Raw genomic sequence first — 144,179 nt, 5'->3', positions numbered from 1 at the left:
CATTCACATTCTTAAGATATAAAAATGAAGATCATCTCCTGCCATGGTCATTTACAGTGACAACAATCTTCTACTCTGTCCAAAAAAAAAAAAAAAAAAAAAACAGCATTTTTCACAACCACTTCACATGGTTTTTTCCCCCAAGGATTATGTAAGGCATTTCCACTTGTCTTGATAAATGTGACCTAAATATTAAAATATTTGGGCCTTGGTGGGGGGGGGGGGTGATGGATATGTGTATTTTAATTTAAGTAATGGACAGACTGCAAGAAATTAGAGTTCTGTGCTTAAAGACATTTGTTTCTCTCTTCTCTTTATTGTTTGACTCTCTTATCTCCTAAATAGAAGAAGGTAAATGGAATACACCCAAAGAGCTTCTAAGTTGCCAAGGCTCAAGATACAAAATTGGTAGGCATGGAACTGTTCTAAATAAAACACACCTGGTAACTTCTGAAGCCACTTCCCAGAGCACTATTTGAGGAGCCCACCGCATGCCAATATTCTTCAAGGATTCCGTCAATTATAAAATTCTCTGATCCAACTCAGTCTTTAAAAATGAGGAAGAAAAGGAAAGAAGTGTTCAAAGAACCAAACAAGGATCAAAAGCCATACTCCTTACTAGTTCATTAAAACAACCATGCAATTTATTTTTTCTTCCTGTAACTTGGTGTTCTATATCTGCAAAATGGAGAAAATATGGGGCAAATGAGGATCCAAATGGTTAATGATGTTGGTAAAACAGGTTCCTTTCTCTTAATGGTTTTGTTAGGCCTCTCACAAAGTCACCACCCCCACCCCTAATACTAAAACATATGGGCAGTGTTAGACACACATAAGAGGAGGGTAAAGCACGCAGTCAGTAGAGGCAGGGTGAGCTGGGGTCAGAAGGCAGGACCGGACAGGAAGCAGAAATCTCAGAATTCGATAGGCAGGAGTAATGGGATGGCTACAACTGGTTTTCCCAAGTCTCATCTGTGCTAATTTGATTGGACACAGTTAAAAAGGGAGAAAGAAAATGAATTTTTAAAAAAATAGATTAAGAAAAAGAGCTTTTCCAAATGGGTGGGCAGGGATCTGGTCCCCTGGCAGGGGAAGAGGCCCACAGCCCAAGAGGCATGTCTTCAAACCAGCCGAGCCCACTCTCCTGCTGTGGCAACTTCTTCCCACGGAGCTCAACTGTGCTTTCTGCACCTTGAACCCATTTAAGGGACTTTTTTTTAAGGGGGGTTAGCAAATTGTTATATAAAAAGAACCAAAAAAAGGGAAGAGAAAAAAATAAAATCATTTCATCAGCATAAAAAAAAAAGTATCCCTTTAATTTAGCCAGACAAAGAATTTTCAAACTCCATCCAGCCATGAAATCAGTTATGCCACCCACATTTCACATGCCTCCCCAGTCCTTACTGCGGCTATTCTACTCCTCCGGCTCATCCCATCCACCCTCACCCTACCCAGCACTATGCCTCACTCACCACCCTCAAACCCAAGCATCCATCTGAAGCAAACATGAGGACCCAACAAACCCTCTTCATACATATTCACAAGTAAAGATCCCCGCACATACAGCTGCCTCCAACCCTCACCAAAAGTCTCTAACATCTAAGAGAGAGGTCAGCCATGATACCCAGCTTGCTCCCCATCCTCTTTTAGTGAAACTCTTCAATGCACAACTCCCTTTTAGGAAGTAGCTGTAGGAGATGGTTATTCTGCCTGGTAAAGAGCTGTAGTTGATTGCCCAAAGTAAATGACCCCGAATGTGGCTGGGTAAAAGGTAAATTGCACATATTCATTTATCTCTTACAAATCCTGCCTGAGGGGGTTAGGCAACATTCATTTCATTCTCTCTTATCCCTAGGGTGAGCTGTGAGTCTGCGTATAATGCTCCATTCACACACACTTGGATTGCCTCCTTTATCTTCCTGCCTAAGCTTTTTTCTTTGGTAGAGCAAGTGCCAGAAGATAAGCTTCTGAAACAAGTCAGATACTGAGAGCAGCATTCCCACCAGCCCTGGAGAGCTTTCACACAGATCAGTGTCCTGGCATGGGCCTGTTCAGTCTACAGAAGGAAGTGCGATAATAAAGGAATGTGGCTTTGAGTCACTGTCCCTCAGGGAAGGGGAGACAGGAAGAGAAAGGCGGAAAAGCAGAGTTAAAGGTCATGTAGAATTACTAGTTGATAATACCACCTGCTTTGTGACAGTGAAGTTACAAAGTTACACATGGTAATGCGGGCTTTGAATTCTGGGCTCTGTGTAACTGAATCTTGGGCTGAAAGTTAAACTATAGTTCTGGTCTATAGAAGTTGCTGGAACTTTTTCCATAATGCCAATACTCTAGTGATAAAGGGAACCATAGCCTCCCCAAATCTACTCCTCCAGTTGGACGAAACTTAAAGAGTGTGATCTGTTAAAATGGGAAGTGGGGAAAATACTCCTTCTCTCTTAATCCTTATGGAGCCAGTTTGATTCCTTGAAGTCCTAGACATGAGAGTCTTAACTCTGATCTTTGGAGAAACTTAGGGCACTCAGGAAATTCTTTCCTTTTATTTGGAATAGCCATAGTTTCTGCTGGTGAAGTTCTACAGGGTTTCCAAAGACACCATGGTTGTGCATGCTTTGGCAAGATTCCTAGACCTAATGAAAAGATAATATGAAGAGGAAGAAAATTTAAAGGGCAGCAGAAAGACATGGATAATAAACTACGTGTTGACTTCATTCTAACATACCACATCTTTAGCCATCCACATAAAAAAAATTTTCTGGAGAGTTGATAAGATGTAAAGGCAAGGGAAGGAGTTTTACCTCTTCTTCCTTCTTTCATTCTCCAGCGTCTGGATTAGGAAGTAACAAACTAAAAGTCAGGAAGCAAGAAAGAGAGGGAATCAAAGCAAAACTTCTGTATTGCTCCCTCTCTGGATAAGTCCAGTACTCTAAAAATCACAAGCTGGCCCTTTGAAACAAGATAAAATTTCTCAGCCCATATTAGGGCTAGAATCAAATTTTCTCATTATAGTAAATCAGGACAGATGTCATCAGAATCTCAATGAAGCTCAAATCCCACATCCCCATGCAGATCCCCCAACCATCCCCTCTGATTTTAGGAGGTAAATCCATATACAGGTTCCAAGACAACCCAAATAAGATACATAAAAGGACAAATGAAGGGTGCCTGGGTGGCTCAGTGGGTTAAAGCCTCTGCCTTCGGCTTAGGTCATGATCCCAGGGTCCTGGGATCGAGCCCCACAACGGGCTCTCTGCTCAGCAGGGGGCCTGCTTCCCTTCCTCTCTGTCTGTCTCTCTGTCTACTTGTGATCTCTGTCTATTAAATAAATAAAATCTTTAAAAGAAGAAAAGGAGAAATGAAGGAAAGAAAGAAAGAAGGAAGGAGGACGGAAGGAAGGAAGGAGAAAGAAAGAAAGTAGGAAAGAAAGAGAGGGAAGTAGGGAGGGAAGAAAGAAGGAAGGAAAGGAGGGTGGCAGAGAAGAAGGAAAGAAAGAAGGGGGGGAAGGGAGAAAGAAAGGCTCTGGGTTTTTTAACTTGGGTCTAACCAACATGAGTGTAATTTATGGCATTTGTCAAAGCAGGGAAAAGCTGAAAAAGTCAGAGAGGTAAAGGGGTCCTGTCCCTCTTACCCACCTCTGATGTACACACTATAAAGTAAAAAGGCAGAAATCTCTCCGAGAAAGAGGAAATCCTATTTACAGTTAAGCAATTGTATCCATTTTCACTTAAAGGAAAATGGTAAACAATTTTCAGAGAAGAAATCGGAGAAGAAGAGACCAATCAAGAACTCAAAATATGGATGCTTCCAAGTGTGGCCAAGAAAACTCCTTAGTCCCTCACCCCTCAGAATTACTATGAAACCAGAAGAGAGCAGCTATGGAGAGCAAATGCCTTTGAGAGCCAGGCCTGGAATGTCAAAGAACATGGTAGATGTTTGGGTTTGGGGGCCACCCAGAATACAAACACTCTCAAACTAGGGGAAGAAATCCCAAGTTCTGTGGAAGACAGGGCTCCTTCCCATGGAAGCCAAAGGAGATACGTAGTTCTTCCTCCACCTTCCCTGACAGCTAGAGAAAGGACATATGACCTAAGTGTGGTCAATCAGAAACTTCCACACAGAATTTAACTCTGAGTTAAAAGTCAAGGATCAGTTAGAGGTTATCAGTAGACCCTCCTTATTTTGGAAAGTTTCAAGGGTCAATGGTGTCCAAAAGTGTAATAATCAGAAGCAGCCACCTAAGTCTACTGCTCCCATGGTGGAACTTGGGCAGAGACTTGCCTTTCTTGATATCCCAAACTGTTTCACTAATCTTCCCATAGATTTCAAGTGTCACCATATTACTTAACTATGAAGAAGGATGAGATCTTGCTATTGGCAACAATATGGACAGACCCAGAGAGTATAACACTAAGTGAAATAAGTCAGAAAGAAAAAAACAAATACCATATGATTTCACCCATATGTGGAACCTAAAAATAAATAAATAAATAAATAATGAATAAACAAACAAAAAGCAGAATCAGACTTACAAATACAAAGAATAAGCTGGTGGTTGTCAGAGGAGAGGGGTGTGGGAAATGGGCAAAGTTGGTGAAGAGGGGTAGGAGATACAGGCCTCCAGTTATAGGATGAATAAGTCATGAGAATAAAAGGGACGGCATTTGGAATATAGTCAATTGTGACAGATGGTAGCTGTACTTGTGGTGAGCATAGCATAACCTACGACTTGTTGAATCACTATGTTGTATACCTGAAAGTAATGTAACATTGTGAATCATATACTCAAATTAAAGCAAACAGCCATCAAGTATCCTTCCAATAAATTATTTTTTTTCTAAATTAATCAAATTGGCTTCTTTTCATTACATCTTAGAACCTCACTAATTCTGAATTATGACAGGAAATGTATCAGAAGAGACTCCCCTATTTGTTTTGAGGTACCCATCTAACCCTATCTAAGAGCCCATCAAGTACCCTTTTCTCTGGTGATGTTCACCAGACAGTGAAGAGTTACCTGTTCACTGGGCAGTGAGCAAATAACTAAGGAAACTCTTACATTTGTATTGATTTCACACACCACGTGGGACTCTGCTCCTAACCCACAACTCAACATTCTGCCCTCTGGGAAAGGACATGTTCACACTCATTGCACACTCACGAATGACCTCATTTCGTTTGGTGTCCTCCTTTCTTATTTCCTTTATTCCAATGATGTTTTCAGCAAAATATCTGTCTGTAAGACATAAGTGTTCTATAACCCACAGAGAATGATCTGAGAAAGGGAGTAGGTCTCAAAGCCTTCTACCGGTTTCCACCAGGGCCATCTTGCCCACACCTCTCCACTCCAAACCATTTGCTGTGACCCCGTGCGTAATTCTGTTGTTTTTCCCCACAAGGCCTTCTTGAAGAGAGAAATTTCACTCCACCAATCGAGTTTTCTCTTTTTCTCCAAATTCCTGTTCAAAATCTCCCTCTTCTGTGGAATCTGGCTCCAGAAATCAGGGGCTGCATGGGTCTCTGAGTGCATCATGGTGTGTTCTTTTTCTCCTTCTCCAGGAATTCCTGACTTGTTCTCCATGGCCCCACACCCAAAAATCTCCACTTAACCTGACTAGCTTCTACTTCTTTGAATTTAGCTCAGGTACCACCAACTCCAGGAAGTATTTTCTGACCCATCCAGTGTATATCAGAGGCTTCTCCTCTCCCGTCTCCAGATACCTCATGAATACTCCATCATTGTATTTACCATGTGTGTTCTACTCTCCTTATGTGTTTGTTTTCCCAGGCAGATCATGAGCAATTTGGCAGCTGGCACTTTGTCTTCCTCATCTTCTTACACCAATACTTGGTGCAGTGCTGGGCACGTAGTGAGGGTTCGATAAACATTTGTTGAATGAATGAGTGCGTGAGTGAGTCAGTACTGGGATTCAGCCCCAAATCTGAACTTACTCTGCCCCTGACACCTCATCTGTCAAAAGAGTAAATACAGAGTGTTCTCAAAGGTCATTTCCATCCCCAATATCTTGGGAATCATTTAAGTTTTCCCTCATGAATCCCATGGAACAACAGTAATAGTCATAGCTAATATTTACTGAAGAGTCAACAAGGCAGCTACACTGCTGAGCACTGGGTAGGGTTATCTCCTTAAACCTAGCCAAAGCCTAAACATGCTTCTGGTATGTTTGTGTGATAGCTGTACAGTAACCAAGTGCCCAGCATCATAGGTGAGTAAGAGGGGGGTGGACGCATGTACGGAGCAATTTAAAAAGGAGACAGTCAAGTAAAAGGAAAAGAAGGGGGCAAGTAATTGGATGTGGTTTTCCTGCCAGAAGAGTCTTGAGGAGAAAGCCAGGAGAGCAATAAGAAGGAAGGTCACAATTGTTGAATGCTCCCCTGTGCATCCTCACGAAAACCCAGGAGCAAGGCATTGGTATTCTTTACTAAGAGGAAAACTAAGGCTCAGAGTAGTGAAGGAGTCCATCAGAGTCCTGTAAATGGAGGCAGAGTTCAAAAACCCAGGCCTGTTTGATTGACAAGGTTGGTTCATTCTCTGCCCCAAGATGGGAAAGGTCTGACTCTAGGAAAACAGTCCCCAGAGCAAACACTCAGAGCTCTGTCCCAGAGCTTCCCTCAGCCTGTTCTCCCAGAGGAAGTGATCAAAATCACACAAACAGTCACGGCACAGCTGGCCATTTCCAAGGGGACTTCTAATGTTATCTAGGCTAACCTACCAAGGTGGATTATCACTTTGGAATCTAAGAAACTGAATGCCAGGCCTCCATTAACTCTTTGTTGGCTAGTGACCTTCGGACTTGGGAAACTGTAAAGCATTAAACAAATATTAGATACTGTCATTATGGATGATCTGGGAATCCTGGCTTTAATGTACAGTCAGATATGATCTGGCCCTGGATGTTGGTCCCTTCAAGCACGCCAGTGCCTTCAAAAAGGACAGCATGTCTCAGCTAAGCCTGACACAACCTCTCCAAGTCTTCCTGGTCTGTTTATTTGTTCTAAGCATCTGTTTGGTTAGAGAAACACGACAAAAACTGGAAGACTGGTGTCCCTGTGCCTGCAAACCTCCCCTTCAGCTGGACAGATGGGCCAGAGAGCCCGGCTTACAGGAGTAGGGGCACTAAACAAAACGCAGATGGTCAGCTGACTGAGGCAGGCAGCTCCACGTGCTGGAGGTTGAGCAATGTCACAGACAGCTCCTTCAACACTCCCTCACCATCGCTGTGCTGACCCCTCTGGCAAAGAGCTGATGGCTAGGATGGGCATGACGGCTTAGAAATAAACCAGCTCCAATCCTCTCCCCCCCGCCAGCCCCCCTTCCCACACTGGCTAGATTCAGCACTGTTGTCATCAGGAACGCCTGGAGCCTGGACTATAGTCAGCCGATAGGAACCATGCATGTGTTGGGGGGCCCTGACACTGCCGTCTATGATACAGAGTAGGAGGGCTTGGGCTCGGTAGTCCAGATGTGTTCTGGCCTCCTGTACCTGGCCTGGGCAGGCCTGAAATGAAGTGCCTTGCTCTCACTCACTTCCATACCCTGGGAAGTTTGGATTCCTAGGAAGACCTTCCACCCTGCACTCTCCACAGATGCAGATACAATCTCAGAACAGCACTCTGACCAAGACAACTTGTTCTCTGGGAAGCCTCTCCAACTCCCAGGGGCGAAGTTAAATATTCTCATTTCTAACCTCCTGTTTCACCCTGTATAGAGCTCTATTGAGAGGCTGTATGGTGGGGTAATTAAGAGATAGAACCCAGAGGAAGGCTGCCTGGGTTCAAGCCCAGCTATGCCACTTAACAGCATACAGTTGCTGCAGGGATTGCTGAGTTAGTAGAGGTGAAGGACAAAGGCAAAGTACTGTGTGTGTTTGTATACTATGTACATACACATTTATATCATACTACACAGTGTGTAGTATGCCTGTATATATGTATACACACACAATAACAAATATGTATGCATATGTATTTATGTATATTTATACTTCTAATTTACTACATATAGTTGTATGATTTATATATACAAATTATATTATTATATTAAATACTAATAAATTAATATGTGATTATTATTTTATTATTAATTATGTTCACACTGTATTATATACTAATACATAAAATACACTATTTGTATTCTGAAGGATGAATAATATGACATAGCATCATCTATTTGTCTGTCTTCGTTCGTCACTAGACTGTGCTTTCTTTTAATTTTTTTAAGATTTTATTTATTTACATGACAGACTGAGATCACAAGTAGGCAGGGCAGAGAGAAGGGGGGAAATGGGATTCCTGCTGAGCAGAGAGCTGGATGCGGGACTCGATCCCAGGATGCTGGGATCATGACCTGAGCCAAAGGCAGAGGCTTTAACTCACTGAGCCACCCAGGTGCCCCTAGACTGTGCTGTCCTAAGAGCAGGAACCATGACTTCTATATTACCTAGCCCCTAAGCCAGGGTTTGGAACACAGTAGGTACTCAGTAACCAATTGATGAATGAATAAAAAACAAAATACTGTGTTGCCTACCCCAACATACATACTATCAACTGAGGCAGAAAAATCCAACTCACTACCCACTCCTCCAGAATCTTTTTAATTTCCCAACAGAATCTCAAATAGAACGTTCCAGTGGAGGCCTGGCTTTAATTTTAAGAGATAAAGAGAGCCAAGTGCTGGAAAAATGCGTTATCCCAGTTTTCAAGCCCTTTTCTCCTTAATCCCCCAAGACTCCCACTCCTGCCTTCCCTCTCCAGCCCCTCCCTGGCTACACCCCATGCTGTCCCGTCCTCCACCCCTGGGCGGCCCTCCTTTCCCACACAGTTTGTGACACCACTGCCTGCTCCCAGGGATACAGAGGAAACTGGCTACCTCAGAGGCCAGGCAGGCCGGTGCCATTCCCACGGCCATCATCCATGGCCTTCAACACCAACCAGCTCTGCTGGAAGCAGCCCAGATGCCTCCAACGCTGAGAGTGACATCCAAACCAGAGCCTCCCGTGGCTAGAAAGACCACACACAGCAGGATATGCACACCCCCACCCTCAGGCCTCACCCCCCACCCAGGCCTCACACAGACACCCACCTCACACACAGTGCTACGCACAAAAGCCCCTCTCGGGGGCATCCTTCTGCCTCCATCCCTAGACAAAAACATCACCATTAAGTACACAGCTCACTTAAAACTGTCACTTCCCCGAGTCTGCAGAACTTCCAATCATGATCAAATCACAACGGTAGGGCAGAAAGGAGAGCAGGAGTCTTAAACAAAAATATCACCTTCAGGGCACGTGGGTGGCCCAGTGTATTGGGCATCCAACTCTTGGTTTCAGCCCAGGTTATGATCTCAAGGTTGTGAGATCGAGCCCCAAGTCAGGGTCCATGCTCAGCGGCGAACCTTCTTCTCTCTCTCTCTCTCTCTCAAAATAAGTAAAGAAAAATCTTAAAAAAAAAAAAAAATCACCTTCAGTTGCATAGCCTCATAGAAAGACATGAAATTTAAGTGAGCACTGAATGTCAGGTCCTACTCATGCTAGGCACTTTCTAAGAGTGAAAAAGACACAAGCATCTATCCGTCTATTTATTTATTTATTTAGGCAAGAACAATGAGGTTCGTGATACCAGTAATTTGATAGTGTACTTGGTGAAGCTTCCGTGGTCTCTCTTCCCACCTGGCATTGCCCCAGAACAGCGCCATCTTGGTTTATGTACGAACTTGTAAGTAAACTTTAGTTTGGGGAAAGAACACGATAGCTGAAAATGGATGATCACGCGGTTCCCTTGTCTCATTTCTCTATCATATCCAAATGTAGGGGTTCAACCTGGATGAAGTTTTTACTGCCACCTCTTCCCCTCTCCTCCAACCCTCTCTAGCACACACACACTCACATCCACAAACGCTGTCCCTCCCAGGCCAATGCTTATTTGTTCTTGGCTAGGGAAGGGCTACTTATAGATACCAGGCTTAAAGGGCAAAGAAGGCTGAGGTGGCGCCAGTCTTTGCTCTGGGACCAAGAGTTCCTCTGGGAAGCATGCTCATACCACAGCTGCCGTGCAGCCTCCTGCAGCCTCCCTGGGCCCTGAGGTCGCTTCTTCCTTGGGTTTCTGCAAACCCAGAATTCCATGTTGGGAAATGAGGCCGGAGGGTAGAACAGACGCAATCTCAAGGATATTGTGGGGAAATAGAGGAATCTGTGGAGTAAACACTCCACTGTTCTCAAGTTTGTGTTCCCACAAAAACTCGATACTAGGGAGGAGGATGTATCTGACTTTCTGTAAGTTGTCATCAGATACCACTGCATGCATGACGCAGCATTTGTACTAAGAGGGGATAAAAAAAAGAGAGACTTCCAGGGCACCTGGGTGGCTCAGTGGGTTAAAGCCTCTGCTTTCGGCTCAGGTCATGATCCCAGGGTCCTGGGATCAAGCCCCACATTGGGCTCTCTGCTCAGCAGGGAGCCTGCTTCCCCCTCTCTCTGCCTCCCTCTCTGCCTACTTGTGATCTCTGTCTGTCAAATAAATAAATAAAGTCTTTAAAAAAAAAAAAGAAGAAGAAGAAGAAAGAAAGACTTTCTGTCTACAAGCATCAAACCATCTCACTGAAGACATAAGACCATGTCTGCTCTCAGGAAGGCACACATCAACCCAAAGCAGCTTGAAATCAATGTCAAGGGGAGGAAGGAACTCAAGAGGACAGACAGAGAACTCGGGAATTCTCCCTGGAGAGCTGGGACTCCAGCAGGGTCTTAAGCACTTGGACCAGAAAAAAGGGTGAATGGAAAGCATTTTAAAGGACAAAAAGTAACCTGGGGAAGGCCAGAGTGGAAATGAGCAAGAAGTATGTGCAGGATGCTGGCTAGAATGGGGCAGGCTGAGAAGAAACACCAGCATCAGGAGTGGTTACTGTGGGATTACTTATGTCAGGCACCTTGTTGATGGATTTATAAAAATAATGTCTTACTCTTCTGAATCATCCCGGGAGGTAAGTAGTGTGGTCTCAGTTTTATAAAGGAGGAAGGTGAGCTCAGAGAGCTTAAGTCACTTGCTCAAGGTCTCATCCCTACCTCCTCCCCTCAAACAAAGCCCGAGCCTACTCTTCTTGAATCAACAAGTTATTTGGGCCCAAACTTCATAATTTCTACAACAGCTAGAGGAGTGTTTTCTCCTACGAGATTGGGAAAGCTTGTGAGGGCAGATTTGATGTTAAAATTCATCTTAATGGTTTCTCCATGGCCCATATCACCTTCAACAAAGCTAGTGATTTCTTCATTCATTCCATTCACTATAGTGAATATAGTAAACTGGTGACCTGAAGGAAATAGATGTTGAAAGTTTTGAATTTCAATTAGCCACTGACTTAATCAAACCACAGCTCTCCAAGAAAGTATCAGGTGAAGCTATGTCTGGCTCAGTGCAGCTCTGCCGAACTGAAACTGAACAGAGTAAATGGCCTTGAACTGCACAAATGAGATGGGAAACCATCCGTGTGCAAGACACTCTGAAGAGGCTTCATTTCTTCTAACTGGAATGCCAACCTGCAAGGCAATTATGTTCTCCTCGCTACGTGAAGAAGAGCCCTGCTGGCTCAGAGAAGCTAAGTAACTGAGGTAAAATCACACATGTAGGATGGAACTTAGACGCAAACCTGGGATCCTGTCTCATTTCGGAGCCTGTGCTGCTGCTGCTGCTGCTGTAGAACATTATACTTTGCATAAAGCCCATGTGCCTGAGCTGCTGAAATGGGGGTTGGGGAGAGGAACTGTCCAGAGGGAGAAACGACTCTCTGCACATTCCCCTGCGGAGAAGCCACTGGCCATACTCCTCCTTGCGGGGGACCTTACCAAAACATCTGTGCTCTGAGGGCTTGAGGCACCACAGACAGCCAGGGAAAATGTGAGCCCTCCAAGGAAGAGCCTCAAGTATGCACAGTACCCATCGCCTCTAGGCATTTCCTTCGTCCACAGCGATGTGTTCAAAAAATGGCCGGAGACGGAAGAACAGCCTCAGGTCTTGGGCAACACAGTCCATAAGCATGAGGAAACGCTGAGGTTGCTGTTAGGCACTGAGCCACAGGGGAGCAGGCAGTGCTTCTCTCAGCAGATCAGACCCCAGACTTGAGCGCTGGGGGAGTGGGGATGAGTGGGAAGAACTGGAAAACATGGCAGGTATTTTCCTGAAATTCCCGGGAAGCACTGGAACGAAGGGAAGTTTAGTCTGTTTTTCTCCCCAGTTCTGGCTATAGGACTCCACGTGGCAGCCCAGTTACCTCACCCTAGGGCAACCCTCACATGACTGGAAGGCAGGGGTAGGAAGTGAGGGGCTACAGGGAACCCCAGCAGTCCCATTTCCTCTGCCCTCTGCTCACCACCTCCTCATCTGCAAGTGCAAACTCAAGGTTGAGCTAAAGGCCAAGCTACTGTGTACAATTTGTCATCTGCACCAATGTGCTCTTTAGAACACAAGGAGGCATCATTAATAATTATGCTGTGACAAAAGATGTAAGTCAGAGCTGTGGCAAACTGGAGATTTTGGTCCCCCTAGTTGGAGGGCTCAGAGCAAAGTTTCTGTGGGGTTTTGTCTTTTAAGGCAAACTGGTTGATTTCAGTTGAAGGCAGAGATTTCCCAAAGATTATTTTAGAACCCTCAAAGTTTTCAGCTCCTTCTCCTCTCTGATCTAAGGGTTTGTAGTCAGTTTCAAAAACAGGTAGGAGGGTGGGGAGATGAGATAAATGGGTGATGTGTATTAAGGAGGGTACTTGTGACGAGCACTGGGTGTTATATGTTAAGTGATGAATCACTAAATCCTACACCTGAAGCTAATATTACATGGTTTGTTAACTAACGGGAATTTAGATAAAAATTTGGAGAAAAAAGAAAAAGAACTCTTTTCTCCCATAACTCATAATAGCTCTGCTCCCTGGGGATTAAATCCCACCTGACACATATCTAGAGAGAGAAGTCTTTAAACATCTGGAAAGGTCCAGGCAAATAATATGCAAAGGTATCCGGGCCTTCTGTTATACCCCCACACACCAATGACTCCAAGGAGAGCCTTAGAGGAGGGCTCAGAAGAGGACAACCGGGAGGTAGAGGAATTAGATTCCAGGCTCGGGGACCATGGGTTCCTAGAACCAAATTCCAGTCCTGCCAACTAATAGCTACCTTGGGCAAGTGGTTAACTCCTATATCTCCATTTTCTCCTCTATAGTTTCTCTGGCTCTGCTATACCAAAAGGCAAACACAGAAGTGGACACTACTGCCCCCCTTCTCCCCGTATGCCACTTCCGTGCTGGGCTACAACCCCCACATCCAAGGAGAGGTGGCAGGGCAGGAAGAATCAACAATGCCAAACTAGGCTGGGTAGGGAGAGGAGGCATTAGGGAGAGCAGGCAAGGAGGAGGCACAAGGGAGTGTCTGTGAAGAGAGAGGTGTCCTCACGTGGCCTTCCCCAAGCTGCCTGGCTGGGAAGCTTTCAAGGGATGGATTTCAGAGCAGAGTGTCACTTTTCAAGATGTCCATCTCATACAGGGCCAGCATCTGTGTGCCGTTGTGGTTTTGGTGAGCTGACTCACTGTCCACGCCCCTCACCCTCACCGGCCCCTGCTCCTCTGGCACTGCTGAAAGACGAGTGACCGGGCTGCCCAGATGTCATCTCTTCCCCGCCACATGAGCACTGACACCTCAGATCACCATATCTTTGTTCAGACCTCAGCCTGAACTGCATCCTGCATTTTGCTAAACAGGAACAAAGACAACATGGCCCTCCTAAGAGCTGGTGACCTGAACACTCACACATGCAGCAGAGCTTCAGTGGGACCTCCATTCATTCTGGTGCTGAGTGGGAAAGAGATAGGAAGAAGATGCCCAAAGGTAGTGTCCTCAATGAACAGAGCTGGAAAGTCGATGCTGGGGCCCCTTGGCCTCCTCAGAAGACAATCCTTTCATCAGATGATTCAACCTCCTCAATACAAGACTCTTTCCACACCACTCAGTGAGCAGACCATGCTCAATAACAGACGTCCAGAGCACAGTAGCTATTGTGGCCATACATGGGCCCACGAACCAAGCTCAACAGGCTCTCTACCAGATTCTAGTATTTGGGTTCTGAGACTGATCCAGGGATGATTAAAGAAACAAATTTGCTTCAAGCCCACTTTGAAGCTTGAGAGATCTACACTCCACAACAACTTGGTAATTGGCAATCTGAGTCCCTAGAATCTGCTTGGAACTCAGCATCTGAAACTTTTCTAAGCCAATCTTTCATTGGTCTACCTGAAAGCCAGTCAGCCCCCACCTCAGCCCTGAAGGACCTGGTAAACCTCTAACCCTTCCAGAGAAGTGTCCCATTCCAGGATTGGTCAAAACCAGTGGTTGTTAAAGAGGGGGTCCCAGGCCAACAGCATCAGCATCACATGGGAACCTTTTAGAAATACAAGTTATTGGCCCCCTCTCCCAACCTATTGAATCAGAAGTTCTGTGGGTGGGCCCACAAATCTGTGTTTTCAAAATCCTCTAGGTTTAAGAACCACTGGTCTAGACTTAGGATCTTCTCTTCCTCCATCAGAGCCAGAATATGAGAGCAGGTTCTAGAGGCAAGGGGACCAGGCAGAGGCCCAGGACACTGCTGCACTCAGGGCAATGGCTGGAGGTAAGGAAAAGGTCTGTTTGCTCTCTAATGAGCTAATAGAGACCCTGGCTTTCCCCAAGCAGCAGAAGTCCAGCAGTCTGTCCCTCTGTATCCTCTCTGAGCATCATCTCTCACCAGATGAGTCTGACCATATGTCACTGCAAACATCACAGCTTGCTCTACCAGAGAACAGATGTTCCTAAGAGTTCAGCCATTTGAACAGAGTTAATGGGCAGCCACAAATCATCAGCTGGAGCCAAGGGGAGGCTGCAGGGGAGATGAGGCCACTTGGCTTGAGCTCTAGCATGAGAACTAGGTGTGTGCTTCATTTGAGCCAGTAGGCAGGGCATCAGCCAAATAGGAAGGTCAAGCAAGGCTCCTCCCTGTGCCAGCTCAGAGCTCAGACGGCAGCTGATTCTCACTACTGGAGAGATCCTGAGCTAGGAAAGAATGGATCCCAACTGGCCAGGGTCATATCAACTGCTTCAGTGGGCAGTGTGAAAAGGGCACCATTCCCTCTCCTTTTGCCCCCCTTCCTTTCTCTCTTCATATTGTCTTCACCAAAGTTCTTCATCAAGAGCATGAGTTAAGAAGAGAGGTAGACGGGGCGCCTGGGTGGCTCAGTGGGTTGGGCCGCTGCCTTCGGCTCAGGTCATGATCTCAGGGTACTGGGATCGAGCCCCACATGGGGCTCTCTGCTCAGTAGGGAGCTTGCTTCCCCCTCTCTCTCTGCCTGCCTCTCTGACTACTTGTGATATCTCTCTCTGTCAAATAAATTAATAAATAAAATCTTTAAAAAAAAAAAAAAAAAAAAGAAGAGAGGTAGACAAGGAAGAGAGCCTAGAGAGAAAAATGAGCCTGAGAAGCTCCAAAATGCTGGGGAAATGGAAAGGGAGCCAGCAGCCCGGAGGGGAGCCTTTTCCAACATTACTATTCAGTCTTCCCAATTGCAGTATCCCTCAGTCCTGAACTGAACCTGATGCTAGATACCTCACTGTCCTATGTGCTGAGGCTCTCCCATGGCAGAGGCACCTGTGCTGAGCCCTGGTCATTTTCTACCAATCATACTGAAGGATGTGAGCCACTCTAACACACCAGAGCACACTCTTCTTTCTTCATGTCCATATCCTTTCTTCCATTCCCACCCATGCCCATGGTGAATGGCCACTTAGATCTGAATCTCTATCTGTGAGAACCCCCTACCAGATCTGGAGTTCAACACTGGAGACCAGTGCTATTCAGTTGGAACCATTTATCTACAACTGAGGTGGGGGGAGGATGGGAACAAGGTAAACTTCCAAGATAGGTATGTGGGGCATTCATACCCAGTCATTTACCAGGAGGATAAAGAGGGGAGAAATCAGCCAGGATTTTTCAGGGAAGGAGTGTAACTAAAATTAGAAGGACTTAAATTCTGGGCCTATTAAATGTGTAAGGAGATGCTAAAATCAGTTTTACTAGAAGAATCAATATAATAAAGACTAGTACCACCATGACTATAAGACCAATCCTGATGTGTGGACCTCACACCACTAATGTTCCAGAACAAATTGCACTACTGTGGGGCCCTTGGGCAGATGAATGCTATAGAAAGGGAACAGAGAGGGCGCCTGGGTGGCTCAGTGGGTTAAGCCTCTGCCTTCGGCTCAGGTCATGATCTCATGGTCCTGGGATCAAGTCCCGAGTTGGGCTCTCTGCTCAGCAGGGAGCCTGCTTCCTCCTCTCTCTCCGCCTGCCTCTCTGTCTACTTGTGATCTCTCTCTGTCAAATAAATAAATAAAATCTTTAAAAAAGAAAGAAAGAAAAGAAAAAGAAAAGGAACAGAGTTGTGAGAAAATGTAGAGGAAAAAAGTTCTATGGAGATAGCTGAGGCTGAGTTATCTCACTCTTTTTGCATTTGGGATTACCTTTCAACCTCAGGGATAGTGAGATAGGGTTTCTAGGGAAAATGTACAGGGTTTCCTACTACCAGAAGACAATAAAGAGACCTGGTGTGTGAGTCACTCCTTAGATGTAAAAATGTCTGTGGCTTAGGTAGATATAGCCACATTATCTATTCCTGGAGAATGTGTGCCTGAGAAGAATGTGCATTTTACTGGTATTGGTTGGAATGTTCTGTATGTTAAGTCCATCTTCTCTAACATGTAATTTAAATCTAATGTTTCCTTATTGATTTTATACCTATCCATTGGGGTTTTTTTAAGTTTCTATTTAAATTCCAGTTAGCTAACACACAGTGTAATATCAGTTTCAGGTGTACAATTTAGTGTGCTTCAATATTTCATACAACACATCATGCTCATCACAAATGCCCTCCATGCTCCCCATCACCTATTTAACCCATCCTCTTCATGCACCTCCCTCTAGTAACCATTAGTTTGTTCTCTGTAGTTGAGTCTGTTTCTTGGTTTGCCTCTCTCTTTTTCTCCCTTTGCTCATTTATTTGTTTCTTAAATTCCACATAGGAGTGAAATCATATGGCATTTTAGGGGTGCTGTGTTTTATATGTTTTGGATACTAACCCTTTATCAGACATGTCATTTGCAAATATCTTCTCCCATTCTATAGGTTGCCTTTTAGTTTTGTTGATTGTTCCCTTTGCCGTGCAGAAGCTTTTCATTTTGATGAAGTTGCAATAGTTTATTTTTGCTTTTATTCACCTTGTCTCAGGAGACATATCTAAAAAGAAGTTGCTATAGCTGATGTCAAAGTGGTTACTGCCTGTGTCCTCCTCTACAATTTATATGGTTTCAGGCCTCACATCTAGTTCTTTAATCCATTGTGAATTTATTTTTGCATATGATGTGAGAAAGTGTCCAGTTTCATTCTTTTGCATGTTGCTGTCCAGTTTTCCCAACACTATTTGTTGAAGAGATGTCTTTTTCCCATTGGATATCTTTCCTGTTTTGTCAAAGATTAATTGGTCATATAGTTGTGGGTTCATTTCTGGGTTTTCTATGCTGTTCTATTGATCTGTATGTCTATTTTTGTGCCAGTACCATACTATTTTCATCACTACAGCTTTGTAATGTAAGTTGATGTCTTGAATTGTTATGTCTCCATCTTTGCTTTTCTTTTTCAAGGTTGCTTTAGATATTCATGTTCTTTTGTGGTTCTATACAAATTTTAGGATTCTTTGTTCTATTCTATAAAAAATGCTGTTGATATTTTGATAGGGATTGCATTAAATGTGTGAATTGCTTTGGATAGTATAGAAATTTTTTTTAATATTTTATTTATTTATTTGACAGAGAGAGATCACAAGTAGGCAGAGAGGTAGGCAGAGAGAGAAGGGGAAGCAGGATCCCCGCCGAGCAGAGAGCCCAATGTGGGGCTTGATCCCAGGACCCTGAGACCATGACCTGAGCTGAAGGCAGAGGCTTAAACCACTGAGCCACCCAGGCGCCCCGATAGTATAGAAATTTTAATACTATTTGTTCTTTTCGTTCTGTTTGTTCTTTCAATCCATGCGGATGGAATGTCTGTTCATTCCTTTGTGTGGATGATCTATCCATTGTTGAAAGATAAGTATTTTATTTGTATGAAATACCTTTTTAACATTCCTTCACTTTGAGGGTGCCTGAGTGGCTTAGTCATTAAGCATCTGCCTTCAGATCAGGTCATAATCCCAGGTCTTGGGATCAAGCCCTGCATCAGGCTCCCTGCTCAGTGGGAGGCCTGCTTCTCTCTCTCCCACTCCCCCTGTTTGTGTTCCCTCTCTCATTGTCTCTCTCTCTCTGTCAAAAAAATAAAATCTTTTTTTTTTTAATTCTTCACTTTCAACCTATATGTGCCCTTAAAGCTAAAGTGAGTCTCCTGTAGGCAACATAGAGTTGGTCCTGTTTTTTTATCCATTCAGCTACTCTATGCCTTTTTATTGGAGAATTAACCCATTTACATTTACATTTAAAGTAATTATTGATTGGCATGTGCTTACTAATGCCATGTTGTTCATTGTTTTCTGGCTGTTTTAGAGTTCCTTTGTTCCTATCTTCCTCTCTTGCTCTCTTCCTTTGTGACTTAATGATTTTCTGTACTGATATGCTTTGACTCCTTTCTCTTTATCTTTTGTGTATCTACTACAGATTTCATTTGTAGTTACTATAAGTCTTGTATAAAACATCTGTATTTTAAGCCCATAAAAACTATTTATCTTTACCAGTGACTTTCATATTTTCATATGTTTTCATGTTACTAATTAGCATCCTTTTGTTTCAACTTAAAGAACTCCCTTAACATTTATTTTAAGGCAATGAACTCTGTCAGCTTCTTTTTGTCTGGGAAACCCTCCATCTTTCTTTCAATTCTGAAGGACAGTTTTGCCATGTAGAGTATTTTTGATTGGCAATTTTTTCTGTCAGAACCTTAAATATATCATACCATTTCTTTCTGACCTGCAAGGTCTCTGCCAAAAAATCTGTTCATTGTCTTATGGGGGTTCCTTTGTGTACCAAGTTGCTTCTTTCTTGCTGCTTTTTGTTGTTGTTGTTGTTCAAATATTTTATTTATTTATTTATTTATTTATTTGATAGGAAAGAAAACACAAGTTGGGAAGAAGGGAAGAGAGAGAGAGGGAGAAGTAGACTCCCCACAGATTAGGGAGCCTGATTCGGGGTTCCATCTCAGGACCCTGAGAGCATGACCTGAGTCCAAGGTAGATGCTTAACTGACTGAGCCACCCAGTCACCCCTCTCTTGCTGCTTTTAAAATTTTCCCTTTGTCTTTAACTTTTGACAATTTAATTATAATTTGTTTTATTGTGGATCTCTTTAGTTCATCCTCTTTAGTATTCTTTAGGCTTCCTGGATCTAGATGCCTGTTTTCTTTCCCCAGCTTAGGGAAGTTTTCAGTCATTATTTCTTTGAATAAGATTTCTACTTCTCTCTCTAGAATAGCTTTAAAGTATATACTCATTTGCTTGATGGTGTCCTTAAGTCCCTTAAGCTATCTTCACTCTTTTGTTCATTTTTCTTTTTGCTCCCCCCGATTGAATGATATCCCTTGCACTGTCTTCTGGTTCATTGATCTTTTCTTCCACTCAATCCAGTGTGCTGGATTCAATAGAAAACTTTTATTGAATTTTTCAGTGCCTTTATTGTATTTTTCATTTCTATGATTTCTGTTTGGTACATTTCAATGCTTTTTATCTCTATTGAAATTCTCACTTTGGGGGCACCTGGGTAGCTCAGTGTGTTGAGCCTCTGCCTTTGGCTCAGATGATGGTCTCAGGGTCCTGGGATTGAGCCCCGCATTGGGCTCTCTGCTCAGTGGGGAGCCTGCTTACCCCTCTCTGTCTGCGTGCCTTTGGCTACTTGTGATATCTATCTATCTATCTATCTATCTGTGTCAAATAAATAAATAAAATCTTTTTTTAAAAAAAAGAAAAAAAAAGAAATTCTCACTTTGTTAATACATTATTCTCCTGACTTTAGTGAGCACCTTTATTTCCATTAATTTGTACTCTATATAGAACAAATCACTTATCCCTAATTCATTAAGATCAGTTTCTAGAGATTGATTTTGTTCTTTTGTTTGAAACATATTCCCAGGTCTCTTCATTTTCCTTGACTTCCTGTATTAGTTTTTGTGCATTAGCTAAAACAGCCACCTTCCTTAGTTTTGACAGGTTAGTCAAAACTAACTAATTGTTGGATGTCCATTCTAGCTTCTATCAGGGAGAAACTGAGAGCTGGGTGTTTTTGTCTATTCTGACAAAACAAGCAGAATAGACTCTGTGCTGAGCCAGAGGTAATAGTCACTGGGAATGCTTATGTGCCTAAATAAAACCATCTCTTTGTTTTGTGTGGCTCCAGGGAACTTTTTTTTTTTTTTTTTTTTTTTTTTTTTTTTCATTAAATAAACTTTTATTTTTTTTTTTTATTTTTTATTTTTTATAAACATATATTTTTTAACTTTTTTTAAATACCAAGCCCCACTGACTCTCAGAGCTAGGTGATTTGAGATCCAGTCTCTTGGACAGCAGATATAATATTTGGGGTACCAAATATGTTGACAAGCTCCCTCCAGAAATAATATAGAGACTTATTTTTGCTGTTGAAGTGAGCTGGAGGCGGATGGTGAGGGACATATACACACATCCTGCACCCAGGAGGATCCAAATCAGCTCCCAAGTGCAGAGTAGCTGTAGGAAGTGCTTGCACATCCATTTGAAAACTGTTTCTGTTGTTATTGGTTTTTTGTTGTTGTTATTATTTAATATTTTATTTGGTACTAGTAAATATTGAGCTTCATGGGCTATCACAGCTACAGTATGAAGGCTCATCCTCAGGTGAGAGCCTTAAAAGTTGGAGTGTTAGATGTATGGACAAGCTCCTTCCGGTAGAAGCTAGAGGTCTGGTTTTATTATTGTAGTGGGACAGAAGGAGACAGCAGGGGAAATGTCCCCCAGCTCTTTCAGGCGCCCGCAAGGCTCTCGGTCAACACCCAGATGCAGACTTATTAGAAGTTGGATGCTTAGGCAACAGCTGGGAAAATATAGTCAAACCTTTTCCAGGAAAAATCTGGGAGATGGGCACTTTTGTCTTCTGCCACTATACTGTGTCCAATGAGATAACCACAGGAAGTGCTTGTGTGCCCATTTAACAACTTCCTCTCTGCTTACTATAGTCCTACAGGACTTCTGAATGCAAGACACATTGGCTCTTAGAAGTGATTTGGGGACCATACCTTGGGTGACAGATTCAAAAAGTTGGGATTCTAGATGTGTGATACAAAGTCTTCACTCCTCAGGGAAAAACTGGGAGTTAGGAGCTGCATCCTGATGATAAGCACTGTGTTGGGAGTGAAGTTTATGGTGAGAGTATGTCTCAGCCTTTCTCACCTATTTTAATGTCTGTATTTTCTCAGACCTGAGGTGTTTCTGGATTTTTTTCAGAGGTAATTGGTCCATGTGTAAGTGTCTACTCAGTACATCCATGGGAGAAAATCAGGAGCTTCCTGTGTTGCCATCATGGTGACATCTGAAGTAGTTCCATGAAAATCAAACCTCTTCCCCACAGTTTGTCAGGGCAAGTGTGGATCATATCTCCCAAGTATTAAGATATTAGCCCAAGAGAGAAAGAGGCAGATTAGGGTGTCTTATAAATTTGTTAAGAGGTTTCACCTAATTGGAAGAAAGTTCCCAGCTTCAAGAGGATAGAGATTAATTCAGAGGTCTGTAGGAGTTGAAAGCAACCACCAACATGAGGCCTTAAGTCTGGACACATAGGCAAATAGACACAACAAATATTACCTTACAATATATGGCATGTTCAGTGACATTACACAATACTTTCAGTGTGTTAGCCCTCATTTGCAGGGCAATGTGTAAAATTTCAGTGGGTATGATTATTTTAACATAGTATTTTCAATTTTCATCCATTATTTTATACTGATGTTCTGCCTCAAATTATTTAGGGTTTTGATTTTCACTGAATAAGTTTATGCTTTTAGCATACCCCAAAAAAGTAATTAGAAAGATACAATATTTTAAGAAAAAGAAAATAATATTGTCTAGATTTCCTTTTTTATGGCCCCTGTAGATTAAAAACACAGCCACCAGGTTAAGGGGTCTGCAGAAGGGAGTGGTGTTAAGAATGTGGAAAAACCCACCAAAGTACCCGCAAGTAGAGAGTGCTCTACACACCCCAAGCACAGAGCCACTTTGGGACCTTTCCAGTCAATAAGGACCTTTCCTATGTCTTTCCTTGCTTTTCTCACCACTCTTCCCCCCACTTTCCAGCCAGGATAAGAAGAGAAACCAACCAGGAATTGAGGAAGGAAGATGAAAAGAAAGAGCTAGAAAAATGAAGAACCAACCACATCCCCTACTTCCATCCCAGTGTCAGCTACAGGGGGGAATCCTACCTGAGGCTCACTTGAGCCAAAAGAAGGTAGGAGACAACACAAAATCCGGTTCAGAATGATTATTGTCTTTGCCTGGACATTGCAGTTTCTGAATTGAGGCTCTTATGGACTTCATGTATTGGTAAAATGTATCTGCTAGGCATTTCCTTCTAAGGCAATGGAAGATTGTAGCAGTTGAATAATTTTAAAGGTAAAATAAAAAGTTGTATTTTGATCATGTCATGAGTTGTGAATGTTTATAGAGTACTCACTACATTCTGGTCATTTTCCTTGAAATATCTAATATAATCCTCACAACAGTAACTCTGAGAGTCTGAGCATTGTTATCTTCCCTTTCATAGCTGAGGGAGTTGAAGCTCAAAAAGCTTAAGAAATTTTTCCAATGACACCCAAATTCAAGTAGAGAATCTAAGACTGACCTAACATGTCTCTGATTCCAAAGTCCTTGCCTTTGATCATTTCAAGCTTGACACATTCTTTCTGCCTGTGGGTTCATCACAGATTCTAAAATGTGGGTGAGGGAACCAAGGAGCCCTCACTTGTTTGTTCGCCTATCACTAAATTCCCTAGACCTCTAAATTCTGAACTCTATCTCTTTGACACTCAGCCTTTACCTTCCCTGCAGTCCAAGCTGCTTCCCCAGTAGAAGCAGGCCCCACACAGACAACAGCATTAAAAGTGGCTTTCAGTTCCAGCCAGGAACAGAGATGTGACGTATGAAGGGTGTTCCTTTTTTTTCTTCACCACATACTTTGGAGTTACAACTGCACTTTAAAGAGAATGTCAGATTGGTGGAGTTGGTTAAGGTCCAAGATAAATGTTAGATGTTTGTTTTTAAACCAGGCCTCCTGAGCTAAAAAAAACCCAGCAAGCTTATGACAGGGAAAAATCTCCTTTTACGGGCATTCACAGACACAATGACAGAGCTCCTCGGACTAAGGAAGATTTTCTTTTCTAGTCTATATAGACTCAGGGGTACAAACAAAGTCAGGTATGACCTGATCGAACTTTTAAACAAATCCAAGTTCTTATGAAGCAGGCAGATAGTTTGAGACCCTTTTAAAGGAAAGGACTTGTCTTGGCTTAGAAACTAGAAAAAAGGAAGAGATGGCCTTGAGGTCCTGGGATGAATCCTTGACTATAAGAATTGTCCCCCAGGGGCACCTCGGTGGCTCACCGGATTAAAGCTTCCCTTCAGCTCAGGTTCTGGGATCGAGTCCCACGTTGGGCTCTCTACTCCGTGGGGAGCCTGCTTCCTCCTCTCTTTCTCTCCGCCTGCCTCTCCACCTACTTGAGATCTCTGTCTGTCAAATAAATAATAAATAAAATCTTTGAAAAAAAAAAAAAAAGAATTGTCCCCCAGTACCCTCCTGGGTCAATGAGAATCCTGAAAGACACCAACAACCACAGCAAGTGAGATTCTGGCCAAACCACTTAACTCCTACAGTCAACAACCCATCAATAAGCCAATAGCCTGCCAGACTTCCCAGACAGAAAAACTTGGCAGTTAACATCTCAGTAGAATCTTTGAAATCAGGTGCAAGTTCAGAACCCAGCCCTGTACTCACCATCTGTGTGACCCTTGGTAAGCTGCTCACCAAGCCCCAGTTTCCCGATCTGTAAATTCAGAGTTATAGCGATGCCCACACAAAGTGCGATAATGAGGGTTCAATGAGAAGATATTTATAAAAATCTTGCATAGTTCCTGGCTTTAAATCTTAATATTAAGTGTTAAATACATTTTCACTAATAAAGTATAAAAAATTAAATTAAAACATTATAAAAGCTACCTTTCATCCCAGTCTCCAGTTCGGATAATTATGAAAACTTCAGTGAGGTTCAGAAGAAGGGTTAAATCTCCATTTGTGTGAAGAGGAGTAGATAGAGTTTTCCCTATGCCTTCCACCATGTACAACTAAAAGTCCTGGACAGACTATATAAAACAAACACAAAAGACCCCAGCAGGTAGAAGAAGGCAGATGAGATAGGAACCTAGGGAACCATGGACAACAGAGTGGTGACTTCCTTGGACTTATTTTTTGCCTCACATATACCAGACTTAGTGTTGAAGGCAGTGGCAAACAGACCAGAAGACAAACTCCCAATGAGAGACTTCTCTCTTTGGCCAAAGAATGAGGAAAAGTAAGCCAATTAAGACAGAAAACTTGTAAACAATCACTGTTCCATTCAAGCCAGATGCCACAGAAAATGATGTGGTCCCACCCTATCTCTACCGGCAGAGTCTGAAAGAGGAGTTACTTTTTATCACCTCATTAGGCTGTAAAAAGACACCCCAATATCCCAGCATGGACTGTCACAAAGATGAAGAAGGGAGCCAGGAGCTTCCCCCCCGCCCCCGGGTGGAGATCTATGGGAAAGTGAACATCACATCCACATAGAAATAAAGGTGTCCCCACCCCCTGACCCTGTGTCAAAGGAAACTTAGTGAAATTTCAGGATTCACTGACACCCACCTGTAATGAAACCACCACACCTCCCTTCCCTATTGTCACTGGAGGCCACAAGTTTCTCCTACCTCTGGCAGCCAGATTTCAGTGGAGGTCTAGTGAGGAGCCAGAAACTCCACCCACTGTTCAGCAGGAAGTCCCTCTTAGTTGTCATTGGAGGTCAAGTGAGGGACCCAGACATCTATTCTCACCTGGCCATAGTAAGGTGTTCTTCCTCTGCTAGAACAGTAACTTAAAAAAAAAAAAAAAAAAAAGCTAAAACAAAAGATTTAAATAAGAATCAGTCTCATAACATAACACCCAAAATATTCAAGTTTCAACTGAAAAAATCTCTCAATACTCCAAGAACCAAGAAAACTTTGAATGAAAAAAGATGATCAGTAAACATATACACTAATATAATAGAGATTATAGTATTATCTGAGAAAGATTTTAAAACAGCCACCATAAAAATGCTTCCATTTATAAGCATGCTTGAGACAAATGAACCATAGGGGACTGGGGGCAATTCAAATGACTGTAGATTTCTCACCAGAAACCATGAATGTCATATGAAGGAGGCACAATATTTTCTAAGTGTTAAAATAAAATAATTATCCCAGGAATGAACCCTCAATTCTATGATCAACTAATCTTCAACAAAGCAGGAAAGAATGTCCAATGGAAAGACAGTCTTTTCAACAAATAGTGTTGGGGAAATGGACAGCTACATTCAAAAGAATGAAACTGGAAAACTTTCTTACACCATACACAAAAACAAACTCAAAATGGATGAAAGACCTAAATGTGAAACAGGAATCCATCAAAATCCTAGAGAAGAACACAGGTAGCAACCTCTTTGACCTTGGCCACAGCAACTTCTTGCTAGACACATCTCCAAAGGCAAGGGAAACAAAAACAAAAATTAACTGTTGGGACTTCATCAAAATAAAATGATTTTGCATGGCAAAGGAAACAGTCAATAAAACTAAAAGGCAACCTACAGAATGGGAGAAGATATTGGCAAATGTCTTAACAGATGAAGGGCTAGTATCCAAAATCTATAAAGAACTTATCAAACTCAGTATCAAAAAAACAAAAAATCTAGTCAAGAAATGGGCAGAAGATATGAACAGATATTTCACCAAAGAAGATATGCAAATGGCCAACAGATACATGAAAAAAATGCTCAACATCACTAGGCATCAGGGAAACACAAAGCGAAACCACAATGAGATACCACTTCACACTGGTCAGAATGGCTAGAATTAACAATTTAGGAAACAACAAATGTTGACAAGAATGCAGAGAAAGGGGAAGACTCTTACACTGCTGGGGGGTGGGGTGGGGAAAGCAAGCTTGTGCAGTTACTCTGGAAAACAATACAGAGGTTCCTCAAAAAGTTAAGAAAAAAAAAAAATAGCCTATGACCCAGCAGTTACATCACTAGATATTTACCCAAAGGTTACAAACATAGTGATCTGGAAGGGCACCTGCACCCCAATGTTTATAGCAGAAAAGTCCACTGTAGCCAAACTAAGGAAAGAGCCCAAATGCCCATCAACAGAGGAATGGATAAAGAAGATATGAGATATACATATATATAGATACATATATATATATATATAGAGAGAGAGAGAGGGATATGTATATCTCTATATATGTAATATCATATGAGATGTACATACACACAATGGACTATTACTCAGCAATCAAAAAAAAAAATGAAATCTTGCTGTCTGCAATGATGTGAATAGAACTAGAGGGTATTATCCTAAATGAAATAAGTCATTCAGTGAAAGAAAATTATCATATGATTTCACTCGTATGTGGAATTTAAGAAACAAAACAAAGGATCATAGGGGAAGGGAGGGAAAAATAAAATAAGATGAAATCAGAGAGGGAGACAAATCATGAGAGATGCTTAACTATAGGAAACAAACAGGGTTGTTGGAAGGGAGGGTGTAGGGAGATGGGATAAATGGGCCATTGGCATTAAGGAGGGAACTTGAAGTAATGAGCACTGGGGTGTTGTATACAACTGATGAATTACTAAACTCTGCCTCTGAAACTAATAATATAGTATATGTTAATTAAATTGAATTTAAATAATTTTTTTAAAAGAGACCCTTTACATATATAAAGGTCAATTCTCAAAAAAAGACCTATCAATCTTTAATGTATATGAACCTGCCAACAGAGTGTCAAGCTATGTGAGGCAAAAACTGATAGAACTGCAAGGAGAAATAGAATCCCCTATTATAGCTAGAGACTCCAATACCCCTGTATCAAAAGCAGACAGATTCAGAAGACAGGAAATCAGTAAGGACAAAGCTGAACTCAACAAAACCAATAATAAAGTAGATATGATTGACATTTATAGACTACTTCATCCAACAACAGAATATAGATTTTTCTCAAGAATACACATTCTTATCTAGTTCACGTAGAACAGTCACCAAGAAAGATCACATTCTGGACCATAGAACAAACCTTAATAAATTTAAAAGAACGGAAATCAAGCAGTATCTGCTCTCAGGCCACAGTAGAATTAAACTGGAAATGAGTAACAAAAAAAAAAAAATAGGTGGAAAACTTGAAAACATTTAGAGATTAAACAACACAATTCTAAATTATACATGGATCAAAGAAGAAATATCAAGATAATTTTTTAAACAGTTTGAATTAAATGAAAATGAAACAAAATTTGCAGGATGCAGGGGAAATGGTGTTAAGAAATCCATAGAATTGAATACATATATTAGAAAAAAAAGGGGGGCGCCTGGGTGGCTCAGTGGTTAAGCCGCTGCCTTTGGCTCAGGTCATGATCTCGGGGTCTTGGGATCAAGTCCCACATCGGGCTCTCTGCTCAGTGGGGAGCCTGCTTCCTCCTCTCTCTGCCTGCCTCTCTGCCTACTTGTGATCTCTCTGTCAAGTAAATAAATAAAATCTTTTAAAAAAAAAAAAAGGAAGATTTTTTAAAAATCAATAATCAAAGCTACACTTTAAAAAACTAGAAAAAGAAAAGCAAATAAACCTAAAATAAGCAGATAAAAAGCAGTAATCAATAAAACTAGAAAAAGGAAATTAATAGAGAAAATCAATAAAACCAAAAGCTGGTTATGTGAAAAGAGCAGTGAAATTAATAAACCTCTAGCCTAGAGAAAAAAGGGAGGACACACAAATGAATGGGGGACATCACTACAGATCCAATAATCATTAACAGGACAATAAAGAAATATAATGAACAACTCTATGTCCACAACTTTGATAATCTAGATGAAATGGACCAATTCCTTGAAAGACAAAATTTGCCAAAATTCACACAAGAAGAAATGGATGATTTGAATAGGCTTATATCTACTAAAGAAATTGCACCAATAATTACAGACCTTACAATAATTACAGAAAGCAACAGACCTAGATGTGTTCACTGGTTAATTCCACCAAAGGAAGAAATTATATCAATTCTCTGAAATATCTTGCAAAAGAAGAACCAGAGATAATACTAACTCATTCCATGACATTAGCTTTACTTTAGCACCAACACCAAAGACATTATAAGAAAACTACAAATCACTATCTCATTAACTTAGATGCAAAAATCCTCAATAAAATATTAACAAATATAATCCAATAATGTATAAAAAGGCTTATACACCACAATTAAGTGGAATTTATCCCAGATATACAAGGCTTGTTCAACATTTGAAAATCAGTTAAAATAATCCATTATATCAACAGACATAGGTGATAAATGACTAATAACAAAAATAAGCAAAAACCCTTAGAACTCAACAATATTAAGTTGAACAACCTGACTGAAAAATGGACAAAAGACCTGAGCAGACACCTCACCAAAGAAGATACACAGATGAAAAATAAACATATGGAAAGATGCTGCACATCGTATATCATTAGGGAGATATAAATAGAAACAAACATAACCACAACACACCTGTTAGAATGATCAAAATCCACAGACAACACCAAGTACTGTGAGGATGTGGAGCAATAGGAACTCTCATTCATTGCGTGGGAATGCAAAATTGTACAGCCACCTTGGAAGACAATTTGGGAGTTTCTTACAAAATTAAATATACTTTACCATATGAAACAGCATCTCACTCCTTGGTATTTACCAAATAGGTTGAAAACTAGGCCCGCACAAAAATCTGTAGATGGATGTTGGGTTGTTTTGTTTGTTTGTTTGTTTGTTTAATTTTTATTTATTTTTTTAAAGACTTTGTTTATTTGACAGAGATCACAAGTAGGCAGAGAGGCAGGCAGAGAGAGAGGGAGGAAGCAGGCTCCCTGCTGAGCAGAGAGCCCAATGTGGGGCTTGATCCCAGGACCATGAGATCATGACCTGAGCTGAAGGCAGAGGCTCAACCCACTGAGCCACCCAGGCGCCCCTAGATGGATGTTTATAGCAGCTTTATTAATAATTGCCAAAGCTTGGAAGCAACTAAGATGTCCTTCAGTAGGTGGGGGATACATATACAGTGGTACATTCAGAGACTGGATATTATTCAACATTGAAAAGAATGAATTATCAAACCATAATGTAAACTATGGACTTTTGTTAAACTATTACTTTAGGTAATAATGCTCTATTCATGTAGATTCATTGATTATAAAAATGTACCACTCCGATATGGAATTTTGATGGGGGGAGCTGGGGATATAAGCAAAATCGCTGTACCTTTGGCTCAAATTTGCTATAAACCTAATACTGCTCTTCAAAAAGTCTCTTTTAAAAATTACATTCTCCAATTTATTATAAATACAGCTATAACTTGTTGCAAAAATATTAAAAGCAAAAAATATTTGTGGATTTTGTTTTCTTTTCTTTTTTTTTAAGATTTTATTTATTTATTTGACAGAGAGAGATCACAAGTAGGTAGATAGGCAGGCAAAGAGAAAGAGGAGAAAGCAGGTTCCCTGCCAAGCAGAGAGCCCGATGTGGGACTCGATCCCAGAACCCTGAGATCATGACCCGAGCCGAAGGCAGAGGCTTAACCCACTGAGCCACCCAGGTGCCCTGTTTTCTTTTCTTACTGAAGTATAGTTGACACACAAAAAAAATCTATTTTTAAGTGTATCTAAATTTTTCTAAATACAACTACTAGACAACCTAGCAGTTGCACATCTTAGCATTTACCCAGAGAAATAAAGCCATGTCACACAAAAACCTTACACAGATGTTTGTAGCAGTGTTTTACATTTCAGCCCAAAAACTTGAAACAGTCCAAATGCCCTTCAGAGGGTAAAGGTTGAACTGCACAGCCATACCATGGAATGTTACTCAGAAAGGAAAAGTAAGAAGCTGTTGATACAGGGAATAAAATATGCAACAAGGAAACCTGAAAGGTGACATATTGTGTGATTCCGTCTGTCTACAGAAATGGGAAGCTGATTAGTGGTTTCCAGGGGTAAAGGAGGTGTAGGAGTGAGAGGGAAGTCACTACAAAAGAGCAACATGGCTCAGAAAGGGCAACATGAAGATAGTGCTGATAGAAATGCTCTGGGTCACTGTCAGTATCCTGGCTGTGACATTATACTCTGGTTTTGTGAAATGTTACCCTTGGGGGTCATGAGTCAAAAGTATGCAGGCTCTCTCTGTATAGTTTCTTCAAATTGTTTGTAAATCTAGAGTTATTTCAAAATTCAAATCGTACTTTAAAAAATAACAGAAGGATGGGGTGCCTGGGTGGCTCAGTGTGTTAAAGCCTCTGCCTTCAGCTCAGGTCATGATCTCAGGGTCCTGGGATCGAGCCCCGCATCAGGCTCTCTGCTCAACGGGGAGCCTGCTTCCTCCCTCTCTCTGCTTGCCTCTCTGCCTACTTGTGATATCTGTCTGTAAATAAATAAATAAAATCTTTTAAAAAAAAATAAAAATAAAAAATAACAGAAGGAAAGCTAGAGAGATCCAGAAATGGAACCAACATACAGCGTCCTAAAGCCATGGGGGCAGGGAAATGCAAAATGCCATATGGAGGTATTACAAACTATCAGTTCCCAATGTCACTTCCCTTCTCCTATCCAAAGAACCATGTGAAGCCAGTTGCCCTCAAGGCTGTGAGAAGCTTTGGGAAGGGAAGGTGGTTTATACATACCATTGCTTTGGAAGGAGGCAGACAGAGAGTAAGTTCTGTATCAGTTCAGAGGAAGGGCAGACATCTATAGGCTTACATGCACCCATGTGCCAAAGTTGCTAATTTGACGTCAGCTTCAGAAAACGAGTACCAGCTATGGGAGTGGGAAATGGGAGTGGGAGAGGAAATGAGACTGAATCCCCTGTAGAACCACAGACTACAGACATAGGGTGGCTTCTTGTGGCATGCCTGGCCTGGGGCCAGCTGTCTCTGAGCCCCAGCTGCTTCTTCAACCCATCCTTAAATTGTCCACCACGCTTCAGTGGCTTCCATGAATTTCCACTTTTTACCCTAAGTTAACTCGAAAGTAATGTTTTGTCCCTTGCAAATAAAAAAAGTACTGCCCCAAATATCAAGGCTTGGGCCCTGGCATGTAATTACCATAAACTAAATAATTGTCACTCAGAACAAATGGAATCCAACCCTCAGTTGCCCTCCAGCCACAGGACTAGCTTCAATACAGGGAGGCAGTGGGACGCCTATAACAGTAGTCACTTCCATGTGATGCAAAGAAATGGCCTTCTTCTTTCTGCATTGATTTCATCCTTAAAAATGGGATAATAGCAAGGATAAGGTTCACATACCGATGCCCTACATTCCCTCTCCTTCAAGAATCAACTTGAATGCCAACTGTGCATACCACGTCTATCTTCACTCATCTTCACATAGCTTCTCCCTTCTCTCAACTCCTATAAACTTTATCTGAAACTCTCCCACACTTTTTATTTTGTGTTATAATTAGATGAACATTCTGATATTCCCTATTAAGCTGTAAATTCCCTAAGGACAATGTTTGTTGTATCCTTATTCATCTAGCTCTAGTGTGTAATATGATACAGATAAAGTAGGCAGCCAGTATTTGTTGAAAGAATAAATCAAGGACAAATTGAGATAATTTGTTCAAGATAGGAGGAAGCCCTTTCGAAAGTATAAACCATAGCTTACAAAGTGTAAATGTACTGCGTATAAATAAGGTCTGGTTATCCCTCCCCTACTACTTACTGATTGTGTGGTCTGGATCTAGAACCTTAACCTCCTTGGGCTTCTCACAACAAAGACTCTATGGATAGGGATCATGGGGGGGGGGGGGTACAGTTGAATTGTTTGCTTTTGTTTTTGATCTCTACCACTCCTAATTTCAAAGTAACGAAAATGAAACTTGGATACAATAAAACGCCTGTGCATATAAAGGCATATAACAATAAAAATCAGAAATCAGAAATCATATAGAGGAAATGGGGGAAGATAAGTTAACTGGAACCACAGGTGACCACAGGTCACTGTAATTAGGCTCCACATTTAGTGCTAAGCTTCCTGGTAGCCAAGGCAAAAAGCAAAATGCAATAGTGTTCTTAGTTCATAGTGTCAGGGGAAAAAAAAAAAAGAGAGATATCAGGAAAGACAAACCCTTTCCCGGAGTTGCCTTTTGCAAGAATTATGGTGTAATTACTTTTAAAAGTCTGATGAATAACATTGTGGGTAACATCTTCAACTGCCCCCTCCCTGAATCACAAGGCTGCAGGACAGCCTCTAACCCAGAGAGGCCCTGCTTCTAGGAGAGGATCTGCAAGGGCTCCAGTAAGGAACCAGCCCCCAACTAACCTCCCCCACCAGCCCAAAGCAGCTGTGTAAATTAGCCAGTCACATCATTATTTAATGCTGTCTGATTGGGTGTAGGAAAGTGCCTGCCTAAAACAACTATTTTCCATTTGGCGTAAGGTCGAGCCGTTCTCTCTGACAGTAATTTGCCATTGGACTAGCTCTCTAGTAAAACAGATCATGTCTCCCAAGTGTAAAACATAAGCCATGATAAGAAACCATGATAATAGCATTGGTTTCCTGTTTACTGTGGCACAAAGGCATGTGCCAGATGCATCTAAAAAGTCATCATTTGTTTGTAAGTCAAGGAGAGAAGTGTTGCAAAGAGAGAGGCCCCCAGTGGCTCTCCAGAATTCACACACTGGCCTTGGCCCAGTCCTGGCTGAGGGCACCCGGGGACCCTGTAGACTTTGAGTGCTTCAAGAAGCATCTCAAACGATGAGTTGTTTGTTCCCGTCAGTGGCTGGGCCTTGGAGAACTGGTCTCAGCTGCCTCAGTGCTGACAACAAGAAACTCTGACCCTCCACGGATACTAGGGGAGAAGAGGGGCTTTGGCCTTCCCTGAAAAGGGGGGAGGGAGAATATAGCTCTAGCCCTAGGGGCTGGTGGTGGGGATGGGAAGAAGAAAAGGAGAGGAGCTGAGACCTGAGGAGGGGTGGGATGACTTTCCTGTCAACTCAAGACCTCTCCACCTGCAGACGTCTGAAAGTGCAGTAACTACAGAATCTAGAGGAGTGGCCCAGAAAGAAGGTGCCTCGAGCCACAGAGTCTGGATCGGAGGGGAAGCTTCTGCAGGGCAGGTGGCACACGGTTGTGACCTGGGAGTGAGAAGATCGTAGAAGCAGATGAACCCTGGGCGGCATCCTCTTGCAGAGGCTGATGCCAAGCCCCGAGTCTGGGTACTCTGATACAGTCTACCGCCGACAGACTGGCCCAAAGGGGGGCATGCTAAAGAACAGAGGACAGGCAGCTAAGAGGGAAGTTCAGATCTGACCCCTCTGACCTCAGCAACCCCTGCTCCCAAGCAACAGCCAGCTTTGCTCTTCCTCCCTTTGAAGAAAGCAGAAAAAGAAAGTGCTTTGATTCCCCTAAAACAAACACTATGTTGAGTAAAGAGATAAGTCCAGCCTTGGGTTGGCTCAGACTCCCCTGTGCAAGGGAAGTCACACTTCATATTTCCAACATGAAAGCCCAAAAAGGGCTGGGCTTTGTGCAGGCTGAAAGCTGGAGAGGCCACTGGCCCCCCTTTTCTTCCTAAGAGAGAGGCCTGTCAAGCCAAGGGGGAGTCTGCCATGATCCAGCAGTGGTGGAAACTGAGGGCACATTTCTCTGGCTGGCGGGCCTGAAGATCCAGAGCCAATCAGATCTAACAAGGAAAGAACCACATCTGCCCCCAAAGGGACCTTGGTGGCTAATGGTCAAGGAGGGGCCACCTCCCAACCCTGGCAAGTTGGAAAAGTGACCTTGTTGGTCCATTAGTTTGAGTAACACAAGATGGAAAAGGCAGGAAGGAACATGTGTGGCTTGAGGGCAGCGGGAGGACTTCCCCTTCCCCCATAGCTAAGTGCTCCTAACTGCTCTCTGCATTCACATCTTTGTGCCTTCTTGGTGTGACAGTAGGAACAGCCAGGCACTCGGTGTTCTATTTCTTGTATGTTGTGTCACTTAGTCTGCTCAGCAAACCCACCAGGCATGTACTGCCGTACATCATCCTTACAGATGAGGACGCCAAAGCACAGAGAAGAGCAACCATTGCCAAGGTCACACAAAGTTCAAACTGAGGTTTGAACCTGGACCCTTGGTTCTGGAGCCTGAGCTAGACCATTGTGCCTCAGCTCTCTCTACCCCTCCTGGTTGCAGGGCTTCCCAGAGGCCCTTTTAAACCACTTCCCACCCCCAAGGTGTGATTCCCACCCTCAAGCCACTCACCTGAACTTCCAGTGGCTTGTTTCCATCCGTGAGTAGTGTTATACCTACAAACAGTGCTCACATGCCCCTGTCTCTCAGCCCACCCAGCTTAGCTCTGTGGGCCTCTTGCTATATAACCCTCAGGCCATATTCACTGCTAATCCAGAGCTTCTGACACAAAGCCTACAAGCATATATCCTTCTCTCTCATGAAAAAGCCAATTACACATGAGTTCCCTCAAAAGAAAGAACAGGGAAAAAGCAGAAATCAGCTGCTCCCCCCTTTCTAGCTCAAGTATTTTTATTTTTTGCCAAATTGACCTTGATAAGCCAATCTTTTAGGATTAAATGGCGGGGCCTGATGGCAATGGGCTCCGGGCTGCCTACAGTGACCAGATGGGGTCAGGATGGACACACACCCTGAGTACAAAGAACTAGGACATCTTAAGACCAAAATAGCAAAGCTCCAGCATCACTGTCACCACTAACTGAAAATGACCATAGTGGACTTGACCATGGACTGGCCAACAGGGGACCAACAAAACTGGGGCAAGGGACAAGAATTAGCAGGAAACCAGAAATAATCCATTCTCTGTGGAGAAAGTGCCAAAAGCCAATCTGATAGGTTGGGACAATGACCTAAGAAACTATAATTTATCTCCATATATTCAAAGAAGATCTATATTCAGCTATATTCAAAGAAGATCTTGATGACCAAAAAGGAATATTGAAAAGAAAATTTGTCAGATCCCCCCTCCTCACTCTACCTCCCCTGCCACTGCCCAGTGTTGGGGAGATGACACCCAGCTATCATAGGTATTGCTAATTCTCGAGATGTCCAGAATGAGCTGGAATATGCATGACTTAATGGCACTTCTCTTAGGTAATTTTCTCTGATTTTATTCTTCCAGAGCTGCCTTCTAAATTTACTTTCCTAAATAGATTTTGTTACTAAAGAGAGGTAAAAAATAACAAGAATTGTTGTCACATACTGAATTCTTACTAAGTGTTTTCTAGGTATTCCCTCCTTAAACAGTCACAAGACTCCTGTGTTGTAGGGTTGTTTTGCAAATGAAGCCATGTCTGCCTATTGTTAGGTTACAACAGGCAGGCATTGACCTAAGGACCTTTGTTCATCTGCAGAGTTTTGCATGACACCTTGTATACATAGTAGACCCTAAAATTATTTGTTCATTTGAACCAGATTCAATTAACAACACTTTGGGATTAAGAACACACCTCTTGTTCCATCCATGTTGTCGCAAATGGCAAGATTTCATTTCTTTTGACGGCTGCATAGTATTCCATTGTGTATATATACCACATCTTCCTTATCCATTCATCTGTTGATGGACATCTAGGTTCTTTCCATAGTTTGGCTATTGTGGACATTGCTGCTATAAACATTCGGGTGCACGTGCCCCTTTGGATCACTACGTTTGTATCTTTAGGGTAAATACCCAATAGTGCAATTGCTGGGTCATAGGGCAGTTCTTTGCTTAGTGAAATAAGTCAAGCAGAGAAAGACAACTATCATATGATCTCCCTGATATGAGGAAGTGGTGATGCAACATGGGGGCTTAAGTGGGTAGAAGAAAAATCAATGAAACAAGATGGAATTGGGAGGGAGACAAACCATAAGTGACTCTTAATCTCACAAAACAAACTGAGGGTTGCTGGGGGGAGGGGGTTTGGGAGAAGGGGGTGGGATTATGGACATTGGGGAAGGTATGTGCTTTGGTGAGTGCTGTGAAGTGTGTAAACCTGGTGATTCACAGACCTGTACCCCTGGGGATAAAAATATATGTTTATAAAAAAATAAAAAATTTAGGGGCGCCTGGGTGGCTCAGTGGGTTAAGCCTCTGCCTTCAGCTCAGGTCATGATCTCAGGGTCCTGGGATCGAGCCCCGCATCAGGCTCTCTGCTCAGCAGGGAGCCTGCTTCCTCCTCTCTCTCTCTGCCTGCCTGCCTGCTTGTGATCTCTCTCTGTCAAATAAATAATAAATAAAATATTTAAAAAAATAATTAAAAAATAAAATAAATAAAAAATAAATAAAAATTTTAAAAGAAAAAAGAACACACCTCTTTACTCCAAGTTTCAAATGAGAGCTTTTTTTTTACCAGAATAATAAAAATAGCCAATATTTATTGGTCTTAGTAGATGCCAAATACTGTGACTAATGTTTCATATTCATTATTGAATGTGGCTGTCATAAAAATCTTACTATTTTCCCCTTTACAAATGACGCTGTGAAGATGTAGAGAAGCAGTTACAAAGGAGCAAAGCCAGAATTTGAGCCCTATATTCAAATCATGAATCAAACCATCTGACTCTAGAGTGCGTGTTCTTTATATCTAAGCTAATACCAAAAATAAAACAAATTAAAAATGAAATTCAACCAATAATAAATGGGAAAAATTCTCCCATAATCCATTCCTGAGAAGCCACATCCCCTTTCCCACAAATATCCAGTTAAACGTATGATGAATACTCTTCTAAATGTTTTTTGGTATATGTGTACATATACATTACATACATATTATGTTTTCAAAATGGAATCATACTGACTAAACTGATCTTCAGTTTTTTACTTTTAACAATACTAGAGGCTTTTCCATATGAGAATATATATTATTTGAATTGTTTCCCCAAAAATTCATATGTTGAATTCTGAGCCCCCAGTACCTCAGAATAGGGCTGTATTTAGAGATAAGAGTGATTAAATTAAAATGTGGTCATTAGGGTCCCTAGTCCAATATGCCAGGTGTCCTAATGAAAAGAAGAGAATAGGGCATAGACTTGTACAAAGGGAGGACCTTGTGAAGACACAGGGAGAAACAGCTGTAAGCCCTGGAGAGAAACCTCAGAAGAAACCAAACCTTCCGACTCCTTGATCTTAAACTTTTAGACTCCAAAACTGTGAGAAAATTTCTTAAGACACTCAATCTGTAGTATTTGTTAAGGCAGCTTTAGCAAACTAGTCCATAGTTTTACCACAGTTAAAAACTGCCACGTAGAATTCACTTTTTAAAAAAGATTTATTTATTTATTTGAGTTGGGGGAGCAGCAGAAGGAGAGAGAATCCCAAGCAGACTCCAAGCTGAACACAGAGCCTAATGTGGAACTCGAGCTCACAACTCTGGGATTACAACCTGAGTCAATACCAAGAGCGGGACGCCCAACTGTGCCACCCAGGTGCCCCATGATCAGAGTTCCATTTTATAAACTTATCATAATTGATTTAAATAGTTCCCTTTTTGATAGACATTTAAGGCCTGCTTGCCTGCCTACCTCTCTTTCTTCGTTCCTCTTTCTCTCCCTCCCTTCCTTCCTTCTTTTCTTTCCTCTTTTTTCCTTTTCAATTACAAATAGTGCTGTAATTAGCACATCTACATATACTCTTGTGCACTGATTGATGTGTATTTCTATAGGTTAAATTCAACCAAAAAGAGTTCCCATATCAAATAAGAAGCATGTTTTATAAGTCAGTACATATTGCCTGGAGGTTTTGAGTTGTGCATGCATGTAGTTTGTTAACTCCTCATATTTCTTTTTCTGTACTAAACTGGCTTCCTGCTCTCCCTTCCCTGCCGCCTGTTTCATTTTTTGAATTTTTGACCTTTATCATAGAGAGCGAGCTAAAAAAGTAAAGAAAAGAGAGCGAGTCACATGTTTAGCTTCAGAAAGTGACAAAAACCCTCAACCTTATAGAAGACAACCAGCCCGTTCTATCTCTAGCTTCTATTTGGGTCTCTTCATTTCTTCATTCTTAAACTTACAAAAACCACATTAAACCATCTGGGAAGCCACATGATCCTAATGGCCAATATGGTTGCCCTTGCTAAATCCCTCCAGGAATGGTTGTGGGTAGAGAAAGGCAGTGGTGGTGTTGGAGAATTCTCCATAGTTGGTTTCAAAGAGTTCACTCATTTCCTTCTATCTTCTCCTCTTTCTCTTACTTTAAAAAAAAAAAAAAAGTCAATCCCATATGATTTCCCCGGTTTAGAAACCGTATTCACCATTGCTATAGCTTGGCATAAATCCCCAACTTTCTGGGCAGAAATTAAATCCCTCCACAGTCTGGTTCTTATCTGCTTTTAGCCACCACACCTTTCAGGCACAGTGCCTCTGCTTCAAGCCAGCTTCTTCATCATCCTGAAGGCGGTGAAGTTCTCCCTGCCTGGTACCTATTCTCAGGTTAATTTTACAGTCTCTCCATTAGAGTCTGAGCTCTGTCTCGCATTCCATATTCCATTTCATATTCCATATTCAATATGCCTGGAATCAAGTGAAAAAAATTATTAATATTGAAAAAAGAAGAGGAGGAGAAAAAGAATAGGAAGGACATAGTGCCTACTCAAGAAGACAACCTTCCAAGCCACCCACATTCACTCTCTCGCAGCTATCCTCAGCCTCCACATTCAGCCTGTGCCCTCCTCGTCCATCTCAACTCCTGCTCTTCTACAAAACTTTCTGGACTACTCTGCACTATTTATTTATTTCCTAAATGTATACGTAACCCCCCTGCACTGAAAGATAGGCCCTTTAAGGGTAAGGACCCTTCCTTGGGCTTCTTTCTTATACACCATGGCTCCAAGCACACACTGCAGTACAAAGATATTGGACTGAACTGAAAACACTGTCCAATGATTAGTCCATTCTCCTCTGATGCTTGGGAAAGCAGGTGAGACAGAAACTTCGTTATTGAGAATTTCTATGCAATCAGAGGCCCAGGAAGAATGATTCCCACTGTTTCTAGGCCTATAACCTACCAAGCTGGTTGTCACTTATCAATGTTGGTTTTCTAATCTGCAAAATGGGAATAATAATGGAACCCACTTCATCAAGTCACTCTGAAGATAAGCCAACATATAACATGAAAATACTCATAATCTATAAACACACATAACATACACAACGTATAAGGACTTAACAGTACCGGGGTGAGATATAGAAAACCCTCCATGATTAGCCACAGCAGCCTTATTTTTACCCACCTTCCAAAAGGTATCCAGCTTTCTTTCCCCAAGGCCCAGTAGGAAGAGAATGCAATAATGAGAGCTACCCACTGGGCGGCAGTGCAGGGTTCAAAACAGAGTTGGGTGTCTAGACATGGACAGGATAATTACAGGGAAGAAATAGAAATATTTCAGTACCATTTTCCTGTCCCCTGACATCCAAAACTACTTTCAAAGTCAAGAAAGACTAGGAAAACCACAAAGGCAATAACAAGCCTCTGTACTGAGATTTCTCAAATATTTATACTCCTTTCAAAGGCTGCCTACCAATAGAAAAGCAGGTAGGCATGTTTTGGGTGGGAAAGGTCCAAAAGGAGTGAAGGATCATGGAAATTTCCAAAGTATAAAGCCAGAAGATACGTTTCCTTTTGTTTCAGAAGAAATGATGGGCAAAAACCTTTGTAAAATTCCCCTGGAACTAGCTTTTTCAATCTATGGGATTGATGAGTCTTAGGGCTTGAAATGAACCATGCCATTAACGATCAAATCCTATTAATACCTCATCTAACAAGTGAAAAAAATGGGACACCGAGAAAAGACAAATCACTTGTAGAAGGTCAGTGAGCCCAGTTTTAGCAGAATCAAGGCAAAAATTTAGGTCTCCCTGACTCCCACAGCCATGATTTTCCATATATAAAAAGGTGGCTTTTGAAGAAACAAGAACAAAGTGACTTATTAAGACATTGTGCCCTGGCCTCGTGGAATAGGACAGACTTTCCCACTAAGCAATGGGGCATCTATCTAATTATCTCGAAGGCAATTTGTACATGTCAAACTTTCCCAGGATGGTGTGGAAAGAATAGCAGTGGCCTAACCAATGCAATTTCCATTTCAGGTAGAAATTAGGCAGCCAAGAGATTTGCCCAGGTTACTTTAAGAATGTTTTCTTACCCAGAGACAGTACATAAACCTTCTCATTCAGAAAATCCACGTTTTTCTCAGCCTGACTCCAATCCACTTGCCAATCCAAAATAGAGTGTGTTACACATTAAAGCCACAGGATTCTTTATGGATAACATATGGAGCCATAATATCTTGTAACCAGTGGAATTGTCCCTAGAGTTAATATAACTCTGTTAACATATGGTTCTGCTATTCCCATCCTGAGAAACGTGTATTAAAATATATTATGCACAATGTATGCTTAATTGAAAGATACAGGGGGTATATTAAAAAATAAATCAGTTTATATGACCTATGTTTAAATACATTTGAAATACCATACAGTTGCTTCCACACTAATGTATGGGGGCTATCTCTGTCTTTTCCTCTGATCACTCTGTCCTTTTCCTTTCAAGCTTGTATGTCTCCTTGTATGTTTTCTTAGTACCAAGGTTACCACAACATAATAAGGTTAGAGGTAGGGTGTTGTTTTGCCAGAAACTAAGGCAGTCAGTAAGGAGGTATGGTAGGAAGTGAGGAGCAACAGGAAAAAGAAAAGTATCAGTCATCCCATCCCTTCCAATCCTGGCAGTACTGAATTTTAGAAACATAATCCAAAGATGAGATCAAGAATATCCACTTTCCTCTCCCTTTGTTCCATGGTCATATCCATGTGTCCAGGGATGGTCTAATTTTATACTTCCTTTTAAAGAGAGAAAGCCATTGAGAGGGAAAACATTAATCTGCAGCTTCCTTTGATTCATTCATCATCATGCCCTGTACACGGTTATGAAGACTGGCTCTTGATGCTGCATATTTCTGGAGTTTATGTCATCCTTTCCCTCCATCATGGAGAGAGGGACCTAGGCATTTCATCCCTAGTCCAGACTATCATGGTCTTAAGTCTGGATTATTGCAGGGGCCTCTTACTTGGTCTTTCTACCAACAGTCTTCCCATTCCAATCCATGCTTACTATAACCTCATCAGAGTTGTGAGCTAATTAAAATCTAATCTGATTTTAAAATCTGATTTAAAATCCTTCCATGGTTCTCCATTGCCCAGAAAACAAAGCACAAACTCCTTAACATGGCATAGAAGGCCTTTCATGATGAGACCCCAGCCCAACCTTGAAGCCTCCTCTTCCACCTCTCTGCCCCTTGCATTCTGTAGTTCAACCATACCATACCACACTATCTCCATTCCTAACATTCCCACCCTTTCCTACATGCTGGCCCCACTGTGAGGCAGGCCTTCCCTCCTATCTACTAACAAATTCTATTCATTCTTCAAGAGCCAGCCCCAACACCATTTTCTTTGTGAGGTCCTCTGAGAGCCACTGAATATTATTACCACAATTTCTTCTTATATAATCCCAAAGATCAATATACATTGATATATAATCCATTACCCATTACAACCCTTCCCATACTGCATCAGAATCATTTGCTTATCCCTGCCCATCCCTCTATAAAATGTAAGCCTCTTGAGAACCTCAGGACAAGTGGTTTCTTCTATATCTCATTCAATAAATATGGAGCTTAGTGTCCTAACTCTGCCACTTACAAGTTGAAAGAACACATGCTAGATCTTAACATCTTTAGCCCTCAGCTTCCTCATACACAAAAGAATGCAATAATTTAATATAATTCATAATGCTGTGATGAAGAATAAATAAGATGATACAGGGGCGCCTGGGTGGCTCAGTGGGTTAAGCCGCTGCCTTCGGCTCAGGTCATGATCTCAGGGTCCTGGGATGGAGTCCGCATTGGGCTCTCTGCTCAGCAGGGGGCCTGCTTCCCTCTCTCTCTCTCTGCCTGCCTCTCAGTCTACTTGTGATTTCTCTCTGTCAAATAAATAAATAAAATCTTAAAAAAAAAATAAGATGATACAAGTGAAGCCCCAACATAATACTTGTATATAGTTATCCTAAGAGATGGCTGTTATTATTACATGTATGTCAAGCACTTACTAAATGCAAGGTCGATTAAGGCCTACTCTCAAGGTCCTTAGAGTATAAGCCAAGAGATAGATAACACTTTGTGCAATGTCAGAAGGACATAGAGGATGCCAGAGGAACATGAAATGGGGCATCTTCTATTAAGCCTAGAAGTCATTCTAGGAGGAAGGGCTGACAAGGGTTGAATCTGGGACCAGAGTTGTCAAGGATAGTCTAATGATGTCCTCCAAGTGAGACATGAGGCTGGCCTGCAGTAAGGTAGCTGCAGTGGAAAGGAACATTTAGGAAGTGGGCATTTAGGAAGACAATTAGGAAGTGGAATCAAATCATGTGACTCACTGAATGATGAGATGTAGGGGTCCAGGTCAGGGAGGACTCAAAATGTGCACAGATTCAGGAGAAGTTTAAGTATGTAGATTTTTTTTTTTTTTTCAGGAGCCATCAATATGCTTGTTTATAACTGAAGCAATGTGAAAGTATGTTTTTACCCAGGGAAAGTGGATGAAATGAGCCAAACAGAGACCTGCAAGAAGCACCACACTTTAAGGCTAAAGGAGCAAAATTTGCCTGGGAGGAACACCAAGAGGGAACAGCCAGAGAGAGAAAAGGAACCCAGCACAGAAGCAGAGAAAAGAATGTTCTTGATATTCTTCATGCCTGATACCTGGTAGATAAACAGGTATTTGTGGAATAAATGATTGAATCACTGAATTTAAGTGGCCCACTTAAAGCTGAAGACACATGAAATTCCTTTCATAGGAATAAGAACTTATCTATATTTCACTCTCAGAGTCTATGGGGTACTTATTATCATGGACAGAGGGATCTTGGCATTCAGTAGAAGAGTAGGGAAACAAAAGGCTAGCTGAACCTCTTTTTCCAGCTAGAACCATGGAGGGTCCGGAAGAGAAGAAAAAGAATGTTCCTGTTGTGCCAGAAACCCTTAAAAAGAAGCGAAGGAATTTCGCAGAGTTGAAGATCAAGCATCTGAGGAAGAAGTGTGCTCAAAAGATGCTTCGAAAGGCAAGGAGGAAGCTTATCTATGAAAAAGCTAAGCATTACCACAAGGAATATAGACAGATGTACAGAACTGAGATTTGAATGGAGAGGATGGCAAGAAAGCTGGCAACTTCTATGTACCCGTGGAACCCACATTGTCATTTGTCATCAGGATCAGAAGGATCAATGGTGTGAACCCAAAGGTTTGAAAGGCGTTGCAGCTTCTTCGCCTTCGTCAAATCTTCAATGGCACCTTTGTTAAGCTCAACAAGGCTTCAGGTAACATGTTAAGGATTGTGGAACCACATATAGCATGGGGGTACCCAAACATGAAGTTGGTGAATGAATTGATCTACAAGCATGGTTGTGGCAAAATCAACAAGAAGTGAATTGCCCTGACAGATAACACACTGATTGCCCAATCTCTTGGTAGATATGGCATCATCTGCATGGAGGATCTGATTCACGAGGTCTATACAGCTGGAAAACGTTTCAAAGAGGCAAATAACTTTTTATGGCCCTTCAAATTATCTTCTCTATGAGGGGAATGAAGAAAAAGACCACCCATTTTGTGGAAGGTAGAGATGCTAGCAACAGGGAAGACCAGATCAACAGGCTTATTCAAAGAATGAACTAAGGTATCTACCATGATTTTTTGTAATCTGGCCAGTTAATAGAGGACTGCTCTCAAATGGGGGGGGAAAAAAAAGGCTAGCTGAAATCCATCTCATAAATGAAAGAACAGCAGGAAGAAAGCCCAAATGTCCTCAAGACCATCCAGAAAAGGTCAGAGAAACCAAGTAATCCAACAGCTTCACTACTAGTAGAATAGCTGCAACATAAGAGCCAGACAAGAAATACTGAGGAGAACAGGACAATTCAAAAGGCACCATGAGGACACAAAGAATGAAATTCAATGTGAGAACCTTGATGGATCCTAACAAAGACATTCTTGGGACAATTGGGGAAATTTGTATGTCCTGGATATCTGGTGCTATAATGGGTTTGTTGATTTATTAGGTACGATAATGGTATCACACTTATGTAAAATACTATCTTTTCAGGCCCCTGGTTGGCTCTGTTGGTTAAGGGTCAGACTCTTGATTTCAGTTCAGGTCTTGATCTCAGGGTCATGAGGTTGAGCCCCATGTTGGGCTTCAAACTGGGCGTGGAGCCAACTTTAAAAAAAAATAAAATAAAATAAAGGACTAGCTTTATTCTTAGGAAATGCATGCTAAAGTATTTAGGAGTGAAGTGTCAGATGCAACTTCCAAGTGGTTTGACCAAAAAACAAGTCTCTCTAGGAAAGAGTTGCTGCAAATACTGTAAAATAATAATGGTAGATTCTAAGTAGAGGATATGTGGTTATCTATTACTCTATTCTTTCAAGTTTTATATGTCTGATATTTTTTATGGTAAAAATTTAGGAAAATAATGAGAAATGTAGTCTCTAGAACCTTGGAAAGTTATCTCCCAAAAGCCATTCTGCAACATCCAGGAAGCAAGAACCACACTGACTCCTGAGGAGCTAGATAAAAGGTAGGAGGCAGAGTCCCAGAAAAGTCCAAAAAAAAAAAAAATGGGGATACCACATGTATTATTTTAAACATTAAGGAAACAACTATGAGAAGAGTATCCTTAACCTACTTATATTTCAACACAGATTGGGAAAGAACTATGAAAATTCTTTGAGTTATTGATGCAATGTAACTAATTCTCGGTTTAGAGTATAACTAGCTGGCATTGAATAAGCACATTCACACACTTGAATTCACACAAGAGCTGTAAGAGTTAGGTACTCTTGGGGTGCCTGGGTGCTCAGTGGGTTAGGCCTCTGCCTTCGGCTCAAGTCATGATCTCAGGGTCCTGGGGTCGAGCCCCACATCAGGCTCTCTGCTCAGCAGGGAGCCTGCTTCCTCCTCTCTCTCTCTTTGCCTGCTTCTCCACCTACTTGTGATCTCTGTCTGTCAAATAAATAAATAAAATCTTTAAATAAAAAAAAAAGTTAGGTACTCTTATTTCCCCTTTTACAGATAAAAGCAACTGAAGCTGTGTCCTCCAGTCAAAAGTCTCAGCTCCTGTTGGGCAGCCCCATCTGCACAAACTTTTCTAACTCTGGTCCTCAAAACCATTGCTCCCTTCACCCTTCAAGGCCAGTGTGGAAACTGAGCCCCACAGTTACTAGCCTGGGGTTCTACACTAACTCTTGGGGTTTCCATCCCACACACAGATCTTTGGAAACGTTTCTCTATTCTACTGTCTCCTCAGATCATCCTAACTGGAGTGTTCCATCTACTTCCTGCTGGAATCTTAGCTGATAATTGTGATAGGGGTGGCGGTGGAGGACTAGAAAATGTGAATCCTACCCAATAGTAAGGTGAATTAGGAAGCAACCCCAGTTGGTGGAGAAGTAGCTCCTAAAAAAAGAAAGGCAAATTGGCAAAACCCTGAGCATGGTAAAACCACTTGGGAGATTAATTTGGAAATAACCCATGATAAAGTTGAAGAACATACCCCATGGACCAGAAATTCCAACCCAGAAGCTCTCATATACTACATGCACTGGGAAACATTGACAAGAATTTTCACAGCAGAATTTTTGTATTAGCAAATTCTGAAAATAACCTAAATGCCTGTCATTCACAGCCACATAATGAAGTAATATACCAAACTGAAAAACAAGTAAGGTAGTGCTACATGTATCCCTATGAATGACTCTCACAGACCATCTTTTTTTTTTTTTTTTTTTTAGATTTTATTTATTTTTTTGACAGGCAGAGATCACAAGGAGGCAGAGAGGCAGGCAGAGAGAGAGAGAGAGGGAAGCAGGCTTCCTGCTGAGCAGAGAACTGGATGCGGGGCTCGATCCCAGGACCCTGAGATCATGACCTAAGCCAAAGGCAGAGGCTTAACCCAGTGAGCCACCCAGGCACCCCTCCCACGGACCATCTTAAGCAGAGAGAGTGAATTGTTGAAGGTGCTACCCTACATGTACAGTCGAAAAGCATGCAAAGCAAACTGTGCATTGTTTAGGGATGCAGATATACACAGTGAATGGCTGACGGAATGGCTGGGGATAATAAACACCAAATTCAAGATAACGGTTAACTCTGGCAGAGAAGGGAGGGGCATGAAGGGCAGGCATCCTCTGGGAGCTTCAGCTGTATCGGTGATGTTCTAGCTCTCGAACTGAGTGACTAGCACCTGGGCTTCATTTTCTTTCTTTTTTTTTTTTTTAAGATTTTATTTATTTATGTATTTGTGAGAGAGAGAGAGAGAAAGAGAGAGAGAGCACACACACCAGTAGACAGAATGGCAGGCAGAGGCAGAGAGAGAAGCAGGCTCCCTGACGAGCAAGGAGCCTGATGTGGGTCTCGATTTCCAGGGCTCTGGGATCATGACCTGAGCTGAAGGCACCAGCTTAACCAACTGAGCCACCCAGGCACCCCTTGGGTTCATTTTCTTATTCTTTGTTCCTTCTGTTTGTTTTAAATACTTAATAAGCATTTTAAGGAAGTGAAGGGAGGAAACAGAAAGACTTCTGGAGGTTTCCAGGGAAAATGAAGAGCGACATGGATTCCTGGACTCCAGTTTTACTCCTCGTCATTCCTTTCTGCCTCCTTGACACTCTAAATAGTTCAAACCATTGGAGGCTTCTGGGGCTTCTTTGAACTCTGGGCTCATTTGATGGCAAGGTGCTTTCAAGAGCCAAACATCGGCCCTAAAAACCTCAAAGATGGCCCACTAGGAAGCATACCAAATAAGCAATCGAGTGAATAGGCTTCCTATTAAGAGCTGATGGGGATCAGAGCAAGTTTGGGTTAAGAGGTCCTTTAGGAACCATAAAACCTTGCCTCAAGAACATGCTCCTAGGTCATTTGAAGAAATCTTTCGGGACAAAAGAAACAGTTGATTGTCTCTCTGCTGTAAGAGGGGCTGGCAAGGCCTCCGAGAGTCCAGCAGAGTAGTGAAGAGCCTGGTTCTGGAAGGAAACAAACACACTCTTGCATCCTGGCTCCCACTCACTAGGCTGGCTTTGCACAGGGTGCTTCATGTTTTGAAAGCCAGATTTCAGCATCTGTAAGGCTGGATTGGTCTACCCTTAGATGGTTACAAAGGCCAAATGTGTTTGTAGGCTCCAACAGTGCCTGCACAGAGAAAGGGTCCTCATAGTTCCAGAGAAGATGGGCTCTGCCATCTGTCTCAGGACCAGACTCCCTTGGCATTGCAGACCCAGTCCATAAAGGGTTCTTGAAGAGGCACATCATCTTCCTGAGTACATCTCCTTAGGCTTCTCAAAGGTTCTTTCCTCAAAATCCTCAACACCAACACCACAACATGAGTACCTGCCAGATCACCCATGATGGAGGTGAGAGGTGTTCCCTGCTGACAGTAGAACCCCTAGTCCCACAAGGTTATCTGGACAGTTGGTCAGAAGTCCCAGACACAGTGGCTTAAACTATTGTGTGTACAGTCTAAGACTGTGGCCCAGATGGGGCAGGGGAAGGGGGTAGGTAGGAGACTGTTTGTAACAACTTAGGGATGCAACTGAAATTTCAACCTCCAACTACTCACGTGACCATATTTTCACCGTTTTCCCAAATCCAATTCTTCGTGAGGAGATTCCCTCTGTCTTCCTCTCTATCTTGCCCTTTCTGCCAAAATAGCTCTCCTTTGGGAACAAATAGTTCTGTTTCTTCTTTGGAATGCCTCTGGAAGCCAGGAACTCTTATCTCCCTCAACAACATTCTGGCCAATGCTTGGAATGTGATTTACATTACTGACCACCATGAGCACAGGAGAACAAAACAAAGAAAGGGCTTCCAAGTAGAGCATGAAGGGGGCAGGGCAGAAAGTGCTGAGGTGGGAGAGAAAGAGTGAGCGCAGAGTTTCTGGGGGAGCAAGGGGTCTGCCCCACTGCCCAAACATTCTGCACACAATGGGGAGCCGGCAACATGTCACTGCAAACCCCATCACTGGGGGTGATGTGGTGGTGTCTGGAGAGGCTGAAAAGAGACCTTCTGCTTTTCTGCGATTTGTTGCTTGGACAGCGGTCTTCGGGGCTGACTCACTCAACAGTGATGGCTGCAAGCCAAGAAGTCACAGAAAGACTCTCAGGGTCACACGCGCTGCCCTTGGCGTGCCAGCTCAGCCTGCTGGGGACCGGCCAGGGCTCATTGGGCAAGGGGAGTGAGGCCCAGGGAGTCAAGACCTTTTTGCAATTATGGAGGTTATTTCCCCACTTGGGCAAGAAAGCATTCCTCTCCTGAGGATGGATGACAAAGCAAATGGTTCCTGCCTCTCTCCAAAGGCCAAGAAGGTTAGGAAACCACTCCTTCTTTCTCCAGAAAGCCTAAAAATCCAGGCAGAGTGGTCTGCTCCAGATGCTTCCAGTGTGAAATGCTCTCCCCTCACTTTATTTGGCTCTCAAGGACCGCCCAACTGGCTGCAGGGTGGGACTCCGACTACGCTCCTTCCTCTTTTATTTGTTAAGCTCCTACAACATAAGAAATACACATTTGTCTGCGCCTAGTTCCTGACATTGAACTTCTAAAGCCTTTTAAATTTCCTAAGTAATAAGGGAACGAGCAGCATTTTTTGTTCTGTTTGGTCTTTGACCTTGGTTCCTAGCACAGGGCTCCTAAATGCCTGGGTTTCCTGAGTGACAGGAGTGGTTCTTTCCTAGTAAGGTGACTCTGGGTGGGCTTCTGGATAGCTTCAGAATGGGGACTTGTTGCCAGAAAGACAAACACGTGATTAGCTGAGAACTTTCAGCCCAACCCCCATCCCCCAGGGAGAGGAGGCGGACTGGAAATTGCATTAAAAATGAGAATGCCTATATGAGAAAGCCTTCCCCCAAATCCTTAAACCACAGGGTTTGGAGAGCTTTTGCTTTGATGAACACACCAGGAGGGTGACACAGCCCAACTCCACAGGGACAGAAACTCCTTCACTCTGGGACCCTTCCCAACCTTGCCCTGTTTCACTGGGCTCTTCATCTGTATCTTTTATCATATCCTGAATAATAAAACACTGAACATAAGTAAATGTTTTGTGGGCCAACCCAGCGAATTATCAAACCTTCTAGGGCACCTGGGTGGCTCAGTGAGTTAAGCCTCTGCCTTCAGCTCAGGTCATGATCTTAGAGTCCTAGGATCAAACCCCGCACGGGCTCTTTTTTCAGCAGGGACCCAGGTTCTCCCTCTCTCTCTCGCCTGCCTCTCTGCCTACTTGTGATCTCTCTCTCTCTCTCTGTCAAATAAATAAATAAAATCTTAAAAAAAAAATAAACAAACAAAAAAAAACCTCTCCCCAGGGACTGTGGGAAAACTCAGTTTTGTAGCTATGTCCATCAGACATGTGGATAGCCTGGGGACCCACTGCTTATGACTAGTGTCCGAGGTGAAGGCAGTCTCTTGGGATGGAGCCCTTAAACCTGATTCTAATTCCAGCTAGTTACCATCAGAAATGATTTAAATTCTAGGACACTCAGTTGGTGTCTGGAGAGTTGGAAAATTGGTTGGCGTGGGAAACACACACACACATTTGGTGTCAGAAGCATTGTAAGTAGAGAAACCATTTTCCTTTACCCAGAGACCAACCCGTGGGAATTTTCCTTAGAAAGGTTTTCCTGGCAGTCGCTACAATACAAAACAGAAGGGGTAACAAAAATAAAATAATAAGCCCAAATATGCCAAATGTCTTGAGATGGTTTACAAAGACTTTGAAGCTGCTGACTTCCAGCTTAGACATCAACACTCCTGGTCCCTTCCAGGCCTCCAACTAGGTCATCGTGTCAAGTGGACTTTTCTGACTAGCTTCCCCTTCCACAAGAACCTTCTATCAAGTGCCGAAGCTTTGTCCAATTTCCTACTCGGGCACCCTTGCCCTGGGCCGCAGGTCTACAATCAGCCTGTAAAGAAGTTATTTACTCCATGGCCTTGCCCTGCAGGGAAGGCATGAGAAGAAGCCCGTTCTTCTCTGAATCCCAAACTAAAACCAAACAATCATCTGCCAAAGTGTAAACCGTCACTGTGCTTAGAAACACTGACTGTTAAAGCTGGAAGCACCCTAAAACATTAAATCTACCTTTCTCACTTTGCAGATAGAAAATGGGGGTCCCGGGAGAGGATCTCCGATCTAAGACCAAGGCGAGTTTCTGGACTCCGCGTCGATGTTCTTTAAAACGTGTCACACCACTCCCCTGCTTAGGTATTTGCTAACATTGTCAGACCAAAACAGAGCTAAGAAGAGGCAAACATTCTTCAAACAGGAGGATACCTTCCATCAGGAAACAGGATTTCCTCCTAAGGCAGGTACCTGGGAGACCCCACTGAAGGGACCCTCCAGCCTCTTCTTGTGCCTTGCCCCCTTCACCACAGTCCCGAGGGGCCTTCTTTCAGACCCTCCTGCACACACACCTGCTCCTTCTGGTCACCAAGCCCTAGCATGCTGTCCTTTGCAGAAAGACTCCCATCCCTCTCAACAGGGCCATGTCCCATCCTCTGCTGGGCCTTCCTGGTCACTCCACCCATACACAGTCCGTACACAGATCCTTGCACCTCCCACATCTGCCACTATTCCGGGTCTTTGGTTCCCAACTGTTTGCCCTACCTCCCCCAGCTGCATGGGACAGAGACAGTGCCTGTCCTTGTCGCTGTGGTACTGTAGCCCCTGGCACGTGGCTGGCACATGGACCAGTTCAGCAGATCTGGGGGATGTCTGCGCAAATGAGGTGAAGTCACGGAAGCAGGACACGGATGTTAAATACTTACAACTTTATTAGGAGCAGGCTGTTGTCCCCGCAGCAGCCAGCTCCCATGTATACACAGTATACACAGTCCAGCCAGGACCTAGGTCCTTCCATCCGTCTGCTGCACGTGGAATGCGAAAGAACCAAACACAAAAGGGGGGCTCTGTAAGTGACAGTGTCTAGTGCCTTCGGGAGCCAACTCCCAGGCTGGGAACAACCAAGCCCTTCAGCTCACCCCAGCCCCCTACTCCAACACGGCCAGGCTCACAAAGTTGGACTCCTCCAATCAGTGCACACAAAGGGCAGAGGAGGCAGGGGACTCCTGAGCCCAGATCCTTACTGGTCCACACCCCATGGACGAAGACTCTGGAACCCCCAGAATCTTCCTCGTCTTCTATAGATATGAGATACCACCTTTTCATTCCATCACCAGAAATCTGTACCTTGAGGCTCGTCTCTGCTCAGCCTTGGAGAACATGGTTGGATTAGCAAGATGGTCAAAGATAAGACAAACCTCCCAAGTTGTCTTGGTCATACTTCTTTTAAAAATGAGAAAAAAAAATCATGACAGAAAAGAGCATTTGAAACCCAGCTTGTGTCAGGAACAAGATAGGTCGTCTCTCCTTGAAATGATTTCTAAAGCTGCTCTGCTAGGGGACTAGTCACCCCCACTGATGGCAGCACCCTTCCCCCCCTCCCCATTCCCCTGCCCGTTCTGCACAGCCCTCGCGCCACCCTCTCCTCACCGAGGGGTGCACCAAGCACGGAGAGCAGTGCTATCGTCGGCTAGTGGGGGTCTACATCTGCCCTGGTGCCCTGCGTCCTTTTGATGGTCTCAGCCCCACGGTTTCTCTATACAGGGAGGAAGATACCTCCTTGCTTCATTCTCCAGGAATGGCTGCAGCTCTGCTTCAGAGATCCACACACCCTCTACCCTGCTGTGGGGGTTCCGGTCAAGGGCTCAGCCCAGGGCTGGGCTGGGATTAGAGCACCATCCCAGAGGTTTACCTGAATGGCTGGTTTGTGGAGTCTGCCTACTAGGGGAAGCCAAATAAAAGGACTGAGGCCCTTTCTCAGGGAAGACACTTGCCCCCGTATCACCTCACTAAAGTCCAGGACATATTACCTAACTCAGAAGCAGAATCTCCCACATTCGTGCGGGAGCAGCTGCACCCTCAAGAAGTACCCTGCTTGACCAAACACTCTCTCACCCCAGAACATCTTCCCACTTGGAGCGCCAGGAAACACCCTGGTTTCTACAGCCCCAACAGGTCTCTAGGATAGACAGGAGTTCCCTTTGGTGGCTGCCAAGTGCCTCTGGGTCAGGTCATTGATTTTCTTTCTTTCTGACTTTCTTTTTTTTTAGGTCATTGATTGTTGTGTCTCCTGAAGCCTGTCCCCAAGGCACCTGAGATCCTGCTTTCATTTTTGGAGCCCTAGTGGGTGGCCAGGCTCTGGGGGAAGGAAGCCATGTACCACACACTTATCTTTGTGTCTGGGCAGCTCAGTCTGCAGAGGACAACAGCCAGGTCCACTGGAAGCACCAGAGTCACCACTGCCCCAGGGAAGGGACAGGTGTGTGTACCCAAAGAGCATAGCCTGAGGTAGCAAACAGTGAACCCCATTATCCAACTGCAATGCCATGTGATGTGCCCAAAGCCAGACCACATGTAGCTGTCCAGATGAAGGACCCACCTCCAGGCATATGGATGTTCAGCACCTAACCCTCCTGGGCATCTCCCACGTCCCTCTTAGTGGCCACTCTGAAGGTTCTCTGAGGCAACACAGAGCCCAAGGCAGCAGCCCTATTTATACCTACCTCTCTGGAGGAAGGAGTCATTGAAACTGAGGACTTCTCCCCATCCCAGGGTGACATTGCCCCAAACCTCAAGCCCAGTCCCAGTGACACAGAACATTCTAGGCCACTGCTCAAGCTCCCTGTTTCACCACAGAATCCATCATCCCTTCCATCTTTTTTCAATGGTCCAATCCTTCCTGAAGAAGGCAATAGACTCCTTATTGACTTCCAGTACCTATTTGCAAAGCCTCAGCGAGCACATACTTGGAAGCCCTCCACCCAGCCTAATGTCCTGGACAACACAGGAAGAAGAGGCAGCTCTTGACGGAGGGTCAGGAGTAGAAGGAAGATGAGAAAGCTCCGGACTCCCCCTACACATAAACCTCTTCCCAGACTTGTTATTCCTCACCCCACTCTCCTACCAGTTTCTGCCCACACCAGCCATTGTGTTTTTCATTATTCAGTCCTGGTCAGTCAGAAAGGAAAGGCGGGCTGACAGCACCATAGAAACCTGCCTTGTTCAGAAACGGCTTAGAGCCCCCGGGGCCACCTGAGGGTGCCAAGCTGCTGGGCCATGGCTCTTCCAGCAGCCTGTGGCCTCCCTTACGGGGGCCAAGGTCCCTGAAGTTCTGCCTGGGAGGTGCCCATCCTCCAGGTCCCTCAGAAACTGGGCCCCAGAGCCTCTGCCCAGTGCCCGCACCTCTCAGCCTCTCCCAGAGACTGGGCCCTGGAGGAGCCGGGCGTGAGGTAGACTGTGCGTTAGTCACTTGGCTTCCCCCGCCCAGGCCAGGGAGGAGGAAGGGACCTCTTAGCCCTGCCCATGGTCCTTGTCCCTGGAAGTGAGTGACGTTATGGCCTTGACACCCGGCCACCGCCCTCTGCCCATGGCTCCAGCTGGCCAGAGCCCTGGCAGCACCAATGGGGCGGAGAGTGAGGAGGAGAAAAGGACAGTCCCATTCAGCACGGCCTCAAGACACAGAAGTCCAGCTCCTGGGGCTTCCGGCGCAGGTTGCACTGGTCCCGGGCCAGCAGCCGCCCTCCAGGGCCCAAACACTTGAGCGGACGCCTCTTAAATCCCCGGCCACAGCTCTTGGAGCAGGGCGACCAGGCGCCGAGCTCCCAGGTCGGGCAGGGTTCCCCACAGGCTCTCATCTCCACTGGCCGATGGGCTGCATCACAGGCAGACGTGGAGCGTGGCCCTGGGGGCCCACGACAGTCGACCGCCCTCTTCTGCAGGCCACTGCCACAGCTCACAGAGCAAGGCCCCCAGCTGCCTGCCACCCAGCGCGCCAGGGGCCTGTCGTCCTGCTGTTCCACTTGATTGGAGAGGCTGAGGACACTGTTGTGGTGCACCGAGGAGCCACGGGGGTCCTTGGGGTGGGAGGCCTTGTCCTCCCAAGGCTCTTTGGGAAGGTAGAAGGAATAGCGGACCCGGGGTGGTGTCATCTTGCCCACGGAGAGGACCTCCACAGTCAGGGGCTCCAGGATGGGCCGGGAGGCCTGCAGGCTCTCCACCGCCGTCCCCGTGCCACTGTAGCGCAGTAGGCTGCCCTTTACCACCAGGTCCCGCTCCACGGCCGACACCACGAAGTGCCCATTGAGCAGGTACTTGCCTTGGCTGTTCTTCAGGGCCAGGTAGTTGTCGTCTCCAACCAGCCCCTTGTAGCCACGCTGGCGGATGTCAATGCTCGAGGCACCCGCAGGGATGGCCACCACAAAATTGTAGCCGTGCCTGTGGTGGAAAAGGGGATTGTGCCTTAGACAGATGCCTGGATGTAAGGCCCTCTCTCCCAAAATAGTCACAGCTGATTCCCCTTTCAGAAACCCAAGCTGGCAGAGAACAAAGACTAGGCAGATGGCTTCAACTGCCCCTCAGGAAGTTGGGAGGCACACAAACTGAAAGACGGTATGAGATTGTCACCACATCATCTAGAGTTACACACCCTGACTGTGTGCGACCTTTTTTATTCAGGTCATAACCATAACTATGATTGTCATAATCACGAGATTATGAGATCATGACCTGAGCCGAAACCAAGAGTCTGACGCTCAACCGACAGTCCACCCAGGGGCCTCTATACTGTGGTAAATCCTAAGGCAAAGTAAAGCCAAGGTTTTAGAGCCAGACCCATCCCTACCACTGGCCTAGCTGTTGGCCTTGGATAAGTCTCTAAGCTTCTCAGTGCCTCACCTGGATAATGAAGATCATAATCACATATACCTCATTAAAGCCTATGGCCTAGGGCCTGCCACCCAGTAAGCACTAAATATGTATTAACTGTGAGAAGGAGGAGAGGAGGGGAAGAAGATAAGTCTACAGTCCCTGAGTCCAAGGCTGGGGCCAGACACCATTCTGAGACACACTGGCCCTGCAGTCGGGCCCCCAGATCAAGCCTTGGATACCAGCTCCATGGTGGCTCAAGCATATTCATCTCTCTGGGTTCCGGTGTCCTCACCTATACAATGAGGAGGTCAAACTAGATGCTTTCTAAGGCTCCTACCAGCCCTACTAGTCTACAAAGGGGGCATCTGCCATTTAGCCAGTGAAGCAAGTCTGGGAATATTTACCTTTAATTCTCCACTTGGCCTCCCCCTCAGATCCCTATGAATGCCATCCACTTGCAGTGCCCCCAGTTCCCAGAAAAGCTGCCCAGCTAGGGGCCCAGCAGAGTGCACTGTGTCCAGAGGGGGCAGCGGAGACTCCTGGATAGCCATCTAGACCTTGGACTCCCAACTTTTCAGAGCCCACCATATCCCTGCTCAACTCTCTGCTTCCCCCAGATTCTTCCAGACCATGGGTCAGGACTTTCCAAGGAGCACATTCCCCTTGAAAATATAAGGGAATATGCTGGACTTCAGAAAGCCAGGAACCCCAGCTCTGGAGGTAGGAATTGGAGAGACCTATAGACATTTCTTCAGCTGACCCTACACACATCTCCCAGGAAGAGGGAATTCTTTGGTCTTGGCCCCCTGCTCTGCTGTTTATTGCCGTTCTCAGCTCAGTCTCACCCCTGGGGACAGGGTCTCAGCCTCTGTGAGATGGGGAGGCTGTCACATGTGTCTCTAGGCTTGTTTTGTTTTGTGATCGTCATCATGAACACTTAGTGAGCATTTATTATGTACCAAGTAAAATGCTTAGCATTTTAACACCTTCATCTTCACAACAGCACAACAGGAAATATATTCATGTCATACCTACTGTATAAATGAGCAAATCCAGCATTCCAAAGATTGTGTCACATGCTCAAGGTCATCCAGAAAATGGGGAACTGAGATTTGAACACAGGTGAGTCTCACTCTAGAATTCTAGACAGACCATAATGACCCTCTGCCATCTCCTTAACTAGCATCTCCTGTTCAGTAGTGGACTTACCAAGCATTCATCTCTGCTTGACAGATGAATGGATAAAGGAATGAATGAATGAATGAATGCATGAACGTCATACTCTCAGAGGAAGAGTCCGAGTGGCCTCTCCAGTAAGGGCACTGCTGGCTTACCCCAGTCTGACCCAAGCTTTCATCACCTGGGACAGCTGCCCTCAGCCCTCCTCCCCCTGCTCCAGGACCCAGAACTCACATGGGCTTGGTGAAGAGGCCTGTCACCTTCTTACAGCTCTTATTGTCGCCCCCACACACCCCACACTTGTCGAATTTCTTCTTGGAGCCCAGGTTCCCGTCACAGCCAGCCTTGATGCACTTGCCTTGGACACAGACCGAGGTGGAGTCAGGAGTACACAGTGTACCATCCACCACCTGCAGTGGCCCCAGTGGGGCAGAAAAGGAGAGAGGGGCAGCTCAGCCGGATGCCTCTCCAGAGACTTTCTCTCCGCTTTGGTCTCCTGCCCCACACCCACTCACCTTCGGTGCCAACACATAGAAGTAGCCAGTGCCATTGGCTCGGCAGATGAGCTTGCACTTGTCCCGAGGAGAAACGCCGGAGTACTTGGGCACCCATGCCACGGCAAGGGTAAGCCGGTTGGTGCTGTGGTTATAGCCGTTGAAAGCCTCACACTGCTCCTCCCGGAAGCTCTTGCTGGAAGCTGAGGAGGGAAGAAGCACAGGCAGGAAGCTAAAGGGAGGGGCAGTGCTGGGATTGCCCTCGCCAGGATGCTCAGCTGCCTGTGGTTCCAACAGCCCTTCCCCTCAGCCAAGTTACCCTCATCATTGACGCCACCCCATCTCAAAGAACTAAAGTAGACTAGGACCAAAGGATGCAGGTTGCAGACGACCATGCCTCCCCCAGGAGCTCTGCCAACTTCCCCAGTGATCTGACCTCCAATTCTCCATCTGGGATAACAGGTACCCCTGAGAGTTTGGGACTATCAAACCCCTCAGGAGTCTTTTGAAACTATTTTCAGGATGTTATTAAGTGGATAAAATAAAATACATAGGTTCCAAACAATACCAATTATACTGATAGACAACTATCAATATATATTGAAACATATTTGTGATATTTGTGCTTGTTAATCCAGTTCATAAGATACAACGATTCTAATAACCACTGTCATTTTCAAGTCATGACGCGAATAAATGACATTCTGAGAAATCCCACCAACTGAAATGTCATATAGAAATATCCATGATTTCCATTGGTGACAAAGTCACAGGTACTGCTAATAGTATTACAGTTTGTTGCCTAATTAGAAGACATAATAAATTGTAGATAGAAACAGCAGCAAAATAATATTAAACTCTAATTGAAGGAAATAAAAAATTTAAATTAAAAGAGGCTAGTAAAAATAGAGATGTAATTTCCTTTCCTCCCAAGCTCATGGACCCTGGATAAAGAATTCCTGCTCATGAAGGTGGGCTTGTGAGTTCTTAAATAAGGGTAGATCTAGTGCATCATTCCCTTGGTGCACTTAGGTTCCCAGCCTAAGCATCAAGAATAAAACACCCCTGCCCAAGGGGAGTGGGCAAAGAAGTGATCCCAAGAGGAATCTGCTCTTCTGCACTTCCAGAATTGGCCCTAGAGGAAAGAATCTTGATTGCAGTAATCTGCAGCCAGGAAGTGGGGGAAAGGGGGTGGGAGAGGGGCCGTCCCCTCCTCACCTGAGCTGGGGCAGGGCTCCAGGTTGCAGGATCGGTATTTCACTCTCACTCCCTCACAGTACTTGCCCCCATTGGCAGGGGTAGGGTTGCTGCACTGCCTCTGGGCCAGCTGCACGCCCCCGCCGCAGGTGCGTGAGCAGGTTCCATAGGGCTCCCACTTGGCCCAGGAGCCGTCCACCTATAAGAAAGAGTCCGTCATACTCATGCAGGGGTTGAGCTGCACATCCACACTCTAACCCTGCAGAAGGGTTACACGGGTACAGCCTCATGGTCCCATCCCACCGGAAGGAAATCCACTGTGCATCACACTGGGGAAGTGGGAAAATAGCAAGCAAACGGTCAGCACACACAGTGCCCAGGCAACACTTCAACATGGTAATTAACCTGTGCCAACTGCACCCAGTTATAAATGAGGCTGCTCAGAAGAGAGGCCCCTTTGGGCTCTGGAGTCAGATGGCCAAGTTCTATCATTGCCTCTGTCCTCACCATATGGGTGGTCTTGAGCAAGTAGTAAAACCTCTTTAAATTTCAAGGGTTTTATCTGCAAAAATGGGGCCAATAATACTCAGGTGTGAGATCAGACAGAACTTTAAATGATGCAACATGTATGAAAATTCCTAGCACTGTGCTTGCCACGGAACAAAAGTTCAGAGGTTCTCCGTACCTACTACTGTTGGAGACACAAATCTCTTAATCTGAGGCAGCAGCAGCCCCCAGGCTTGCCAGGAAACCTTGTTGCCCTAGATATCTGGATATTTTTCTTTGTCAGTGTTCCATAATTCTGACTTCTCTCCCAACCATACTTAACCAGATGTTCAGCTTAATCAGGAGCTGAATCTGAGAAAGTTTCACTCGAAGAGGTTCTAGTGTTTGTGCTCGGAGGAGATGAAGATAGGAAATTACAAAGCAATCCTAAAACTCTATTTGGCTTCGAGGTGAATGATGCAGTGTTGTTTCATTTTTTAAGAGGGTGGGGAAGGGGTCGAAAATGTATCTTCATTATGTTTTTCTTAGGATGCCAGCAAAGCGAGTTTTCATCCCCTGAACGCACATCAGTTGGGCAACAGGGGAAGCAGCCCAGTTGTACAAGCCTGGGATTAAAATGTTGTCATGCATCCTCCAAAGAGACTAACCCGCGTGGAGCTGATCAGGAACTGGCTGCATGTCACGTAAATACATTAGTTTGTGCACACATGCAGCATAGTCCGTCTCCCTGGTCGGATAGCTCTTGTGTCACTGTGTCAACATGTCTCTCCTCCTGTGAGAGAAACACTGGCCCATAGCCCTGCTTCCTCCTCCAGCCAGCGCCCCACCTCATTCCAGCCTTTCATTCCCTAGGAGTGTCTACATCTGCTCTTTGCGCCTCCTCCCTCCTCAGTGCCTTGCACCATGGGCTTGGTCCCCATCACACCAGGGAAGCTGCTCTTTCAAAGGTCTGAGATGACTCTCCATAGACTAGAAGAGTCTGTGCTTAGACCTCGCTATCTCCAGTTTTCCTTCAGTTCTTCACAATGTCTCTGTGGCTTCTGAGATGATGCTGTGTGGTGGTGGTGGTTGTTACTTTTGTTTTTACCCTGGTATCACCTGTACCTACAGAAAACATTCATCCCCCAGAAAACACTCCTGCCCTACCACGTGCCATTCATTCACCAAATATTTGTTGCATTCTCACTAATGCCTGGCACCTTGTGCAGAAAATCCCTGCTCTCCCAGTGACTGCAATCCAGCAGAAGAAACTAAAGATAAGCCTGTGCTTATAGGAGGGGTCAAATGCAGGTGGGAGAGGGGGAGGTGAGCTGCTCTATATTACAGGGGTCACGGAGCTTCATTGCAGAGGTGACCCTAGTGAAAAGATCTGAAGGAAGTACAAGAAGGAGTTGAGCAGATATGAGGGCAAGAATATTCCAGACAGAAGGAGCAGTGCAAAGACGCTAGGGACAAGCCTAGAGTACTCCAGCCTCACAAGAGGAAGAGAAGCAGGAGATGAAGGCAGAGATAGGGCTCACCATCCTGAGCAGAGAGGAGAGCCCCTGAAGAGTTCTGAGCATGGGCATGACCTGAGCTACATTGTAAATGATCCTTCCCGCTGCTATGGTGGGAACAATCTGTAAGAAGACCGGCAGCAAGGAGATCACTTAGGGTACAAGACCAATCATCCAAAGTAGCTTGGAGCAGGGTGACTGCAGATAAGATGGTTTAAAAAAAAAAAAAAAAGACTCAATTCTGCCTCTGTTTTGAAGATAGAGTCAACAGGAGTTACTGAAATATCAGAGGGATGGATGTGAGAGAAAAGAGGGTTGGCCCAAGCAGTGGGCGGATGGGAGCTCGGTCTTACACACGTCATGTTTAGGATGCTTATCGGTTATCCGGATGGAAGTGTTAAGATTCAATGAGATGTGCCCATATGTAGTTCAGGACAGAGGTCTGGGCTGGAGATACAAATCTGGGGGACTTCAACGTATAAATGTAAGTGATACTTAAAATCTTTGGTCTAGATCACCAAAGAGGTCAGTGTGATAGGGAGGAGGGCTAAGGACAGTGCTAGAATGCCCAACATTGGAAAAACAAGAGTATGAGGAAGACCCAGTGAAGGGAACCAGAAGGGGCAGCCAGTAAGGGGGTGGGGGGGATACCAAGATGCAGTGGAGCCCGTGTTCCCAGAGGAGAGGGTAATCAGCTGTGTCAAATGCCGCTAACAGGTCAGGCAATATGAGGAACGATAATCAATCATGGACTTCAGCAGTGTAGAGGCCATTTGGCGACTATAGTGAGAGTTATTTTTAGAGGAAGAGTAGGACTGAAAGCCAGACTGGAATGGGCTCCAGAGAGAAAATGGTAAGACGGGAACCAGAGAGAGCAATTTCATACCACTCTTTCCAGGAACTTTGCGGTAAAGGGAGTCAGAGAGAGAGAGACTGTGATTTATGGAGAGGAAGTAGGATTAGGAGAAGTTTGTTTAAGGTGGGAGGAATTACAGCAAGTCTGTATCCTGATAGGAATGATTCGGCTCGAGAGAGGGGAAATCTGACACTGCAGGAGAGAGACGGAAGAATTAAAGGAGTGCTTTTCTTGAATAGAGGGGATAGTATCCTAAGTGCAAAGCACAGTGCCGGGCCTCCAGTGAGAGCGTGGACAGCTCATCCATCACAAAGGAGGAAAGGTAGAGATTACAGGCACAGAAGTGGGCTGACGGCAGATGTGGAGGTGGGAGCTGGTGGACGTTCTCATGGGATTACTGATTGCTTCTTTTTTCTTAATGAGATAGGAAGAAAGGTCACTGGCTGGAGTGGAAATGAGGAGAACGAGTTGGTAATGGAGGAGAGAGGCAAAGGTGTGACATGATCGTGCAGGACACGGGGAGAATGAGTGCAGTAAAGCCAATAAAATATGAGATGCCTGCTGAGCGGCATTCCGGGCCCACCTACTTGTCAGGTCATTAGTTTAAACTGAGACTGCTGAGCACGGTTCCGTGTCTCTCTCCAGCCACACTCACCCACACTGGCCCAGCTGAACAGGTGGGAGCTGGATTTCACCAGGACGGTAGCTCATCCAAGTGAGTATAGCCAAGAAAGAGAGGCAGGAACATGGGAGCCGCAAGCATACCTGAAGGAGTGGTTGTAACCATGGTCCATGGAATCTCAAGAAGAAGGTGGATGAAGGCATGAGAAGAGCAAGTGGAGCTGAAGAACTGTTGGAGTCCAGACTAAAGGGCCAGACAACAGGGCCTTGGTGGTCAGAGTGCGATTATGGCACCTGAGATTCTGCCGGCAGGGGGGCCGGGGGGGGGGCAGCTGGGCGCAAGGAAGCTGTGTGATTAGGAAGATAAGCTTTGTGCTTTGACCTCTGCTGATTAGGGCAGTATCCTCCACGAAGGGCCAGGGTGGAGAAGGGACCGTCCAGAAAAGAGATTGAGGATGTAGTGGATTTTGCTGCTGATGGATCATCTTTCCACAGGCTTCTCAGATCACATTTCCTGTTTCCTATAGCCAATATCCTCTTGGGCAATGTCTTTATCCACTAGACTCATCTTCCCAAGAGAAGGAGCTGGCCATGGCTGGCCTGTCCTCAGGACCGTCTAATTTAAACCCACAGCCTGGTGGTCAAGGCAAGCCCAGACTAGCCCTAAACCATGCCCCCAAAGATCTTTCCCATAGAGCCCCAGCCCGTCTAGCCCTCCAGCTTGCCCCACCTCTCTGCCTGTTGAAACCCTCAAGGCTCTCTCCAAACCTGATCTCCTCACCAAAGTTTGTTCAGACCTCTCTAGTCATCATCAATCTTTCATCCCTTATTCTCCCAGGACATGTTTCACACTTCAGTCTTAACAGAACACACCTTCTCTGTGTCTGGGATCACAGGAACATTTCTAGTTTCCCCACTAGACTGTGAGCCCACTGAGACACGACCCAGGTTTTATTTCTTTTTCTGACGACCACAGTACCTCGCACAGTTCTCTAAACACAGCAGGCTGGTGCCCAGTAAAGGGCTAATGGCTTAATTAAATACATGTTACCAAAACACAGAAAAAGATCTTACATAATTGTGTATGAAACCCAGCTCAGGGCAGCTGATGAAGTGCTGGCAAATGCTTTTTTATGTTATGGTCTCCACGTACTACACCCCCAGTCAAGGTGGTCTGCAGCAGAGGCAGGGCTGGGAAAGGGACCATCACCAGGATCAAGGGAGAGGAGGGACACCTTATTTCTGGCTGACAAAGTCCCAATCCCTCTGTGACCCCAACCCCTAACCTGAAGTTTTGATTATATTCAGAGAGCATGTGGGGTTTGGGATTTGTTCCTATTCAACTGATAGTCTTTTTTTACCAGAAAAAAAGAAAAGAAAGAAAGAAAGAAAAACTTTTGCTCTATTTTGTTTCAGCTTCAAAAACCAATCTTGACAAAAAGCGAAGCTGGGTTCGGGATGTAGGAAATTACTGGAGCCTGCCCAGGGATCTGGTTCCTTTCAGAGATGAGCCTGGCTCCCCTCTGGCCCAGAGCTCCCTGGAAACCAAACACACTCAGAAATAACTGATAAAAGGAGGAGTGGGGGCTGGAAGGAGCCAACCAGTGAGGAATGTCGAAGATCTAGTGTGGGGCTTTGGGTTCAGGCTCCTCCCCAGGTAGGATGAGGCCCAGAGCTCAGGGCTGGGCCTCCTGGCGCCCGGGGCGAGCCTTCTCCCCCATGTCTAAGGAAGGCTTCAGCAAGTTCTCTGACCTACCGTATGTCTTGTCTCCAGTCTCAGAATCAAGACAGGAAGAGGAACCCAGACAGGAAGACAGAGACACCGAGCTGCGATGTGCACAGTTCCGGCCACGCAGCAAAGCTGTTCCCCCCGGACACATCCAAGTCCACCCCCAGCCCCCAGCAGCCCCAGGAGCTGCTATGCAGCTCCCACACACTCACCTTGTACTTGTTGAGGTTATGTCTCTCCACACAGGTCCCCTTGAGGCAGAACTTGCCCTCGCCACAGCTGGTGCCATCTGCCCAGGGGAAGTGGCGGGTCTGGCACACCATATGCCCCTTCGCCTTGCCGGTGCACCACAGCTTGGTGCAGTACTGCATGTAGGGACAGGGCTTTGAGCCCACGCCAAAGGCCAGCTCACACTGCTGGCTCAGGGTGTAGCTGGTACCAGGCAGGTCCTCAGGCAGGGAGATAGGCTTGCTGGGTGGATCCAGGAGGCAGTCGCCTGTGGGGAGCCAAGGGCATTCATGAGAGGTGAGTTGAGAAAAGTGGGATGTGGCCAGCCCAGAGTCTAAATGGTAGGGAGACAATGAAGCAAGGGCCAGTGCAATGGACCCCCTTTGAGAGCCCAACCCTTTGGGGGTCACGCACACTGAAGGTCATAGAAGACAGGTCCAGAGAGGTGCTGAGCACTCTCTCCAGGGACAGCACCAAAATCCCTCCTCTGTCCTCCTGGCTTACCATGCCCACTGTCCAGGAAGTCAGTGATGATGGCAGCGCTGCAGGCAGACCAGGGGTTGGCACGGTCGATCTGGATGAGTGTTGGGGACATCATGTGGTTGGCTCGGAGTTTCCCAAACACCTCCTCGCACACTTTCACATTGTCATGGGGCATGTTGAACACATGGCCTGTGGGGTGAGGCAAGAGGACTCAGAGGGTAGAAGGATGTGGGCTCTGCAGTTTTACAAGGAGAAGGGCTCAGCCGGAGAAGCTAGAGAGCCCAAGTCAGCAATTCTCAGGCTGGTCATTTCAACCTAGAGAGAGACTGCTTTGCAAATGTCAGGATGATGTTCTTGTGTTCTCGGTCCTGTCCATTGGGCTGTGGGCTCAGTGGGGACAGCAGTGTATTTAAAATATTCTCCCCTTAGTGACTGATTGATGAGATACTCTGACTGCTAAATCAGACAATATGGCTGGCCAACTGGGCTGGGGCAACTGGAAAAAATAAAATCAAGCCATTGCCAAGGCAGACGCTGACCCTAAGAAAGGATCCCTAAGGCTTCAGGACATGAAGAAGCAAAGATAAATGTCTACCTCCTGCCCAAAGCACCCAGGACAAACCCAGAAAGTCCCCAGAGGGGAGTTCTACGCCCTCCACACAAGAACCCCCCTCTAGACTTACCCAGCTCATGGGCAGTGGTGAAGGCTGATGGAAGCCCATCATCCTCGATCACAGAACAACTTCTCTTGGGGTCACACATAGTGCCCACATCAGCCATGCCCAACGTATCACAGGTGGTGGCCCCACACAGGTCCTGCCAGGTGAGGGGAGAAGCAGAAGCCAGCCAGAAATTAGTGACAGCTACAGAAGGGACCTGATGGGAAGAAAAGGCATCGTATGGGAGATTCCAGCTCATCCCTGCTCCCAGCCCAACCAAGCCCAGCACCTTCCTAGCCAGCCCCTTTCTCCCAAAGCATTTCAGGGTTATTCATGGAATCAACCCCAGGCTGAGGGAGGAGGCTTCAGGAGAAAAGCCCTGTGGGTCTCTAAGAAGATTCTACCCAAATCCTACTCAGGGGCATCCTGTGGGAGGAAATTAGGAGGTACAAATTAAACCACAAGGCCATTGCTGTATGCAGAGATAGATTTCCAAGCCAGAAAACGGTGAGTTCCACAGCCAGGCGAGGCCCTGGTTATGGCTAACGGAGGCAGGTGGGGGTGAAAGACAAGCGTGTTCCTCATCCGGAGTCAGCCCTGAGCTTTTCAGTCCTCGCTGAGCGATTGCCTTTGGACAACCATGAATTAAGCTCAGATTCTCAGCCAAAGGGTCACGGGCCAAGGACCCACCCAAGCCAGAGATTTGGCTTCCTTGGGCTGGGAGGAGGCGGACTGAGGTGGATACGAGCAGCTATCCAGACACAGCTCAACTGGCTGCAGAAGCTCAGGAAAAAAATCAATGGATCGCCGCCTAAGACAGTCCCTCTCTCTGTAATAAAACTTAACTTGCAGCAGAACCTAGGACTTCCTGCAACAACCCCAATGGGAAGGGTTTTTGGGGATGTGGAAGGGCAAAGTGGGGCAGCGGGGCAGATATCTCAATGAATTTATCGAGCATTATGGACCAGCAACGCACCCACATACCTTAAGAGCCAAAGAGTTGGAAATAGGATAAGATACTTATCACTTAACAGAAAATACCCTTTGAATCAGTGACACTAGGGTTCTCTGCATTACATCCTTGCCTTTCTTTACAGTTGACAAGAAACTATTCCACGCATCATCTCACTTCATCCCCAACAGCGTTAGGAGGCAGATATATTATTATACCTATTTGTCAAAGGTGAAAACTGAGGCTCATGCTCATAGCTAATCATGGTGATGATTTATTAAATGCTGACATCGTGTGTGCACTTCACACGCGTGACCATATTTCATCCTCACAACATCCCACTGGAAAAATGACAGCTATTATCACCTTCCACAGTCAAGGAAGCCAAAGCTCAGAGAGGTCCAAGTCGCAGAGCAGAAATGTGCACTGGGGTCTGTATGATTGGATACCATCAGCACTCTTTCCACCACGTCAAAACTGATTGCTCAGCAACCCCTAAGTTAACTCTGCAGAGAAAGAGCTGCGTGTGTTCTCCATGGGAGCCAAGGTATCCGCAGAAACACCCCCCAGAACTGTTCTCAATCTTCATTCTCTTTACAGCTTTGCGCACATGCGTGTGCAGGCACATGCTGACATGGGGGGGAAAGGTAGGCAGCAGAGTTGGTGGGCTGGGGGCATAGGAGGAAGTGGTCATAATACAGAAAATCAGCAAAATTTAACCCAGAGTGCTCAGAAGTTTACCAGCTGAGCAGTCAAACTTGGCTTCCCACGGTCAGGTGACAGTCACACCTCCTAATGATGAGTTAACAGTTTCTCTGGCCAAAGATTGGAGAGGGTGATCAGACTCCAGAGTACATGGGTCAAATCTGATCTGCTCTTCTGTGCTCACACATGGCAAGCCTGCCACTTCGGGGAACCCTTGGGGAGAACCTCAAATTCCCCCTCTTCCAAATAGTCTTTCTTCTCCAAAGGCTCACCCTTCCAGAAAGTTCTCCTTCCCCTAGAGTTCTGAAACCTAGAAGAGGTTGGACAGGAGTCTCTGAAAACTCTTGTCTGGTGGTCACAGCCCATAGGGAGAACCTGTAGGACAAACAGGACACTGCCCCAGGGCCACCATGCACACTCACTGCTGGCTTTGTGTAAGAGAAAGGCCACAGGAGGAAGAACCAAGAAGGCTAGATTCTGGTCCTGGCCCCACCACAAAGCAGATATGTGACTTTGGGCAGGTCACTTCTTTCCTCAGGGTTTCCTCCTCCAGAAGAAGGGCCAGTTCTCAGCTAAAACCCAGACTGGACCAGTGCCTTAATTAAGCCTCTGTCCCTGCCCCAATCCCAGGGTGCTCATCCCCCTCTGGTCCTCTCTAGGTTATAAAAGGAACACAAAGAATGATATACTTCAGAATGGAAAGAACCCTGATCTTGTCTACTAACCCACAAAACTAACTCCCAGAAAAGGGAAGGTCACCCATGTGGACATTCGGAGTCCTAGCCCCTGTGCTGCTCAGCAGAAATGAGGACGCCAGACTGACAGCTCAGACAGGGCTCTCAGAAGCCGCTGGACCTCCACTGTCCAGCAGCCTGCCTCTGCCGCTGGCAGGTCCTTAAAGTCAAGAGCCTCTTTCCTCCCTGGGAGGGTGGGTTCTCTCTGGAGTGAAGACATGCAGCTGCAGGCCCTTTCTGGCCAGGAGCAACCTGTTCTTTCCATCAAGAAATCCCGGTTTCCCTGGATCAAACAAGAGGAACAAGGAAGGAGCCTGCGCATTTCCTGAGGGTCAGGGTGTAGTTGAAAGCAGCCAGCCCGCAGGAACCAGTGTCTTCACTGTGGGAAGATGCAGCTGTTTGGGGTCACAGGCTCTGCCTGTCCCTCTTCCCCCAGTCAGAGACTCCAGTGAAGAATCGCTGGACCTTAGTTCTTTGAACGCCCACAGGCGGGTACCCAAGGCTCAGCAGTGCCTCATTTGTGGCACTGAAGATCTCCACCCTTCTGGAATGAACTCAGATGCACTCAAACTGCTTTCACCTCTTCAGCTCAGGCACTTGTCTCCAGCAATAGAAACTGTTCTGGTCCCTTTTGCCTGGAGGGTGTAGGCACTTCCCACCCAACCCCTATCTACCTCACTATTTCTGGTCAGTTGCCATTTCTCCTTGAAGCTGCAGCTGCTTTTCCAGATAACCTAAGAATCACCTTGGCCAAGATCCTAGTCCTCCCAGATTATTGTTTTCTAACTGTCCTTCTTCACAGAATAATTTAGGATTGGAACCATAGTTGGAGACAAGGCAAACAAGCAAGCACCTTGCAGTGGCTCAATCCACATTTCCCAGGCGTACTCCCTCCACCCCCCACCACAACTCCCTACGGCCCTCCTTCTCAGCTCCTCTCCTTTGCCCTGCCATGCACTGAGATGCTCATATTTTCCAGCCATACAGGGTGGAGGACCTACAAAAATCAGGCATGCTAACTTTTTTTTTAATGCAGCAGAAAATACATGTTGTCATGTAACCAACTTCCTCTTCATGGAAGAGCAGGGTTCATCTTCATGGCCACACCATAACATCCAAGACTCGCACTCACACCACTTCAGAGCCGCCCTCTCATTCTGCAGATGGGGACACTAAGGCTCGGTGGACTAAGATTTCTCACCCAAACTTTTAACACGGGAACTGAACCCCATGCCTTTTGACACCAAGGCCAGTAGTGGTCTTGGGTCTGAACCACAGCATGCTAGTCAGGATATCGTAATTACTGCTGAAAACCACCCACACTGGTATTAATATTGTGCCTTTAATTTGTTTCCATCTCAATCTCTTCCATGCATCACTGTATTTCCTTGTCCAACCCCAAATCCATGGCTCTTTGTGATCCCCAAACATGGGAGGGCCTTGTTTTGCTAGAAGAAAAAAATTCTACCAATTCTAGGTGTCCGGGCAATGTGGCTAAGGATGCCTGATGAAGAAGGGAATGCACCCTGGTCAGGTCCATCCAGGTTCGGTTTCGCTGGAATATAAATTCCTCAAGGTGTACAAAATGGCATTACAGCGAGAGACTGAAGATAACTAAGACAAGAATTACCTCAATGAGGAAGCAGAGAAATCTGAAGCTTGCAGGAAGACCAAGCTTTCTCTCGGAAATCATCTGTTCAAGTGAGGGTGCACACCTAACGCGATGTTGGTGGCGAGCACTTACTGGGTTGCTCCTGTGAACCAGACACTGTTCTAAGAGCTTTTCTTATTAGCTCATTACATCTTCACAATGGCTTCATGGGGGACATGTCATTATTAGGCCCATTTTACAGATAAGGCTCAGAGAAGGTAAGTGAGCCCCAGGTTAGACAGGAAAGGAGAGGCAGAGTGAAGGTTGAAATCCAAAAGCGCAGCCTCAGAGCTGAATGCTTCCCTTGCATTAGTATGTTTCTGGTACAGATGCACCCCACAAATGAAGAGACCAGGGAATCTCAAGATAGCAAGGCTGTCCACCCCATACCCTCAGCCCCCAAAGTGCATGTTAGCCACAAAGTGGGTAGAGGCCTGGGAGAGGCTGATGAAGAGGGAAATGGCAAGATTAAGTGCCAAGAGTGCTCTTAGCACAATGCCTGTGTCCCCTTCCTGGCTGAGGAAGATCTTAAGTCCTTGCCTCACACCTGCACTGACACACTGACCCCCTGCTCTGCACCATGTCTGCTGGCTCCTCGCTGGGGCCTCTCCTCTCTCCAGGGCAAAAACTGATGGCAAAGAGCCAAGAAGAAATGCCAGAAGAACCTGAGACTCCCTCTCCCAACCCTGCAGCCTGACAGTTGCAAAGTCTGGAATAATGATGCCCAGTAAGCACCTAAGAACCACCTAAGCACGCATAGCCACACACAGTCTTTCGCTGACATCGGTGCCTTCCTCCCATGAATACATACTGGACAGCGGCAGTATGCAGGGGCCCACTGGAGTGGCCACAAAGATATAAAAAGGTCTTGCTTAAAGGAGCTTACAAGTCAGGGGGAATGGCAAATGCTGGAGCTATGGTTTCCACACAAAAACAAATATTAAGTATACTTACAAGTGCAATGCAACAAAAGAGTTCAAAACAGGACTGTCCCAAATGTAAGTTCTGGCAAGGGACCTATAGGTAATTATTCAAAACAACAAACACGTGCTGAGTGACCACGAAAGTAACAATGACAGTAGATGCCATTAACTGGGTAGCTGTTCTGGAACATTTGCTAACTTGTCCTTGATACTGCCTTTAAGCTCAGTACCATTGTCATCGTCATTGTCCTTCTATGGATGAGGAAAGTGAAGTTCAAGTGGCTGATTCATTCAACGTCCATTGTGAAAAGTCAAGTGCCAGAACTGAAACTCAGCTGTGCCTGACTCCAAGTCTGTGTTCTTTCCACTGTGCCACACAACCAAGGACAGGCATTGAGGCAAGGTGTGGGGGGCCAAAGGTATGCACCAAGAGTGATACAAACATCTACCAAGAAGTTCAAAGGTAGGACAAGAGCAGGACCAAAGAAGGGGAAAACACCTCACTTGCCTTCCTGACTCAACCTCGTGTTTAAGAAAAAGAAAGAATATCATTCTGGTGCACTTCCTCCCAAATGTTTATAGCAGCATTATCTACAAGAGCCAAATTATGGAAGGAGTCCAGACATCCACTGACTGAAGAATGGATGAAGAAGCTGTGGTGTGCACACAGTGCATCCGAAGAATGGTACCTTGCTAGTTGCAACAACACGGATGGAGCTAGAGAAGGATATGCTAAGTGAGGTAGGTCCATCAGAGAGAGACAAATACCATGTGATTTCACTCATATGTGGAATTTGGGAAACAAAACAAAATGATCATGAGGGAAAAGAGAGAAAGGTCAATCAAGAAACTCTTGACTCTTACTGCAACGAACAAACCAGTGGTGACCGGAGGGGAGGGGATTTACGGAGTGCGCTACTTATGGTGATGAGTACCAGGCGTTGTATGGAAGTGTTGAATCACTAAACTGTACACTTGAGGAAAGCCTGGGTGGCTCAGTCAGTTAAGCGTCTGCCTTCAGCACAGATCATGATTTCAGGGTCCCGGGATTGAGTCCTACATTGGGCTCCCTGCTCAGGGGGGGGCCTGCTTCTCCCTCTGCCTGCTGCTCCCCCTTGCTTGTGCTCTCTCTCTCTCTCTCTCTCTCTCTCTGACAAACAAATAAAATCTTAAAAAAAAAAAAAAAAAAAAAACTGTTCACCTGAAACTAATATCACACTGTATGTGAACTAATTGGAATGTAAATAAAAACTAAAGAAGAGATACAGAGAGATTCAGGTGCACATTCCTTCCTCCAAACTTCCTCCCCATCTTCCACTATTAATATCGGCTTTCTTATTTGGTGCAAGTCAAAGAAGGAGGGAGAAGACCTTCCAAGTCAGGGAGCAACAGTATTCCACTCCTTCCTCTCTCTTTCTCCTCCTGCCTAGAAGTAGTGTTGAGTTTCCATTCAGTGATAAAGATTTACAAACTCTTAAATACCGAAACTAAAGATGCTGCTCTCTGCTAATATCTTCCAAGGCCTGACTTCAAAAACGATCCTGACACAATTATGATTCTCTTTATTGTATTAGAAGATATGTATAAAATACACATTACCATTTTATTAACATTTTCATTGAACACTAAACTTCACTGCCAAGTGGCAAGCCGTTTATTACAGGAAGAACTGACCTCTGTGTCAAATGAGGTTCCAGGCTGCCGTTCCACTCTGCGCAGTATAGAATACACGTACGTCCCCGCCTACCGGTCCCTCAAAATGTAGTACAACTCAAGGCCAGAACAAGAAGGAAGGCGCCAAGCTTGAGACCGAAAGACAGACAGGTGAGGACATTGGATGAAGGAAACAAAAGAGAAGAGAGAGATGACAAAGAACGGCCCTGGAGAATCTCAAAAGAGGAGAAAGAGCGCACCGAAGAAATGGGAAGGGCAGGAGGGGGCCGTGGAACGGCCCACAGTGGTACTAAGCACAACAGAATAAATAACACAAAGGAAGGAATAAATGGGCAGAAAAACCACAAACTGTAAATCCCACAAGACAAAGTCGGTTCAAAGGAGAAAATGTTACAAATAGCAAAACAGATGGTGGGATGGAAGAGAGGACCTCCTGCAGTGCCTTCCTGCCACCTGTCCCTCGCCCCACGCCCCCACCCCAACTCAGAGGGCTTCCCTGACTCCAGCCGCAAGGAGAATGCCCCCCCACTGGACTTTGGACAGAGGGCCCATGTCTCCCTCATGGCACTTAACATGCCCTAGTATACCAAGCTATTTCCTTGTCAGGCTCCCTGATATTCAGTAAATTCCTGACAGCCAGAGGCCACATCTTAATATCCGTACCTCCACAGCCCAGGACAGTACCTGGAAATAACAGATGCTCAATGAGTTATTTTTTTAAATGTAGAACAAATTCATGAAGCCTAGTGTACCACAAAGTTAACCCAAGAGCAGAGGCATCAGACGTAAAGAGAGAGAAGACAGAGAGACATGCAGATCTACTACATCCCAGCACCAAATACCCTATTCCTGCTGCCCACCACAACAAGAAGCCATAGAAACGTTTCTTCTCATAGAAATGAATGTCCAGGGGTGCCTAGGTGGCTCAGTGGGTTAATCCTCTGCCTTCAGCTCAGGTCATGACCTCGGGGTCCTGGGATGGAGTCCTGCATCGGGCTCTCTGCTCAGCAGGGAGCCTGTTTCTTCCTATTTCTCTGCCTGCCTCTCTGCCTGCTTGTGATCTCTCTCTCTGTCAAATAAATTAAAATTTAAATTTAAAAAAAATGAATGTCCACCCTGAAAGACTGGCTCTAGTTCTCTGCCAATCCTGGTTCCAATCCCGTGCTGACCTCACCCTGCTGTTATGAGTCTGGAGACTGATTGCTTTGCAAAATCAGATGTGTGCTCCTTCTCCAGGAACATGAACTTACTCTGAATCTTTAAGTAAACTCCTCAAATTGTCAAAATACTTGTTGTATGATCAATTTTTTTTTCTCCTTTGCACACAGCATAGGCTCCTCCCTGGGTCATGTCTTCCTAGTGTTTTGATTTCAACACCCCACGTCCCTCCCTCTCCCTGCCAAGAGGAAAGCAGCATCTCCCCATAGCCTGGCCGAGCCTTGTTTTCACACACACAGCAAGTCCAATGATGGTGGATGGAAGGGGGAGCCCCGGTGCTGGCCAGTCCTGATCCCCTACTGTCCCCCCTTCAAGTACCCGGCACCTGGAACTCTCCAGGAACTGGGCTCACCTCTTCTTCATAGAAAGAAATACAGTCTGACCAAGACTGACCCATTCCTGCCTCCTCCCTGTGAAAACCATGGCTACAGTACTATCAGTCAGAGTCATTAGCCATTTTCCAGAGTTTTGTGGGGGGACCAAGGAATAGGTGACTAAAGACGTCTGACAGCTCGACATCCATTCTAGGCAAAAGGCAATTAACAAAATAAGCACATTTCTAAAAACTTCTTAGCCAAACAAACTATATACAGTTGACACTTGAACAATATAAGGGTTAGGGGCACTGGCCCCCCATGCAGTCGAAAATCCACATACAACTTTTGACTCCCCAAAACTTAAACAACGAATACACTACTGTTGACTGGAAGTCTTACCGATAACAGTCGATTAACACGTGTTTTCATATGCTGGATGTACTATGTACTGTGTTCTTACAATAAAGTAAGCTGGAGAAAATAAGATGTTATGAAGACAATCAAAAGAGAAAATACACTTAGAGTACCATGCTGCATCGAAAAAAGCCTACACACAAGTGGACCCATGCAGTTCAAACCCATGGTGTTCAAGGATCAACTGTATATATTTATCTTCATAGAAATAAGTATGTATATGTGTGTGTGTATATATGTATATTTCAATATTAGTTTGAAAAAGCATGGATTATACCAACATAATAATAATCAGGGAAGCTCATATCAGAATTAAAGGGTTCCTGCTAACCCTTATAAAGTACAACAAAAGGAGGACAGCAGGAGACTCGTCCAGGTTCCCCAAGACCACATCTGCCTCAGTCTACAAAGAGCAGCTGCACGCTCTGTTTTCATCACATACCGTACCTTCCCCAGGGGAGCTGAGGAATGAGCAGTTCCTAAGACCCTGAGAACGTGGCAGGCCCTAAAGTCTGCACTGGCAAGGAGGCGAGAGAGAGAGAGACATGTTCATTCTAAAGCTTTAAGCACGTACCTGCATGTTGGTCCTTCCAACACAGCTTCCCCACTTTCTGGATCGCCCTCTAGCCGCCTAAGAAAAAGACAGCCTCTAAAAGTCACATCTTGCCCATCACTGCTTCTGACCCAAGTGCTCATGCATCTTGTCCCCATTATGCATGGTTAACATAGCCCCTGGTTCTAGCACACAGCACTGACAGACAGAAGCTGTCACGCTGCTTGATTGCTTCTTCAAAAGGCGAATCCTTCTGATGGTGTGGCCCATGTTCCCAGCAGGAGTCCTCTTTCTATGGCTGGTTCCAAAAGTCAGCCTAGCCACTAAGCGGCGGAGACTGAGGTCTGTTACTTTAGAAGCCGTGAGTGACCTCCACAGGGGCATCCCAGGTAGCAGATGGGCCAACAGCTGCTTTGCCCATTAAGATATCCTGTTCTTGGCCATTGCTTTTTTTTTCCCCCGGCAATCTGACTGCCGAGTTGTGTGTGCAGAGGTGGAAGCCACCTCCTCTGCAGTTTCCCCATGACTCAGGCAGTGTGTGTACGGGCCGGGCAGTGGCAGCTCCACAGACCTCAGCTGGAAGAATGAGTGCAAGGAAGCAGACTCGGGCCAAAGACATCCCTAGAGAAACCAGGTGGTGGGAGGAGAAGGCTGGGAAAGGAGGAAGTTCAATTCCAGGAGGGGACAAGCTGTGCCAAATGGGTTAGTGTGGAAGACGTTAGTTCCAGCCCTGTGTGTGCCAGCACAGCTCTGAGTGGCCGTTGGAAAGAGTGGAGAGTCAGAGACCCACAGGCAACCAAGGATTCTGGGCCATCCCCTGAATGACATGGTTGTGATAATAACAAAACAAGAGCATGGCACAGATTCGAGCAAAGCCCCCAAAATCAGAGGAAGCAGGTCACTTGGACACCCCTCTTCCTCCCAGTCCCATCCGTGACCTCCAAAACCTTCACGGGACCCCATTGCTCCAACATCTATAACCATAAATGTTCATAAACTCATAGCAGAAGGCAGAGCTGCTTCTGTAATCTGACCATCTTTCTTAGCCGCCTACTCGGTATCTTTCCAATCCCACACCTGGGGTCTGCGGATGCTCTTTACTGAGCACACAGCACTTGCCCACCGCCAGAGGTGGAATCGGGAGCCCCACCGTCAAGTGTGGTCATCGGAAGTTTCAGTGAGTCGCTGTCATGAACCACCTTGCCTGTTCTGCTCCACAGCACACATCAGGGCAAACAGGTCACCCTGGGCCAGCAAGGAAATAGGAAAATTGAGAGATTTTCCCCAACTCAGCTCCAAGTGAAACACCACTAGAAATTCTGACTCCAAACAGGTGCTCTAACTAGATTGCCAGCTCTGAATGGACTGGGATCCTCAAGTAGAAGGCGGGCCCAGCACAGGAGGGTACAGGAGAAGCAGCAACGAAGGACGGAATGCTCCCCGTATTTGAGTCTGTCCTTTCCATTTCAACCACAAAATATCCCAAATGATTCCCTCCATCCCAGTCCAGATTTTCCAGGCCTAGAACAGAGGATAACTGAACATGCCCGGAAGAAATGAACCCAGGATCTGAACTGGGATGCTTGCATCACCTTCCAGTTTTACAAGCAAAGCAGAGAAGCCTCAGAAGAGACATCTGAAAGGATTTAGACGTCCGGGTTGAAAGGGGGCGGACCTTTTCCGACCCCTCCAACACCATCCTCAGAGCGCCTCCTATCAGCCATGCAGACACACTGCGGCTTGGGGCGGCAACTTCCTGGGTTCCAGCCCCTCGACGCCTGATCTAGGAGGCGCTGATTGGCCACTCCAGGCCAACACCTTCTGAAGTAGCTGGCGCTCCTCCGACCGCCCACGTGCTTCCAGATGCAAGTTAGCCGAAGCTCCACGGAACCTAGGAGCGGCCTCTCCCTGGAATATCCAAAGTGGGAGTCGGAAGAGAGCAACAAAATTTTAACCCAGGCACAAAGGGCATTTGGAGAGCTAAGGGCGGTGACCCTAAGAAAATGAGGCTACTAGGGTCCAAAAAGGTGACAGACCAACTCACCTGCCTGGTGAAGAGGATGGCCGTGTCCCAGTACTCTGGGTGTTTGTCACTCACTTTATTCAGCTTCTTCTGCCAGGCACAGAAGTTGCGCAGCGTCATGGCAGCGTTGCCCGTGACCTTGGGCCCTGTGTCGCGGTCTCCAAGAAGCAGCACCTTGACCACGACGATGTTGATGGGGTTGAGGATGCTAGGATGGCGGTAGAGTCGTGCCGCCGTGGCCAGCAGCGTTAGCAGATAATGCTCCAAGTCCGCGCCGTGGAACTTGACCATTGACTCGTCCGCCACCACCAGAGTCTCCACGTAACGGGGGATAGACACGAAGCGCTTGGCGCGCCCGGACCTCCGCCGACTGCGACTCTCTCCTAAGCCGGCCTCCCGCGGCTTGTAAGGGTCCAGCGCCCGCAGAATGGCAGGGTTCCAGCCTGAGGCCACCCCACATCGAGAGGTGGGATCTCCGGGAGGCCCGCCGGGGGCGCCCCGGCGCTGGAGGAGGTGTGCGCCCTGGTTGTTGCGCTGTGCCGCCTGCGCGCTGGCGTTGGGGAGCGGACTAATGACATACTCGGCGCCTCTATACCCAAAAGCTCCGCGTAGACCCCCGCACAGGCTCATAGCGGCAAAGGAATCTGGCTCGGCGTTCACGTCCCCAGAGTAGAAGCAACGTCGCAAGTCTGGAGAGCTCCCGGTGAGTGCCGGGAGGTGGAAGCCCAGATGCTCTGTGGCGAAGGCGGGCGCCAGGAACTGAGCATCCAGAGTCAGGTGTAGGTAAAAGTCCTCCTGAAATGCTGTGATCTGAAAAATAAGTCCCTGATCCCCTGAGTCCTCGGGACCCCTCCGGTAGTAGTGGCGGCCGTTGATGTCCGGGTCCAGTCGGATGGGGACCACCACCTCCTGATCTGGCTCTGACCCGCCTGCGGGTACCCCGGCGAGAGCCAGGGTTAGGATACCCAGCAGAAGCATGGCGCCGGGCAGCGCACGGCCGCGCTCTCCGAAGGGCTCGGCCCCGCTCCCCCGCCGGCGAGTCTCCTTGCAGCCGGCACAGGGGAACCACCAACGCTCCGGGGCAGTCAGTAGCTCCCGGAAAGCAGAGCAAAGGGAGAGAAACTCCTCCCAGAGGAGTGAGAGTGCACGGAGCAGCCCGCGCCTCCTACCTGTGCCTTTCCACAGCAAAGCGCGCTCTGGGAGCTTAAGTACAATCGCTGTCAAGTGCAAGGACGGAGATTTGCAGCCGAGAACTAGAGGAGGTGCCGGGCCGCTTCTTCGAGCCGCAGCCTCTCGCGGCGCCGCAAACCAGGCGCTGGGCGAGCCTATTAAAGGCCCCCTCCTCTTTGGACTGCCCAGTCAGCGCCCCTCCCTTTCTCCCCTCCCAGCCTCCCAAAGCCTGCAGCCCCGAGCCTCCAGGGGCCACCGGAGAACTCAGTCCCGCCTCCAGAACCGAGAGCCACTTGGCGGGGAGGGAGTGGCCTTGAGCCCAGGCAGGAGGCGTGGGCTGGCTAGAGAAACCAGCCTTAGTGTCTCGGTTCACATTTTGTCCTCGCGTTATGCCCCAGTGCCCCCACACATCAGTTACTTCTGTCCCGACCGACATCTGTCTGCTCCCTGGGTCCCAGCCTTTCTCTCAAGGCAGTCGGGGTCAGGAGTTGGGAATGAAGACTCCCACCAGACCACCGCCCCCTGCCAGGCCGGCCTCATCCCCCCCTCCGCCCCCCACTCCTTGAAACATCATAGTGTCCTCTAAAAGACCCAGAACCAAGAACTGTCCCTGTAAATGTCCTGTCCTTAGAAGGCAAATTCCCAGGAACATGGAGAACCTGTCTCAAACCCAGGGCCCTGTGGGCCCACCATCTTCCCTGGGGCAATTGTGGGATGACAGCTGGTGCAGAGTTTAAATTTTCAGGGATTTGGACAATCACTCCCTCCCCATTCAGGGACATCACAACAGGACCTTGAAACAGGTCCCAGTGGGAGTTCTTGCACCACCAAATGGGTAACCACTATCACCCAGGGCTTGGGGAAGGAAAGAGACCACTGGACCAGCACCAATGCCTGGCGGGGGGGATGTAAAGAAAGAGGTTGTCCTCCTGCTGGAGAGGGAATGAGTGAGGGTGGGCAACAGGGAAATCTACCAGTACTTCCTCCAAGAGTTTCTCTCACCAAATCCTTGACCAGGTGTCATCTAGGACACTGGAAAAGAAGGCCGAGTGTAGGTTGGTGGGGACAAGACCATCAAGCTATGCGTTCCCATTTAGTTCTGAGGAGCCCTGTTTCAGGCACTGGTCCCCAAGACACTCTGTACCTCTCCGTAAAATCCACTTCTCTCTTCTGACAAGGAAGAAATCCAAGTAGACGACGGAAGGCTTTCCTAGTCTCTCCTACAAAGTTTTTCCAAAACCAAAAGGCATCAAGTTGAGTTCGCAAGGAAATAGGATGGGTGGGGGGGTGCAATAATTTGAAGCCTAAAGTGGGGTGGGGTGGAAGAAATTTGAAATTTGGTTAGGGAATGGCTCAAGCAAACAACTCTATTATTGTAGGAAAGAGAATGCTCGGACTGGTCTATCAGTCAAGAGCACTTTTTGCCCATTATCTTCTCCCCGTAAAGCACCTGCTCTTCCAAGAGCCCTGTGGTGCCTTGGAACAGGAAAAATGCCTAGATACCCATAATTCTCCTGGCGCCTCTTCAATTGAGATGCATGGGGCTGAAATTCATTATGTGAATGAGTAAGAGATGGGGGTTTATGCTTTTTAAATGCAAGGGAGTATGTGCATTTGGGAGGATTGTATGTGAGAGAAAGGGGATACAAATTTACAAAGGCCCTGTGTGTTTGAGTGTTTCAAGAGGGCCTATAATTAAAGGAAAACTCAAACAAACCAAAGGCAATCATAAGTCACTTATTTAGAGCAAGCAATTGCTTTCGTACACCCAGCAGTTTTAATGATGGGTTACAAGGTTTCTAAAGACATTTTACTTTCACTGTGGTGGATTGGGTTTGGTAAGGACTGTGACACAGCAATCAAGATGGCAGGCTCAAGGAGAGGAAGCTCTTCTCCACCTGTGTGTCTTGTTTCCCCTCCCATTCGTGGCCCAGCTGTTCTCGCCACTGGGCAGAGAAGCCAGCCATGTGGACTTTCTCAAAGGCATGGGCATGCACTGAGGCCTTACTCTGTGCTGAGCCCAAAACAAGAATTTTATGTGCATTATCTTATCTCATGCTTGTCTCTCCCCTCTTGGAGGCTATGATTCTGTGCAGTCACTTCTGTCAGGGTTCCTAACCAGGATCTGCATAACTAGGGGTACAGTGGAGTAGATTACAAACTGCATTCAAGGAGAAGTCAGAACTCAGCATCAACCCTCCATTTCCATCACTAATCTGATATTCTGACTCTTAATTTTCTCATCTGTCAAAAGAGGGGGGATTATCCTAAATCAGAGGTCTTCTTTCAGAAGACTGAATTATAAATTTCTTGTCTCTATGATATCTAAGATCACTTCCAGATCAAATATTACATGACTGTTTGAAGCCTATGGATGATCAAGAGCCTAGGCTCAGAGGGCCCACATGTGCATCCTTGCTCCACCCATCTCAGTTGTGCAATCTTGGGTAAGTGACTGTCCCTCCCTAAACCTCAGCATCTTTATTACAATTAGGATAATAATACTATATTTCTCCTATAGTTACTATGAAGATTAAATAAGTTAATGCTTTAAAAGTGCTCAGACATGCTTAGTACATAAAAATGTTTCTTGGAGCATCTGGGTGGCTCAGTTGCTTGAGTGTCTGACTCTTGGTTTCAGCTCAGATCATGAACTAAGGGTCCTGGGATTGAGCCCCACATGGTCTCCATGCTCAGCAGGAAGTCGGCTTCCCCTCTTTTTCTCCCTCTGCCCTTCCCCCGTTCATGCACTCTCTCTCTAAAATAAATAAATCTTTTTTAAAATGTTCCTTAAATGTGGCACCTGGGTGGCTCAGTGGCTTAAAACCTCTGCCTTCAGCTCAGGTCATGATCCCAGGGTCCTGGGATCAAGCCCCTCATCAGGCTCTCTGCTCAGCGGGGAGCCTGCTTCCCCATCTCTCTCTCTCTCTGCCTGCCTTTCTGCCTTTCTGTCAAATAAATAAATTAAATCTTTTTTTAAAAGTTCCTTTTAAATGTTATCTAATAGTTAATATCCTTATTAACTATTATTATTATAAATATTAATATTATTACCAAGCCTTACTTGGCCCTCCAAGATGACTGTCATCATCACTTTCTGAAGCCTCTGGTATTGCTAACAGGCAAGGGATGGAAGTGAATGGAAACAACCTTTCCCAACCCTGCTCAGAAATTTCCAATGTCACTTTGGCCACCCCACTTCCATATTAGGACTCTGATGCTGCCACCCTCTTGCTTTTCCCTGTCCTCCACCATCTTAAGATCTTTGGAAAATAATTTCAACTCCTTCTCCAGAAGAAAGACTGGGGACCTCATCCATGCTGTCAAATATGAATACCTCAGCTTGGCCAGTTTGCCCTTTGCCAACTAGGCAGACCTCCTTGTGCCCTTTCAGTCTCCACCCAGGTTTGCCACCTCTTCAGAGAGACCTTCCTAGGCCACCTGACCTAGGAAGCCCCAAATCACGACCATGATTCCATATTTTATTTTCTCCATAGCATGTACTTCTATTTAAACCTGCTTTGTTCACTTGGATGTTTACTTTTTTATTAACTATCCTCCCCCACAACCTAAGTAGAATGAGAGTGAAACTGTATTTGTCCCACTCTCTGTTATGTCTCCCAGGGACTGGTTCAGTGCTTGGCAAATGGGAGCTATTCATTTATGGTGGATAAAGAAATTGACTCAACCCTAGTCCCTGCTTGGTCACTCACAGTCTACGAAACTCTGGATGAGATACTTCGTCTCTGAAATGGGGAGGGTAAGACGAAATTTTAGGAGAGTTTGGAGTACCTGAAACACTGCTCCCATAGTTATTAACTCTCTTCACCTCTAATGGAAACCTTCACCCTGTGCCCTAGTCACCTAACCCACTCATTTCCTGGTTGAGGCAGATGAGGGCAAGAGAGATAGTTACTTGTCTAAGGCTACCTGGCCAGCTGCTTTGCTCAAGTCATAAACTCATTTCTCTTCACCCCCTTACACAAAAATATGGCTCTAGCTAAATTAGCTAGCTTGCCTTCTTTTGACCAGAAGCTGTGGTTTCAACATGCATAACTTCATGTAAACCATTTCTTCCATCTAGGATGTCTTCTCAGTCTCTTTGGAGCCTATGTATTTCACTCTCACCTCATCCAGGAAACCACTTAATTTAACTCAAACCACACAGTTTTGCTCCTTGTTTCTCAGTTCCTACAGTGTATGCTTATTCCATTTCTAGCATTTCTATTCGAACTTGTCTTTTGCTAATCAAATGTCAAATCCTTTTCTTGGACTGGGCTATGGCCACACAGGACTAGATTAGAAACTCACCAAAACCAGGGCTTCCTTTACTTTTATGTCAGCCTCCATGACAGTCCCCAGAAGAGGTGTTGATTGCTGGCTGAGTCAAGTGGGTGCAGAAGAAAAGGTTCCAGTAAGAAAATCAGCCCAAAGAGATGATGCATGGAGGCATCTACAGAGGAGGCAGCTACAAGGATTCGTTTTGGAGACTCAGACTTCACTTCTTTCAGATTGTGATTATTCAATGTGAGGAGCTGCCTACCTGGAAAATCAAGCATCCTGGACTCCCTCTCCAAATGGGTGGAAAAAATCAAGGAGAAAGAGAGTGGGTAGGCAGAGAAATAAGAAACAAGCTCTATGGTCTAGGCAATATTTTAATGGGGAGGGGAGGGACTGAAGGAAGTCTTCCCATTCCTCAGATCAGACAGTATTAATTCATTGGTTTATCATGTTAGGATTCAGATTAGGTTGTCTCAGAAAATAAATTTAAGAACTTACTATTTTGGATGCTTTATGTCTTCAACATTCTTTGTCACAGATCTCTAAAAGCCCCAGATGTGTCTGAGTGCTCTTCGTGGAAACTGTGCCACAGAGATGGGCAAAGCATACCACATCTAGAAAAGGCATGGGTTCAAGGAAGCTTCTTGGAAGACTTGGGGAGTGTTGACCTACTGAGCTGCATCATCCGGGCTTCCACCAGTGCTGAATTCCTTGGCCAGTCTTCTCCCAGATGTGGAGACAGCTGAAGCAGCTGGAGATTCATCTGAGGCCCCATGAATTATAACCCTGGGCCTGGGTCCATTCTTCTTTGCTCAGAGGAAATGTTTAACTCTATTTTTCCCCTCTCAGCCACCCACTCTGATTTGTTCTCTGGAGCCAAGTATTTCATAGAAGGCCCTCTGGTACTTAAGTCCTGTATTTGTTCTCTTGGACACTAGGAAATTAGAACAAAGGGTCCTGACTTGGCTTGGGGTAACTCATCAAAACATGGTTTCAGTTTGCCTCCTGCTTATACCCTGAATCCCTCCTTATACAGTTTTAAATAACAGACACTACCCTTAGATCCCAGACTTCCCAATTTAACAATTCATTCTATAGATTTAAACACACACACACACACACACACATAAATTACTTTGGAGTTTTTGGGTCTTGAGGACAGAGCTAGCATTCAGGTTGGTGGAGAAGGAATATCTAGACTAGGGGAGAAGAAATCAATACTAAATCCTTCACTCCTGTCTGGGGTTTAGAGAGCAGTTTTATCTGCCAGTCTTCTATCCCCTTTGCTCCTCCCAGTACACCCTTTTCCCATCACCATCAGCATGCAGAATAGTAGCTTCAAGATGTGAGCTTGAACTCGAGCTTCAGGCCATGTACCAGCATCAGTAGTAACGAACCCTGTCTACCTTTCAGAATGTCAGACAAGTCTCCAAAATAAAACACATCATTCCTCCAGGAGGCTGTGTTTTCGTCCATCAGTGTGTTCTTCTTAATAAAAGTACTTGGGGGGCACCTGGGTGACTCTGTTGGTCAAGCATAGAATCTTGCTTGAAAGAGATCTCAGGATCGAGGAATCAAGCCCTGAGATGGGGTATGTGCTCAGCACACAGTCTGTTTGAGATTTTCTCTCTCTGCCCGTCCCCTCCACCTCAAATAAATAAACAAATCTAGGGGTATCTGGGTGGCTCAGTCTGTTGAGCCTCCAACTTTTGATTTTGACTCAGGAGCCCCACAGCAGGCTACATGCTAAGCACGGAGCCTGTGTAGGATTCTCTCTCCCTCTTCCTCTGCCCCTCTCCTTTCTCGTGCTCTCTCTCTCTCTCTCTCTCCATCTCATTCTCTCTCTCTCTCTCTCTCCATCTCTCTCTCAAAAATTAATTAATTAATTGATTGATTGATTGATTAAATCTTTTAAAAATAAAAATGCTTGACATACACGAAAGAGTATATGGTTTGTAAAATGACTTCCTATATATTGCCTGACTTTATCCTCACAGAAACACTTGGGGAGAGAGAATGGTGGTACAGGAATTATTAACATCTCTGCTTTGGGCAAGTAAAACAGAGATTTTAAAAGGGTTAAAGGAATAAGCAAAGGTCATCTGGTTAGTGAGTAGACAAAGGAAGACTGAAACACTCATCTGGTTTTAAGTCCTAGCCCAGCCTGTTTATTCTGTACCTCAGCCAGCGGTCTCTCTTCCAGCAAGACCTGCCATCTGTGTGTGTGCCTAGGACCCTCCTTGTCCCCATCGTGGCCACGCCCTCCTGTCCCACCATAGACTTCCACCACGCGCAGCTCTCTCCGCATCTTCCTCCCATATACACACTCCTCACACTCCTGGACCACATGCTCACAAGCTAGTTTAAATGGGATTTACTAGAACACAGTGACTTGCCTGGAAGCCGAACCCTACTCTGGATCAACAACTGACTTGATGGTCCCAGTGTGACTGGTCTACTGTCTTTGGAGCCTTTACAAAAAGCCACAGCAAACTCTCATAACAGAGGAGTATTATTTAATTTGTCTTACGAGAACATTTTTTTTCTCTTGTATTTATCTTTACTTCCTCCCCTTCCCGCTGTGGCACGAAGGGGACTCAACTCACTGGAAGTCAGCAGACATCATAGTTTGCTCTGATGTTCTTCTTAACCATTTAGAGGCTGTGGAGACATCATAAATACTGTGAAACCTCATCTGTGAAAAATACCCAGGCATGTACATACACTCAAAATTTGGCCCATAAGTTTGGGAGATCTGTACTCCCAGAAGCCCATTCCCCAGCCCATGAACTGTGCAGGCCAAGTCCTACCCATGCCCAAACAGGAAGCAACCTGTCCTCACACATGCTGTTAAAATACTTGAAAATCAGATATGGCTGTCCAGGACCTGAGCCTAAAACACCAGCCCTTCTACGGCTGAGAGATCAGGAGCGTGGAACAGTCAAGCCGGCTGCCCAGAATTGCAGATCTTCAAGCCAGGGCTCAGCCCCAGCTCTGTCTGATGTTGGATTATTTGGGGATGCTGGTTAAATGAGCCGGTCTCTGGGAACTTTGAATTCCTCACTCATGAAAGAGCAAGAATATTCTTACCATCACCAGTAAGAACACAATGAGCCCACAGAGTAAGTAGCGTTATTTGGGACTCTTGTAATTAAAAAGTATGACACAGTTCTCACTTCCGGAGTTTGCAATTTATTTGATTTGTTCTGCCAAAAAAAAAAAAAACAAACCTGAGGTGAGCTGCAGGCTCCTGCTCTCTACGTGTAGGTACAATTAGGGGGTAGGCACATAGCCTGTGGAAATCCAGGGCAGCCAACCTTTCCTGTCGGCACCGTGGTCCTCCACTCTTGTCTCCTCCAAGCATTCTTGCCCCATCCGCTCCACCTGCTACACTCCCTTCCCTACCCCACCCCAGCTCCACCCTGCTTTCTGCTCCCTCTCTAATTCGTCTCATAGATCCTCACTTCCCTTCCTCAAAATTTGTTGCTGCCTGCGGCTTGATTTATACTCAGGTGAAACACAACTGATAACATCTTTAAAATGCTCCCCATTCACATATATTTACACTTAAAAATCATCAGAGTCTTTCTCAAAACACAGTTCTGATGGTGGAATTTCAGACAGGACCAACAAGGCAGGGTCTTGAAGAGGGGTAAAGGGAGAAAGGAATCTCACAAAGACCTTCCCAGGCAAGGTCACCGTTAAGGTTTTGAGGGCTGTACATAGCCCAGCACTAGGGGGCACAATTCTCATATACAAGAAACAAACCACCTGCATAGAAATGGATTCCATTTCTTCACCCTACACTCACTCATCATACTTATTCCTGGACCCAACAGTTTGGAAGGCTTCTTACTAAATCTCCCAGGATGGGAGGACTTCCACTTAGTAAGCTACTGCCCTCAAATTTTTTATCTGGCTTTTCATTTACAAACGCCTTGTGGAATTGCTACCTCATCTCTCCCTATTTCCTATGAAGCTAGTCAATGCTCACTACCTCATGTCAGGCTTCAGGCCTCTGTTTCACTCTGGAAGTGCAGTGGGCAGACAATGGGTAAAGAACAATGGATGTCATCATGGGCAGCTCTCTCACCAAGGTGAGAGCAGCGAGCCCAGAATGACAGAGATTTCCAACTGAGAGTCCACAACCTAATATGCATGAGGCTTATGGATGCCAGTTTTCTCTGATCCTCAAGAACATCAGAAACTAAAGGGCAGAAAACTCTGGAATTTAACTACAGTAGAACATAAAACTAGACCTTAACCCAGATTAGTGGGTTCCAGCTGTGTGGGCTCAGACCCACCTCCCACCTGCGTGTGGGTCTAAGAGCAGAGCCCAAGGCATCCAGCAGACCCCACTCTTCTCCCACATTGGGTGCCAGTGCTCTGCTGAGAAGCCAGATGTTATCTCCTTCATGAACGTTTGCTGCTCTTCACCTGCCCTTGCTTCCTCCTTCCTGCACCTCCATGCAGTCTCCCTCATCACTGCGGACATCACCAAGAGGTGATGGGACGTGATGATGTCATTTCCTGCCAACCTGACGGGAGCAGCTCCTCAGTTTGTCCAATACTTTCAAGCTGTGGTTGACAAGACTTCAAATATTAAGTTACTCTAAGTGACTTTCTCCCCTCCTTCTCTCCCAGCTACCCAGGAATCTCCTCCTTCCCCTCAGGACACCCCATCCGGACACTGCGAATCAGCCAACAGACCAACTGGAAGACACAGAGCGCCACTGGGTGGGAATCACTGCCTTCCTTTAAGGAAAACCAAGAGGGCTTATGCTTCTGGAAGGGTCCCGGATGTGGGGAAAGAGGAAGCAAGATTAGCGATTGGTCAGGCAGATTTCACTGGACTCTTGGAAGCATGCAAAGAGAGAAGCGGAGAAGAATAGAAAGAGTAGAAATTTGAAAGAAGTAGAAGGGTAGAAATTTGAAAGAAAACCGCTTATTTCACATACATTCACCCAGCAGAGTGCATTCTTACAGCGTCAACTACCCGTCTCAGTATTTGACTCCCAACTGGCAACTCCTCGTCCCCGTCACTGCTGAGCTTCTGTGATATCCCAGTGAGGCTCCAGCAGGCCCAAAACTAAACTGATTAGACCCTCCTCTCCACATGCCCTGCACAACATACACGGACGTGCACACCTTCTTCTTCCTGTTTTCCCCAACTTGGCCAACGGCATCTCTATCCATCTCACCCCTCAACTAGTCAGCCTTATCTTCTCCCCACCCTGGCATCTGCACCGCCCCTATTACTCCCCGACAGGGCAAACTCAGAGCAGTCCCCGTGTGTTCCTCTCCGTCACCACCACTTACTTAGTGCAGGCCCACACCATTTCTGGAAAGCTTGTCCCGATGGGTCTCCATCTTTCCAATCCCTCTCTTCATGTGGTGCTCAGTCTACATAATCGCTAGAGCAGTTCTTCTAGAAGATAAATGAAGTCATGTTACTTTCCTGCTTTAAGTCTTTAGGGAGTCTTCATCACCTCTGGAAGAAAGCTCCCCCGGGGGGACAAACACACGCCCTCCTCACACGCCAGCCCAGTTGATTCTTCCAGCTTCATTGCCTGCCACTCCTGGGCAGCACCTTACACTACAAACCTGCAAGACTCACTTTCCCAAATGCGAGATTTCGTGTGTGTGTGTGTGTGTGTGTGTGTGTTTAGAGAAAGACTTCAAGCATGGCTTGAAGCTCTGCCGCCATTGTAAAAAAACAAAGTAACAATCCAGACCAGGAAGTTCATGGCCAACTGACTGCTTCAGTAGAAACAAATGCTCATTGGGGTTCATCACCCCGGAAAGGCAACAGTACCTAAGACAGAAATTTGGGGCAAACCAGCCAAAATGTACAAGACCACCCAGATATCATCTTTGTATTTGGATTCAGAACCCATTTTGGTGGTGGCAAGACACCTGGCCCTGGCATGGTTTAGGAGTCCCTGGAGTATGTGAAAAAAATGAACCCAAACATAGACTTGCAAGACATGGCCTAGATGAGAAGAAAAAAGACATCAGGAAAACAGTGAAAGGACCACAAGAACAGAATGAAGAGGTTATTCTTCAGAGGGACTGCAAAAGTCAATGTGGGTGCTGGCAGAAAGTGAGCTGGAGATTGGATAGCATGAGTCAAAGTTCTTCAGGGACTTTATCTGTAGTGATTGTGCAGATTTTTCATTAGAGGATTAATAAACTAAGAACTTTAAAAAAGAGGGAGAGAGAACTTGGCTGGGAGTGGGTGACAGATGTCACATAAACCACATGAGTCCAGGTTCTGCTCTGCAGGGGAACAGTGGGATTAGATGTGACACTGGGCTGACAATCCACATTCTAGTCCTGAATCTCTGGGAAAATGATTGCATCGCAGATCTCAATTTCCCTATCTGTAAAGTGAGAAGTTAGAAAAAGGATCTCCTACTCTCCGCCTCTAACGTCTGTGTCCCTTCAAAATTCTGCAGTGCCAGTGAATTTGATGAAACTCCAGACAGAGAAGACTGTAAGGAAGAATGTTCTAGGAAGGCAGGTAGGCAGGCAGGCAGGTAGGCAGGCAGGCAGGCAGGAAGGAAGGAAGGAAGGACTCACGTGACTTCAGGAAGGGGCCTCAGTGGACAGCTGCACAATCTGCTCTAGGGCGAGATGTTGTAAAAAAAAAAAAAAAAAAAAAAAAAAAAACCTGGGTTTTTTTTTTTAATCCAGAATAAAAGGATGCCCATTGCCTCCGCTACTCAAGAATACTTGAAAAATAAAATGAATGAGGCCTTAAAGTTCTCCTCTCCCACCCAATTCAAGAATTCTCTTGTAACACTCCTGCAGGTGCCCTCTGTTGTTGCTGGAACAAATCCAAAGATCAAAAAGCTCTACCTCAGCAAAGTCTTGCAGAGATGCATACGGGAAGAGGTAACAGGGCAATTACTTGGGAGCCCTAGCATGTGTCCCTGACCTTTCCCCCTCATGGTAGAACCACAGTGTCTGAAATTCTACCATGAGTTGTGTATCTCTGTTGGTCTCTTAAAATTCAGACACTCTTGGTCCTACTTGCTATCAAACAAAAGTGTTCATGATTTAGAGAATCTCCCTCTGTTCATGAGAGCAGAAGGTCAGGTGAGCACCCTGGGCAATTCTAAAAGAAGGGAGACATTGAGGATGAGGGGAAACAATGCCGAGACAACTCCAGATATTTGACAATTATTCTGCAAGGGCAGGTAGGAATGCCTGATGATGATGATGATGATAGAAATTAACACCGACGTGTGCTTCATATGTGCCAACCGCTCTTCTTAGCGCTTCACATTCCAACTTGCTCTGAACACATTTCTACAAAGCAAATTCTTTTTACAGCAAGTCTCTTGAAATAAAGACCTTGAATAAGCACCTTACCTCTCTAAGAAATTACCCTCCGCCCAAAGATCCTAGTTCCTTTCTTTCATCCGACTTTCCTTCCCTCTAAAACAAGGAGAAAGGGTGCAGCTTTGCAAGTTAATACTATAAATCTACTTGTGTGTATGTCTGTGTCTATGTGTGTGTTATCAGATGCAGTTAAATAAACCCATTGTTACTAGAGATTTTAGAACCTCCTAGGATCAGCTATAAAAGATATATGTGACAAGACTTCCATCTAGTGGTTGAATCAATAATGAAGATTTGGGGGCCACCTAATATTTGCATTAATAATTAACTGGATGTGCAGAAACCAAGCCATCCTCACAGTTAAGGTGGTGCCAGGCCTTGGAGACCTCTCAGCTTGTCCAGCTCTCCAAGACTGCCTGTAATCTGAGTTGAGAGACATTGGACTGCTGAACACCAGAAATCAAGGTGAGAAAAGAACAGTAGGAAGAGAGAAGCACACTATGATAAACAAGACACCCGCACAACACCTCCTCCAACCTTCCCCAGTGACTGGGTATAAGAAACATAATAAACACTGAGCATCTTTTGTGTACAGTTTTGAATAATTGCTGTCTCAGACTTTCATGGCATGATAGAGATTTCTAACTTTTGAAAACGTTGCTCTGAAAAGTATCAGGATAAATATCAAATTGCAATGGTGCCACCTGCTGGCCGTCATGTGGTAAAGCAAGTATGACCTAAACTTAGGATCACAATGTCCATGGTTATTCCTATGAGACTCAGAATCCTCAAGTTACAGTAATATTCACTGACGCACTGCACATGGAATCTTGAGCAACTTTATATGTGGGGTGCCCAACACTGAACCCAATGACTTGGCAAGTAAATTACTGAAAATACAAACAGCGAGAATAAAAAGGCTTATTTGTGTGCTTCTTGGTGTATTAAAATCCATTACAATCCGGTCAGCAAGCAAGTCAGTGTCAGCATTACACTAAAATTTGTGCTAGATCTGGTTCTCATATCTCTAGAGATAATAGGATTGGGAACACATCCATCGAATGGGTGTCTGTAAGCACCAGAATGACCTGATGAAGGTAAGAAACGCATTCTAATTAGCTAGCACTTTACAGAAGTTAGGAAGTTGAACTTTAAAAGTAGCCTCAGGGGCACTTGGGTGGCTCAGTGGGTTAAAGCCTCTGCTTTCTGCTCAGGTCATGATCTCAGGGTTCTGGGATCAAGCCCCACATCAGGCTCTCTGCTCAGCAGGAAGCCTGCTTCCTCCTCTCTCTCTGCCTGCCTCTCTGCCTACTTGTGATCTCCGTCTGTCAAATAAATAAATAAATAAATCTTTAAAAGTAGCCTGAAGAGTATGAATTAGTGGTTTCCCAAATACTGGGTGAAGTTCCAAAGGTTCCAAAAGATAGAACATTTAGAACTAAGAAAGAATTAGGCAGATTAAAAATACATAGGAATACTTGGGTACTTAACAGATGACAATCACAAAAACTTGCATGTCAAAGGGAAAATCACAAATGTGATGTCAGAAGCCAAACATAACCTTCCTGGGATAGGTGCTCAGTTGTATGACAGATAAAAACCGGGGAATTGTCTCTCTGCTATAGGCAATGCAGGGTTATGGCCATTACACAATAGCCAAAATTATAGAAAACGAACACAAATTATGGCAAAAAGTATTATTTTGTTTAGAAAGAAAGAACTCTGTTATATTTAAGAGCTAAAACAGTCTTTTGAGAAAATTTGTTTATTCCCTTCTCTGGGATCTCTAAAAATGAATCCTAGAATCACTTCCAGCTCTGTAATGCCATGATTTAATCCTTGGTTCTAAGTAAACAAAGGAACACTAATTCAGTGCAGGACACTGTCACCAGAAAATAATATGTTTAATTGGTAGTTTATGAATGTGACCAATGAATGTCTCCACTACTTATTAACTGAGCCACCCTAAGCAAATTACCTCACCTCTCTCAATCTATTTATCTGTCAGATGCCTTTTTCAGAGGTCTAACCTAATGACAGAGTGGAATAATGCTTGGGAGCTGTTCAGCATAGTGCCTCGCCCCCAGCAAGCACTCTTAAAAGATGGAAGCTCTCATTTACTGAGGAGTAAACAAATATTAAATTAAAATGAGCCTTTAGAACAATGCCTGATCCAGAGAAAGCACTCGATTTTAATAAAAGTTAAGAATTGCAAATGAAATTTGACAGTAATGCAGTTTCTTTACCTTCATACAGGGGGTATCATAGTATCTTGGGAAAAAATTCACCACTAACTGTGTATCTTTGGGCAAGTCACTGAAACCTCTGCGTTTCTGTTTCTTCTCTGCAAAATGGGTGTAAAGTGGATTAGATGACGACTCACGTGTTTTCCAATTTGGTTCTAGAAGGAGGTTCTAGACAATACCGGAGCCTAGTATACAGAATAAGTGTATAATATACACTCTGTAAAACTCCAGTTGTGAGCTAAGAAATAACTAGTGACCAACAGTACAATTAAAAACTTAAAATTGGTATAATATATGGTATAAAGTACTATAGACATTAAAGTCTTTTCATTATTTAAGAGCTGATTAGATAATGAACAATTGCTAGATACAGACTCAAGCAGAAACATGGATATCTGAATTTGAATTGAATTGAAATTTGAATTTCAATTTTCATATAATTGCCTTTAAAGTTAAAACCAAGAAATTATTTTGAGCCTCTCATTCTGTAAAAATCACGTAGTGAGTTTAAATAATCCCTTATTCCAAATGTGAGGACTCCAAACTAATGTTGCTTTACTGTAACCGAGGAGTCAGCAAACATTTCCTGCAAAGGACCAGACAGTAAATATATTTTAGGCTCACTCAACCCTGCCCTTACAAGTACAAGAACAGCCCATGTGTAAATGAATGGTTGTAACTACATTCCAATAAATCAGTAATTGTGGACACTGACATTTGAATTTCGTACTGTTTTTAAGTGTCATGAGTGTTTTTTCTTTTTTTCAACCATTTAAAAACTGTTAACACCATTCTTAGCTTGTGGGCTATACAAAAATGGGGAGTAAAGGATTTAGCAGATGGGCCCCAAGTTTGCCATCCCCTGCTGTAATTACATACTTTGGGAAAGAATGTGATAATATAGGAAATCCGGAATTAGCAGAATACCCCTTTAGGATTTGCACTGGTTGGTTGATCGGTGTTTGTTTTGTTGTACTGTTTTCATCCACTATTTTCCTAAGGGTTTTCACCACAAACCAGGGACCTCTCAGTCCTAGGGCAAGGGCACGCACTGGGTTTAAGCATAAGTAAGGCAAGCCTGACACCTTGAGGTCGCTCTGCAAGTGGCAGGTGCTCCCCTGGAAACTGACTAGCAAGGAGCATCTCCTGGGAAGTATGAATCCAGGAGGGGGCAGCCTTGCAGACTCCACTCAGCCCCGAGCCAGCCAGCAGCTGTTGTTATTGTTGAAAAGGGGCAGGATAAAGTCCACAGATCACTGTCTGACTTCTCTCTCCAAAGGCCTGTGTTTAGGGGCATTTCATACTACTGAAAAAATAAATAACTTCCAGAGCCTTCCCAACTGAGACCAGAGGGCTCCAAGGACATGCAAGACTTTCCCTGGTCTGGATAAGTCCCCGCCTGCAGTTATTAATACATTCTGTAGGAGAGAATGGGGTATGGAACACAACGGCCCCATCCCTCTCAATTCAGAGGCTTACAAAGGAAAAAGAAGGGAAATGTGTAGGGCATAACTGCTATTGAAAATCGGGAGTTTTCCTCTGGAAGATAGTGATAAGGGGCTTTAAGAAGCAAAGGCCAGTGACGGAAAAGTTATAACAGGCTTGAAGTAAATAGGATTGCTCATTGCCTGTCCAGGTCAGACTCTCCCAGGACTATCATGCCGTTGTGCTGGGATGCAGTGCTTTGCTCATTTTTGGAAAAGGATTGTAGGTGCAGTTCTTTCCATATCCCTCTCTCCAGAAGTGTTTTCCCGAAACATCCGAGACTCAAGTTATTCTTGTCTTGTAAATTGTCCAGGAAAAGCAATCCTACAGCTGTTAGTTCATCCTTGCATCTAACTGAAAGCCATTCTTCTGTGTTTCCCAGAAGGTAGACCGAGGGGACCCTTGGAGGGAATTTGGCAGGGTTTCCTCCCGGTTCTGTAGTCACAGAAGTATTTTTGCATTCGTGAGAGCCTCCTCTTTGGAGGTGACAAAGCGCTAAGGGTCTCACATGCATGTTGAATAGCCATCAGTTCATGGGCTAAAAAGCAAGAAGGACCTCAACCCTCAGTACTCCCAACACAGGCAGAGAACTGGGTAGCTGGGTATAGGGGAGCTGGCTAAGGACTTAAAGGTCCCAGTCCCTATGAATCTCCCGCACTGACAACTCAGAACAAGGGCAGAGAGGGGCGACTCTAGAGCCTATACCTAGAGAGAACAGGACACTGAATGAGATTCAGAGCTGTGCCATTAAGACGGGGGTGCCATGAACGGCTGGGCTTTGTGGTCCTTCGTGGAGACTGTAGATCACGCCACTCCGCGCTCTCTCTCTGGGATGCAGTCCCCTATCGTCCTAGGAGGAGATGACAGGGTGGGACAGAAAGAATCAATTCTCACACATCTGCACCCACAGCTATGGGCAGTGCTGTGAGAGGGAGCTTGCCACCTTTCAGGAAGCCCCCCAGGGACCTGAGCAGCACTCAGATCAAGAATTCCCCAAGGGGCAGTTGCTGAAAATCTGCTGCCTTCCTAGGAAACGCTCACCTTCCCTCTGGGAATTCCTCCAGATTCTGCTTTGCTACCAGCCACACCTCTGGTAATTAACCACTGTGCTGGGCTCTGCCCTGCAGCCGCTGGATAAAGCAAGTATCAGAGTCCTTGGTTGTGTTAACCTGGTGGTATTTTTTCTGGCAGCTGGTGGTGAAAATGTGGGTTTTCGTGGGGAGCAGGATTTTAGTATGACCTTTCCTACCTCCATCCTTTGCTTTACAATGAAAAGCTCTGGAACCTCTCCGGAGACCCCTCTTCTACACATCGGATCCCCAACACCAGATCTACGACAGTCAGATCCCCAGAGTGACTCTGCAGGGATGGAACACTGTCTCTGGGGGCAGTGCAGAAGCCTCTTGGAGGCTGTTTTCCGGGCACTTGGCCTTAAAGGAGATAGCGACTGGGACCTCCCAAAGGACTCTGCCTGAAGAGCCAGTCCAGCATTGGAGGAGTTAATGTGGGACCGCGTAAAGGGAAGGGGAAAAAAGTTGGAGTTGACACTTGCGGAGGGGGGTGGGGGGAACGAGTCTTGCTGACTCCTGATTGGTTTTACATTTCATCCAAAATTTTTTTCTCTCCTCTCTCGCTCCCTCTTTTCAGTTTCTCTCTCTGATCCCAGGGGAGGGGAAACGGGAATAGTGAGAGATCAAAAATAAACCTCTTATGTCAAAGCCGGGAAGGAAGTATAAATACGAAGGGCTCGGCAGCCCACTCGGTGCTTCCCGGGGTGGAGAGGAGGCAGGAGGCGGCTGCGCGCGGATTGCGCGCGGGACAGGGGCGGAGGACCGGCGCACGCGGGCCGGGGCGCCAGTTGCTCGCGCTCGGCTCGGCGGGCGGGCGGGCGCAGGAGGAGCGGCCTGCGCCAGCCAGAGGGGCCGCTCGGGGACCGCCGCTGTCGCTGTCGCCGCCGTCGCCAGGCCCCCACGAGCAGAGTCGGCCAGCGAGCTGATTGATTTGCTTTTTCCTGGAGAGAGCGGCCGGGCTGCGCTCGCGCAGCCAACACCTGCCCGCGCCGGGCCGCCTTCTTCCCTCTCCCGCGCCGCAGCCGGAGCCCCCATGCCCCGCGCCGCCCCTCGGTGGCCGCCGCTCCTGCCGCTGCTGCTGCTCTTGCTGCTGCCGCCGCCGCCGCCGCTCGTCCGCGGCGCCCCGGCCCGGCCCGGCGCCCGGGGGCAGGCCTCGGAGCTGGTGGAGCCCACGCGGTTGCCGGGCAGCGCGGGCGAGCTCGCGTTCCACCTGTCCGCCTTCGGCAAGGGCTTCGTGCTGCGCCTGGAGCCCGACGCCAGCTTCCTGGCGCCCGAGTTCAAGATCGAGCGCCTCGGGGGCTCCGGCCCAGCGGCCGGGGGCGAGCAGGAGCTGCGCGACTGCTTCTTCTCTGGCACGGTGAATGGGGAGCCCGAGTCGCTGGCGGCCGTCAGCCTGTGCCGCGGGCTGAGCGGCTCCTTCCTGCTGGACGGCGAGGAGTTCACCATCCAGCCGCAGGGCTCAGGGGGCTCCCTGCGCCAGCCGCACCGCCTGCAGCGCTGGGGGCATGGGGCGCGCCGTGAGACCCCCGGGCTCGCCGCCTCTGAAGCCCACCCCCTCCCCGGAGGACCTGAGTGGGAGGTGAAGGGAGAGGATCAGAGGCAGGAGAGAGGAGACGAGGAGCGGGAGAGCGAAGAGGTGGAGGAGGAGGAGGAAATGGAGGAGGAGGAGGAAGGGGGCAAAGAAGAGGAGGCAGAAGGCGCCAGCGAGCTGCCACCACCCCTGGGGGCCACGAGTAGGACCAAGCGGTTTGTGTCTGAGGCTCGCTTCGTGGAAACGCTGCTGGTGGCCGATGCGTCCATGGCTGCCTTCTATGGAGCCGACCTACAGGTAGGACTGACTCACTTTGCCTGGAGGCCCCCAGCCACCTCCTAGAGCCTCCCAAATCATCTCTTTACAGTTCCTCATCCTCCCAAGACTGACCCCAACAAGGTTCTTTCCTGAGAAAGTGCAAAAACTCTTTTCTTAACCTCTGACACTTGGGCCACCTCCAGACCCCGCCCCGCGGCCCTTGCAGTTTAGAGTGGAGGTCCTGGTGCTTCCTCCTTTGCTGCCCACCTTCACCCCTCGCATCCTGAATCTCCTTCAGCACTTGGCAAACTGAACTAAAGTGGGTTTTAAAGCGCGCCCCCTCCCCCAGGCACCTGCCTCTCCCAACAGAGATGATAACTGAACATTTGGGAAGAGCATCCACCCCACCCTCCATTTCTCAGCCCTCCACTGTGTCCAGACCTGAGAGGTTCCCAAGGATAGTCAGCTGGGACGGAAAGATGGGTCTATTTCATTCCCTTTGCAGACAGAACTGAGGTTGCCATAAGTAAAAGATATTGTTTGGAGGGAGTTGAACCTGGAAAGGGGCTGCCCAACTTCTGTGTGCCCAGCTGGTTCTGATCTAGGAGCATGGACTACCTTGCCAACCTGGCACTCGGCCCTGGCCCGAACTTGGCAGTGCCCGCATCAGCACAAAAAAGGGAGGGGAGCAGAATTTCTGCCTGGGGGCTCAGCCTGGGAAACTGAAGCTTCAGTGGAAAAGGGAGGGGAGAGGGAGTGGGGATATGAGCTCTTTCAGTTAATGTTCCTTGGTCCACCCCAGCGGCTCTCAGCCCAGACACAGCTTTCTCCTGAGCTTGGGCAGGAAAACTGAATTCAGAGGACAACTCCTGTAGCCAAACCATGTCTAACTAGACTCAGAGGGGTGCAGCCTTGGCAGGAGAAGTCTATGTCAGCCCATGTCCCAACTCCTTCCCCAAGAACCTGGTGAAGTACAAGAGTTCCGGGAGAGAGTTGTGCTTTCTCTTCCCCTGGGGAGCACAAAACCAGAGGTGTGCTAGGTAGAGAACACCTGATCTGCCCAGAGGTCAGAGATGCTTGCCACAGGGTTCCTGGCCATTGCTGCAGCTCAGTTAATGCCTTTTCTGTAATGGCAATTTTGGCCAGTAGCCCTCTTCTAGGTTCAGCCTATGCCTGACTGTTGGGGGGTATGAGTGCTTCTGCATCAGCGGTACAGAACAATCTAGATGATGCATGCCGTCTTTATCCATCTGCAATCCCTGGGAAATGCATCTAGATGGAAGGCTGGGAAGAGCTGGGGGTGAGAGGTCCATGGGCTGCTTCCCTGGCTCCTGCAGGAGCAGGCCCCTTTGCACACTGTTGTAGGAGTCACTTCTCCCAGAGCACCGTTAAGGCAGCTTTGAGCCATCAGTGCAGTCTTCCCAATGGGCTTCCAGACTATGAGGATTGAATATCCGCTTCCCTGACTACCCTGAGAGCGGGGGGAGGCACCAGCTGACTCCTCTGACTCCTTTTCCCCAAGCAAGTCCTCAAGAGGGTGGCAAGCAGGGCTTCTCCCATTACAGGTTAGGACGACCACATCTGGCTACTAGGCGGCTCTACCAGAAAGAGGCCATTGCAAACCCAGAGCTGAGATGCTTGAGTCCGTCCCTATGCAGGAACCAGGTTCTGACTTCGGCCTAAGAACCAGGAGATAGGAAATACGACAAGAACACAAAGAAGCATCAGAAAATGTAATGACTTTTCAGACTTCAGAGCCAAAATGTTTTCTCTAGTGCTTTCCTACTGTCTAGCTGTCTCAGCCCACCATCACCTAGTAATTTAAGATACTGAGTATTTACCTCAAGGATGTATTTGGCTGGGCTGGGTCTTCCCCAGGTTCTTTTCACATAGACACCCAGGAGCGCGCCCAGATTTCTGGCTGGATGACAGGGGCATGCTTATCCCATCCCCTCCCCCTCCACATACACCATTTCTGGGCCATTCACAGACCCACACCTTGCACCCAGCCAGCCTACGCAGGTCAGAAGAGCACATCAGGCCCCTGTGTAGGCTGAGGTCCTTTCCCTAGAGTACAAACTTCTGGGTCTTACACCCAAAGGAAAAGTGCTTTCGACTGGACCAGCTCCATCACCCCCGCCTTGGTCTCATTATGTCACAGCCCATTTACACCCTTGCTGTCACCAAGCTGGGATGGGGCAGAGGCTGAGGGACGGCTGCTCCTATGACCTCCCACTGACCCCTTTGCTTTGACTGCTCACCTGCTCTGGAGATGCCACAGAATAGACTTGAACTTCTTAGCTCAGTCCCTTGACCTTCCTTAACAGGTCCATGAGCTCAGTCAAAACAAGAATGAATGTCAAGTTCTAGTTCCCCAAGACCTTTCCTGCCCAGACCCATCTCCCTGAAATAGAATCCAGTTCTTTATTCTTCAGGGAGTCTCCTGGAGACTTCATTGACGCGGATGGAAGGCAGTATGGGGATGTCTTAGCAACTTGAGGTATACGGTAAGGATGAAGAGAATTTACCCCCTGGAGGGTGCATTTCCTCATCTGTGAAGCCAGATCCAGGTCATCAGGATTAATGCAAGCATCAGTGAGGATACTTCATGATGAGTCTTCTAGAAAGTTCATCACTCGGTGGGGAAGCCATTCTCTGAGAACATTCAGTTTGTACAATGGTTTGCATGCATCACCTCAGCAGAAATACCTCTGAGAGAGGCAGAGGAGGAAGGTAGAGCTGACAGGGAATCTGTGACTTTCTCAAAGTCACACAGCTGGTAAGCGGCAGGGCTGGGTCATGACCCCAGTCTCCTGAATCTGGGGGCAGTGTTCTTTATTATTGTACCGTGAAGTTTCTTTAGCCGAAGGAGGGCCTGTGACTGTGGCTCAGCTTACCCCCTACACTTGTCTGTATTGTGGGAATGGGTCGCAGAATCCAGCAGTCCAAAGATGCCCAGCCAAAGTGGGAGGCCCTATCCTGGGAAGAAACCACCTTCAAGGCCAACAGAAAGAATTAGCCATGCTCTGGGCTGGTCACACTATGAAGCAACAATGAAGTTTTCCAGAACTCTGCACACTTGAGTTCACTTAATCCCTTGACAGAAGGGGCCCCTGCCACCCACCTTCTTATCTGGTTTCAGAGTTAATGAGCTCAGACAAAGGGGGCTTTCTGAAAGAGGGACCACCTCAGAAGACGCCATTAACTCTGTCTGCATCCGGCTGCCGCTGATTGTTGCCTGGACAAACGTGTCCCGCGGAAAGCAGTGTGTGGTGGGCAGAGCCGCGCCTCACGCTCAGACTAGAACTCTGACCGGCCAGTGTATCACTGGCCAGCTGAGCTCTACATTCTCTGCTGAGCAGAGAGGGTCCAGGGAGGGGGACTCCTCATCCCCAGAGGAAACCATAGTTTTCCCAAGATGTCAGGCTACCCGTAAGTGATTTCAGAAGAGGGTTAAATCCCAGCCATTCCTTCTCCCCTTACCCATAACCTCTGGAAAAATGTCTTCCACAAGCCCTAATACTAAAATGATCACAGATCCCAGCACAGTCCCCATTTAGGCCTCTTCTGGCATGATTATTAATAGCATCGTCTTCACTCGCAAAAGCATCCTGGTTTGGAAAATAACCGAAGCAGACACGTGCCTCAATTGCTCTGTAGCTACCTACATCTTCAAGGGGGAGAGACATGTCCATGTGTGAACTGTGTTCCCCTCCTAGCAAGCGAACAAGTCTTTTACGTCTCTTTTGTCTGCTCCAGTCAGAATGAGTAACAATAGGAAGTCTTTCCCAAAGAAAGTGCCTTAATATTCAAAGGTCTTTGATTGACCACTTCTGCCTCTGCAGGTATAGACAATGCCAGGGGTAGGCTTGCTTGCTGGCATGCTTTGGGTTTGTTTTGGCTATGCTGTGGCTGTCCTTGTAGCAGCGAGGAGAGGAGGCAGTCAGTGGGGTGATGAAGAACATATACTTTGAAGGATCATCGATATAGCTGAGTGTCCCTGAACAAGTTACCAATTTCTCTGGACCTTGTTTTCCTCCCCAGAAAAATAGGAACAGTTATACCAATGTCCCAGCATTGCCTGGAGGATACAATAAAACACGGAAAGCACATGACCCAGTGCCTGGCACATAGTAGGTGCTCAACAAAGCATAGCTAATACTGAAGTTGCCTTTGGTGATTTATCAGGGTAGGATGTGCCTTCACAGTCAATCCACTGCCACGTCAGCTCTGCTGTCCCACACGGCAGGGAGGCCTTCCTTTTCAGCTTGCTCTGCTCAGAGTGTTTAAGCTTAACCCCTTGTGCTAAGTGTGTGTGGTTTTGGAGAGGTGACATTGCCCCCTGCTGTTTTGAGAACGAGGAGAGATGAAGGACATCAGTGCAGGACCCTCTCTTTTCTCCAACTGCCTCTTTACTCTTCTTTGCTTCTCCACCACCTCCTCAGCAGTCTTGGGCCCCAGAGAGACCCCCCAGTAGGAAAAGTAGGGCACCAGTGGCTGAGGTCAGAGAGTTTCCATGATGCTGCTCTTCCTCTCCTTGCCTCTCCCAGGAGTGCTGCAAGAAGCAGTGACAGAACCACGGTATGAAGAGCAAATTAGCAAAGCATAGGGATGACCCTCTGAGTACAGGAGCTGCTGGAAATGCATTTGGCCCAGGCCCAGACTTCTAGACTCCCACAGCAGTTGGCTTTGGCTGCCATGGGAGCTCTGGGGGAGGAATGTCCTGAGTTGTATCACAAAGAATCAAAGAGGCTGTGACCCAGCCCAGCTGCCTAGGCCATTTCTTTCTCTTCAGGTTGTAGGGGCACCAATGAAGAAGGACACTGCCTAAAATAATATCATGCCTTTTCCTAATGAGAATCAGGAGCCTGAGGTCCCCAAGTCATTCAAGAGCAGGGTTGTTTGACCACCCCTGGCCAGGTTGGTCATGGGCTCCCACCTGCCTGAGATGGTTCTTGGAGGCTGTCTGCCATGGTGGGTGCCATCTTGTTCCCCCAGTCCACTAGGGGTGCCATCTCATTCACATTCTTCAGCAAGCAGCCCACACTTCAATGGTGCACAAAGAAGTACAAATAGGCACTAGGTGGTAGAGTGAGCCATCTGACCTTCTTCTTGACTGGCTCCTGAGCCCTCTCTCCATGGAACTCTAAGTCAGGCTTAGCCTTTTGGCCCAGGGTACTGGCCAAGACTCAGAGGCTCACAGACCCTCAGCTACTGCCCCGACCGTGTCCTTCCCCTAGGGATCTATAAGATGCTCTGCAAATATCAGGCATCCCTGCCATGGTTTCCCAGAGGAGCTAACAGTGGGGATGGTAGTACCTCCCACCTCCAAAATCTCAGTGAGGCAAGACAAAAGGGGAGGTAAGTAGAACCAGGATTGGGGATTTTAACAGAAACACTGGGACTGTGTAGTCCTTGCAGTTTTCTTGCAATGAAAATTGTCTTCTGAAATAGCACCCAGAGGACATCCAAATGCTCCCAACTCTAACCCACTTCCTTGACGGGAAATGGCTCTGAAGCCCACTCACCTGATAGTTATTTAGTGTCTAGAGGATGCTCTGAGCTACCTGACCTGCAGAGAGGACTCCCTGAAATTCTGAGTGTCGGGAAGCCTCCCCTGATGCCCCACCTCTTCCTTTGCGCAAAAATTGACACCCTTTGTGGCACTGGGGTGCATGGTCCCCACTCAGCCACGTTGCCCCAGAACCTCAGTCTGATCTGGTCACTTGAGAACGCTGAGCCCTCTTAAACCCAAACCTTACAGGACTGATGCTCTTGTGTTAACATCTTCTTGGTAAAACATCATCTCCCCAATTCTGAGACTGTGAAACTGAGACTCAAAGTGAAGAGATCTTGTGCGGAGAGTTGCAGGCTAGCTCTGAAGAAATTTCAGGTCTTGGTCCCTGGCCCATCAGACTCAACCTCTCCTGGGGCAAGAGAGCAGGAGACTCTGTCTGCCCCCTGGGAACAGCAAAGGCCTGGCCAGGAAGCAGCCTCAGCAAGCTCCCACTCCTCAGCCCTCACCCCCAGTTGCATAATGATGTGATTGCTTTTCTCCCTCAGGAATCCAGCTCCAGGAGCAAGCGCCAAGTTTCAGCTTTGCTGATAAGATGTTTACATCAGCCTAAACATAGCGAGAGTGCTTGACACGCTAAGAAACCTGCCAACCCCTGTTTGTAGGGCTTACAAAATACCTGGCTTGTTGCCCGTGAGGTGAACAGACAGATCCCATTCACAAATAATAGGATTCGTCTGGAACTCCCACACGTGGCCTCAACCGACGGAGTGTCCCTCTTTAGCCTTTCACCCTCTTTGCCCCTCCTTCCACTCCTACCTTCCAGACCACAGAAGGGAAAAAAGAAAGGCTTGCGGGAGATGGTGCCCTAGGGAACGGGGAGCACGGCAAATGAATGGCAGCTCGGTTGGCCACACTCCCGGCTGAAGGCATGCGTGCCTCTGCCCCTTTCTCTTCTGCAAAACAATCCAAGAGGACTCACTTCTCGAGGTCCCTGAGGCAGGAGAGTGAGCTCCATCTGGCCGCCTCCAAAGCCTTGGGAGCAGTTGGCAGGCCAAGGATAGGACAGAGGCCAAGCAATGATGTGAACTCCTTCAGCTGGCCTGGGCAAAACTGGAAGCAGGTGTGATCCTCAGCGCCTGGCTCTCATTAGGCCCACTGCCTCCTCTCAAGCCCCTGGCAGAAAGGAAGAAACCTTTCGTGGTTGTCCAGAAACCCAGCAGTCAAGCACTGGGAAAGTTCATTTGAAGAGTGTAGGCCTCAGAGACAGACGTGCCTGGGCTGGTGTCCTGGCTTTCAGAGCTGTGTGACCTTAGACAGCTTATTTAACTCATGTGAACCTCTCTACTCCCTCATTTATAAAACCGGGATGATAATGCCTACTTCACAGAGTGAGCGTGCCCATTTAATGAGGTGTGGGTCTGGTGACGGGGGCAGGCTCGCCGTGAGTGGTGCCTGTTGGAACGATTTCAGGTTAACAGGGCTCATCCTGAAGAGGAGAAGTTTCCCCAGCAGGCACCAGGAAGAGGCTCCACTGGCTTCTAAGGGACACATCCTAGTAACCCTGAACACTCCAGTAATTGCTTCTGGGCTGAGAACAGAGAGGGGATGGGGATGCTTGGCAGGGAGGCGCTGGGTGTTCAAGTTAAAGCAGAATAATGAGTACAGTCCTATGGGACCTTCTGGTGATGCTAGAAATGTCCTGTCTGCTCAGTTTAATACAGAAGCCTTGACCTATAGGTGGCTACTGATGTACTTGAAACGTGGCCAGTGTGGTGGAGGCACTGTAATTTTAATTTTATTGAATTTTAACTAACTCCGTTTTACACAGCCACATGTGGCTGGTCGAGACATTAAAGGCACAGGCTTTGGAGCCCAGCCATCTGGGTTCCGATGTTGGCCTTGCACTATTAGCTCTGTGATCTTGGGCCACTCACTGAGCCTCCAATTTTCTTATATGTAAAATGAAAAGAAATCAGGCCAGGACCTCTGGGATTTTGTGAGTCTTCTGCAAGTGGCGTATATCCAGTGCCCAGCACAGAGCCTGGCACACTGAGGGGTGGTGGCAGCAGGCAGAAGGCCATGGGCTGGGAGATTGAACCCTTCCCTCCCCCTGCTCCCTCTTCTCCAACAGAACCACATCCTGACGCTGATGTCCGTGGCAGCCCGTATCTACAAGCACCCCAGCATTAAAAACGCCATCCACCTCATGGTGGTAAAAGTGCTGATTGTGGAGGATGAAAAGTGGGGCCCGGAAGTGTCTGACAATGGGGGGCTCACCCTGCGCAACTTCTGCAGCTGGCAGCGGCGTTTCAACCAGCCCAGTGACCGGCACCCAGAACACTTCGACACGGCCATTCTGCTCACCAGACAGGTCCGTGGGCTGGCTCCAGAGAGCCCAGGCAGGAAGGGAGGCGGGATGGGCGGATCAAAGGGAGGACCACAGGGCCTGCCCAAACATGGGAAATGTCTCCCTGCTGGCCCCAGCTGGACGCCAGGAGCCTCGTGTGTGGAATGATGAGGGGGAGGTCATGAGGACAAGTGTGAGGTATTTGCAAGGGAAGGAGAGGAATCTCGTAAGGGCTCTTTTCCAAAAGTTTGTGACCAGCTGTCTGCTGAGGTCATAGCAAGAGGAAATGGGCTCAAACTGCCCAGGCAAAAATCTGGAGTTGGAATGAAGAGAGGAGGTCCACCACAATGATTGTTAAACACAGAGGCAAGAAACTGGGGTCACCCTCGAGATTTCTCCAAACAAGGAGGCTTGTCCTCCTAGCTGTGCAATTGAAACAGATAGCTTCCTGAAGGCTGGAAAATCTAATAACATGTGCCAAGCCCTGTTGATGCCTTCAGTCCTCACAACAAGCCCACACAGGCCCATTTTACAACGGAGGAAACTGAGGCACAGATTGCCCCCACCCCCACAGTGGTGGCACCCATATAGTCAGGCCTAGGCAGTCTTGCTGCAGGGTCAGTACTCTTCAGAACTATGCTATCCTGACTCCCAGACCAAGCCAGCCCTAGGACACACCAACTCTAGGACACAAAGTTGCAGCCAGCCAGCCGTAGGACGCACCAAAGTAGAAAAAGAAATAGAGGGTGCCTGGGTGGCTCAGTGGGTTAAGCCTCTGCCGTCGGCTCAGGTCATGATCTCAGGGTCCTGGGATGGAGTTCCGAATTGGGTTCTTTGCTCAGCGGGGAGCCTGCTTCTCTCTGTCTCTGCCTGCCTCTCTGCCTACTTGTGATCTCTGTCTGTCAAAGAAATAAATAAAATCTTTAAAAAAGAAGAAGAAGAAGAAGAAGAAGAAGAAATTTAAAAAGAAGAAGAAGAAGAAGAATAAAAAGAAGTAGACTTCCTCACATGAGTGGCCTTTGCAAAGAAATAGGGCCTTCAGCTTAAAAATTTTCCTTTAGGGGCACCTGGGTGGTACAGTCGGTTCAACATCTGGCTCTTGATTTCTGCTCGGGTCATGGTCATGGGGTTGTGAAACCAAGCCCTGTGTCAGGCTCTGTGCTGGGCATGGAGTCTGCTTGAGACGCTCTCTCTCCCCTGCCTTGTGTCTCTCCCCTGCCTTCTGTCCCTCCCCCTCCCTCTCTCTACCCTTCTCTTTAAAAAAAAGATTTCCTTCAACTCAGGAAGAGCAGAAATAGGAAGATTTCCTACTGTATGTCTGTTGTCACACCCTCACTCTCTCCACCAAGCAGAACTTCTGTGGGAAGGAGGGGATGTGTGACACCCTGGGTGTGGCGGACATTGGCACAATCTGCGACCCCAACAAGAGCTGCTCTGTGATCGAGGATGAGGGGCTCCAGGCAGCCTACACCCTGGCCCACGAGCTCGGTAAGACTTCCCATGCCAAGCTGACTAGACTGTATTCTGTCCAAGGGAACAGCCTCTTTCAAATCCAGGCCAGCCCAGGGGCTAAGGAAGATGCAGCTCTCACACTTGACCAGGTTCCACTCAGAGTTTTGACAGAGTGATTATATGCAAATAGGTACTGTGCTTTCTCCATTTTCACCCTGAGCTGAGGCCATAATATTAAAATAGGGTCTTGGACCATCATCAGGGGTCACCAGGGAAACGCCGAAATGAAATAAACGCTCGGGTAAAATTGTGACGCTTTGCCCAAGCGAAGCAGTAACGGTAAGAATTCTGGGAAAATCAATTGCAAAGAGCGCTGTGTGAGGGAGTGACTCATTGAGGACAAGGACAGGCTGAGGCAGAAAACAAAGGGATATCAAGGTTCCCAGGTTTTCTGGAAGAGAAAAGCCCAGAGTGAAGCCCAAACCAAAAATCTTTAAGGAATAAGGACATGGCCGCCCCTGTGAGGAGCTAGTGACTGGTTGCCCCCTGAGACGCCCTCTTTGGTCAGTGGAGAGAGAGGGGTCAGAGAAAGGGAGAGGGGTGCTGGGCCATGTGGGGAGCCCTTGGGGTGGGACAGGGCGAGCAGGAGGGCAGTGGACACTGACTAGGATGGGCTTTGGGTTTCTCTCCCCTGCAGGGCATGTCCTCAGCATGCCGCATGATGACTCCAAACCCTGTGCACGGCTCTTTGGGCCCATGGGTAAACACCACATGATGGCGCCCCTCTTCGTCCACCTGAACAAGACACTGCCCTGGTCTCCCTGCAGTGCCATGTACCTCACGGAGCTCCTGGACGGGGGACACGGTAGGTGTCCCTCAGCTTCTCTTTGCTTCTTTTTTGTCAGCTGCTGGTGTTTGGGGTCTGCCCTGCCTGCCCCGGTGATCGCTGGAGTGCTACTGGCACCTAGGCACTTTCTGGCTGAGCTCTTTCACAGAGCAGTAGAGACAATTCGGGTAGAACCGACATCAGAGAGATGCTCCTCACCCCGCCTCGTGTGCCACTGGCAGGCTAACCATCCCCCACAAGCCTAGTCTTCCTTGCCCTGTCTTCCAGCAGCCAGCATGCTGAGCTAAGTTAGATGAAATCCCAGAGCAAGTGGAATTAGTCTGAGAAGGTTTGTCTGGAGGTTCGAAGGAATAGAAGGATGCTGTACGGAGGAGAAAAGAAACCATCGGGGCTGGAGAGATAGATTGTGCAGTAGCTCAGAAATGGCAAAGAGGCAGGGAACAGGTCAGTAGGAGAATAAGGGTAGGGAGTACAGGTGGGTGATGTGCTGGGTTAAAACCATTCGGCTTACTCAGTACAGCAGTGGAAACACAACTTACCCTTGGTTGTTCTCATCAAAGGAGACAGGGACACCTAAGATACAAAACTAGTTGATTATCCAAACATCAGTCCTTAGGCTTTATTTTGCATGCCATGGTTTCTGAGAGCACATGTGCGCCCCCAATTATACGTGCTGTAGACCAGTATTACAGTTCCAATTCTAGGTGCACACTGCATGTATGTAGAATGCTCTGGATAACCAAAAACATTCAATCCTAATAAAATTGTACTTAACTTATAGTCAAAAATTGGATAAGCTCATCTAGATGATTGAGTGTTGACCGTTTTTAGGTTATGGTCAAAGAAACTATGATGGCTAGGCCTTACACCCCATCAGTAGGGATGTAAGTGTAACGTGGGAGGCCATGGGGGAGCTGAGAGTGGGAAACCCCTGCTCGTCATTCTTGTTCCTCTGCTTGCCTCCATTTCTCAGGAGACTGTCTCCTGGATGCCCCCACCTCGGCCCTGCCCCTCCCGTCAGACCTGCCAGGCCGCAGGGCCCTCTATGAGCTGGACCAGCAGTGCAAGCAGATCTTTGGGCTGGGTTTCCGCCACTGCCCCAACACCTCAGCACAGGACGTCTGCGCCCAGCTCTGGTGCCACATGGATGGCGCCGAGCCCCTTTGCCACACGAAGAACGGCAGTCTGCCATGGGCGGATGGGACGCCCTGTGGGCCTGGGCACCTCTGCTGGGATGGCAGCTGTCTGCCTGAGGAGGAAGTGGACAGGCCCAAGGTGAGGGATGGCCACTGGGGAGTGTGGGAGGAAAGAGAAGGGAGGGCTATTTTCCAGGAGGAAACCACACTGGAGAGCCATGACTGAAGAGACTTTGGACCAGGCTGCAACTATGACTTCTGAGTAAAATCATTCCTCTTTTAACAAATAAAGCAAAGCTTATTTAGCCAAACTCAAGAGGAGCCCTTTGAGGCTGGACTCACGAGGCGGACGATGCCGCTTGTGCTCAGGGCATTCTGGGAACTCCCCCTTTGGAACTGTTTTGGAGTTTTCTTGAAGGTTTATGAGGGTAGGAGATAGGCATAAAGCCTTCCGGCACAAAGACCCGATTGTGGGCATTCAGTAAAGGGAGTCCATTATGAATTCCATTAGAAACAGACAGAGGGATGGCAGAAGAGGAACATTCAATCAAGAGCTGAGGGAAAAGTATTCCTAGCCCACCCCTGTTGGAGCTGCATGCGTATTCAGAGGTCAGGAGAATGAGACTAACTGTGAGCCTTCCGTACTCAGGAGGAGAGAGGGAATCAGAGCTGTCTCTGGCCAGGCAGAGACAACTTGGCCTAGGACAGAGTAAACTTAAACAAGAAAAACCAAGGCAACATCAGTGAGAGTTTTTTAAATGATTCGCTTCTTTGCCCTGCTCTTAATACTTGCAAACTGTGAGGCCGATCACATTTCTCCTACTGAGAGTCACTGAGCCCTGCCTATGAGACAGCATCCGCTGAGTTTCACGGCCTGGTCCGGGCCCAGCCCTGAATCACCAGGGTGGCCTGAGCACTCACTCTCCAGAGCGCTGTCCTCAGCAGCATGTCCTTTTCTCTGAGGCTCGGCATCCGGCTTGGCTCAGGTAAGCCCCACTCTGGCTAAGCTTGATCCAGGCCAACGGTCACAGATCCATTCTCAGCCTCTTCTCATCCTCCCCATCCAGACACTGAGTTTCTCTTCTCTGTACTGAGTCTTTCTACCCCCTCCCTCCCCAAAGCACGTGCTTCACACATTACTGAGAGTAGGGGAGGAGGTCTGTCCAACATTCCCCAGCACCAGAGCCAAGCTCAATTCAGGGAGAGTTTGACATGGAATGATCATGGGACGATGTTTATCGTCTATTTTTAAGGGCAAAGAACAGATCATAGAGCACTATACATGTGACAGAATCATAACTATGTACAATTAAGACATCACATCTTTATGATTATCAGAGCAAAAGTGTGAGAGATTATTGATGAAAATCCCATCAGTGGTTTTACTGGGGTAGTGGGGTTTTTTTAAGTTTTCTTTTTTATATTTTTCTGTATTTTTCATTTTTTATATAAGCAGATATTACTTTTGTCATTTCTTACAAGTATTTCCCTTTCTAAAACTCGGAAGCAATCAAGGGCAAAGGTTTGTTCTCATAGGTTGATTATAAGGATGGAAGCAACTCTGATGATTTCCCAGGCATTATCCTACCATTGGAACTGGGAGCCGGTAGACCAATAGCAACAGCTCCCAGCAATTATTCCTTTAAATAAGGACTTCTCAACTTCAGCACTAGAGACATTTGGGGTCACATATGTGCTGGTTGTAGGAGACTGTCTTCTTCATTGTTAGGCGTTCATTGTCAGATGCTCATTCTTGGGCATTCATTGTTGGAATCTCATTGTTAGAATCTCATTGTTGGATGCTCCTTGTTGGAAGTTCCTTGTTGGATGTTCCCTGTTGGATGTTCCCTGTTGGATGTTCATTGTTGGAAGTTCCTTGTTGGATGTTCCCTATTGGATGTTCATTGTTGGATGTTCCCTGTTGGATGTTCCCTATTGGATGTTCATTGTTGGATGTTCCCCGTTGGATGTTCATTGTTGGATGTTCCCTGTTGGATGTTCATTGTTGGACGCACATTACTGGAGGCTTGTGGTAGGCCTTTCATTGCTGAATGCTTAGCAGTGCCCCAACCTCTACCTGCTAAAGGCCAGCAACATACGCCCTCCCCAACTGTGACAACCAAAGTGTCTTCAAACACTGCCAGATGTCCCCAAAGGATAAAAATGGCCCTGATGGAGAACTGCTGCATTAGACCCAACTTTATTCCTATAAAATGTTGTTTCATTCAACAACTAATACCAAGCTCCTCACTAATGGCAAGGCCCTGTTTTTAGGCACTGGGGAGTTAGCAGTGAACAAGTCCAGCACATCCTCTGTGTTCAAGAGGCCAATCTCCAAGTAAGCCACATAGTCACTAAAAAATGACTAAGGCAGTTTACTGAACAACACCCACCAGGATGAGCATAACTAGATGAGGAGGTCAGGGCCATGGCCCCTTGTTACACTGAGAGCTGAGGCCTCCCCACCTCTGCTCCTGACTCAGTGTGGCCTTATGTGTTGCAGGCTGTGGTGGATGGAGGCTGGGCCCCATGGGGACCCTGGGGAGAATGCTCCCGGACCTGTGGAGGAGGAGTTCAATTTTCACACCGTGAGTGCAAGGACCCTGAGCCTCAGAACGGAGGAAGATACTGCCTGGGTCGGAGAGCCAAGTATCAGTCATGCCACACAGAGGAATGCCCCCCTGACGGTAATCAGACCTGACAGCCACTACTGTTGTCACTGTAGCAGATCCCCAGACAGGAAGTAGGGTGGGTCTCCCGGGATGCAGAGCTTTCCTGGGAGCCAGACATAAAGAGACCCTGCAAGGCACCAAGTTTTAGGACAAACCCTAATGGCCCCAACTCTCATTGTGCTGGGAGAGTGTAGCAAAGCCAAGGAAAAAGATTGCCCTGATCTTCCAAGATGTGGAAATCAAGGATGTCATTCCCAACCAAACTTATTCAGGGGGTTGGGAGGAGCTCTGCAGAGGCTAACGTCTCAGATAATAATCCTTCTGGAGGCATCTGAACCCTCGTCTGTGTGCAGAATAGAAGTGTTTTCCAAAGCAAGTGTCAGAGCCAAACCTCTACTGTCTTTCCAGCCAACATTCAGCCCAGGGTGGAGGGAGCGTTTCTGAATCTGATTCTAATGTACATTCCTGCTGAGAAGAGTTGCCCATCTTCCCTTGAGGCCGTGGCAACTGCCTGATGGAAGCTTACTAGGGAGCAGCACTGCCTCTACCTCCCCTTGACATACATTCCTACCCCCCTAGTACCCAAGAGAGAGCACACACATTAACTCAGAGGCAGCAGGGGTAGCAGCAGAACTGGTGAGAGGGAATCATTAGCAGTTTTTCCCCACCATCCCATCCAACTCCCCTTTGTGCAGCTCCAGGAAATATTGGCAGACAGCAAAAGACAAGCAGAGTTTTAAGAGAGATGCATCCAAGTGCAAAGACACACTAACATTGGGTTGGTGTCTAATGAGGAAATCTGTAGGCTTTGCAGTTTTGCAAGACAGGAAGGATCTGCAGTGGCATGCGGCTCTAGAAACTTTGCCCTGGAATCATGAGAGTTTGCCTGGCATATGCAGTGAAGAGAGAGAGGGAGAGAGAGACGAAGGGGAGGGATGAAGATAAGGCACAAGGTAGACGTTGTGATTTCCGTTACCCTGGGATCAGCCTCTCCATCAATAAGTAGTTTTTAGTGCCTCTGGTGTGGCTCAAACTATAATGGATGTTGCAAATGACTTTGTAAAAAAGCACAAAGCATGCTCGTTGTCCTCAGAGAACTTGCAGGCTACTTAGAGATCCATATGCCTTTTACAAAGCAATTAAAGCCTAAAGCTCTGAGGCTGGGGCCGCTGCCTATGCAGGATCCAGAGCAAGGAAAAGCCTGGGCTAGCCAGAAGCTTCACAGGGAGTCAAGGCTGTGCAGGGCCTGGAGGCTGGAGATGGTGATTGGGTGTGGGAGGACACATGCCCACGCAGAGAGGGGAGGCTTCTGAGGGCTAGCATTCACTCGGCTGGAGTCAAGCAGCCCACTAACATTTCAAGGCTGCACAGCAAAGATCTGAGAAAGCTGAAATGGTCTCTGGAGGTTCTCTGGGCAAGCTGTCCCGTCACGTCACCTGTGAAGCTTGTTGAAACACAGAGGCCCGGACCCCACAGATGCATTGAATCAGACTCTCAGGAGGAAGGTAGGGCCATCTGTGTTTTGAAAAGTCTCCATAGGCCATGCAGAGATACAGCTAGGATAGAGAACCTCAGTAGTAAGAGCAGCTTTAATTTCAGGATCTGGGGGGTGTGGGGAACATTTCTTACTCCTGACAGACTGTTCTGGAAGCAGCATGATGCAGGATGGGAGAGGAGGTTGGGTACTAGGTCTCACAGGAAACCATGAGGACAGGTTGGAAATAGTCGATCTAGATACTCAAGTGTTAAGCGGATACCAGATGCCCGTCTCACACCAAAATGTGGCAGTATCCCCAAAAGAAAACTAAACCAGTTCATGGAGGAACCATTTGGGGTTGGGCTTTTTTCTGAGCTGGAGGTAATTGCACCGCTACCTGTGGAGGTCCCCCAGAGACATCTGGAATTACAATAGGTGAGCTGTAATAGGGGCAAGGTCAGAGCTAGAGATGTCGATCTGACAGTCTCTGGCCACACGTTCATAGTCACCAAGGAAGTCAAAACAGAGCATGATTAGCAGGGCCCAAAAATATGCTCCACGGATTGTTCGAGCTTACTGATTGTCCCCTGTTCCTAAGTGTATTCACCTATAAAACAGCATTGGTATCTTCCCCAAATGGAAAGAATATTTGTCACAGAAAGCCCAGCTTGAGGCTGCAGGCTCCTTCCCAGGCCACACGGACCTACGTCAGACATGTCTAGGAACGCTGGGCCCAGATGACACTGAACCTATGTCCTGGGATTGGATCAAAACCAGGAGGAAGGAAGGGGCCCTGAATCCTGGCATTTCTGCTGCTGGGTCCTCCCGGCTTCAGCAAGGAATGTCAACGTCATACCGTGTCTTCCTCTTTATAGGGAAAAGCTTCAGGGAGCAGCAGTGTGAGAAGTATAATGCCTACAATTACACTGACATGGATGGGAACCTCCTACAGTGGGTCCCCAAGTATGCAGGGGTGTCCCCCCGGGACCGCTGCAAGTTGTTCTGCCGAGCCCGGGGAAGGAGTGAATTCAAAGTGTTCGAGGCCAAGGTGAGAATCTTTCTGGAGCTCAGAACCACGGGTGAGGAGGAAGGCCCCCTGCTCCGACCCCACCTATGGGCTGCCTCTATGCACACCACGCCCTCTGTTACCTTCCATTTCCCTCCTGCAGGTGATCGATGGCACCCTGTGTGGACCAGAGACTCTGGCCATCTGTGTCCGTGGCCAGTGTGTCAAGGCTGGCTGTGACCACGTGGTGGACTCGCCTAGAAAGCTGGACAAATGTGGGGTGTGTGGGGGCAAAGGCAATTCATGCAGGAAGGTGTCTGGTTCCCTCAACCCCTCCAGGTGAGTCTCACCCATAGTTCTGTGCGTAGGTTCTACAAGAATGGAATAGGCTTCAGCATCACACTGGCCTTAATGTGAATTGTGGCAGCTACTTACTACCCATGCGGGCCTGAGCTGTAGTTTCTCTGTAAAGCACTGGGAGTCCCGTCTATCTCAGAATCACCATAATAAGTCATGAGATGGGCGGAACGCTTGGCTCAGGGTCTGCCCCATAGAGCGGATGGGGCACAGGGCAGCCAGAGGCCCTAAGGATAGGGGTGTGTCAGCTCTGAGTCAACTGGCCATAGAGCTCTGCTGAGTAACCTGGGACCTTGCCAGAAAACAGCTCTTCTGGGCCTGTTTTGGGAAGGACACCCCACCCTACACCAGTGAGTCCCATCCTTTTTGCAGGTGGTTCATTCAAAAGGGGGTCTGAAGAAGGGGATCTTGGTGGCCTTGCTTTCATGGATCTGAGAACTCTGGATGCTATTGTGGACCTTAATGCCATATGTTCATGAAATTCCTAATATTGAAGAGCTTTCACTTCTTTTTTTCTTAAGTGCTTTCATTTCTATGGCCTCATTTGATTCCTAAAATAAGTCTATCAGGTGGCCAGTACTCTTATACCCAATTTACAGATGAAGAAACCAAGGCCACAAAAAGATCACATGACTGAGGTCATACTGATAGTTAATGACAGCCAGGAGCAGAGCCCAGGTGTCTTAATTCCTGCCATGGCTTACGATTCCCAGAGAGGAAGGGCCATGGCATAAGTTATGTGGCCATAACTTATGCGTCCCTCTTGGTCTCTTTCCATCTCTCACCTCGTCCGGCTAGGAGAACAGAACAGCAGACAACTTGGCAGGCCTCAAAGTTAAACTCAAGAGATATAGAAAAAAAGAAGCATGTGGTGTGGGATATTCAGATCCTGGGTCTGTTAGCCGGCTTTCTCATAGGCGTTAGACATATGGGGCTGCAGAGCCTTTCAAAGCTGCCCTAGATTCAGCAGCTAGCCTGAGTGGGCTGAAGGCAAGACTAGCAGAGAACCAACTGCCTGTCCTCAATCTTCTTTGCTTTCCTCCCAGCCTTTGTAACCCAAACACTTCGCCCCAGAAGAGAAGAATAAAAACTAAGGTTTCTCCATCCCATGTAAAGTCCTATAGTAGAGCTGAAACACAGAGGAAGGCAACTAGAAGCAACTTTTCTCACTCTGGCTCCTGACCTGGGGCCCCTATGAACCAAATACTAGGGGCTGATAGGCTCTAAGAGGTAGAGAGAGATGTCCATTCTTGTCGGATTCTGGGACTGGTGTGTGGAGCAGATTTTTCTGCATGGGTTTGAACTCTGGGTATGCAGGGGGCCCAGTGAAGGTTTATGGCCCTGCGGGGAGCTAAGCAGGATTGAGATCTCACTTGAGCCAAGAGCTGCCAGCTTCAGCAGCACCCAGACAGCTTGGCAAGTCCTTCTGGGATGTCTTCCTCTGTGCTGATATCCAGATTCACACATCCAAAGTGCGAACGTTTGAAGCAGAGCCACCAAGCAAAGCAAAAACCCTTGAAAATCCCAATGTGCAAAACATTCTTGTCGGTCTCCATTGTAGTTATGAGGAACTTTGGGGCAACTGCTTGATGCTTTGCTAACCCTCTATGACTGCCCCCCTAGTCACCAGCACGCTAACTTGCTGAGGTGCTAGGCTGGGTCCTCAGGTTGTCTTTCTGTTCCTATCATAGTTATGGCTACAATGACATTGTGACCATCCCGGCTGGTGCCACTAACATTGATGTGAAACAACGGAGCCACCCGGGGGTCCAGAACGATGGCAACTACCTGGCACTGAAGACGGCCGATGGGCAGTACCTGCTTAACGGGAACCTGGCCATCTCTGCCATAGAGCAGGACATCTTGGTTAAAGGGACCATCCTTAAATACAGCGGTTCCATTGCCACCCTGGAGCGGCTACAGAGCTTCCGGCCCCTGCCCGAGCCTCTGACCGTGCAGCTCCTGACTGTCCCTGGTGAGGTCTTTCCCCCCAAAGTCAAGTATACCTTCTTCGTTCCTAATGACGTGAACTTCAGTACACAGAACAGCAAGGAGAGAGCGACCACCAACGTCATCCAGCCCCTGCTCAACGCTCAGTGGGTCCTGGGGGACTGGTCTGAGTGCTCCAGCAGTTGTGGAGCCGGCTGGCAGCGGAGGACCGTGGAGTGCCTGGACCCCAGCGGCCAGGCCTCCACCACCTGCAGTGAAGCTCTGAAACCTGAGGATGCCAAGTCCTGTGGAAGCCAGCCCTGCCCGCTGTGATCCTGGGCAGGGTGGGGGATGGTCTCGTGCTCATGGACTCGGGGTGCTGGAGCACAGACCAGGGTACCCACTGCAGGGACCCTACTTGTGGAGGTGGCATGGTCTACCCAGGCGTGTCATTGCCACAGCCCCTCCATGTGGCATGAATTCTTAATGGGGAGACGAGGATGCAGATGACAGATCCTAAAGTCTACTATCTGGTGGGTAGGACCTAGTGTGGGTTCGGGTAGAGGGTATAGGTTAAAAGGTTAAAAATGCGCTTATTGACCCAAACAGGAGACTCAGCCTGTTTGCAAAGGACTAGCACAGTCAAATGAAAAAAAGTTTTCCTATTTGGTTTCCCCGATAAATAATCTACCTCAGAGGGGAAAAAACCTTAGTAAAAGAGAAGTGCAGAGTGGGGAGGATAATGATGAATGTCAAAGCGCCCTAGCTGCGCCCCCAAACGGTCTTCAGAAGTGACCGTGACTGTCCTCGGCATTCAGCTCCATGGCCGGAGGGGCTGCAGAGCTGCAGGACTGTGGCGAGCCGCGGGTTCTCAGGCCTCCACCTGCAGGCATGGATCCATTTCAAGTATTTATGCAAATGTGTCTCTGAACTAAAGTGTGATCTTGTGCCAAGGCAATGGTATGAGCTGGTTCAATGTTTCTTTGGAAAGGGCCAAGGACCCGAAGCCCAAGGACGGGAGCTAACACTCGGTCAGCTAACCTCAAACACACCCAGGGAAGCTGGCACCTGGCCTCAGGCTCTCAGGCCTCCCTCCTGCTGAATCTGGTTCCCTCCGGCAACTCTTCATTATAATCTACACCGGTGGTTCCCCAACTCCAGTGGGCATTAGAATCATCTATAGGGATTCTTAAAATACAGATTGCTGGGCCTTACACCAAGAGTTTCCGAGTCCAAAAAAAAAAAATTGAGTTTCCGAGTCAGTGGGTAAGGAGCTGGGGGCGGGGTTTCTGAGAATCTGCATTTCTAGCAAGTTCCATGGTAATGTGGAGCCTGTTGGTTTAAGAACCACAGCTCTAGGGGAAATGTCTGACTTGGAGGTGGCAGTGGCAGTGAGATGCCTCTGGACTCATTATTCTCGAGGAAGACTATCCCATCCACTCTGCGAACACCCCATCCTCCCTTTGATATAATGACCAGCCAGAGATACCAGATTCTCCTAGGACTTGAGGAATGCTGAAATGTTTCTAAGCACCATCATCCCAACAACCTCAGCCCCTTCTCTCCACGTCAGAATTTATCCCCACCTCGCAACTCTTCTGACCCCAACACTTGCAATGGCCCCACTCAGCTTTTTCTTTCTTTCTTTCTTTTTTGAGAGAGAATGCGCTTACACATGTGCGTGTGTGAGCAGGGGGAGGAGGGAGAGGGCAGAGGAAAGAGCAGAGGGAGAGGGAGCGAGAATCTTAACAGACCCCACGCCCAGAGCAGCAACCGATGTAGGGCTCAATCTCACAATCATGACCTGAGCCAAGATCAAGAGTCGGATGCTTAACGGACTGAGACCCCCGGGTGCCCCCTCTGTCCTTTCTACACAGAACTGCATTGCTCACCTGCCCCCAAGACCTCCCTGAGAGCCCCCCAAATCCCAACTTCCACTCTGTATCTCCTCCCCTCTTCCTGGCTCAGTCTTCCATATGGTCTAGTATAGGGGAGACAGTGTTGGTCACAAATGGATGAGATGAAAACAGGAGACATCAAAAACTCACATTCTAGTGAAAAAGAAGGAACATATAAACATTTGCATCTTCCCTTTTTTTTTTTTTATTGACTTTGACCCCTTCATCCTTCCCTTTCACTTTCTCTCAAGACCTCTTCAAATAACTGGTGACCTGGGCAGAGAGGAGGCTATACAGAGCCCTAGGGTGAATGAGGAACAGGGGGCTCCTCTGGGAGGACTCGCCCTGGGGGCACGAGACAAAACAAAGAGGATTTCAGCCCCTACAGCAGTGCCTTCGGCTGGTGGCTGCTGGTCACCTCTGTGTGGTGCCCCACTCTGCACCGTGGCCTTCAACATGGAGTTGACTGCCTTTTCCCTGTCTGCCGACTCGTTAGTGAGTGGGAGGCCAGGCTTACCTAAACATAAACAAGCACACACACAGGCCTGTTGGGGATGACTAGTAAAACCAGCTTTTCCCTTGCTGTGTACCTTTTTTCGAGACTGATGTACATTTCTGCGACTCCCCATCTCCTTCCATTTCTCATTGTCCCCAAAATAACTGAGTCCCAGCGTGTCCCTCACGCACTGCCCGTATCGGTCCAGCAGTACCATCCCGCCCGGCTGCATCGTTAGCAGCCACAGCATTTGCCCTGGAGTTCAGCTGGCGACAGAGCTGCTGATGTGCAAAGCAGAATGGAATCCAGCTTGGCTCTTCCTTGTTGTGTGGGCTCGGCCAGGCTCACAGAATGCATACTTGTTTGTGTCTGGAAATTCAACAGCTGCAGTGCAGGGACTCAGAAAATAGATCTGCAGAGAGAGACCACACCAGTGTTTCCCCCTGGCCAGCCTCGACCACCCTTTTAACCCAGAGAAGGGAAGAGTACGTTTCCTCTGCTGCAAGTTTGCGTTTTCCAGCTAGTGTTCCTGATGGAAACAGGTACCAGCGTCCCCTAAAGTCCCCAGGGGCCTGACTTGACAGGTAACTCCGCCGGTCATTCGTCTGGTTCCTCCCGACACCTGCCAGGAAGATTTCAGACGCGGTACATAGCATCAGAGTTCATTTCCTCCATCCTTAAGAAAAATGAATCTTTGCCTGGGGTATGCTCTCTGCCCTTTTATTCCCCTGTAGCTGGCCAGAGGGATTTGTAAATTTACAAAACTATGCAACATTGTTGTTCCCCAGTCCACTGTAGCAAACCACCCCTCCCAGGAACACAGTCCAGGGGTGAAGGGACCCGCTTCCCTCTAGCTCCAGGCCCCCCATCTTGCCACTCTGATGATGTTCACTAGGTTGGGGTTTTTAACCAAGTGAGCCCTCATGATAAGGACTGTCCCTCCTTCCAAGCATCGAAACATGTAGCTCTTCTTGCTTTCCTCCAGAGCTCTCTTCATTTTTTCCAAGCCTCCCCAACCAACCAAAATAATAATAATAATAATTAATAAATAAAAGAAGAAGGAAAAGAGGAAGAAGACAAGAATAGAAAAGTTCTTAAGAGTATGTTGGTTTTTGCTTTGTCCTGATATTTTCAACTTGTGGTCCAGGGCAAATAAAGAGGGAGGCTTTGTTATCATTGCATTCTTGAGTCTGTAGAGTGGTAAGGCAGTGTTGCTGCCTTGCCTTGGTTCATTTTGCCTCAGGAGGCCGTTGGTCTTCCTTGCTTAAACCCAGGACTCGCAGGGTCTGAGTCTCCCCTGGTTGTAGGAGAAGAGGCTCCCAAGCCCACAACAGTTTCTGTTCCACATATTCTGCCTCAGACCACCAAGCCCCATGGGGAAGCAGCCCCATCCCCTTCACAGTTGGGAAAGAGGAGTGGTTTGGGAGTGTGAACAGAAATGCAGAGGCCACCAATGAGAATCAGATGTAGTATCATCCTTAGTTTCCCAGATTTCTGCTGCCACAACCTTGTCCCTTCCTTGTGCCTCTTCTGTCAGCTAAAGCTCAATTACGGAAGATACAGCCAAAACAAAACTTGAGGGAGGGTAAGCACAAGGAAGACAATGAAGGCAACATTTTAGGCAAGTTTAAGCTACCATCCCCAACACCCATCCTTGTTCACCTTGACTCTGCTCTGTGTGGAGTGGGAGGGAATCCCCTAAGTAAAGAGACGTGTGTCCTCACCAGCATTCCCCACGCAAGCATGCACGCCCATGGGTGCCAGGACAGAAGGCAGAGGAAGGGAGGGAGGCAGCCGCAATACTGCCCTTGAGAACTATAAATGGTTTGCTCGCCTTTGGTGGCCCTTGGCTGTGAGACAGTATGTCTGAGAAAGCTCTCTTCTGGCACAGAGTATTTTCCTGTGGTCCTTCAAGAAAGCTGCATGTGGAATGCAAGAGAGAGAGAAGTCATTCACCTAAGCTGACATTTTTGCTGGTTCAATTTAGATAATCACTAAAGTGATACATTGCGGTCATGTTGACCTTACACATGAAAAAATTCTAAACAAGAGAAAATATCACACTGAAGGGGGACTCAGTGTTGGAGCACTGAGTGAGAAGAGTGCTGGGGCCATGACCTCCATGCTCTCCCGCCTCACTGGCACGACATCAGCCCTTGCCAAGTACCTGTCTGCTTTCTAGGTTAACCCTTGCCAACAACCTGGCCAGGTGTATCACAATAGACGTGAGCCCTTCACAGCTCGGTTTATTCTTCTTCAGGAGGTAGTTTGTCTTCCTTGCTTAAAACTGAGCCCACACCCCTTAAAAACTCAATTAAAAAAAACTCCTCATAGACACTGCCCAATATTGGGAAGAGAAAGGTAAGATGGAATGTACAATTGTAGATGCTAGTGTAGGGAGAGAGAAATTCGGGAGTTTTCAAAGCCACCTGTCTCTCAGAACATACTTTCCCTCAGGCCTTGGGCTCAGTGAGGAGAGACAGGAAAATTCTGGCTAGTCTTCCATCCCCATGAGCTGCCCAGCCTACCCCTGGCAGATACTTGCTTTGCCCAGGAAGGGAGAGAATAAAGAAGCCTTCCCCAGACCTCACCGTTCCTCATTCCAAACATCTTATAAATCCCAGGGGCACTGGAAGAGTTTGTCCTTGGCCAAACACAACTTCCTGTTTCTAAGAAAGGGCGGGGGGGGGGGGAGTTGAAAGAGGTTTTGGACGCTGAGATTTCGACTTTCAGTAAACGCAAATGAATCAGACACATGTGGAATGAATTTCTCCTGAGGTAAGAAAAGATGCTGTGATTCCCTTTGCTGGACCAGAAAGTGGGAAAGGGGTAGTTGAGGTGGGAGGTACATCAGAGGCTGAAAGGAGAGAGAAAAGCCTTGTGAACGCTGGATCAGGGAGAGGTTCCCGGTGGTGACAAGGGTCAGTGCGGGCCCTCCCAAGGCCACATCCTGAATTTGCTTATTACTCAGAACTTCTCCGTCTCTCAAATCATAAATTTAAATATCCTACTACCAACCACGACCTCCTATCCTTCCAGATATCTCACTAGCTCCCGTTTATTCTGGGGACCCCCAGATCCTTGACCACCTCCATATATACACATTCCCCAGTCTTTATTCCTCCTCGGCATCCCCTTCGTCTTTCCCTGTGCTGCTTAGACTCCGTGTTCCGGAACCTTCGCTTCAGTCTTGCCAACAGCCCCACCTTCCTTATCCCGTTGACATTCTCTGGAACTCAACAAGCAGAGCCTCAGTCCAGACACCCTCACCTCTCTGCCTTGTGCTCATCATCTTCGTGCTAACAATGAGGCTTTCCTTCACTGAGGGAAATTGCATAGGTGTCACTGTAAAGTTGTGGTCCCCAATGGAAACTCTGACCCAAGAAGCCTTCTTTAGTCAGCTCTATTGCTGGCTCTTGGAAATTATTAGACACTTTTTCCACCATCCTCAAACTCGTGATCCTGCCACGTTTCTGCTTCTTTGAGTAGAGAGCTTTACCTCCTACCACCAAGTGGTACCAAACACTGCATCACCCATGATACAAGGGAGAGAGAGAGGACAGTCTCATTGTTAACAAGTCACGGTACAGACATGAATCTCAAATAACATTGTAATTCTACCTTATTTTGGATTCAAGTGATATATTCCAATTACCGTCAGGTCCACAGAAGAGTGACGATATGAGAGATCACTCCTCTACCTTACTAAATTAATCCTTCAGCTCCTGTGATGGTCATAGCACATCACGTCTAGACATCCAGGACTCACACATGGCTCAACTTGCCCATCCTATCATCCTTGTGGACTCCTCTGTGCTCCACAGAGTAAATACCTTTTCTACCCAGCAAAATGCCTTTCCTTGGGGTTGGCCCCTGACAGGATTTGTCAGTCATTCTGTTCCATGTAGAGTAACTGCTGCATGGAGCTGGGTCTTCAGATGTCAAGGGTGGAGGAAGGGAAGAAGGAAAAAGCCCTCACAGGGACAGGTCCAAGGACAACCTATCTTAAAGACAATAGACTTTCCACAATTCTAATTTTGACCTCCTGCTAGCCTATCTCTGATGTGTTGTAATGCTGAAAAAATGTCTCCCTCTTCTCCCTCTTGAGTTATTTACCAAAGGCCCATTTTGTTTTCTCAGCCTCCAAATGTGCTAGATTTCAGGAAAGGGAATAGGGAGGGGGGGGGAGAAAAACCTGCCCAAGAAGAAAATTAAGGTCACCATACAAGATGCTCAGTTTCTTGCCACCATCCTAAGGTCTTACCTGTAGCTACGCCTGTCCTTTTATTTTTTTTTAAAGATTATTTATTTATTTATTTGACAGAGATCAGAAGTAGGCAGAGAGAGAGAGAGAGAAGGAGGAAGCAGGCTCCCCGCTGAGCAGAGAGTCCGATGTGGGGCTCGATCCCAGGACCCTGAGATCATGACCTGAGCTGAAGGCAGAAGCTTTAACCCACTGAGCCACCCAGGTGCCCTACACCTGTCCTTTTAAAACCCATTCTCTCTTCCTGTTTCTGTTAGATGGTGAGTTTCTTCCCTATCACAATGCATCCATTCTGGACACCACAGCCCTCCACCTTTTCAAGTCCTTCAAGGATCCTTCCCTCTCATGTAGATTTAGCTCCCCCTACTCTGCTGGCTCCTCCCCATGAGAGTCTGAAGGCACGCCCTCATCCTGCTGCTGTCCTGTTGTGGTCCCATCTCTTCCCACTCAATTTGCTTGCTAAGTTCCTGCTGCTCCTCCAACGGACACACTTTTTGCCCCCTCTAGACAACCATACACATTCTTCCCTTGCCCTGAATTGTCGTTTTTCCCTTTTCTCCTCTCCTCACTTCAACAAACTCCTATTTATACATTGAGCCCCAAATTCAAGGTCACCTCCTCAAAGAAACCCCCAGGGAACAATATCCTCATGGTATTGTACACTTCACGTTTCAAATACCCAGCACCCTGGTAGTCCTTCCTGTCTTCACTGCTGGACCCACAGTCCATGAGAGATAGACCACATGTTGTGTTCATTTGCATACACCAGGCAAGTCATAAATGAAAAAACAAATGATCGAGTTTTTTTCTACCTCAGTACGTTTACACCACCTCCACATTCTGCTCTTTCCACAGTCACATCTCAGAGGATTGCTTCCCCCCTCACCCCCTAACATTCCAGCTCCCAAAAGAACTGCCAACAGACTGTCTTGCCAAGGTTGCCAATGACCTTGTGCTAAATCCAGACATTCCTCTCTCCTACCACCTGAGTTCTGGCCCTCCTTTGTGGTTATGGAGATCCTCAGAGGGCTACTCAGTCCTCCTGGGTGATTTCATACGCTCCCACAGTTTCAGTCTTTCTCACATCCTAATCACTCCCAAATTTAAATCCTGAGGCTGTGTCAGGGGACCCCAAGGCAACCCCGTCATTTGGAGACTCACTGAGGAACTCAACAGAACTCAGCATGTAGCTATTCTCATGGCTGAGATTTATTACAGAGACACAGTTGAATTATAAGGGACAAAGACACAGGAGGAGACTGGAGGAATCCACAGGAGGCTTCCTTGTGCTCTCTCATCCCGTGAGGGACCACACAGAGCCCAGCCTTGTTCCAAAACCTGCTTGTGATGTTTCTGCCTCAGGAAGCCCATGAGAGACTCGCTGCCCTATATTTTAATTGGGGATCAGTCAGGTAAGCAGGCTCTGCCTAGCACATTCTGAAATTCCAGACTCCCATAAGGGAAGTAGGTGTTCAGCATAAATCATCTTGTCTTCACAAACAATGCAGGGAATGAGCCTTATCAGTCAACTGTTGACTGGGACACCCTGAAAGCCGGGTTCCCAGACACCAGCCGGGGGCCCGCCATGCCATCAGGTCTTTCTAAGGACAGCAGTGACAGGCCTGCTGCGTTTACTGCTTTCTGGCTAGAGCTATCTCCTCAACAGGCCCATGTCTTTCCAACTTCCCACCAGACTCAATGTCCACAGACTCACCCTCTTCCTCCCAGCTGTTGTGACTATGATTTATCTTCTGTTTCTCCTTCTTCCCTACCCTACTATCCACTGGCCCCAGAGGCAACCACTCCTCTCTACTCCCACTGCTGCTCAGGGTCACCTCCCCTCAGGATGGCCACAACAGGCCTCTCTCATTCTGCCTGATATTCCTCCAATCTGATGCTCACAGTGTTCAGTTATCTTTTAAACATAAAAATTTCTCATTTCATTTCCCCCATTTAAACTTTATAATGGTTCCCCAATCCACTAATATTATAAATCTTAAACTCCTAACAAGACCTACCAGTTCCTAAGTGAACATGAGAGTTGTCAGTCTTATTTTATGTCACTCTCCCCACTATGGTGACATTTGTGTCTTATCAGTTTCTCACCAAACCCTTTCTCATCCAAGGGCTTCCCACATGCCCTTCTCAAGCCCGGGATGCTCTTTCCTCTGCCCACTCCTGTCTCCCCTCAATTCATCCTCAGGGTCCCAGGTTGAAGGTCCCATCCTCAGGAAGTCCTCCCCCATTTTCCCCACCCTAAATGAGGCACCATTACTCCCTTTCGCATGGTGTCATGCTTCTCTCTCCTCCTCACTAGACTGGAACCTCCATAAGGACAAGAACTCTTTGCTTGTGGCTGGATATCCAGAGCCAAGGTACAACCAGCTACATGGCTGTGTGTGTCTCCATTGGCTCGGGCTGCCTGAACAAAGTTGCTTAAACCCAGACACTTCTGGAGACTGGAAGTCCGAGACCAGGGTGCCCCCATGGTTAGTTCCTGGTGAGAACCTACAGACTTTGCAAATGGTTGCCTTTCCTCGGTTCACACTGATGGGGAGAGAGTGACAACCCAAGCTCTCTGGAGTCTCTTCCCACATGGCCAGAAATCTCATCATAAAGACCCCACCCTCATGACCCCCTCTAAAACTATCTCCTCAAGGCCCCATCAGCCTGTAAGTTAGGACTACAACACCCAAATTTGAGGATGGGACCCAGAGTACATTCTCTCAGTGTTCAGGGAACAAATGCATGAATTGCTGACAGAGTGGGATTTCTAAAATGCATATTTAATCTTGTTACTCCTTTACCCAAAGCTCCCTCATGATTCCCTGTGCCTATAGGATAATTCCCTAAGTCCTTGGGACAACCTCTGAGCTGGGTTGATGACCCAGCCCCTGCCTCTCTGCACAGGGTCTCTCCCCACAGTGCCCCCTGGAAATCTCCCCTTTCTCCTTCAGGAGGCTGTTGGGTGCTCCTGTCTTCTGCCTCCCTGCCACCATGGGATGGTGTCCTCCTCTCTGTGATGACAGCAGTTACACAGCCCCTGCTCCCCTAGGGAACTCCCCCTACCTGCTGGGTGGAGCAGAAATAGTCCCACCACCCAAGCACCACCATCACCCCCACCATCACACCCGGACAAAACTAGGACGACCTGTCATATCTCTGCATATGTCCTTGCCCAGTTTGGTGAATGAGTAATGGGTGAGCATGGCACAGCAGACACTTGATGCACATGCTTTCTTTGCCTCTCTTCCCGTCCTCCATCTTGCAAGCCCATCCCCGGCTTCCACATTAAACCTGTGCTTTCAGCCCCGGTACTTCTCCCACTATACTTCCTCCTGCTCCCTGGATGACTGGCATTGCCCTCATCACATTATGAACTATCCCAGTGGATACTCTATCAATGCAGGAATTAGCCCATCATTTCTCTTGTCTGGATAGCTTCAATCTATCTGCGGATGGAAAGGAAATCTGAGGGAGAATTTTCTAGACTCCAGTCTCCCGCCATATTCCAAATTGAAAACTGACTCTGATGTCACCTACATGGTGAAAAGGTTAGCATGTGGATTAGGAAAGCAGTAAAGCAGTAGGCTCATCATCAGATGACCTGGCTTCAAGATTTGTATCTGTCACTCATCAACTAGGTGATGGTGGACAAGTCACATAGTATCTCCAAGCCTCGAGTTCTTCATCTAGAAAATGTCCTGCCAAACTCAGAAAATCTGTGTAAGAATCAAAGGAAAAAATATTATATGAAGGTATTTTGGCAAATTATAACATTCTACAGAAATGGATGGAATTCAGAGCCTTAAGTATTAAGAGATAAGGGAACCACTTGCTGGAAGAGTATTCTAGTTACAGTCAAACCCCTGGATAGGAGGAGGATGTAGGCAGAAGAGAATGAAAAGAATAAAAGTACCTAATTTAGTGAACACTGGAAATCACAGCATAATTTGCTACATGATGGCATGCTGGAGAGAATTAGGGAAAACAAAAGTGCAAACCTGATGTATCTGACTCAGTGGACCAGGACTTCAAATCCAGTACCAAACTTGGCAGTTAATGTGGAGAGCGACCACTCAGCTCATCACCACCTCAGAGGGGAGCGCCGAGTCTTTGGGGAATAAACACAAGATTTGAGGACCACAAATGTCAACTTTATTATTTTATGGTAACAAAAAGTTGGAAACTACCAGATGTCCATCCACATGGGACCCATTAAATAAGCTATGGATATCCATTCAATGACTACTATGCAACCATTTAAAAAGATGAAAAAACCACAAGGTATTCAACAAAATATAGAGTATGCTACCAATCGTGGGGAAACGTATGCACATATGTATGTATGTATGTATTATTTGCTAATGGACTTACAAAGTATGTCCAAAAGGGTATATAACTGTAGACACCAGTTACCTCTACAGAGATGACTAAGAAGCTAGGAGAATAGGAATGCTGGAAGACTTTTCAAGCTCTGCCCTTTTATGCCTTTTGAATTTTGAACTGTGTAACAATAAGCCTGCATCACATGTGTATATTGTGTGTGTGCGTGTGTGTGTGTGTGTACATCAGCGTTATCGGACTGGATAAACGTCTTGGACCAAAAGTCAGTGGGCTCCCTATTTCCTACTACTTAGGTACCTACCCTAAATTCAGACTCCCTGACCCACATGGGGGGAAGCCAAATCCAGACAGCACTGTGAAGTACAGGAACAATAGAACACGTGTCATCAGTCTCCAGCGGGACAGCCACGGGCTATGGACAATAGCCCCCCTTTTACCAGTCTCAGCCGAGGGAAGAGAGGGATTGGAAATTCCTCCAACAGCATGTCCTCTCCTTGCTGTGGTGGTATAAGGGGTAGGATGACAAGCCTCCTCCCTAACAGTCCAAGGAAAGTTAGCATCAAGTACAGGACTCAAAGATGGGTCACATGTGTAAAAGAGTGGGGCTGGGGAGGGCGATGCCCAGAAGGAAGGTGACACGAGGCAACAGGCTAAATTCAAGGATTAGGGGGGAAAAAATAAGTGGTGTCAGGGTGTTATGGGTCACAAACTTGTTAAGGGCCAGAAAATGAGAGAATGGACCTGAATGGGACCCAAATATTTTATATTGCATCCATTAGTGAGATCGAAGAGTAAAAAAGATGTAACCTCTGATCTGGCACAATTATCGAGGATGCTGACAAGATGGGTCAATGACAAACCTCCCCAGAGCATGATTCAGTCTGGTTCTAAGGAAGCCCCTCCCTTTCCTGATCCCTTGCTGTTCTCCGCGGCATTCCCACCCCCCACCCCCACATTTAGAAAAGTCTCCTCATTCGGTGTTCCAATGTTCTGTTTTACATTTGGTTTTGTTCAGCAGCAGTGTCTGCTTCGCCAATTTCTGCTTAGGAGCCTCAGTGCCAAGAAACGACACAAGAAGAGCAAGGCCTGGGCAGGCTCAGAAAATGCCAGAGATGTTGCCACCAAGCCTCCTCCACCAAGACTGCCAGGAGAGCTTTGCAAATGGAATCAATCTGAATGTAGCTGATGGGAAACATCTGAATGAAAGAAGCCAGTACAAACAGAAACTGTTGCGTTTCCCACTGCAGTAGCCTGGTTTCTCCACGTATACGTTTGCTTTTCTATCACAAGGAGGACACATGCTTCTTCTCTGAAAAGTCTCCAGATCATGATGATTAACCACGACCTCGCAAACCCCACCTTCCCTCAAGTCCACTCAACACGCTCTGCTGTCGTTTGCCCCTTGGCTGTGGGTCCTTGTCGCCTACCCTGTTTGATATGTTTTTATACAAAGCAGGTGGGAGGTCGACTTTGCTCACAGTATGCTGCCTTCTTTTCCCTGGAATTTGAAAAGGTCAGAAAACCTCACCCACTAACCACGTATGTCCCATCACCCCCAAATAAAAGACCAAGATGCCTCCCAAATGTAGGCAAGGAATCTTGTGTGTGCCTCTAGAATTCCCAAGCACACCTGGTGTCCAACAAGCCGTGGTGGCATTCAGTGTAACACACCTCAAATGAAGTTTTTTTTCAAAGATTTTATTTTTATTTATTTGAGAGAAAGAGAGAAAACAAGCACAAGCGGGATGGGGGGGCAGGCAAAGGGAGAAGGAGAAGCAGACTGAGCAAGGAACCTGACACAGGGCTCAATCCCAAAACCCTGAGATCATGACCAAAGCCGAAGGCAGTTGTTTAATGAACTGAGCCATCCAGATGCCCCTCAGATGAAGTTATGATAAAGGAATATGATTCCTTCCCTAGAGCTAAGGGAAAAGATCTAGGTAATAAAACCTGGACAGAGGTTGTCCAGCAAATTCCAAGGAAGAACTGTAGCTAATATCTGGCATTAGATCCCAGGCTTCTGGGTCGGCAAGGGGGGATGTCAGAACAGTCTCAAGAGATATGATCAACTTTATTTAGTTTTTACATTATCGACTTTAGATAGATGCTGTTTTTTCAGAGTCCTGTTTCCTTCTCCTGATCCCATTTTCACGAAGCAGCCTTCTCAATTATAGGTTAGAGCAGCTGGTCAGTTCCAGCTGCCCTCACAGACTGTGGCCACTATACCTTAACGTTGTACTTCATCAGTCTGGTGTTCTTGATGTTTCGCCAGATCTGGCCAAATGCCACACAGGGATTTGGCATCTGTAGAGCTTTGGTTCAGACCTGGGACGCATGGTGATTAAGAGTACTGTGATTCAATATTTAGGAGCCCTCGAGCACTGGTCCAGAAACAATTAAACCATTGGTCAGGGAGTTGCTCTGATTCTCAGGTTCTCCGAAGGATAACTGAGCTACGTGTTACACTGAGCATAAACATTATGCTGACCTTGATTCAGGAATTTAAACAGTGTCATTTAATGTAAACGCTAGCAAATACCTTCTTGCTGAAGTGGTCTGTTTTCAGGATGGGTTAGGGTTTCTTCTCTACAAAAGCATTTTGAGGCTTTGGATTTTAAACTCACAGATCTGCATTTCTTTTCTCATGGACTTTGCTTGGCCTTCCAAGCATGGATTCCAGCTTCTAAGGTTGAGGGAGCCCTCTGCTGATGGCTTGGGTGAACTTCATAGCATGAGGCCCGAAAAACTGGGTAGTCTTAAGGACTCTCGAATCTAAGAGCCATAGTGTCTCTCTAGACCTGGAGCAGACTACGCTGTGAAAAGCCAGGTTCCAGAAATGTCCTCAGTTGTCTCAGATTACGCATGTCGTTTCCGGTTTTACTATTTCCGGAAGTAGAAGGCGAAAGTTCTGGAAAGTGGTTCTCGCCCTCCGCATCATACGTGCACAGACGCGCACACGCATGCGCACACACGCCGCGAGGGCAGTGCCCCGATCCACTTACCAGAAGGCTCCACTCTGTGTATGCACGCCCTGGAGTAAGGGAGTGGGAGGTGCTTGGGTATATATAGCATCCCAGAATCATGGGACTGGATTCAGGAACATTCGCCCTTTGTGGTGTGTCCAGATGAAGAACTGTGATGAGACCGCAGCTTGAAAGAGGAATTCTTCCCAGCAGCTGTGGCCTTGATGCTGGAGGTTAACGGCTTAACACCAGAGGGTGCTGCCTAGTTCCAAACTCTAAAAATTAATGGTGATAAGGGTGGGCTCCCTGCCAAGGCCTGTGGTGTGAATCCCAAGAGAATTGCCTTCTATTTTGAGACCTCTCACAATGCACCGATGTGCTGTTCTGTGCTTTGATGTATGTCCCACATCTTTGTCTATGTGCCTCTTTCCCCAACTCTTTTATCCCTAAACTTTCTTGAGCTTTCAACCCATAGGCAGTGATGACCCAAGTAATTCACCAAAAAGAACAGTCATGTGGTAATGGGAGCCAGATACCTGACTCCGATGCTAATCACAGGAACCAATGGGAGAACCCCTGCCTTGCCAAAGGCATCAGAAGAGAGAGGGGAAATGGTAACTAGAAAAATCAAACTAAACTTTTTCTCCCAGGCAAAAGGGGACAAAAGGACAGTATCTTTTCCTTGTGAGAGCTCCCCTAAAAAGGAAAAATAAAAGTGCAACTTGCACCAGATAACAGAACCAACACTGTCCGATAGCTGCACATACCGGAAGAGCCATCTCTGGAAACCGGAAAGATGAAAAGATGCCACACATCTGCTCAAAAATCTTCTGAGACTCTCATTGCCCATAGCGAATCTAAACTCTTTAAGAGATTATTCAAGTGTCTTTACCTCTCCTGCTGCACCCTGCACCCCTGCTCCTGTCTGCCCCAAACCTGTATGCACACCTCCCTCTCGCCTTAACTATTAAACCACTCTCACCTCGTGTTTCTCCTACTGCTGTTCCTTCCTTCTCCATTTGTCAGGGAACTGCTCATCCTTCAAGAGGGAGCTCAAATGTCCCATCCTCCATGAAAGCTTGTCCAGCTCTCCCAGACAGAATAATCTACTCTTTCCCACATGTTCTCAAAGAATTTTCCTTATATCCTCCCTCCACTGGCACCATTATCATACTTACGTATAGTCCTCGCCATTCCATCCCCTCTACAATTTATAAATTGAGATCAAGGCCATGTACTTGTTTTTGCACACTCCCTTGAATTCCCACCTCCATGATGTCATTCCATGCCTCACCCCCGACGGCTCTTCCCTCCCGGCAGGGGTCTGTCCTGTCAACTTCCACATGAGAGATTCTCAGTAAGTTGTTTTTTCCATTAAATTCAACTCATAACTGGGGCGCCTGGGTGGCTCAGTGGGTTAAGCCGCTGCCTTCGGCTGGGGTCATGATCTCAGGGTCCTGGGATCGAGTCCCGCATCGGGCTCTCTGCTCAGCAGGGAGCCTGCTTCCTCCTCTCTCTCTCTGCCTGCCTCTCTGCCTACTTGTGATCTCTCTCTGTCAAATAAATAAATAAAAATCTTTAAAAAAAAATTCAACTCATAACTAAGAGGACTGAGAGCGAATACGGTCACTCCAAACACAGAAGAAAGGCAGTGCCCTGATGACAGGCAAGTGAGATACCACTTCAGATCCTGCTAAGAACTCTCATTTGCCACTTTCAAGGTGGCTCATCTAGAAGCTGCTCAGGATTTCGAATTCCTTCGGTTTAATGATCCTGCCTTCTACACGTGACACTAGAACACTGAGAACAATTTTTAAGCAATTACGGTGGGGCGGAGGGGGGGGGGACCAAAATCTTTTTTGAGACTCTCTACAGCCATCTGTTAGAACTTTGTCATAAACACTATCCAAACATGCTGTGAACAGGAGTTCAGTGCCGCCCCCTGGAGTTTGTAGTAAGCAGTCCTCAGGGGCGCTAACCGTGTACAGTTCAGCACATCCAATCAACTGTTTGTCCTCCACAGGGGCTGTGGTAGTGCCCCAAGGGCTTTGCAGTCCAGCAAATCTGAGTTGAAATCCAGGTTAGCCATTATTACCTTTCGTTTCCATGCCTCTAAGATGGAGCTAATAAAATCCTTCTTCATAGGGCTGCTTTTAGGATTAAATGAGATTTTAAATATCAAATACTTAATGACTCACAACAAGTATTCAGTAAGTGGAAGCTATTATTATTACAGTAATGATTCTATAATTTAATACATTTCTGAATGTTCTCTTTTAAAACCACCTTCAAAGCCCCACTATAAGCCACATCCAGAAATCATGGATTTCTCCCCACCCCCGTTTTTTTTGTTTTGTTTTGTTTTTGGTATTCCTTATTTTGTGCTAAAATATCATGATATTTGAGTCTGCATTTTATTAATCATGTTTATCTAGAAGTTATATTTAGAGCTTTAGGAAAGCCAAATAAAGCCACTATGGAAAGAAAAATTTTGCAACCACTGACTATATTTTGCAGGTACTTCCGGAATTTCAAAGACATTGTTCAAAACCTAAATTTTGTACAAAAAGTGTTCACATCTGACACAAACATCCCAGTCATTCTTCACGAGATCTAGTAAGAGTTTAGACAAACGGCTCCTTGCTTAATCAAATCATCAAGTAGTGATTGAATATGAATATGGAGGCTACTATGGGGTGACAGTCATAAAAACCAGGTCTTCTGAGTTCATAAAGTAGAATCCCAAGAAACCTAAAACTGTGGAAGCAACCCAACATGGGAGCTGAGTTAAGCTGACATTCTAGATGGCTCCAGGGAACTTCAGTGGAGTGATATTCTCTGAGCTCCCTACTGTACCTGAGAATAACTTTAATTATTACCTCATATTGTACTGCTTAGCCAGAGAATGTCCTTGAAAGGTCGCTGGCTTCACTAATAAATACTGCCAAAGCTCTGATTTTTTAATAGGAGATTATTATTCATTCAATCAGTAAGTACTCCCTGGCCCCGCTTATGTACAGGACATAGTCCTTAACACTGTCAAAGTCACAAAGAAGATGATGCATGAGCCCTGACCTCACGGGATTTTCATCCCAAAGGAGACCAGAACTCCAATCTAAAATCTGTCGATTCTAATTAGTACATGAGCTTATAAAGAATATATCACAAGTAATGCAATGACTCAATGAGTAAATAGTAGAAATAAGGCATGCTATGGAGAGAAAGACACCTGTGGATGGGAGTGGTCATGGAGGTCACAGAATTAAACTCAGCCTAATAACTAGAAATACTTTTCCACTGTCAGAGAGAAGGAGAATGATTTTAGGGGAGGAGACCAATACAATAATGGCATAGCGGCATAAGTGGCCCAGAGCAACTGAAAATAAAGCAATCTAGTTAAACAGAAGCTAAAGTAAGGATATGGTGAGTTATAAGATGGTAACAGTATCTGGAACCATACTGTAAAGGACCTGAATGGCAGGAGTCCATACTTCATCCTGTAGAGGCCAGGAAGGGATGAGCTCCTGCAGCACATTGTAGGAAGCTGGGCAGGAGATCTGGACATGCTAACCTTTGAATGGGCCTTTTTGACATTAGCTCCATTGTCCCAGGGATTCACAAGTGAGTGGGTCTAAATCTTCTACCTTACGAAGAATGAAATAAAAGATTCGGGGTTTAGCTGTACATCTCCGTCCTCCCATGTTCACCCTGGCCTCTCTGCCCAAGGGTCCTGAGTAATGGGTGATAGGAGCAGGAAAAGCCGAAGAAATGCAGACCTGCTAGTGGCTGGAAAGGAATTGTTCCTGGCAGGGAGATCTGTCCCATCGATGCCTGGGATAAAGCTGTGGTTTTAGGTGGTTTGCTGGGCCCCACGGCCTGGTCTGTGGTGCTGTCAGCAGCCTTTCATCAAAACATGATGGGGTAACACGCAGTGCAGGCTGGTTTATGCTCTGGATATTAAATACAGGCTTACATGTCCTTCTATTTATACATGCACCCAGGCCTTCTGGATGACTGCCATTCCATTCAAGAGAGATAAAATAAAACCCTCCCGTGTAGCACGCCGGGACACACACCATGCATTCCTGGAACCAGCAGGCAAGAAAGGGTCTGACCTCCAACCACAAAAAGGAATCCAGCAGGGAAAACCACAATGGCCTACCAGACCACAAAGAGAAATCCATTCTCAGAGTGTGGAAAGCTGGTCTTGGTAAAAGTTGTAGGTGGGATTTTTTAAACAAACCACACCAATTTTGAAGGATGGGACAGCAAGGCGAGGGGCCCTGAGGTCACCACGTGTCTCATTCATACGAGCTTCACTGTCAAATTACGGTCTTGTCAAAACCCTGCCGATGTGAGCCCCCGTAGATTACTCTAATTTCATCCCCTGATTCATCAGACACATCCCACGACTGTCTTTCCCCGGAGACTAAGCCAGCTTCAACCAGAAGAGACCAGATTGCGGGACTCCGTGTAGTTGGTTGGGTGGGTACTGGCTAAACGGAGTCTGAAGGCCCCCAAACAGAGCAGCTCCCCCTGACAAAATCCACTGCTACCTAGACCTTCAGTTCCACCCCACCAGCCTCTCATTCCTCTCCAGGCCCCCACCCTTGAGCATTTCAGACAGACCCAGATTTTTATTGGCCACTTCCTTCCTAAAGCTTTCCTAGACTACCAGACCTGAATGCTTCTTTGTTTGAACTTGTCCTAATTTCATTGTACTTTTTACATATCTCCTTTTATATAATTATTTACATACACAGCTTTCCCTGCCATGAGTTTATAAACTCCTATAGGCAAGCTGTAATTTCCTCCCTCCGCCTACACCACCTTCAACCTCAGAGACATTCAAGAAACTCTTATTGAAACTATGCACCAATTGTAAAACCTCAGTGGGTTTTGAAGAAATGTTGCTGACTCATTCATTGACTTTTAAAGCAAAACGGCACGCACACTTAAGCAAAACACAAATACCACCCAAAATGATGATCATGATGCAAATATTATCACTGTTTGGCCAGACTCTGACCCTCTCTGAACAGATGACTGGGTATTAAACCCAGTGCTGTTCAAAAATAAAAATTGAGGGGCAGCAGGCCTTGGAAAGTGACTACCAACCTTGATGAAAAGAAACAAATATCAAGATTCTGGCCTCCAGTCCCTCCACTCCCATCCTTTCCTCCTCACTGCCATGGTCATACTTTCCTAGCCAGACTCTCATCTCCTTCTCCCCTCACCCCTTGAGTTCAAATGCTCACTAACTGTCCCTTGAACTGTGGCACTTGTCTCCGAATTGGTCTTCGACTTGAATAGCCTTAAGAGTTTCCAATTTTTTTCTAGATGATTTATAGTTTCCCAAACATATCCTATACATTCCAATCTCCAGGTCTCTGTTCAGGCCTTTGCTAGGCCTGCAGAATATTTTTCCCCACAACTAACTATTGACATTTTATTTATTCTTCAGTCCAACCACTTTATCCTTCATGGAATCTTCCTTGAAATTCCCTCCTGGAAGCAGTTTCTTTTTTCCTCAATTCCCATAGCGTCTGGCACTCTTCCGATGGCATTTAGCGTCTTGTACATTGTAATTTCCCATGCATGTCTTCTCTTTACAATTAAGATGGAAATTCCTGAGGGCAGAACCATTTATCTAATAGTATCATGCATCATTAATTTCATATACTATGTCCTCAATGAATATTTGTTGAGGGAAGGGATGTATCTATGAATGAATGAGGCTATAAAGCAATAATAAATCACTGAATGAAAGAGAGGCATTGTCAGTATTTCCCACATTTAAGGAAAAGGAAAGTCTCTCCAGATATTTATTAGGTTGAACCTCTGGCCTTTACTGAGGTTAGTTATTATTAGTCTCACTTTAAACAGACCAGGCAACCGAGGACAATATAGACTAAAAGCCCTGAAAAAGTCAGACAGCCCAATGTAGAGTTCTTTCTTCTGTATGATTCTGCTCAATATTAGTCTCTGTCTTTTCAATACCTGGCAATGTACCGTGGTATTCTCTTCACAAAGGCCAGAAAAGACACCACACCCAATTCTTTTCCTCCTCTTTTCATTAATTTTCTTGGTCTCATGCCTTCAGAAAGCATACAGATGAACGCTTACTTATAGTAGGATGAGATCTTTCTCATTATAAACAAGGCAGACCTGGTCTACATAATTCCAAAAAGCACAAGTCTTTCAGGATCAAAAGTAATTCCCAGAGTCTACAGACATGGCAGGAAGAAACTTAAATCAAAAGAAATATAATCAAAATGTTCTCCTTGGTAGATGGGTCCCTGGACTTGGTTCAATGCCTACGAATGGAAATTCTCAGGGCAAGCTTAGTCTTCTTTCTGCTGGCAAACTGCCACAGAAACATTCCAATGCACCCAGTCCCCACCAGAGAAGCAGGTATCAAATCAAAAGAGCATCCCTTCTAGGGACAGGATGAACCTGGCTTGGTAGTGGCCCCAGGCCCCAGGATGTGTGAAGACCACTAAAGAGGCTAATTCTGAGATAACAGGAAGAGTTAAGTCCACTCTTGGGAAATCTCTGGCAAACGTTCTCGCAGTTTGATTTGTGAGAACAGCAGTTCCTGATAAAAATCCAGAAAGAAGATAGTAGCTATTAACACCCTTGGCCTGAGGCCTGCAACTCTTTTGACAGTCTTTCTGCGTGTCAGACAAAAGTGCACAGAAAATTTACAGGCAGGTGGTGGTTAAAGCCACAGCTTGGCACCAAGAGGTAGTTCTCACTCAGCCTTTGTAAGAGATAGGAGGGATGCCCTGGTAGCTCAGTTGGTTAAGAGTCCAACTCTACATTTCGGGCCACGTCATGATCTCAGGGTTGTGAGATCAAATCCTGCATCAGGCTCCACAGTGGGCATGGACCCTGCTTGAGATTCTCTCTCTCCTCCCTCTGCCCCTCCCTGCTGATTAAAAAACAACAACAACAAAAAAAAAAAAAAAAAAACAAGAGAGGGAGAGAGAGAGAGCAATAAAAGCTAAATGATTCTGCACCTTTGTTTCTCTTGCTCTAAAATGGGTTTTGTCCTGAGGTTGGACTGTTGTGCTTCTTGTAAAATACCAAATCTCTGCTCCATGAGTGCAGGTCAGATGTCTCCAAGCTGCATCAGCCTGGAGTGTGAGCCCTGACAGAACAATACAGAAGGCACCCTTCTCACCTAGGAGGGGACTTCCTCTCCTGCCCTTATAGTCCAGGAGCTCCTGAGCATCTAATGTGTACTCTGGAAACTCTGCTTCCTCCTGGAGCCCCCACCATGCACCCAATGCCCCCAGGACACTGTGACCTTTTCCTAGCTGCACTGACCCTGTTGGCACCCCTCCTCTGGGCTGAGGAACAGGGCCAGCCCCACAAACACGGGTGTGGTACCCTAGTGCTCTACTCCAACCCCGCCTTACCAAAGCACAGAAAATCTGGCCTTCTTCATTTGTATTACAGTCTCTTCCTAGGCTCTCATATCATCCTTTCAACCCTTGAGTGAAGTATTCGACTGGTTTCCATAATTAAGGTTCTCTGAAGTGTTGGGGTAAAAGACCATTGGAAAGGCATATATTTCACCATGTTACCCTCTGTCTAAAGCGTCCTTATTTAAATGTTGAGGACATTTTTTTAAAAAAGATTTATTTATTTACTTGTCAGAGAGAGAGAGAGAGAGAATGAACAGCACCAGCAGGGCGAGCAGCAGGCAGAGGAAGAAGCAGACTCCTTGCTGAACGGGGAGCCCAAAGCAGAGCTCGATCCCAGGACCCTGGGATCATGACCTAAGCCAAAGGCAGATGCTTAAATGACTAAGCTACCCAGGTGCCCCAAGGACATTTTAAACATAATTACTATACCTTCAACACACTTACCAAAATAACAATAACTCCTTAATGACCTCTCCTACCAATCCCAATGCCTATTTCCTTGATTTTTCTCCAATGGGTCTTTTTATTGTTGATTTGTTTGAATCAGGATCCAAAGAAAAGCCTCCCAATGATTTGGCTGTTTTCTCTCCTCAGTGTATTTTATCTTATAATAACTCTCCTTCCCTTTTTCTCTAATTCCATTCTTATAAGTACATAAAGCATATTTGGAGAAACGGGTCACATTTCCCATAGTGTCCCGTCTTTGGGATCTAGCCAGTCACATCCTTCTCATTCAAGCAGCTCTTCTGTCCCTCATATTTCCTATAAACTAGTAGCAGTTCGAAAGACTAATCTTTAGTTCTAAAGACTAATTCCAATCTAATGATTGGAATCAGTTTCCATTTTTTAGGCAAGAAACACCATAAGGGATACTGGTGTATCCCGGTGTATCATCTCATGTAATGTTTAGGCTGTCCAACTTTTCAGGAGGCTAAGATTGATCACAGGGTGTAAGTGGTGTCAGCCTGACCTTTCCATTATAATGTGCCCCATCAACAGTTCAGCTAATAGTTTTAGTCTCATTAATGAGTGTTGCCTAAATCAGTTATTTTTTTTTTAAAGATTTTATTTATTTATTTGACAGAGAGAGATCACAGTAGACAGAGAGGCAGGCAGAGAGAGAGAGAGGGAAGCAGGCTCCCTTGCTGAGCAGAGAGCCCGATGTGGGACTTGATCCCAGGACCCTGAGATCATGACCTGAGCCGAAGGCAGCAGCTTAACCCACTGAGCCACCCAGGTGCCCCTAAATCAGTTATTTTATTAGAGGTCAAAAATGGTGGGGTTTTTTTTAATTCTATCATTCCTTCTGCATTTATTATTTGGAATTCTTCTATACAGGAATTTTGTCAAATATCTAGTTTTATCAACTAGTTTTATCTAGTTACTGTAAAATACAGTTGGCATAGAAAAGATAAAAAAAAGCTTTGTCATGATTTATTCATTTTCAGAATATTTAATTATTACCTAGCAACTGCCAAAGGCAAACTATTAGCTGTATTTTGTTTTTGTTGTTGTTGTTTCAGGTATTATTATGAACTCATGGGTTTAATGTATTTGACAAGTTTTAATCCATTGTAGTTATTGTTCTTTTTCATGTAGAAATGGCCCAGTTTAGCCAGTAGGAGCCCATTCGAAGTGGTTCCTGTGTTGTTTGGACATGACCTCAGTCTGGGAGAGCTTCCTTGCAAAACAAGTTGGCTCGTCATGTATATTTCTTTCTCTCTCTCTCTTTTTTAAAGATTTTATTTATTCAAGAGAAAGAGAGTGCACACAGAGGGAGAATAAGAAGGAGAAGCAGACTCCTGGCTGAGCAGGGAGCCCAGTGTGGGGCTCGATCACAGGACCTTGGGATCATGAACTGAGCCAAAGGCAGATGCTTAACTGAGTGAGGCACCCAGTTGCCTCTCAGCGTGTACATTTCTTTCCCAGACCTGGGATCAGCCATTTCCCCAGGTGAAATGTTATTTGGAAACCTGACTCAGGATTTTATTTTAATTAAGCATTTTTCTAATTAAGCATTAATGAATACAATTTAGACTTCCTATGCAGACATATCCCCAATCTCATTGCTCTTCTTTTTCTATTGGAGGTAAATACTACCATAAGTACATTAGTTATCATTCTTGTTCAAATTTTCATTTTTTTCCCATGTATTTTGTATACATACATATTAAATAGCACTGTTTTACAGTTGTTTAAATCTTACAGAATGCCATTACATTTTAAGTATCTTAGTGCAACAAGTTTTTTCCTACATGGTACTATTTTTTTTTTTTTTCATAATTATCCATATTGATAGATTCGTTGCTGGTTCATTTTAACTGCTACATGTTATTTCATGCTATATATTATGACAATTTTTTCCTGTTAATTAGGCTTTGAAATTTTTCTATTACAAACAATGCTGAAATGAGTATTCTTGCACACTTCGCCCTGTGCACAGCATGAAAACTTCTCTAGCATATATTTCCGGTGTAAAACTGTTAAGTCCTAGGGTATAAGCACCTTCAAATTTACTAAATATAACCAAATTCCTCTCCAAAATAATTGTGCAAATTTATACTTCTATCAGCAGTGTACAAAATGCTTTGTTTTCGAATTATAATCAAATTTTTTAAAAAAACTTTTTTTACAGGCACCTGTTTAGCTCAGTCAGTGGAGCATTTCATCTTTATCTTGGGATTTTAAGGTCAAGCTCCAAGCTGGGTATAGAGATGACTTTAAAAAAAAATAAGACCTTGGGGTGCCAGAGTGGCTAGTTGGTTAAGAGTCCAACTCTTCACTTGGGCTCAGGTCTTGATCTCAGGGTTGTAAGATTGAGTCCCACATTAAACTCCACACTGGGCCTAGAGGCTGCTTAAGATTCTCTCTCTTTGGGGTGCCTGGGTGGCTCAGTGGGTTAAGCCTCTGCTTTTGGCTCAGGTCGTGATCTCAGGGTCCTGGGACTGAGTCCCGCTCAGCAGGGAGCCTGCTTCCCCCTCTCTCTCTGCCTGCCTCTCTGCCTCCTTTTGATCCCTCTCTCTATATCAAATAAATAAATAAAATCTTAAAAAAATATATTCTCTCTCTCCCTCTGCACCACCCCCATAAATAAATAAATAAAATATTTTTTTAAGTTTTAATAAATGAATAAGTACAACTGAAACTAAGATAACATTGTGTATCAACTATACTCAAATTTTTTAAATTTTAATAAATAAAAGGTTTCATCTTCTTCCTATATCCTCACTCAAACTTGGTATTATCAGACTTTTTTTTGCCCCACCTCATAGGTGTGAAATAATTTCTCCTTGATATTTTAATTTGCACTTCTCTGATTGCTAGTGGGACTGAGATTCTTCTTATTTGTGTGTTGACTACTTGGGTTGTTATTTCTATTGAGTGTGAGGGCAGGCATAGTGGCTAAGACCATAGGAACTGGAGCCAGGCTCCTAGGCTCAAACTCAGTCCTACCAGTTACTTCGAGCAATTTATCAAACACTTTCTATGCCTATATTTCATCTATAAAGTGGGAACAATAAACACCTCTCTCACAGGGACATAGTAAAGATTAAATGAGTTAGTATATCTCAAATGCTTTGGACAGTGCCTGGCTATTACCATTATCATCATTATTGGTTTGTAAGGACTCTTTCTATATTCTGGTTACTTTTGCTCTGTCAGATTTTGCATTTTAAATATCTTTCCCCCAAATATCTGCATTTTTTGCCTTTATACTTTGTTTATTGTATCTTTGGTTGGTGTCGAATATTACCATTAATATAATGTAATAAAAATTATCTTTATTTTTTTTCCTATACAGTTTGAGGTTTTGGTGTAAACTCCAAGAAATCATTCTTTCTTTTTCTTTTTCTTTAAAGTTTATTTATTTATTTAAGTAATCTCTACTCCCCAATATAGGATTCAAACTCATAAACCCCGAGATCAAGAACTTCACATTCTGCCAACTGAGCCAGTGGGGTGCCCCAAAGAAATCTTTTCTGGAGTACATGGGTGGCTCAGTAGGTTAAGTATCTGCCTTCAGCTCCAGTCATGATCCCAGGGTGCTGGGTCAGGTCCCACATCAGGTTCCCTGCTTGGCAAGGAGCCTGCTTCTCCCTCTCACTCTGCCTGCCACTCTGCCTACTTATGCTCTCTATCAAATAAATTAATTCTTTAAAAAAGAAAGAAAGGAAGGAAGGAAGAAAGAAAGAAAGAGAGAAATTCTTTCTCTGCACAAAGTCATGAAGACCAATATTTCCTTCTAAAAATTTTAAATTGTTTTTTCAAGATTTTATTTATGTATTTGTCAGAGAGAGTGAGCACAGGCAGACAGAATGGCAGGCAGAGGCAGAGGGAGAAGCAGACTCCCCGCTGAACAAGGAGCCCTATGCGGGACTCGATCCCAGGAGGCCAGGATCATGACCCAAGCCGAAGGCAGCCACCCAACCAACTGAGCCACCCAGGCGTCCCTCCTTCTAAAATTTTAAAGTTGTGTTTGTTTATTTGTTTGTTTGTTTTTACTTGCGGGAATTTAACCCACTTGTAAGATTAGAGAGGTACCTAAATTTGTGTTTTTCCATACCGATAATCAATTTCCCAAGCACCACTATTGAACAGCCATTATTTCTCCTCTGATTTGCAATTCTACCTTTATCATATACCAAGTGCCCATGTATGTGTGAGTGGGTTTCTGGGCTTCCTATCCTGTCCATCAATTTATTTTCAAATTTTTGCACTATCCCATGTCCTAATTTTTAAGATGTATTTAAAAACAAGTCTACATATCTCATAGAACAAGTTTCACCATCTTTTTTCAAAATGGCATCTAGGTTTTTTGGCTCCTTGCTTTACCATGAAGTCTCCTGGAACTTGAAGAACAGTGTAGACTGTTTCTAACCTCTTGAAATCTAAACAGGGAGAGGCTGGCTGGTAGCTGCTCTGAGGCAGAGCAAACAGAGGCATTAGAGAAATCCCACATCCCCAGAATTTATCTGAGCGAAGTATGGAGGAAGTTCCCATAGGCAAGTTTCCATAATATGTGCTTTTGTGGGATCATCATAGAGCCATGTAAGAGGGCCAGCTTTTATAAAGAACCAGCATTCCTATGGGGGGAAACTAAGTAGAAAAGATGTACTCTTTTGCATGAATGAAATTGTAGGTGAGAGATTCCAGAAATAGAGGGTCTCAAAGAAAGCTCATAGAGAGTTCCATGATTAAAAAATAAATAAAGGGGCGCCTGGGTGGCTCAGTGGGTTAAGACGCTGCCTTCAGCTCAGGTCATGATCTCAGGGTCCTGGGATCGAGTCCCGCATCGGGCTCTCTGCTCAGCAGGGAGCCTGCTTCCTCCTCTCTCTCTCTCTCTCTGCCTGCCTCTCCATCTACTTGTGATTTCTCTCTGTCAAATAAATAAATAAAATATTTAAAAATAAATAAATAAATAGATAGATAGATAGATAGATAAATGTCAGCTTTAAGCTTCTGTCCAGTCCAGGCTCTTCTGATACCAGATCATAACAGTGCTGGGCAAGTAGGACCTTCCTACTGTTCTCCTCCCTTCCCCTGTTTCAAGCCTAGAGGAGTCAGAGACTGACTGACAAGTGCATGAGAAGAAGAAGGAAATCCAGCTGTGGGAAACAAATGAGACGCACGCCTGCTGTCGCTTCCCACCACAAGCTTTCCACATGCCACAGGCTCAGGTGGGGGATGAGAATAAGCTTTAACTTTGTGAATCTCTAAGTTTAACTATTACCAGGAACTATACATCTTAATTCATAAATTGAGACAATTTTTCATGAGCAAAGGACTTTTTACTTGGAATATACAGAGAAGTCCTTGAATTTTCATTTATTCATAGGCAAAAAAGAACTAGCCCCATAAATCTGCTTATAAGGACAATAGCAGAAAGGAAATAATGACACTACATGGCTGAGCCCCACGGATCCTACTTATTTGAAGCATTCGCTATCTCTTATTTTTTAAGTTTTTATTTTCATTCCAGTTAGTTAACATACAGCGTTAGATTAGTTTGAGGTGTAAACTCTAGTGATTCAATAATTCCATATGTCACCCGGTGCTCCTCGTAAGTGACCTCCTCCTTAATCCCCATCACCTAGTTCACCCCTCCTCCACCCACCTCCCCTCTGGGAACCACCAGCTTGTTCTCTATAGTTAAGAGTCACTTTCTTGATTTGTGCGTGTCTCTCTCTCTTTTTCCAGTTTGCTTGTTTTGATTCTTAAGTTCCACATATGAGGGAGATCATTTGGTATTTGTCTTTCTCTGATGGACTTATTTCACTTAGCATTATACTCGCTAGCTCCAACCACATTGTTGCAAATGGATACCTATTACATATATTACACTGCTGAATTAAATTTGCCAGTCCTTTATTTAGGAATCCTACATCTACATTCTTAAGTGTGACTAATAGATCATTTCCTTGTATTGTCCTTGTCAGTGGTATCAAAGTTAAACTAATTCATAAAAAGATCTGGGTAGCTAACTTACCTTTTCTATCATTTGAAACAGGTATAATATAATGATTGTATGTTTGTAAATGATTTTGTATCCTTTGTCTCAAACCCTCTGAGCCTAGTGATATTGGGGGACAGGATAGTATGATCTGTAATTCCCCTTGGGTGCAGATAAGGTCTCAGTAGCCTGGAAGCTGCAAAGGATGGGAGCACCATTGTGCATTGTAGGACCACTCGCTTTCCTCCTAAGACACCTCAGGTACCATAGATGCCTCACAGGTGCCTCCGGAAAAATGTCAGTGTCAATTTGGATATCAACTTCAGTAAAGCTGAATTTCTTTTCTTTTTGAATAAAAATCAAATAGAAATTTTTAAAAAGAAAAAATATTGCCCCCAGGCAGCAGCAGAACCTCTGTGCACCCCGTCTTTGGAGACCACTGCTCTAGAGAGTGGACCAAGCATACCAGCAGGTAAAGCAAATCCCTCAGATGCTCTGCGGGGAAAGGGAGCAGAAAGGAAGAGGGGCTGGTAGCGGTCACTGGCAAGATTTTTTTAACCTGTGGGAGGCAGCATGATATTGTGCATTTTTAAGCTAGTCTAATCATAAGAATCACTGAGCATGCTTGTAAACAAAAAGGATTCCCAGACTTTAACCTAGATTTATTGAATCAGAATCTCAGGGGCAGAGCTGGGAGGAGAGGGGAGAGTATGTCTGAAAGCCTGTATTTTTGTTAAACACTCCAGAAAATCTTGCCAATGGGCAAGTTTGGGAAACACACAAAAGGAGAAAAGGCCTGCACTTTTGAGTTAGGCCAGGTTGAATAATGACTCACTTTTCGACAGTTGTGTGACATAGAGCATGTCATTTAATCTCCCTGTGTCTCGATTTGCTTATTTCGAAGAGGGGTTAATCATACCTGCCTAGCAGGGTTAAATGAGAAGATATATGTAAAACACCCTACACAATATCAGGCACTTGGTAAACGGTCATCTTCATTTTGGAGAGGGTTCTGGAAAAAGATCTTAAGCTTGAATTACCAGCCTACAAAAGCATTCATCCCTGAAGTGGAGATGAATGTACAGTACCTCAGGTTTTCTTGTTCAGCCTCCAGTCCGGTTTTTCTGGTAACCGTGCCCGTTTTTTCTTGGAGACTCACCAGCGCCTTCTATTGCTAGTTCACATGGTTCAAATTGATGGATCTGACCCTGCCTTTCACCCTCAGGGGTGAGCATGATTAAGCCCAGGCCACTGAACATACTCCATGCCCCTGGCCTCATAACTGATTTGGAATAAAGACCATGACCCAAGCTGATCCAGTGAAATTCCATCTTGGGACTTTCACCAGAGATGTGAGCCTGGAGCCAAGCTGCCACCTGCCATCTTGCCAGATGAGGGGACAGCCCACCTAAGAATGCAGCAGGAGAGGAAAAAAGAATCAAGACACGGAGAGCATGAGACCAAAGCTTGAAGATATTTTTGAGCTCTGGAACCTAGACATGCTGAAGCAACCCCATATAGGACTTTTCATTTATGTGAACCAAAAAATGTTGACATAGTTTGATTTAGATTTTCTGTACTTGTGTTCAAAAGGGTCCTGACAATGATCTTAATGCATTTCTTCTTTTTTAGTCTCCAGCATACTGTGTAATCGCGCAAGCTTTTTTTCTTGTCTGATACATTTCCTAACTTTATTAGGAAGAAGCAATCCCGTGGCCTTAACATTTAGATTTGATGGATAATGGAAATTGCTATGGCATGATCACTCTCTGGGGATTAGAAAACTCAAATCCTTTCCATCTAAATGGATTCTTTTCTCTCAGGGTGGGAAGGAGTTGATATTTAGGTAAGTCTCTGTTTTTATTCTCCAAACTCTGAGAAAGGTTGCCATTAAAGGGCAATACAACAATTAAAAGCTGTTGGATATGAGAATGACAAGCTTGGCTGGTATGCAATACTGTGCAGCTGAGATGATTATTCTCAATTAATGGGCAAACATTACACAATTGTTTCTTTCAAGTCCAGAGTGCTAATATATAATACACAATCAGGGGGCATTGTACATTGGAATATAACTCATTAGCCAGTGCCAATTCTTTACCCCCAGAAATAAAATAGTCCCTTGTCTATGAAAGCTGCAATTTTGAGTCTTTTAAATTTGCAGTTACAGACCAGGTGAGAGATTTCAAATTGGGAAGAATCCAACTGGAATTGGGAGTAGAAATTCCTACTGGAATTCATTATTAAGGCAAAATGGTGGTAGAATAAGGGGCTTGGTGGAACAGTCATGGAGGGTAGACTCTGACCAACCCCCCAGCCTCTCACTGGGAACCAAAGTCAAGGACCTTTGGCAGATCTGGCTGAGGCAGCATCTGCCCTGATGAGGGACAT

The 144,179-nt window shown here is 46.1% G+C and overlaps 2 protein-coding genes and 1 pseudogene across 2 annotated transcripts; 2 read left to right on the top strand and 1 right to left on the bottom strand.

The window, feature by feature from the left end:
- The first annotated feature begins 43,371 nt into the window (after positions 1-43,371).
- LOC131838688 (large ribosomal subunit protein uL30-like) lies at positions 43,372-44,164 on the top strand (annotated as a pseudogene).
- A 2,538-nt stretch (positions 44,165-46,702) lies between these two features.
- Positions 46,703-77,219, bottom strand: ADAMTS15 (ADAM metallopeptidase with thrombospondin type 1 motif 15). The gene is made up of 8 exons (XM_059185144.1): positions 75,829-77,219; positions 64,668-64,800; positions 64,006-64,173; positions 63,486-63,769; positions 58,086-58,263; positions 56,889-57,070; positions 56,608-56,783; positions 46,703-54,762 (listed from the first exon to the last, which is right to left on the bottom strand). Exons 1-8 carry the CDS (start codon positions 76,783-76,785, stop codon positions 53,988-53,990), a joined length of 2,853 nt encoding a protein of 950 aa, XP_059041127.1. The 5' UTR covers positions 76,786-77,219; the 3' UTR covers positions 46,703-53,987.
- A 16,771-nt stretch (positions 77,220-93,990) lies between these two features.
- ADAMTS8 (ADAM metallopeptidase with thrombospondin type 1 motif 8) lies at positions 93,991-114,894 on the top strand. The gene is made up of 9 exons (XM_059185134.1): positions 93,991-95,234; positions 102,845-103,084; positions 104,413-104,548; positions 105,210-105,377; positions 106,333-106,634; positions 108,999-109,182; positions 111,520-111,692; positions 111,814-111,989; positions 113,699-114,894. The coding sequence occupies exons 1-9, from the start codon at positions 94,047-94,049 to the stop codon at positions 114,267-114,269; spliced, it is 3,138 nt and encodes a 1,045-aa protein (XP_059041117.1). The 5' UTR covers positions 93,991-94,046; the 3' UTR covers positions 114,270-114,894.
- Positions 114,895-144,179: the final 29,285 nt, after the last annotated feature.

The sequence above is a fragment of the Mustela lutreola genome, chromosome 1, assembly GCF_030435805.1.
Source record: "Mustela lutreola isolate mMusLut2 chromosome 1, mMusLut2.pri, whole genome shotgun sequence".
Classification (NCBI taxonomy): Eukaryota; Metazoa; Chordata; class Mammalia; order Carnivora; family Mustelidae; genus Mustela; species Mustela lutreola.
Note: the sequence above shows the minus strand (reverse complement) of the source record. Positions and strands in the feature narration are given on the sequence as shown.

What these genes read in the sequence shown, in the direction of transcription:
- ADAMTS15 (XM_059185144.1), bottom strand. Translation starts at nt 76,785, where the DNA reads ATGCTTCTGCTGGGTATCCTAACCCTGGCTCTCGCCGGGGTACCCGCA. An exon ending in CCATCCTCTTCACCAGGCAG is followed by an intron (nt 64,801 to 75,828) that starts GTGAGTTGGTCT and finishes CTCACCTGGCAG; the next exon opens with GACCTGTGTGGGGCCACCAC. An exon ending in GGAGCCCTGCCCCAGCTCAG is followed by an intron (nt 57,071 to 58,085) that starts GTGAGGAGGGGA and finishes TTCCCTCCTCAG; the next exon opens with CTTCCAGCAAGAGCTTCCGG.
- ADAMTS8 (XM_059185134.1), top strand. Translation starts at nt 94,047, where the DNA reads ATGTCAAAGCCGGGAAGGAAGTATAAATACGAAGGGCTCGGCAGCCCA. An exon ending in CCATTCTGCTCACCAGACAG is followed by an intron (nt 103,085 to 104,412) that starts GTCCGTGGGCTG and finishes TCCACCAAGCAG; the next exon opens with AACTTCTGTGGGAAGGAGGG. An exon ending in TCAAAGTGTTCGAGGCCAAG is followed by an intron (nt 111,693 to 111,813) that starts GTGAGAATCTTT and finishes TCCCTCCTGCAG; the next exon opens with GTGATCGATGGCACCCTGTG.